At 42.0% G+C, this 144,179-nt stretch overlaps 2 protein-coding genes across 6 annotated transcripts in view; one reads left to right on the top strand and one right to left on the bottom strand.

Annotated features, from left to right (window-relative positions):
• Window positions 1–52,501: 52,501 nt before the first annotated feature.
• On the top strand, window positions 52,502–131,510 carry ANO1 (anoctamin 1). 5 transcript variants are annotated; one of them, XM_027696305.1, is made up of 27 exons: window positions 52,502–52,736; window positions 85,651–85,829; window positions 88,731–89,057; window positions 91,394–91,492; window positions 92,981–93,132; window positions 94,421–94,475; window positions 96,936–96,987; window positions 99,573–99,638; window positions 100,135–100,190; window positions 101,707–101,748; window positions 105,231–105,295; window positions 105,852–105,986; window positions 106,947–107,107; window positions 110,350–110,432; window positions 112,038–112,049; window positions 112,879–112,950; window positions 116,074–116,148; window positions 118,969–119,170; window positions 120,804–120,915; window positions 121,067–121,124; window positions 121,236–121,336; window positions 121,973–122,118; window positions 123,266–123,418; window positions 124,949–125,001; window positions 126,608–126,792; window positions 128,109–128,214; window positions 129,156–129,416. In XM_027696305.1, the coding sequence occupies exons 1-27, from the start codon at window positions 52,679–52,681 to the stop codon at window positions 129,414–129,416; spliced, it is 3,066 nt and encodes a 1,021-aa protein (XP_027552106.1). In that variant the 5' UTR covers window positions 52,502–52,678. The 5 variants fall into 5 exon arrangements, with proteins under 5 accessions (XP_027552106.1, XP_027552110.1, XP_027552109.1 ...); XM_027696308.1 differs by lacking the exon at window positions 99,573–99,638 and having other exon boundaries at window positions 52,503–52,736; window positions 129,156–131,510; XM_027696307.1 differs by lacking the exon at window positions 112,038–112,049 and having other exon boundaries at window positions 52,503–52,736; window positions 129,156–131,510.
• An 11,714-nt stretch (window positions 131,511–143,224) lies between these two features.
• LOC113973791 (deleted in malignant brain tumors 1 protein-like) overlaps window positions 143,225–144,179 on the bottom strand; it is a 5,225-nt gene continuing 4,270 nt past the window's right edge. The window contains exons 12-13 of the mRNA XM_027696316.1: window positions 144,005–144,179; window positions 143,225–143,828 (exon numbers count right to left, since the gene is read on the bottom strand). The exon at window positions 144,005–144,179 is cut by the window's right edge and continues 73 nt beyond it. Coding sequence (XP_027552117.1) covers window positions 143,472–143,828; window positions 144,005–144,179 — 532 coding nt within the window. The 3' untranslated portion in view covers window positions 143,225–143,471. The remainder of the gene's footprint in view (window positions 143,829–144,004) is intronic.

Raw genomic sequence — 144,179 nt, 5'->3', positions numbered from 1 at the left:
TGATATCAGCTTTTTTCCTTGAGGAGAAGAATGATCCTGTGACTTTGGTACTGGACTTTGGGTCTAGATCCTGCTTTCCCAATCTGACAGGAGGAGCCAAAAATACTCATACTGTCAGCTACCTGAACTGCAGGTCACAGACCCTGCAGCTCAATTTAAGTTTTGGAACTCACAATGTTCTAAATGTAGCCCTTTGGAACATGATGCTCCTCGGTGAAACAGGATTTTCCTTACCTGGCACTACCCCGGTCTCCCAAGGCCAGTTATTTGGATCTTATCTTTCTCATGTAGTGCTAAAACTTGCATTTCTCATTATCTGGTGCCTGACTTGAGAATCAAAGACCTGTAGAAAAACAAAGCCCTGACAGACATAACTGAAGAAAAGCAGCATTTCACTTTAAAATGCATGTGGTACATGATGCTTACACTCTAAATAACCAGCTCTTATGGGCCTCAAGATGAGTACCTACAGTCAGTGAATATTATTGCCCTGTCAGTCTCAGCTGTAAGCTGTAAAGTGACAGTATAACACCACTTGTCACCTCACAAAGATGTTGTGAATATACACATATTCTTGTTTGAGTTGCACTTTGCTATTGTAGTGATAAGCACCGTGAAAATGTGCGAGGAATTTGCACCAGTCTTTGAACAGTGATGCAGGTCAGTGAGGCCTGGGAGAGCATCCTACTGCTGCAGAGTTAGTTTTAAAATGGATAAACTTTTTGCACATTGAATGAATTAAATGCAGGGAAATTGAGCTGTGAAACAAAATAAAAAAAGGAGGAAGAATACTATACTTTTGCTTAAATCTGTCAGGTCTTAAATAAGAGTCAGAAACTTGTGGAGTGCCCAGGTACTCCAAAAGCAAATATTTACTGCAGGTGTTGGAGGCAGTGTGTTGTAACTTAGTAGCACAGCAATGAATTGTTCATTAGAAGTTATTGCTTCCCAGTAATATTAGAACTAGGATTAAAGTTTGATTCCTTTTTTTGAATGCAATGTGAATTGCAGACTCATTATGAAGCACCTTGTTGAGTCTGCACCAAGACATGAAGAATACAGAAAAGGACAAAGCAACCACAAGCAAATCCCAGCTGTTAAATCAGAGAAGTTGCTGTTTACTTCCCTAGAGTTAGAATTAATTCTCTAGTATATATTACACATACAGAATATGCATTATGTGCCAAGGTTGCATGTTTTAATATTCAAGTTAAACAAAGACAACCAGGACAGAAGGTCTTTACAAGAAGACAGAGTGGCTGAGAAAATCATGAAAATGAAATCAAGGTTTAAAATTATCACTGAATAACTTCCCACTGAAACATAAAAAGTACTTTCATAATTAGAAAAAAATCAGTAATAAGGAGTAATGTGACCAAGCGTCACATTACTCAGAATATATTAACCCAGAGCCCTTAAAAGAGCAGATCTGTGACTGCTGCACAAAACTGTGATGGAGTTTTTTTAAAAAAAGACTCTTTTCTGTTTGGATTTAGATCAGTACTTTGTTCAGTGATTCCTTATGTTTCATGCATCACAATATCTCCAGAAAGAAGAGTCTTGTCTCTCTCAGAGCTCAAAGCAAGTGATGGTAGTAAGAAAACAGTTGTAATATCTCAATTCATCATTGTTATTAAGGCACTTTATTTTAAAACATGACTTAGAGAACCACAAAGGCCTCATCATGTTCTCAAACCCTGCCTCATGCCTGGCTCTCTGCCTTGCCTTCATCTGCATCAAATAATGTGTGAGGTTTTACTACGAAATATTTAAAGCAATGAATCAACACGTCCTCAGAACAGAAACAAAATCTTTCCCGCACATTCTGAGAAGTTTTTGCACACTGGAAATCAGTTAAGAGGTCCTTTTAGCTTTAATTGCTAACACAAATTTGAAAAACAGGACTGGGTGCTGGGTGGTGGATATGTGTTTATATTTACCACTGGCAGATTAAACAGAAACAGAGGCCATAACTTTATTGACACACCGGAAAATAAAAAAGCCTGCAAGGTTTTCATCCTCTTGAACACTTTATAATGCAATTCAGTCAATTAGGTGTGCCAATATCCTTCAGAAATCTGCTGTGAAGATGATTATTCAGAATATTGGAGCACTGGGGCTACTGCAATACTTCCCCAGATTGATGAGTTTTGATCCATTAACTCAGAAAATAGTGAATACAGGGAAGGACTGTTAACTTGGAAGTGCCATGAGTTTAACTTAGTCTTGAGCCTAGATAAGGTTACAGCCAATGACACTGGATGAACACATGAAAATCACATTACAGATTAGGCTGAGGTTACCATATAGTGTTTTTTATACTTAAAAGACACCAACATTAAAATTTCTGATTAGCAAACACTTTCTCGGATGAGTACTCATCTCACAGGTATAAATATTCAACACTGAAATTATTTAAAACAAGGGAAAGAGACTGAGGGGTTTCATGTTGTCTTAAGGTTATTTCTAGTAAAACTAGTTGCAAAGAAGAGAAACAGGGAAAACAATTTTAACCAGAATTCTGGGTCTGGGGGGCACATCTCTTACAAATGAAGAGTATTTAGTAGACTCTGCTTATTTCCCCTAAAGGGTCAAAGAGAAAAAAATATTTTAAATTATCCCCAACAAAGACAAAATCCCCTGCTTGCTTTGCAAAAATGAACTCAGGATGCACATTGATATTGATTTTTTGTTATATATATATATAAAGAAGGCTGTGAAAAAAAAATCTCTGTTGATTTATTTCTTAAAATAAAGAACATAAACTGGAGTAGTTGGTCTGGAGAGAAACAGGGGGGTGAGGGGAGTTACCTGCTTCCTCTTTCCCTGCAAATATTCAATTTAGTTCAGACTCAGCCAGGAAACAGCTCAGGGGAAGGTGTTTCTGCCCCCATGAAGGCCAACACGAGAAGTGAGAGGTTACAGCCATGTGCTTCAGCAGCAGCACAAAGCCTCCCAGTCTGAGGGGCATCTTGCAGGGGAACTTGCATAAAACACACAAAGCTCATTAAACCGGAGCTCAGGGAGGTCTGTGTCTCCCTGGTTGTTACAACAGCTGGCTGAATTCAACTGCGACCGTGGTGGACAGCAGCAGTTGGGGGGCCTGGCTTGCTGTCTGGCCACGAGGGACCACTGCTATAACCTGTCATCACTCATCTAATGAGCCTGAAACAAGAGCAAAGGCTCCTTGGGCCGTGCTCTGCTATCTTTAGAAGGCTGGTGGCATGAACCCCCGAGTGCTGTGTGTGGCAGGCCCAGTTGGAGCTGAGCTCTGGGCACCGATGACAGAGTGTCGGCGTCAGTTCACACGCTTAATCCTGGGCTCAAGCAGGCAGGCCCTGGTGATCCAGGGTGCACAAGCACACATGTGCTTTCTCTAGTTTGAGCTTTAAAAAGTGCCTGTAAGCCTCTGAAGCCCTGGTATTCAAAGGAAAAACATTCACCTCTTGGTTTTGGAAGCCTTGTCCTTTTTGGAAGCCTTGTGTGGCCGTTATCCTTTCATTTATTAATTGCTCACTTTTTGCGGAGGGATAAACCCCGAGACTAAACAAAGTATGTTTATAAATGCCGTGGGTTGACCTCAGTTACATATGGATAGACAGGGAACAAACATGATGCAGTACCAACAACTGCATAATGATTTAAGAACATAAAGTCCTGAGCAATAAAAGCTCGCTGAACAACATCCATGTCTTTATCTCCAGTCACAGGGTTTTAATATATCGACTGGAATTTTGCTGCTGGATTTTTCATCACACAGTTATTTCAGTTTGGCAGTTTTGATCAATACCTGTCTTGCTGTTTGTTTCTCTGCTGTGGTGCTTTGGTGACAAGCTAGGTTTAAGGGTTACCTGAGGATTTCATAAACAGACTCCAGAATGTGAGTCAGGTGTTAGCTTGCCACAGAAATAGGAAAGCAAAGGATGTAAAGGAATTTTCTGAGGAGAAAAAGGACAATAATTTTAAGTCAGAAGAATGGTGACATCCTTAAAGTCTCTGCATTCAGAGGTTTTCTTAATGGATGAGCAATTCACCTTGTGAACAACTTGGACTCTACATTCCAACAAAATAAGGAAAAAAACCCTTGAAAATCTTTTTACCTCCCTCAGAATTCAGCAGCAGAGTTGTGCCAGCCCCTCAATCAGCTCCTGTGCAGAGCTGCCCTTCATTAACTGTGGGCAGCTGGCTGGGAATGCCAAGGAGGGCCCCATCCCTGGCACCGTGTGTATCACTGGGTGCAACTTTGCACACACAAAGAAGCCATTCACATGCTCACAGCGAGCTGGGAGCACACATGCTGGGAGGATTAGTCTCCCTTCTGGATGTCACACCACCTCTGGGTGCTGGGCAGGCTCAAACTGGGTGGATGGATCCACCATGTGAGGATCTGACCTCTGGAGATCCGCGGGGCGGAGGCAGGGAAAGCTCCTTCCTTGGCAGGAGACAGTGTTGGCTTCACAAGTTCTGTGTTCTCTTCCTCGTTTTCAAACAAGCCAAGGGACAGGGCAGTAAAAGCAGCAGGGGGAAAATAACTGTGTATTATTCATATCTCAGCATATTCAGCTCGGGGCTCTCACTGAACCTCAGCGTGAGTTATTACCAGCTGAATCAAGCCTTAGGCCAGTTTAATTATAGGAACATGTTATTAAAAGGGAAGGAAACGAAAAGGAAAATTAAGACAATATTCCTGGAGTACCATCTGTGTATCTGGAGCTCATTACCCATTTCAGATGTCACATTTAGCTATCCCCAATGCATCACCCCCGAGTATCCAGGGATCATCTTCAGCTCAGATGATGTCCTTCAGATATGCTCTCCAGAAGTAGGACCCAAGGTTTGCAAGTGTGCAGATTTGGTGTCTTTAAAGTAAAAATGAGTTGGATTTGAGATTGATTTGTGCATAAATTTCAGGACTAGGAAAAAGTGCAGTTGGATACGTGGAGGCCTTTAGGATGAGAAGTTTTAAATCAGAGATCCTGCAGGCATACCCTGGATCTTCATGAACTGAAGGCCTTTTAACAACAACTGGTTAGTGAGGGCTTTACTAGTATTTCTCACCTCACATCCTTTTGCAACATGGCATTTGCTGTGAGTTCTGTCTTCTCATCCAAAGCACAGGAATTTTGGGGTGTGGAAAAATCTCTCCTCTGATAACTGTAAATGAAGGATTTTGGCTGAAGCACCAAACACAGACCATAGTTTGTAGTGACAGAAAACACAAAGAATTAAGCATATTCCTGACAAGAGGGTTTGGCCCAGCGTTATGAAACTAGCTCCAAAATTTTGGTTTAGATTCTTGCCACCTCTATAAAGTTCATAGGTATTTGAGTCCCTAATTTCAGCTCAGACCTACCTCATTCTCTTTTCAGAAGTGATATGGCTGTGGTGGCACAGTAGCAGAGAATGGGAACTCTGCTGATGTACCTAAAGTTTCCTTTGCTTTCTTTACGGAGTAGGGATAAGATCTCCACAAGTTTAACCCATGGATGAAACTACTGAATTTTTAAGTAAATAATTTTTCACATTCTATCATTGACTACAAAAAAGATAATGGATACCCAGCTCTTTGGAAAATCAAGCCATTTAATGTTAGTGCTTAACATTATATTTGTTGTGTATTGGCATTTTCATGCAAAACTGGAGAAAACTTGGGCAGGAGAGCCCAGCTAAGAATGCAACCTTGCAATCCTTGTAGAGCTGAGTATTATTTGCTTATGTGACTGCAGTCATCTTGCAGTGAATGTATGTTAAACTCCAGGAATACATGGCACTGAATGGAAATCCTTGGAGCAGTCTGGGCCCCAATTCCCCCACACAGCATCCCACAGGCAGCTGAGGGAGGGCTCTTTCTCCCTGCTACGCTTCTTCTGCTCCCCATACTGGCTGCTCACATTCCCAAAATGGAAAGCAGGGCTGTTCCAGCCCCAGGGCAACCTCGGCTCTGCCCACCACACTCAGTAATCCATGCTGCTGAGAACACAATCCCAACTCATGTACAATTTGGGTTTATTTCCAGCCATTCCCTTTTCTCCACAGCAGCATTTGGGGTTTTTTTTCCCCTTATAATTTATTAATATATAGGTTGTAACAACACCTGGAGAGTGAAATCCTGCTTTTTCTGAGCGTGTCATGCTTTTCATTTCACCGAGCTGTCACTCCCCAGCTCTGAATCACCAACAAACTCTGATTTCCCAATGTCATTTTGTAGCTTATGTACATCCCAATGGCAATCCCAACGCCCTGTGACTTCCTCTCCCTCATCAAATGCCAGGCAACAGAGGACAATACCATCAGCTAAAGGGAATTTGGGGTACTGCTTTTGGGTTTAACTTCCGCATGTTTGCTTAGTAAAGCTTTCTGTAGCCCAAAATCCCATTGCCTTGGGAAGCTGCTATGTCCTCCATGGGTTGGATGGAGGAAGTTTCACCTGGCTGGCATCTTGAAAACAGGGTGACCTACAAGGGTGAGGGCATCTTTCTGACCCCAAAGGCACCTCGTAGCTCACCTCCCATGGGTGCTGGAGGGCTCCTGTCAGCCTGCTCTGCACAGAAACTTCTCTGCATGTAAGCAGAGGGGGGAAAAAAAGTGTAGAGTAAGTTCTCCAGCATTTATGTAATGAATTCTCCATTCTTGGCCTTCAGTTGAGCCAAAGAAATACACTGGATCATGCCAGCTTATGGCTTTGCCACTGGTGCTTTCAGCAATTAAATTTAAAGCATTTTAAGCCAATTTAAAGCGTTGCAGACTGACCTCGGCCAGAAGTGATTGCAGAGCGCTGAGATAAAGTCAGAAAGAGCGTGCAGAGCAAAGAAATCACCTGAAAAGGAAAATGCTCACAAAAGCCAAATTTACCTCCACAGAAGAAACCTGCATTTCTCTGAAATGTGTCGAGGCTGCCATCTGGTGACAGCAAAAGGAGCCGGGGTACCAAGAATAGTTCTATTTCAAAGGTTATTTGAAATAATATCACTTCAAAGCTAGCCTCTTTCAGCTCTAGTTAAGGACTTAGTCTTAAGCTAGAACTGAAAGTTTTATAATCGAAAATGTAGAAACAATTTGTTTGAACATTTACATCTGCTTTTTCAAACCAACATTTCAACATAAACTTTCATTTCCTAAACAGACAAAAATAAAGTAAAAAAAAAAGACACAAAAATGGTGTTTCACTTTGAAATACTAATTTGGAATTGAAATGTTTGGGTTTTGTTAGCATTTGACAGCTGGTCATAATTTTATTTGGAAATAAAAGGGGACTGATTTTTTAAAAAATCTTTTGAACAACAAACATATTTATCACAATTCATGGAGCCTGTTACGGTAAGAGGAAACTGATTTCCCTCTTGGATTTCTTTTTTTAATTTTAGTAATACAGGTGCAAGTCAGGACTTTTTTTCAATGATAAATTGGGCTGGGCAGATGCAAAATATACACTGGAATTTTTAAGAGGACTAAAGCAGGGAGGGATCAGAGAATTTAAACATGACCTGCAGTATGAGTGACTTTGTGTTTGTGTTGTCCTTGGCCTGGATTTTAAGTCCTGAGTAGTTCTGTGGACAAACACACCAATACATGCACCCAATTAGTGTTATAAAAGCAAGCTAATTTTATATGAGTTCACTGAGGAAATTCTGCAGGTAAGCATGACATGATTTTGTATATGCAATAATGAAAATATTCATTATATTTAAGTAATAATGAAATATTTCTGCGGCTCATTATTATTGTCTACTACAAGATATATGTGGGTCAACCCACATTCCAATTGCAGGGGGTGTAAAATGGCACTTTGGGGAACAGAAAATCAGTGGGATACAATCCCAGATTGCCAGTGTGTGCCTTACTGGGATTGTGACTATTTCAGTACAGGGCCCCAGAAAACAGCTGGCTGAGGTTTCACCAACCAAAAAATACTCATTTTTGGGGCTCAGAAACAGTTCAGACCATGTGCCCCACAACCCCATGTTCTGATACTTAAAATTGAATATGTAGAAAAACAATCCTGTTTCTCATTCTTTGAAAGATTTCACAGTTTCATGGTAAACGTTTGGGTTTGCCCTAGAATGAAATCACAAATAATTATCTTTAAGGGGGAAACAAAGCAAAAAACCCAAAACAACATATGCCCAGCATCCAGTGCACTTGCTTCTCCAAATTAAGGCACGTGGGACACCGAAATGGAATGCTATGAAAATGAACCTGCCTGCAGTATTTTGATCACATCGGCTCCCGTCTTTTTAATCCAAATTTCACCTTTGTCCTGAAAAATTTCTCCTAGAGAAAGTTTCTGCTGAAGTGAAAGCTTCTGCTTCGCCCAGAGGTATTTCCCAAAAAGTTAACTTGCAATTGTTTGTTTGTTTGCTTGTTTTGCTGCGTTGCTTTCTTCAGAATTATTAATTTCTCTGGGCAGCGTCATCCATATCCTGACTGCCCTTTAGGTAGAAGTATCTTATCAACATGATTTTGACTGTGGTTATGATACTGCAAAGAGTAGAATGAGAAACTTGTCAACTATGAGGGCGAGGGCAAGAAAAGCCCTTAAAAAAAGGTGGCCCATTTATGACAGCATCCAGCATATGTTCATGGCAAGCAGGAGGAAGACAGTTCAAGAAGGAGAAAAATATGAAATAATGCTGCTCAGGAGGCAGAGGGGTCAAAGAATGAGTGGCCCAACCAGAATCCATGTTTTCGTAAGCTTCCCTCATCCCAAGGGAGAGATTAGGAGGAGGAGGATGACACAGCTTTGTGAGGGTTTAAAGGACAGCACGGGAGGAAGCAGGACAAACTAAAGCTTGAAAAAGTAACAACTTTGCAGTGGGAGGCTGATGTCATGGGCTGATTAAAAGTCAGGGGTGATTAGAGCTGATGCTTTGGAAGAGTTTCAGCCAAATGCATTTCCATCAAAATATGTTTTCTTAACTGGAGTCAAACATTTCATATCTGATTAAAACAAAAAAAAAACACACCCCAGTTAAACTTCCCAGGGAAAGTTTGGTCAGGAAGTGTGAAGAAGATGCAGAGAGAGAGTGCATGGACATATTCTACTTCATTCCAGCTCAGAAGAAAATGAGCTTTTCAGTCTCAAAATGTCCACGATGCTGCCTTTGCCTACTTGTATTTCACAAGAGAGCAGGGATAATTATGCAAGGTGCAATCCTGGAAGGATTTAAAGGTGAAGACAACAAGTCTTTTTTGTTTGATACAGCACAGACTTGGAATTTTTCAAAGAGAGGAGGACCATGGTCAAAGCAGGAGGACAATAGGACAGAGCTTTGTACAGTGCTCAGGGTGGCAATGGGAAGGGACAGATGCCAGGGTAAAAGGGAAAACTCTTGAGGCAACTGCAGAGTAGAAATTATGCCCATTAAAATATACCCAGCAGAACACTTTGTACATTTGAAATATGCATCACCAATTAGTATAGCAAAATGTATGGTAAAATGTGCATTAAACCCTCTCTGTAGTAAACCCTCCTATGTCTTACTGCATTATGTACTGCTGTTAAAATCCTTGTTTTTCCAGGGAAAGAAGGACAACAGGAATAACCAGATAACAGATTGAGAAGAATAAACTATTTTGGCTAACCTTGAATATATTTTTTTTCTCTCATCACACTGTATTTATCTTGATGAGCCATCAGGGTACATCAAAATATTCTTGAAGCCCAAGTTCAGGCTGGAGATCCATTGTGAGTTTGGGACTGTGAAGACAAAGTACTGTGATTCTGCGCATAAAGTGGCAGGGGAGGAGTGAGTTTTCCCCATTTATGTGTCATCTTCCACTTCAGAAATAAGGAGAAGATGCCCCCAGCCTTCTGAAGGCTGAGGGTCTGCTTCCTTATCAGATGACTTTAGGCCCAGATTCTCCAAATATTTCTGCCTCTATCTCATCCAGATTTCTCTGAAGAAAAATGTCTACTCATGACAAGTTGGCAAGGCAAAACAAAGAGCATAAAGTTGTTTGGATCCCGGAGAACTGCTGCTCCCCATATTTGACTTATGAGCTCTCTTCTTATGAAGTTATCAGTGCCTTAGGCTGCTCCAGGAAATGCTAAAGCAGAATTTTGCTCTTAGTAAAGACAAATTATGTGATTTGAGATACCAGCATTTCCCACTGAGCACTCTGAGAAAAATGACTGGAATACTGTTTCAATGTTATGAAACTACCAAAATATGCTTCTTTAATTTAGCTTATTTCACATTTTGACTATTTAAGGCTCTCAGCATTAAACTGAAGAGTCCCAGTGGTTAGTCCCATTTTCTTGAATGAGATTACCTTCATATTTACGGCTGAATAAAGGCTTATGTGTCTTCCAGGATGCTCAAGGCAATCAGAGGCTGCTACAGGTAAATCCTTTATCTATTAGATATTTCCATGGCATTAATGAAGGTGGGTAAGGAAATGCTCAGTGGTGGAACAAGAGAAAAAGTAAGAGGCTGGAGTGTAAAATTGACCATATTAAGTCAAGTTTTGTCTCAAACACTTTATGGCCTAGCACAGTTCTGGAGGAGGGGGCACCTGTGGAAATCTCCTCCAAAAGAGTAACAAACAGTCGTGTAAAAATAGAGATTAAAAAAAAATGAATGGGACATTTCATTTATGACAGTCAAGGACATCTCTGTAAGACACAGATCCACAAAAGAGTTGTCAGGCTCAGTAAGAAGCTCTGGTGTCACTTCAGAGAGATTTTGAACTAGGCTGAATGAAGAGAAAGGATGTCACAGGAGTGACAGGAGCAAGTCCAGGGTTATGACTTTACCAAGGATTTTGGAACAGATAAAGGGTGACAGGATAGCCTTTCCAAGAGCAGAGCTGGCCAAAAATAAATTTAATTATTAGTGAGTTTTAGTTGAAATGAGTGCCTAAATCAAAAGATAAACAGAAATATAGAAAAAAAAAAGTGATGATATTTTCACAGCATTTTCATCTGGTGCTTTGATTAATCTTCCTATTGATGGTGTTATAGAAGTACTAATAAAGCTTACCTTAAATGGGTAACCTCTCCCTCAGTCCTGCAAAGCATTGACATTTATTTTGACCATTGTTTTGATAGCTGATACTTTCTTTTTTCAAGAAAAGGCCATTTCAAATCTGAAAATTACAGAAAAAATATCAATATTTGAAATGACTGTGAGATTTCAAAATAAATATAGAGTGTAGAAGTATATACTATATATTGATTCATCCTAGTTGGGAAAGGTGTTAAGGTGAAGAACCTGCAATGGGAAGTTCAGCTAGACCTAACTTGGGCATAACTTTCTGGACTGGTTAGACAGGGAATTTAGGGTGAATAGGTTCGAGATGTAGACACCATGGAAAGGTCTAAGTCAAAAATAACGCTCAGAGTGTTGTCCTCAGCAACAGAAATTGCACTGCTGTTGTTCATAAGCTTGAGAAAAGGGAAGATATGGTTGATGACCCCATGCTTTGGAATGGGATCCCCCAGAGAATAAAGATGGTTGAAAAACAGTGGATGCATTACTCATGCAGTCACCAGCATTTTTCAGATGTAATCAAACAGACACTTTTTTAATAACTTCATATGTTTAAAATACACAGAGTGGGGACAGATGGGTCAGGAGCTGATCTCTGTGAGGTTCCCCTTGGTTCTTCCATCAGGAAGGAGGAAACAATGAAGAAGGAGGGAAACCAGCCAGGAGAGGGCAGAGTCATAAAAGCTAAGGGAGGAGAGGACTGGAGGGGGGAAGCTGGTGGTCAACAGTGCAAACCACGGGAAAATGGGGAAGGGATTTGGATTTCCAGCTTAGTGCAGGATGGGCTTTGCAAAGTGCTCCAGGAGAGGGAACAAGGCAGCATCTGGGACAGAGGAGAAGGGAGGAAGCCCCAGTCCCAGCTGGAGCTTCCCCATCCACTCAGCTGAGTTACACAGCAGATTAACGGGACTTTGGCGACCTACTTTCTTAATCTTGGTGAATGTAAGACTTCAGCAGAGAGGTTTTTTTTGAAACAGGATGCAGTTTAAGGCAAGAATGTTCCCTCAAAAGTAAATAAACACAAAACGGATAGGATGTTATGTTCTATTAACACTAATCATGGACTTTTCTGATTGTTGAATTTTCTGAACACCAGATTCCTGTCAAGGCTGTTCCTGTTCTCCCTCCTTCTCTCCTTTTTGGCTCAATGAGGTTAAAAATCTATTATATTTATTGTACATCATTCAGGGATGTACAGGGATCATTCAGGCCTTTTATACCTTTAGTACTTTGAATTTGCATGATGCCTATTACACAAGCCTTGGTGCTCTGTGTTGGAGTTTACTGATTTTATCATAAATGCACACAATTGAAACGGTGCCCACTCATGTATGACTTTAGCCTGATGTGTTGTTATCTTTAAGTTATCAAAAGTTCTACCTGACATAGAAAGTGCAGGCACCAGCAGCAGCTGCCTTTCTTCAAAATGATTGTTGAATTTATTTCCAGTCTCTGAGGTTTTATACTTGAAAACAGGCACAGTGCACATGAAAAAGCACGTAGAAATTATGTGTTTGAGGTACAAATACTGGAGGAAAGTAAATTATCTTTGTCTTCTTGGTTAAAGGAAGAGTGTGCCTATTTCTGCAGCCCAATTTTCCTCAGCTGCTGCTGCTGTGCTCTCACAGTATGGCAGCTGAAGGGAGGTCTCCCCTCCTTGTTTAATCATTTAGGGAAGTATTTACAGATATAAATTGTCCTCCTTGATACCACTAAAGAGTGTTTTCAATGACTGAATTAAGGATGAACTAAGAAGGTCAAAGACTTGTGGAAGTCTGTCTTTGGGATGTGAGTAGCATAAGAAAGAGAGCACTGTAATATTTTCTGGTTTAGCTGTATGGATACCATGCACAATTATACACATAATATGCGGTTATTTATACATATTTATGTATGGTTATTTATGCATAGCCCAGCATCTCATGCAGTAATTGTGGAAGTCTTTTCTCCTGTGCTCACATAATTCAGCAAATGACATAAGAGTTTGGAAATACAGCTACTATTTAAATAAGATGGATGAACGTACAGTATAATGGAATTAGACTAATATTAGACTACAAAGGCAATGCATCTGCTTGTTTGTCTTATGTAGATAGACCCAAAGCTCAGCGTGCTGAGTTACAAGTTCATTTTAATGCCAGTAGAGTTACAAGTTTATTTTAATGCCAGTAGATGGAGCTTGACACCTCTTGGCAAGATCCCCTCAGTTTAGAACAGCATGGGAACTCTTACTTGAAACAGAAAAGTGATCTTTATTCTTTTCCTTTGGGTTTAATTTGCTGTTGTGGATAAGATTTGTAAAGAAAAACACTGTCAAAACCTTACCTGTTGAAAAGCAGATTCAGATACTATGACTGTGCAGAAAGGCAGTGGGGAAGCTTATTAATGTTACTTTGAAAGTATTGTGCCCCTGGATTGTTTTGGACTGTGTATTTTGGCATAACTTTTCACAGACAGTCAGCAGAAGTCTTTTATGCTCGTGTGAAACTGAGGGCAATAAGACTTAGTGTGGGGCTAAGGAAGGCATGCTCTGAAAAGTTTTGGTGCTTAAGGACAGAGCTAAGCAAAGTTTTAAATCCTTTGCTGATCCTGGCCTTGGTTGGCCTAATTTCTTACTAACAAACACAGAATAACATAGGAATGTTTCTCTCTTGTGAACATAGAAAATGCAGTTCTTAATCCATGTATTTTGAATAAATCCTGATCAGAAGGGTTGTCTGCCTCATTTTCCTGTCCTCGGGAAGGCTTTACAACATTGGTATCTACAAACTAAAAACACTTGCTCCCCTTCCAGTACTGGTAAGATAATATGTAGGCTCTCCCACCCTGGAGTTAATAGTATAGCAAGCTGTTTATTTTCAGGATTACAGGTATTTTTTTTCCTCTTTTAGATGGTTACTTCTTGTTGTTCTCTGGGTACATAATACTCTCTTTCACAAAGGAGTGACTTAGAAGAAGTCTTTGGTCCTCTGTACAGTAAGACGTTGATTCCAGCTGACGTGACAGGTTATCCCTTTTTCATTATGAAACCACAGATGCTTGAGAAACATGGGGAGAGGACCAATGCCAGACCTAAAAATCCTCACTAAAACATGCACAAGAAATGATGAGGACTGAAGGTTACAGTGGGAAGCTGTATTTCATCTTAAACTGCAGCACATGCCATTGCAGTTCCAGTAATGGCAACAGAAACAGGGCTGACCCAGAGGGGTGACAGAGCAGGCAGTGGGAGGAGTGTCCACGTTCAGCCTGAGTCACAGTGAGTTTGCAGATAAAATGCAGTAAAATAGTTTGGCCAGGACAGTGTGAACAGACACAAGGAGAGATAAAGTCAAGTGATGCTTTGAAGGTGGTCTGATCTTTAAATATGCCGGAGATTAGAGAGGTTGTGAGAGGACCGAGGCCTTGCCGAGCAGGGGCTGGATCGTTCTTCCCGGCTTTTTCTCAGCATGGGGAAATGAAGGAGTCGTGTTCCTACAGATAATGGTGCAGTGCTGCCCTGGCCCTTCTGCCAAGGCTGTGCAGCCTTGCCTGGTGTCAATCATCTACAGAGATAGCTCAGAGTTACACAGGAACAATCCTGACCTCAGACGATCCCAAATGACTGCAGGAGGACACGGTGTGTTGAACTGAAAGTATTTTGTTTAAAAAGTTCTTTCAAGTAAACTTCTGTGAATAAGGGCCGAACAAGATGAAGAAACCCCCACCACTACTAAAGCTCATTCCAGTGATCTTCCACAGAGCACTCAGCAAGTGGCACCAAAGGGTGTCCTTGATACAGTTCTCTGCTTCGTTTGTAAAAGCAACTCCACTCTTCCTTGTGTCTTATCCTTCTCCTTTGCAAAATGGACTAAGCTATGTCCTTTGCCACTTTCCAAACTCTTCAGAGTTTATTTTCTTCCTTGGTAAGCACACAAGAGACAATGTTAATGGTCCAGGAAAATATTCAGAAGTACATCTTTTTGAATAAACCTTTTAGAAATTAACTGCTCATTCAAACAGCTTCAGTGACATCGGATCATGGCCTTGCTCAGAAAACTCATTATCCCATTGTTTTTACTATCTTTTTATGTTTAACCAGTCTCTTTATTTTCTGTTGCCCACCTACTCCGTGCTATTATATATCCTTCAATCTGGAGATGGCAGATTATATGTTCTCTGGCAATGGGTTTGTTACTTCTTTCCTGGAGCAGTTAGGACATCTTCAGGCTCTGGAGCAGAAGTAAATGCTGACTACTCATTTTGATGCAGAGGAATGTTACAACATAGTCCATTACCAGTTGATTAGAGGAGCAGAAATAAACCTTGAGCGTGAAGCTGCAGTTCCCTGCTCAAATGACACCAAACCTATTTATAGGCACGGAGTAGGCAGAAAGTAGATGAGGAACCAAAACATTAAGGAAATAATTTTCTCAGTCGCTACCAGGCAATGACAGAATTATCTTACCAGTATTTAGCTTTTGATACCAGAGAGCAGAAAAGTGTGTGAAGGGCTCTGGGACAGCCTCACACGACTCCCTGCACTCCCAAGTAGGAGCACCAAGTGTTCAGGGGCAGCTGTGGGAAGGCTGGACAGTCTGAGGTGGACAAAGGTCTGAACAGAATGTGCAGTGTCTGCTTTTCCAGGGAAGTGACTGAAATTAATGACATCCTCTGTGGTATTTTTAGAAGTTCTCTAATCCCTTACTCCTGAGGACCCAGTGATGAGTAGAGTAGAAATGATCGTGATGGGACGGTGCCAACATCCAAAGCTGGCAGATGCTAAAATTGGAAGCACTGAAAGCTCTGATGGATGGAACAAGATCTTAAAAGATTTGAAATTTTTGGATGAATGTATTGAAAGTCGGACACACTGAAGTGAGAGCAAGTGATTTTATTTACTGGCTCCATTCAAATGACACAATCACATGGAGTAATACCCTTGGTGGAGGCAAGAGGCCCATTTCTAGCATAGTCACAGTCTTGCAGAATAGAAACAATGCAAAAATTGATGGATCTATACTGAATTTTAATTTGGGCAGAGAACATTTTGCGCCAAAAAAAAATAATTTACATTTAGGCCCCACGGTGACTGGGATTTGTAGTAAATTGCCATTGACTGTTTTGTCAGGGGAGGTCACGAGACATATAGCAGGTTATGGTACAACATAACTCTGAGCCAGTCCTCTGGGAGTGAACATTAAAGAAGGATTAAGCAGCAGGAAAACCTGACATTTGAATAGAGACACATGTAAGGTCACACAGCATAAACTTCTATTTTCCATGAAGTAAAACATTTCTGCATTATATTGGTAGAGGCTGCCAGGACATCCCACAGGCTGTAAATGCTGCATTATAACTACAAGATCTTTAATGATGAAGATAAAACTGGCTGGCTGTGCTCTGCTTCACATCCTGAGTGTTGGTCATTGAAAATGGGGAGGAAGAATTCAACCATTCCCTGTTGTCTTACTCTCCTTGCTTAGCAAAAAGTTGTCCAGTTTAAACAAAGGTCTTTCTTTAGGGACTCTCACTCCAAAACTTCAACACTGTGCAGTCCTGGATGGACTTGGTGAACGCTTCAGCCAGGTTGTGGTCAGGGAAGAAGGGGAAAAATGAGGCCATCACCTGGAGCTGAGCGTTATTTCCGAGCTGGAGAATGGGAAATCATTTCCCTGTGGACAGTGATTGCCCTCCTTGCTGCTGGTAAACATACAGCTCCTTCCTGCACTTTCTGCAAGACTGTTTTCCTGGGGTTTTGCTAAAGAGAGGGGTTTGGGTGTTTGCTCAGACAACTCAGTGGGTCAAATGTGTTTTCCCATAAAAATGTTAAAATAAAAGCAAAACTACTTAAGAAGTTGATGTCTAAATTATATAAAAGTCACTGTTTGAAAGGTATAATGTAAGAAAGGCAGTTTGAAATCCATTTCCTTTGATTTCAATGGTATTATTTAGGGTTTATGTAGACCTAAATGATAACAATCTTCAGCCTGGCCATAGCACCTATATCACAGAGCTACAGAGGAATTGGCCTTTCTCAGGAATGCTTGTTGCTACAAAACAGCCAAACCCTCCTGAAACATCAGCCAGGGTGTGATGGGGGAAAAGGAGAAAAATAAAGAGAGAAGGGGGAAAGAATCAGGTCATTTATCTGAGGAGGAGAAATTAATTCATTGAAAGAAAGAGGTTTAGTTCTAGAAGTACTTAAAATGTGTAACAGATCATCACAAACCTGAAGAGGAAACTACAGTGAGAATGGTGCAAGCAAAATGAAGAAGAAAGATTAAGGCCAGGCTGGGAATTCAAACTCTGAGATTTCACCAAGGTAGTAAATACAGGAGTGATATGCCAAATAAGGCCATTAAAGAAAAAAAGAGTTGGATGACTTGTGGGGAAGACAGATGTTCTTTAACTGAGAGAGTGGATTTAAGGTTTTAGTGGCACAGCAGGAACACGGAGAAGAGATAAATGTAAAAGGCTTGTTGGACTCAGCACGCTTTTCCTTTTCCTGTTCAGCAACGTGTTCAACTCCTGTCTCTGATGTGTTGTTTCTAAACAAAGACAAGCACAGGTCAGAGGAGGACAGTTCAGCCAGGTAGGAGAACCTCAGCCAAATGAGCTCTCAGTGAAAAGCCTCTGACAGTAAGAGGAAAATAACAAGTTATGTCAGGGAGGAATCTGAATTGATTTGCCATTTCACTGGAATTAGGTAACACTGTCTCCAAATTAAGGAAGAGGCATATAAAAATGTCAATAGTTAAAACCTGTCACCTGGAGGGCAGGAAGGAGGGTTCCCCCCCCCCCCTTCCTCTGGCAGTTCCTAAAAATGTTTGCACAGCTTTTATCCAGTGATTCAAATGGGTCACGGACAGAGGGAAAGATGCTCAGGCAGGTCATGACATTGTTCATAGTTGTTGTTTGAAAGTTAGGGGGAGATGGGAGGCAGAAAACAGCAGTGGACAGAACAAGGAGGGTTTTTTATTTATTACTTTTATTTCTTACAGAAAATATGTGTATGCAGTGGTTCTCCAGTGAAAGGGAAACTTGGAGGGCCCAGAATTCACCTGCATTCCCTGATGCACTCAGGGTGTGAAGCAGAGCACAGCCAGCAATCAATATTGTCCCAAAAAATACAAATTCAACCTGTTGCAGTTATCAGTGACTTCACAGGAATATTTTGTGCCTGCTGTCCTAGAGAACAATAATCTCTAAGTAAGCCCTGAAGAGTCAGCTGCTTCCACACAACCCTTCTGTAACCAGAAGCTGGTGTTTGACAATCACTTTTGCTCACTTATTTTCTTCCACACATAGAATTTTTATGGTTTTTTTTTCCACAGAGAAAACTATCGTATCTTCTGGCCTCCCTGCAGTCTTATTTCTTTTGCTTTCTTGTCTGGACCCCAGACCAGCACCAATTTTTCCGTTTCTCTCTCATTCTTTTTGGGAAGGAACTACAACTTTCAGCACTGATCACCCTGAGCCATGCCTGAGGATTTCCCTATGACCTCTTCCACACTTGCACTGTTATCCTTTCTATGCCCCCCTAGTTGTTTGGTGCAGGTGAAGCTGTAAAAAGTGCAAATATTCTGTGAGATACCAAATTTCACACTTGTCTTACAATTTTACCCTCATGGGTTGGAAGCCCAGGACAGCAGGCTGGGAGGGTTTTGTTAGACTGCTCCTTTCCCAGGTTAAAGCTGTCTCTATCAAGATTTAGAAATTAAGAATTGAAGCTCTCTCCTGTCCCCTCCAGATGATTGGTGAAATCTGCCATGTGGAGCTGTCTTTTCCCAGATCTCTTCCCTCCCTCCCTACTTTCTCATCCACCCCTAACACTATGGTAAGAGTCATCATCATTTCTTGCTGTTCTTGGTGTCTTATTCAGATTCCTGCCTGGATATCTCAGCCCACAAATCAATTTTAAATCTCTGTCTCAAAGGAGCAATAAATCTACTATTTTGTGCATTCTGGCCCTCATTTCTCCTCGTGAGATTTCTTGCTATTTTCGCTTCATTTTATACTTCCCATCAAACCTGTTCCCATCCCATTCTCCTCTTTGTCCACATGTTTTTCTTGCAGGTTTCCCTCCTTATTCTCTGCTCGTTTTAAATAAATTCCTCCTTATAACACACTTCTTTCAGCAAAGTTTTCAATGATGATCCCACCCACACACCTTAATCAAAGTCCATTGGAGACTGTGGAAAGGCTTTAATGGACTTTGGATCGTACCCTAAACATGGTGGTCCTTGTGGAATAAACTTCAAGAATATTTAGTGAATCCAACTTAGTTTTCTTCCTGAAACCTAAATTTTTTGGGTGTGTTTAAAGTACACCAGCTATTTTATTCAATATAACTGGATGTATTTGTAAATTTAATCTGAAAAGGAATAAATCTTGGATAATCTTCAAACCCAGAGATTGTCTAAATAAGGAAAGGATTGAAAAGAAAGGAAAACACCAGGAAAGTAATGGATTGAGAACTTCCTGGAGACAAGAAGCAGGTATAGCCAAATGCTGGAGTAGAGGATTATTTAAAATTCCTTTGACCAGTGTACTTCTTTGTGAAATGGATCAAATACTGTTTCTATTAGATGACAGGGGTTCATTTCCTTTCCTTAGATAAACACTTTAAGGTGCCAGACTCCTCTGTGAGATGATAAATGACTTCCTAGACGTCATCATAAAGGAAGTTGTTCCTTATAACTGTTCTAAATCTGTTACATATCAAATTTCCTGTGCATGGCTGCCACTCTGCACTGCTCTCCAAACTGTACTTCACAAATGCTCACTGTGTCTTGTAACATCAAGACACTCACTTTCCAGCTCCATCTTTGGCACTGTTCTCAAAACACAGGAGGTCATGGATTGGATTTGTGAGTTAGTATAACACATCCTGCCTACCTTGAATTACAAAAAATACACAATTTGGATGAGTGATTTATGAATTTATAATTACAGATGGGACTGTTCTGTTTCAGTTCAGCCTGGTGAAGCTGAGAACAGCTGAAATCTGCTTATTTCAGTGATAGGAAATTCAAGAAGAAGGTTATTGCCCTCTTTGTTTTGGAAAATGTGGATTGTGGTTTATATGTCATCTTGGAAATAACAATAGAATCTGAGATTCTACTTGAACTCATCTACTATCAATCTACTTGAGCAGATTGCCTGATAGACCAGTAAATATCATGCCAGGCCTTTTGGGTCTTCACCCATTCCCTTTGAAAATAAATTGTTAAAATAAGGCTCTCTTTTTGTGGCACTTGACATTTGAAGCCAAGCTTTCCTTTTCAGTGCCTGTGTTGTTATCAAATTAATTTCTTCATTGTCATAAAAGAAAGTTGCAGAGTCACAGGAAAGTAGTGGCAATTTTGTAAACAGAAGACAAAATACCTGATGTCTGTCTCTGTGGTTTCTCATCACCAGATGTTCTTTATGTTGAGATTTGAGACGTGTGTCTGAAAACAGCTATTTTTAATTAAATATTTTTATTAATTCCTAGTCTTGAGACACACGAGAGCCACTTGTTTCCATTGACCCCCAGTCTGATTTTTTTCCTGTCACTGTGTGCCTGACAATGTCCTTTGGTGTTCCTCGGCCTGAGTTTTCCTGGGCCTCAAATTTCCTTCACCAAAAAAAAAGTCCTGTAAGACAAACACAATTTGTCAAGCATTTCCATGTGACCTTTTCTTTCACCTAGCAAATTATTCCCCTTTTCACACAGCTCTGCTCTTGGGCTGGTTCTGTAATACCATCATTAAGCAACACACGTTCTTAAAGCAGCTTTCTGGATTGACAAGTTCACAGGCAATTAAATCAAACCACTAAGACATAAACATGTAGTAACCTGAGGCACATCCCATCAAAGGCAGGCACTGTAATTACATGCTTTGTGTAAGTGTTGGGAGAATGTTACAGAGGGGCACGGCTGGAACAGCAAAAAATGTGTGTGGGATGGTTAAAGGAATGGTGAAAAAAACCACAAGTCCTTGACATAGGTATCTGTATTATTATTTCTGTCTTAGCTTTAAAGCTGTTTGCAACATGGTCATTCTACTGCTTTGCCTTCCAGTGACAAATCTGAAGGTCTGAGAAAACAATAGTTTAAGTTATTCCAGGCTGCTGTTTATTAGGCAACCTTTCAAACACTAAATATGTTAAAGCCCAATCTGGTTTGGTCAGGAAAAATTTAACAAAGCAACATGTGAGTTAACACACAAAAAATCTAGCAGGAATGGCATCTACCCCAGGCTATTGTGAAGCATTAAACAGAAGGGCTGAAAACTCCCTCTCTGAATTAAAATGGTACAATCATTCATGCACTGTAGAGATCACATTATTTCAACGTGAGGTATCTAATCTGAATACCTGCAGGTATCCAATGTTTAAATTCTATGTTTAAATTCTGCAGCATTTTAAGGTGCACTCAGAGGCTGCTCCTCAAATCCTAGAGTGGTTGGCTCCATGAATGGCGAAGAAGTCTCTCTTAGTCTGCAGGACAATGCCAGGACATACAGAATACAGATATTTAATAGAGATGTTTGACCTGGGCAGAACAGTATCTGTCAGAGCCTACAGGGAAAGCCTAAATGCTTCAATCACCTGAAGAGACTGGTGGCAGTAAGACCCAATTCCTTGGGGAATCATCACTTGGATTATGAGAGATCAGAAGACAGTTCCAGTGATATCCAATGTTTGTGATGATGTTACTGTAGCTAATAATGATTTTCAGCATTTATTTATTTTCTTTAATCTGTCAGCCTTCAGAGAGGTGATAAGTATTGTTTTTGAAATCCTGTCCTCCCTTAGTTTTTACCAGTGAAAAATTCTTTTATATTCTACCCCTCCAATCAAACTTTCTTCGTGTCCCTGAGAAGATCCTGCTTTTCACCTTCCACCTTAGTGGAGCTGCCACTGGCTTTGTTCCTGAGACTGTAAATCAATCCTCAACATCAATTTTCACTTGATCTTAATTTTCACATCACTTAGAAAACCTAAACATGTCAAGGCATCTGAGAGTGTGATCACAACCCTGTGACTGATGCTGGCCCAGTATTTCTCCATTTTCACACTGAATGGTCAATATTTTAGTATTGCCTTTTCTATTTTGATTACTAGCTCCCTGTGAGAGGCAAGTTTTTTGGGCTGTGTGGCACAACAAGCTGAGGTAGAAGAGCTCTTACCTGTGCAGCTCCCAATATGAGAAAGTGTTAGATGAGTACGTGGTCTTACACCATAATATGCCCAGGGTTCCAAAATGTTTACTTTTATTTGCATGGGTTTTTTTGAGATCCAGTAGTCCCCATCAAAGATTCCTCTGATGATGAATTGTAGCCCAGGGCTCAGCACAGAAAATGCAGAAAATGCCTTTCCCCAAGAAGCTGTCAAGGAAAAACTCTCCCTAATGTGACCTGTGAGACTGGATGTACTCCAGCACAGGGGGAGACCTTTGAATCTAAAATGTATATAAACACGAGTACACAAATCCAGTAGCAATACAGAGCTTAAAAAATGTCAGGACATTGTCTTTACAATAATAGCTCAGGAGCAGGAGCAGTTTCTCGTGGCTGCTCTGCCTAAAATGGGAAGCAACAGCAGCTCTTGGAAGGAGGCACCACGACTTGCTGGAGCCTCGGTTTGTGTGATGGAGCTGACACCCATGGGCTAGCTGAGAGTCTGCCTCTTGGTGCCTCCCATCTGATAGACCTTGTTTGAAAAGATATTTAATTTTCAGTCTTGGAGATAAGGTCTCTTATTTATGATGGTGCAAACTCGGCCTAGTGGTTAGCATGCGGGACTCTCACCGCTGCAACCCGGGTTCGATTCCCAGTCCCTCCCGGGCAGATGGAACCCGTTAGCCCTGTGAGGCCATCCATCTATGAGAAGGACACTCTAAACAAACCTACGTCCTGAGGACCTCACTGCCATTGTCCAAGCTTGCTTGGCCCCGGCAGATGAACCTTAGGATTAAAGGGTGGGCTCAGTTCAGCGCAGGCTGTGTCTCACCTAAAAAAAAAAAAAAAAAAAAAAATCCATTGCGCAGGCTCGAAAGGTAAAAGACCTTTCCCCAAATCTTCGTTCGCGAAGATGGGCCATTATTATGCAAACTCCTCTGGCATTAAGAGGAAGCACTGTGGTGGCATCTGCCCCAAAAGGCACCGAGGGACTTCTCAATGCCCTGAGGGGGATTAAGGACTTCTTATGTACCCAAGAAGAAAATATTCTGCAGCTTTGAGCAATGCATTTACTCAGGACCAAGCAGGATGTAAAAAAAAAATAACAGAACTGAGACAAATGTCTACATTTTTAGCTGATTTTATTAACTGACAGATCTCTTGGGCTTTAAAATGTATCAAAGACTTCCCGGTTGAAAAATGATGTAGATAATGGTTGAATATTAGCACTAATTGTACCTTGTAATGTTTGGGAAAACTCAAAAAGGGCTGAAAGGACAGCCAAGAAAAGCTGAGAAATCACTACCACAATTGATTTAATGATGTGATAAGGCCTGTGTAAAACTCTCTGCTTGCAACTGGAAGACACCTCCACTGGTTCTGATTTGTTGCCAAAAGTAATAAAAGAAACAACAACTGAGGAAATACAAAAGCAATCAAGAGTGTAATCCATCTTCATGATCATTATCCTGAAATAAAACATCTTGTGAAATACAGAAGTACCAGAAGTACTCGAAGCAAAAAGGAACTTGTACATTGATTTGAATGTTACTGCACGGAGAAAAAGGAAAGGGGAAATGATTTTTCCATACCTGGTTATAAACTGCATAATCTAAAATTGCTTGATCGAAATCACAGAATGAAAAATAAAAAAGGTGAGGAAATTTGAGCATCAGAGGCTAAAACCCAAGAACATTAATAGAAATGGATTTATTTATTTCCCCGTGGCGGAGATGAATGACCCCTGGCATTTTAGCTGTACTTCTTGCCTGTTTTCAATGTTCTTCACTGTTTTCAATGTTCAGCATTAGTTTTGCCAGGAAAAAAAAATCCCCAGACCCCCAAACTTTTCAATTGCATAGATGGGTTTTTGTAGCTCAGTTTTGTGGAGGGTGACCTTTTGATAGAATATTATTTATATTCTTTATTCCCTTTAACTTCCCACAGAGAAGAATTCATAGCACTTGTGGATATAATTTTGCAATATGCAAATTTTCAATTTCTGCCACAAGAACAATCACTTCTAATATGTTTTTATGCCTCTTCTTGTGCTGCTTTTCACACCAGGCCCTGGAACCTGACAGTAGGCCCTGCCACCACGCCAGAAAAAGCAGTTACAACATTTTTAGCTCATTTTCCAGTTTGTTGCCACTGTGATGTTTTCCCTTTGTTTTCACTCTGGTTTATGCATGGTTGGAACATGATTTTATGTGTCAACTGTTATTGTACATATGTCCATGCACAGCTGCTGTTCTTTTCACAGAAACGGGCAGAAATCTGGATTTCCACTTGTTGGTCACCAGCTGAGGCTCAACTGCTACAGTTGCCTGATGTCTATGTGTGTTATTGGAATATAACATAATATTGGGCTGTCAGGATGGTAAATCAGTTGTCATCAGGCTTGTTTGACAATAATCCTAGAGATATTTGCCAGGTCTTCTCCCCACAAGAACAGAATCTAGAAACGCGGGTACTGGTAAATCAAATTATGCTTTGCTGCAAAATCTAAGCTAAACCCAGAGTAAGGGCTGCAAGATGACAAGGACATACCATGTGTGGTTTTATTGTCTAATTAAGGAGCAGAAGGGTGCCCAGGACTAGGTTAGTGCTGATGGAAAGCAGCTGGGCCATCAGGTCACAGTGTGCTCCGAGTGTGACAGACGCTTGCCAGGGAACGGAGGCTGTGACATCCCCAGGCCAAGAGGATTTTAAAATCCCGGGTCCATGTGCTGCAGTCTGTGCACGGAATCTCAGTGCACAGTCATGGGAGGGTGTTTTAAAGGGCTATTTGTGTGTCACACATGGAAAAAATATTAGTGAACTTCTGTGTCCCCTTCTGGGTGTGCTAAAAGAACAACGAAGGGGTGTTTTTTCAGAGCTGTTATTTGACTCACTCATCTAAAATTCCCATACTGAATGCATTTCTAGGTATTGCATCAAATAGTGCATGTGTCTGTAAGGTTATTAAATATTAATATTGGGGAAAGGAAGACTGTTCTCTCTTCTTCCTCTTCTAAAGTCCTCCTTTGATTTACTGCTTTCTGTAGTCCCAAATGTAAATAGTGTCACAGCAAATAAGTGTTTAGTGTCTGTGAAGTTTATTCTATTGGTCTATTTAGGTTCTTAAGTCTGAGTTATAATGCATATAAATTAGTGGCCAGTGAGTGTTGTTTAATTATCTAGAAGCCTTGCCATTGACAATGTGACCTGTGCTGCCTTTCTTGCCAGGAAGAATTGAAGCTGTTATGCTAAAGTCTGGACAATCTGATGTAAATATTTACCCACTCAATAAAGAGGTGCTAAAAGTAATTCAGCCTCAGGATGTTAACTCCTGGAGATCACACAGATCCCCATAAGAAGCCAGCTCTTCATGTAGCACAGGGAAACTCAGATGTCTCTGTAGTAAACGAGCAGTTGCTCTAAGGTGATGATAAGAAGTTTGGTGTTGATCATAAGCCCCCCCCCCGAGAAAAATGATATACACACAAAGGGGGATCCAGGTCTCTGTCTGTGCTCCCATATGGTGCCCATCACTGGGGGTTGCCTGGATTTTTTTTAGTTGTGAGAGAAGGTCAATGCAAAGACATAGATTTGATGCCCACAGTGCCATCTGAGATGCTCCAAAGTATCCTGCCTGGCTTCTACCTGGAGCTCCAGGCATGCCCTGTCAATCTCCTAGCACAGGAATATCTTAGCTAGGCTGGGGTCGTTCAAATGGGATGAGCCAGGGGTGGGTGAGCAGCTGAACCAAGTCCTCATCCTCAGGAAGTCAGAATGATAAACCTCTGCCCAAGGGCTGGAGTTTTGGACACAGCTCCTGTCAAAACCAAGTTAGCCTACAGGGGGTGATTTCTGTTTTAGCAGCTTGTTTCTCTATTCCTTCCCCTGAGGGACAAGCTGACACAGCGTTTGATGAGATGAGCCATTTTTAGTATCCTCTTTTTCTTCTGAGACTCTGATAGGGTTTGATGCTCAGGATGGTGTCAGATTCCTTGGCTTCACATCACTGCCAGAGAACTCCAACCATTCTCCTCTGGATGTCCATCACTTGCGATGACAAGATCTGTCCAAGAATTTGGACCAAGATCCATCCCAGATCTTGGAATCCTGTAAAGGATTCCTGCTTGCTCCATGTGGTTGCCCCTCTGCCACCTCCAAGTGCTTGTTGCACACTGCTGGCTCACACTCCTGAACATCACGTGAAGAACAAGAGGACCACAGGGCTTGCCAGGGCTGGAGTTCCTGAAAAGATACAGTAGGAAAAGCAGCACATCTCACATGGCATTGCCTTCTGGAGCACTTTGGAAAACCTCAGTGCCCTACAGGGTTTGGGTGGCCCAGGCTGAGTGTGGGGGTGCCCTCAGAAAGGCTGCAGAGTCCCACACGGACAGGACTGAACGTGGTTCATTCCTTTGGGGACCCTCAGGATGTCCCACAGGCAGGACAGAACAGAGCCAAAGGCTTTCATCTCCTTAGCTGACACTGGGAAAAGCACAAGAGGGCTGTGGAGAGGTAACCCTTGATGCCATTAGTGAGCAGTTAGTGGTGTCAGCCCTTTCCTGGAGGGCAAAAAGGGAGCAGTGACTGTATCAGCAGCTCTGGGGAGCCAGGTGTGCCATTCTCTGTGCTGCCATCAGTGCTCCTACACGAGATCATGGAGCCACAGGGTGATTCTGGGTGGAAGGGACCTCGGGAGATCTCCTGTCCAAGCTCCTGCTCAAAGCAAGGTCAAGCTATGGGGTCAGACTTGGTTACTCAGGGCTTTACCCAGCTGGGCCATAAAAAGCTCTTCAGGCAACACGTTCCTCTTAGTTTCAACCCGTTATCCTCCACGTTAGAGAGATTGAAGCCAATGTGGGTACATCTGTGTTGAACTCATACCTTGCTTTAGAAGCTCAGGCTTGTCCTCAAAGCTCTCTCTTTTTTTTTTTTTCCCCCAACAAAGAAACTGGGGAACAGAGAAATTCACTTTGGCTCCCCTAAATTACATAATTTATCTGTATGTTTGCTGTCTGATCCAAATTAAGGATAAACATTGTCAAGATTATAAGGGAAAGGATATTTTCGCTTCACTTTCAGGAAAAAATGTAGCCAAAATTAAAGCAGATCTGCTGAGCTTAAGTTGTTTTCAACTTCTTCCAAGAGAGGAATATCCTAGTTTCCAATATCATCTTCCTAAACCAGTGATATTTGCAGAGAATTATAGCAAACCCTTTCCTGGGATTTTTGTTAGAAGCCAGTAGTAACTTGAAAAAGAAATGGCCTGACAATGACTCTGTACACACATATTTGGAATGCCAGAAACTGCTTTGCATATATTTAAAAACACTCAGACAACAAGGTTACTGGCTCCATATACCCCAGAGCTACCACTTGTTTGGATTCCAGATAAATACAGCAACAAAAAACAATAAAGGAGCAGGGATGGATTTTTAGCCTCTGCTAGGAAAATACCCCAATGCTATTCTTGATTTGGTTTATGTTTGTCCTAAAGTGGAAGACGAAGAATGCACTCAACAGAAATTTGCTTTTAAGGCTTAATTTTTCTCCTTCATTCTTTGCGATGTAAAATGTGCTTTTACAAGGCATCAAAATCATAAATTGACATAACCAGAGACAAGCTAATTTAGATCTTGGGGAATCTGGCTCCACATGTCTCGGATTAGAGCTTCCAAGATCCTCTCTCTCCTTTTTCCCTTGCTGTTATCTCCCTTGCTGTCTCAGAGGGGAAACCAAAGGCTCCGACCACCCACGGTGCATCCTCAGCAGCTGTAAAATGTAGGTGCCCAGAGCCAAAATGCTTTTCTTTCAGCAGTGGCATCTCTTGTGGCTGGGCCTTTGGTTGGCATTGGGAATCAGGTCTGATGGCAGCCAGGAAATTTCTTTGGAGATGCACAAGGATAACATCCTCGCAATGTTTCCCTCAGCCTGAGTGTTTCCTCCGGGGAATTTGCTGCCCCAAAGAGAGAATCTTATTTGGGGAGGGGTGTTACTGGGGGGTTGTTCTCTGTTCAAGGCCCAAATGACTCAGATTGAGTGTTCTCAGCACTTTATGGGAAAACAGCCATGGCCCACCTTGGCTTTTATGGGAGAAGAGGAATGTGAATCAAAAAATTAAATTCACATAACTTTGTGGGTGGCCTTCTCTGCTATGCAGAATATCTTTGTGTACACTCATGTCTGCCATGACTTTGAGAAAAAGCCCTTTACTTGTACAGCAACAAACTCATAAGTCAGAGTGTTTACGTTCCTAAGCACTATATCATATTTCCCGACAAAGTCAACGAAACAAATTAAGCAAAACTCCACTTGGATTCACAGAAAACTCTGCAAAGTTCTTACAGCTCCTGGTTCTGGTGGTAGCTAAAAGCGTGCTGGGCTTTATTTTCCTTTTGCTAAAAATCACAAGCATGGCCTAGTCTTGACTTTCGTATCTCCAGGAACGCAGGATCAGGTTAAAACATTCTTTAAAAGCCACATCCCACTTCTTTCAACTGCTCAAAAGTTGCAGTTTTCGAAGTGACCTCAAGGGCTGCTCAGCTTCACAGGGACCTGATATGTGTTCAAAGTTAAGAAAATGATGGATGACAGGGTACTTTGAACACACATTTTCCTGACTTGGGTCATGAGGCAAATGAATAACTAAATTCATTCAATGAGAAAGCTGTAAAAGCATGAATATATAAGTGTTTGCCGGGCTGGATTATTAATGTGGTGTTTTCCAAAGAGGCCTTAAGTTTTAGAGAGACTCTATTTGCAGCCAGTGAAATGTGTACAGCAGAGCTCCTTCACAGCATGTGGGGCTGCACCTCTTCACTTATTTTATATTTCTGATCAGTTTTGAAACATTGGAAAAACAATGAAGCATCCAGGCCTGCACCTAAAGAAAAAGGATATCATGAAAGACAAGTGGTTCTTCACTTTCAAGCTGGTTTTGCCCAACCAGTTACAGATTCACTTTCTGAGGCAAGGCAGCAATGAAAATATTTCAGCATACAAATGACCAGCTGTTATTCAGGAGATACTCCCACATTTACCTAATCATCCTTCTGCAGCAAATACTTTCTTCAGGAAGGGGCCTCAGGAAGTTCCTCACCCAGGAAGTCCTATTGACTCTAATGGAGTGGGGCCATATGAGTAACCAACCCAGAGTGTAAAGGCAGTTCAGGAACTGGCCTTTCACTGTCAAACTCCTTTAGTTGTTCATTTAAGAGTTTCACACTCATGCACATTTTCTACAATATAACAAATTTTGAGATTAAAACTCCATGTAAATTAAGACTATGCAATAAATCATATGTATACACTGTCAATAATATGCTATGTTATTCTTAAATCATGTTCTAGATAAAATTAAATTTGAATATTTGGATATTAAAATACGGATTTTCAATGATGTCTCAGCCAGCTTTCTGTTAGTATTGTATTCTTTATATATATTCATGATATAATTTACTAAACAGGAGTTGAACTTTGCCACATTGCCCGTCTTTCTCCAGCTGCTTTAATATTTTCTAACAAAAAATTACAACACCGCTGAAAATCTACTGAAAATCTATTGACCAATATGTAATGACGGGAATATCACACCTCTTAAAAATATTCCCCCAAATTCACCCTGTATCTAACTTAAAAAGAAACAATTGGAATACTAAACTATGCATAGTTTTACAGGCTTACTCTTAGCCTCCATTTTTAGAAACACAGAACAATTCCTCCAGCTTTTTAAATAGCTGAGACTTAATATGCCATAAAAGCATACTGTAAATATTTCTGTTGCTGTAATGGTGTCCCTGTTACCACAAAGAGTTGCTAGGATATTATCTGTGTCAGGAAGTTTGTTGTGCCTTCATGAAGGAAAACTAACAGTCATTTTGATACATTAAGCAAATAATATCCTGTTTTCTCAACAGATTCCTTTGGAGCAACCAAAAAAACCTCCCAGTGCAAACTGATGGACTCTGCTGTTGGCATCCCTGCAAGTGACACTTTCCTTTTTCCTACAGTGATTCCAGTAGTAAATAAACCTGTGCTTAATGGAATTTAGTCCTAGTTATATTGCAGACACACCTATGGGAAGCATTTTCTAGCTCGGAAACAGGAAAAGTGTTTGAAATGTTATAAATAAATCATATTTGTCATCAAAGTAATATTTAGGAAAGACATTGCTAAGCTGACATCTCTGTTTCACTGGTGGCTATTTATGATATATTTAATAGAGATGATTAGACACAGTAAAGTGATGAATTTAATAATTGCAAAAGAGAGAAATGGTTGCAAAACTTTTCTCACCCCTATGACATCTTAAAAGAACCTGCAATAGAATTTCATGTTATTAGAGTACTTATAATAAAAAGAGGAAGTTGTTTTCCCTTCAAGACTCGTAATTTCCACTTGGGCTGTGTTTGAAGTTTCCAAGGTGGGGTTTTGGTTTTGTATCTGCAGCAAATCACTTCAGTCTAGCTTAACTGGAAGCAAATAGAGTCTAGCTTAACTCTAGACAAGCCACAACTTTGCTTTTGAGCACTGAACAATGACAACCAGAAAGTGAATTTTATATAAACAGGAAATGATATTCCCTGAAATGATTGCCTTAGAATCCAAGTAGGTCACCACAGAAAGTAAAAAAAAAACAAACCAAAAAACAAACCAACATCAGTGGTGAAATGTTCACCTGGAAATACCAGCAATAATAAAAGACTCGCAGTGTCTGTTGCCATGTTCACATATATATAAGAGGTAAAAAGTAATTTTGGACTTTGCTACTTGTTATTCTAAAGAGTCCTTTCATTCCTCACTCATTCATGTTCATTATTTTGTTCTTTCTTTGAAGAAGGACTGAATGAAAGTTAAGGCCTCCCAGTTATGGCTCTTGTTCCTTTTGCAGAAAACAGTTACGTCAGTCTTTGATTAAACGTATATGATATAAACTGTGGCCCAAAATTTAATCAAATGCACTTAATTTGTGTGGGGCTTAACACGACTTTAAGTTTGTTTGTGTTAATTGTCTGTGCATTGCTTGGTGGTGGTGAGATGCAAAGGCTTTAAAGCTGCACAGGAACATTTAGTGCACTATTTCTGACCCAGCTGGGAGAGAAAATGTCAATAGGATGGGAAGGTCTCATGAGATGTCCAGTGTGAATTCCAGGAAAAAGTTATTCAAACAAGCATGAAGTGAACGATGCGAAATCTGTTTCAGTTTGACTCATTGCTAATTTGGTTTTCTAGGTGACCACTGAAAAACTGAAAGGAGGAAAGGAAGTATTTTTTGGTGAGATAATCAAAATGGAATCTATGGTAAATCTGGTTTTATCCAGCACTGGATTTGAGATTGAGCAATAGCACAGTGGACTCATTATATTTGTTCTTTAGACAAAGGGAATTATGAAGAAAGGGAATTAGACATCTTCACAGGATTTGTTTCTTCATTATGCAACAGTAAGCTAGGAAAAAAATTCATTATTCTATATCCAAATACATGTCCTGAATGGTTTCAGGTGTAGAAAATTATCCCCATGTGTTGGTATTACAAGACCATTATTGACTGGTCAATCAGAATTATTTAGGTTTTAAAGCCACTGCACAGGACCTGCTTCAGTGATGAAAGGAGAACATTGTAAAAGGTGTTCTGATCAGCCTTCAAAAACCCAAATTTTCCTTGCCTTTAGTAAAATCAGCAGCAGGTCCTGAAGAAAACAGGACCAGGCCTGATGGGGCTTTGAAACTGGATCAAGCAGGGAGGAAGTTTGTGCCAAGATGGGATGTGGACACGCAAGGTATGAGAGTCCCTTCACCCCATAACACATGGCCCTTATCTTCTGACACTTTTATCTGTTCATCTTGCTTCCTTCATTACAATATCAGTTCCCAGCTGATGAAGGGATTGATGCCTTCAGCCTCCATGTCCTCGTGTGTCCTAGTTCAGACTACAGAAAGCCTTGAAAAAGCACAGATTACTGGATTTTCACTTTCTTCAAGATAAGCATTTCCCTTAAATTTGCATTATTCCATGCTACAGGAGCTGTTCTGAAACACATTTCAAATACTTACAAATAATCAGATTAAATACTATTCAGACTGTCACAGATCTTGGAGCCAATTAGAGAAAAAGGTTTACAGAAATGCTGGTGACTTAGGGCAAATATTTTATATTTTAAAGAACACTATAACAGAAAGTTAGCTGGAAATGTTCTCTATCAAAAATGAATTTGTTTTAATCATTTCAAGAACAAGTGGCACATAATATGCACGTATTTAGCATTTATATCACTGATGCATTTATTTTAAAAAGTGAAGTATGAAGTATTTATTTTTAAATGTGCATAGGAATAAGGATAGACCTGTGATGTACTCAAAGATATATTATTATTTTTCTTTTATTCAACTGTCTAAAATAGTAGTGGGGTGGTGGCATAATTGGATAAAATATACGTACTACTGTCTTTAAAGTAAATATTGTATCATAGACAGAGAAATCAAGTATAAAAATAGATATTGTGCTATAATTTAGATGAAGAAATAAGTCACACTTGTCATACGTACTATTTGAACTCCTTTACAATAGTATCCACCATTATTGTAGCACAGTTCACACAGCATATAACTAATTTTAGCTGAGAACATTAGGAAGAACTATGATTTTCTAAGCCTAGAGGTTTTTAATGAAATCATTTAACTTGAAGGGTTTGAGAACAGAATGTATTTTGGAGGATTAAAGTGAAGCAATAATAATATCACGCTGATGATTACTTTCAGGGAGTCTAAATATTTCATCACTGCTAATTCCCACACAATATCACCCATTGCCTTTAAATCAATGGTCTACATTTCACTATGCAAGAAATGAAAAACAGAGAAACAACTTGGGGTTTTCTTCAGCTCGCCTGACCTGTAATTCAGGTGAAGCTCTTTACCATGTATCTGCTCTCAACAGTCACTACACACCAGCCTCCAGCTCTTCTTACCTCATATTCTGCTACCAAGATTGCTCAGCACCTTTATTTTGGTGCAAAAGGCATGAAATCTTAATCCTGGTGAAGCAGAGAGCAAAACCTGGAATCTGTAGACTCTCACCAAAGATGCAGCCTCTGTTTATGCCTTTTACTTTTGTGTATTAGTCCTCTGAGCAGTGAAAATCCACTTGGAGAGCAAAGAGTGTTGCCAGATGCTTTGTTTGTTTTGGTAGGGTGTCTGCAGCACAATGAGAAGGACTGCAGCTCATCACCAGATTAAAAAATTTCCAAAACACAGTTATATTCAGTCTCTTTAAATTAAGTAGGTACACATCCCCATTTCCTTAGGGAAATGCACTTCAAAGGAGGTCTCTCTGCAGTGGGAAGAGAAGGGTAATTTCTAAGGCACAGAAGAAGGAAAAGAGGGAATAAAAACTGCCACCTAAGCTTCAAACTTAATTTTCCTGTAGAACAGTTTGCTATCAGGTTTGTTGAATCCCAAGTTCTGCTTATGAGCAATAGGATTGACTGTGGGATAAAAAATTCTGGGCTTGTGGGATGATTTGAAAACAGGCACAATGCCAGCACCTCCTTCTGCTGGAAGAAGATAGGGAGTGAAATAACTGTTTAAATTCATGTAGGAACTCTGTACTGGACCTGAGAAGTGAACTTCATTTTCCTGAATCCTTATCCAAAGCCCACTTAGCAACCAACCCATTTTTAAAAAAATTAACAGTAGTTTTACTGAAATATGGTAATGATAATGCCCAAATGTGATCTGTGTTTCTGAGAAGGTACAATCTAAAAAGACCTAGAATAGAAAGAGATACAGGCACAGAGAGATACTAAAGGTCACACATTACGTGAATTAGGTCCTCTGAGTACTGCTACCCTACTATCCTTTTTCCTGCAGCTTTTGCTGCACTTCTGGGATTCCTTTGAGAATCACGACATGGAAACTCCCATGGACCAGCACTTTGAGACAAGCATAAGAATCTTGAGTAGTCCGCGTACAAAAAGAGCCAGGTTTCTTACAGTTTCATTCTGAATACTGATCATATTTTGCAGCCACTTCATATAAATCTGATCACTTTAATTCAGACTAATTATGCTGTAATGCAACTCCTTCCCATGCACTATTTCCTGAAACCTGGGTGTTTTTTCAAAGCACAGCATATCTTATGTGATAGAACTCGTGAAAACTTCTAACTAGATTTTAATGCTCTTGATTAGAGGTTTTACAACTGGTTGGTCAAGCCCATAGTTTGCCTTGAAATGTTCCTGGGCTCTCAAGAGCAACTCCTAATTATCAACTGCTGTTAATAACATCCAGAAACATCTTTGGCCAGAGTGATGCAGGAGGTCCTCCTGTGGTGTGGTGGAGCTCCACAATGAGGGTAAAATTCACCTACAGAGACAGCAAAGCTTCTTTCCAAGTCACTCCATCTCCTGATGATTTCCAAAGGAGCTGGTGACCATCCTAAATGTCATAACCTTTCAAACAAAGTTCAGGGAACATGTCCTGGATGCTGATCTTTCTCTGATTTGCATGCATAGCTCTGTGTGCCTTTTATACACGTGTTGGTGAGTGCATTATAAACCACACACTGTACACACTTCTCCCACTGGGAAGATGAGAGAGCAAGCCCATGGCAGATGTTAGTCCTGTTGCTCAAACACTGATGAAGGGCACTGAGACAAAGCGGTAGTAAATGGGGTATAGAAATCCTGGAAAAGATGTATTTCTACATCAGAGTCCACGGCACGATGAATCCCGCTGCTGCCACTGACTCACACTCCCAGGCAGGAGCTCTCCAGTTGGAAAATGAGAAAGAAGAGACCTCAGAAGGAAATGTCAGGGTAGTCATTTTCTCATAGGACTCTTTTTTTTTTGTTTTTTTGTTTTTTTGGTTTTTTTTGGCAGCTGGAGATAGTGACTCTGCAACAACATCTTGAAGTTTTGAAGGGGGATCCCTCCAGAACGGAAACGTCCTCAGAAGGACCATTTCCCTGATTGTGTTCAAGCCTGTGGGAAACTATTACCCTATGACGAGTTCTTCTGAACGAGATAGGGTTTATATTTGTTCTTAAATTGTGCTTTTATTTTTGGCAACTCCCCCACTGTGACTTTGACATCTCAGAAACAAGACCCTTCAAATTCTCAGAAGCCAGAAATGCCGCTGACAGAACTAATTCAGAACTGTCTTCATCAGCTCTACTGGCCTGATAACTTTCCATTCAGTTATTCCCTTCTCTGCTAATTCTGGAACAGTTGTTGTGCACATTAAAAAAAAAAAAAAAATTAAGACCATCTTGCTGGACATTTATAATCCAAATCAAGAGAAGCAAAGAAAAGAGCTCTCTGCTTAACCTGACTATATTTCTGGTTCATGAAGTGTGGATTTTGCATAATGAGACTTAGAAACAGGTGCTGAAAACCTCGGGAAACAGCCCAAATTTTGGGGTATAATTCTGAATGTATGTTGAGAGCTTTGGGGTACCTTAGTTTTGCATCTAGACTTTACTCCACTAAATTTCAATCATAATTCATCTCAGCTGTGACTGTAATGGCTCATGTGGTGTTGAGCTGCTTCTTAGAGGGTTTTTCCCCTTCCCCTGCAGACCTTGCAATCTCAAGGAAATCTTCTGAGATCTGAGAATGAGACTGGATCCATTTCTAATTGCACACCCCAATGAGAAAGAACAGATTTGCCAGTTTTCCCAATGCCTCCAGGGACATTTCTTCATCTCATTAACCCCTGGAACTTTATTAATGTGAAGTGTACTCCTCTAATAGCCCATTCTGCTGATTATGTGCAATGTAAGGACAAACTCCAGATCAATATTTTCATTTTACTGGTTGTTCAGATTTGGCAGTCATGGTGAATGGTAAAATCTGCTGCTAATTGAGGGAGAGATTCCACACACAGAGAGAAGCTGACACCTTTCCAGACACTCAAAGCAGAAGCACAGTCTAATATTTTGTCCTTTACTTGACCTGTAAGTCTTCCAGTTTTCACATAAGGGAGAGAATTCGGTGACTCCTGGTGTTACACTTCCCACCAGGCTCTTTAGTTGCAGTGAGAAACAACTGCTGGAAAAGTTGATATAAAGAGAGTAATTCAGGTTTTGCACCTGAATTCAAATATTCCTACTGTGCTCTGTGTTAGAATTTGGCAAGGGTGGGATTAGCTCCTTTACTGAGCATCACTACATCAAATATTACACTTCAGTGACCATTATTTTCAGAAACAAAACCAAAAAATCTTTCTGAAATTAAACCAAACCACTCTTCAATGCTTGCATTCAGCTCAGAGCTAAGATTTCAAATTTATACCAATAGACAGGTAATCTGGAGGTTTATGTTATGTTTTCTCATGCCTATGAGTAGGCAAGAACAATTAAAGCAAGTTAAAATCATTGAACTCTCCTTTCTGTTGTAACTGAACTTGGAAAAACAGTGCTGAATTTTGAGTTTTCAAAAAGTTAAAGACTATTTCTTTTTCGTTTTTAAAGTTGTTGGTATTTTTCATAACAATCTTGAATTACTTGCCTGGTAGTGTCAGGCACTTACAGAGCCAGGTAATGTCAAGTATTAAAAATCTTTTGGCAGACTTGATCCCATACCCAAAACAAACTGTATGAGTTTTAAGGGAAGAGAGAGTCTTTTGCTTGGTCAGAGCGTGCCAGAATGTCTCTTCTCTATTTCAGGGTGATCCCAGATCATCAGTGAGGGAAAAGAGAGGGTGTAAATTCCAGTGCCTTAGTGGGGGGGTCTGAAAATTGTGAATTTTCTCCTTTCACAGTGTATTTGTACAGGTAGGGTTGCTCCCTTTTTTGTCTTGTAAAAATCCAGTGATTATCATGCTGGTGGGTTTTTACAGCACCTCTGCTCTCAGCAGATCATACTCTGCCTTGAAGGAATCTTGGATCAGCAGAGTCTAATCGGGCAAATTCTCTCTCCCTCCATCTTCCACATTTTTTTTGTTTTCCACTTGTACATTTGAAACATTTATGATGTGCCCATATAAAGACATTCATCCCTATTTTTCGGTAAGTTAGCACCTCTTGAAACCAGACTTGCCACCCAAACTCATGGGCAAGCATTGACATGTGTCTTGTGAGATCAACTTCTTCCTCTTGAATAAATGCCATCAGTGTGTGGGGAAGTTATGTGATGATTCATGTCTGAAAACTGTAGACCAGGACAATGCTTTTAAAAGCTGCATCTAAGTTTAGGCTTAGATTGCAACAGATAACTAACCTGGAAAATGGGATGCAGAGCAATGTAAAAATCCTTACACAGGCTAGACTTCCAGTCACTCAATATTGCGCAATCTAAGATAAATAGAAATTTTGGTTATGAAGCTTAAAAAAACCCTCAGGATGGAATGCTTGTTGAACATAATACTGTCTAATTTCTACTTTGTCAGCTGTAAAATTCATCTCCTCATTAAAAAAAAAAAAAAGTTTAAATAAGCCAAAGTTTATGAAACATATGTTTGCATTTAAAACTGTTTTGCTGTTCGCTTTGAGATGACTTTGGAGACATGGCCTGTGTTATAATACCACTTCCATTAAACATTGGAGGCTCAGCTTTTTTCCAAAAAAATTCACACAAACATTCTGCTCTTAATCCAAACAGAGGGGTTATGAACTGAACCTTCAAACAGAAACTCTCAGTATTTGGCTTCTCAGCTCAGTAGCACCAATATGGGATGCCAACCAGCATGCAGTGTAATTAATAATTGTTGTAAAAAAAAAAAGGTCCTTAAGGCAGAATACCCAGTGCATATAGCTTGTCTGCTTTTTTAACCAAATAAGGGAATAGGGCATTTCACTGTTTATAATAGCACCATGAAATACGATGTTTCAAACTGTTAAAGAAAACACATTTAAACTTTTCCTGCCCATTTCCAAGTTTCTTCGACTTCTAAAGGAAAAAAATAAAAATAAATAAATAACAAAACTGGCTACAACTCTCTGGCAGATTTATAGGAACCTCCTTTTTTCACTTTTCAAAGCACTTTAACAAAGCTCCAGAGATGAACAACATATCACCCAAGTTCTGGCAGTTATGCAAAGGATTGTACACACAGTTCCCAAAGAGTAAACATGCAAAAATCAAATCCAGGGAATGACAGAAAGCGGAACTAATTAAAGACACCAAAGCAAAAGAGATCATTTTCTAAGACAAACATGTCAATATTTATCACATAAGTGAAGTTGGTGCCCTAGTGAGTCTGGTGGTGTTTATAAACATACATCTGGCACAATAACCTGTTGGTAATTGCAAAATGAATGCAAATAAAATATGTATAAATACTTAAGCCCTGCACTAGGCAACTCTTAAATTATTGCTTTAGCCTCTTATCAAAGCTTAAACATCATATTGTCTGACAGCATCCTAAAGTTCTGTAAGGACCAAACATTTGCTACTGTTCCCACTTACATTATAATTTTTTTACTTAAATAGAGTTGCTTTTGGTTACAGCAGTGCAAGGAGACAGTTCAGAGCATGAAGTCCCCATTCCACATCTTTCTTTCCTTTGTTTTTATCACCCTGCAAGCCCAGTAGCTGTTTATCAGAGCTCCCTTGGGCTCTCCTGCTTGTGATGCCATTCCTATCCGGTGCTGATTACCCCTTCATCTTGCTGGAGGTTTTCTTGGCATCAGACCCAGGCCAAGGCAGATGAAAAGACATCCTCAGGATTTTAGTCCCTGCTACTAGTCTGCCTTGTGCTCTGAACAGAAAGCTTAAATCAGTGGGTTTTCACTCCCCAGAAACAAGGGCAACGAAGTGCATTTAGAGGGAAAGGATGTCTTCCTCAGTCCTGACAAAAATCACCAGAGCTACTGTAATTTTTAAAGCTTTGCAACACTCAAGGTGATGCTGGTGTGGTTCTGCCACATGAGGTTTTTCTCATCAGCTGAGTGTTTGGTGTTCAATGACAGCAAAGCTACACTCTCCCAGAATGCTCAAACTACTGCAAGCACCTCCCTTTCTTCACAGCCAGGTTCTCTGAAGGCAAGGAGTGCATGTTTATTAGTGCTTTGTTTTGTTTCTGCCGTGATGTGGCACTGAAACAGAGTCACTTGAAGAGAAGGCAGCTATTGCAGGTCACTGGAAAAGCACTTCTGTGCTCTAGTGCCAAATACAGAGGGCAGAAAGTGGGGAGAAGAGATGAATGGATGAATGTGTTACACGAGCTCTGAGCATTTCAGTAGCCAGGCCAGTTATCCTTTTCTGATTCCCTGGTGTATTTTATTATCTAGTATGGCTGAGGTTTCTAACTGCTTCTGAGTTTTGCATGTGTCAAAAGCATTCAGGAAACACTAATTCCTTGTAAAGCACAGCTCTAGAGCTGATCAATAAAATTCAGCTCTGCAGACTGAAATTCCTTTTCCCCCTCAATGCAAATAGAGTATTACAAAACCAAGGGGAAACTGCAGCAAACCTGCACAGTAAAGAAAAGTTAAAAAAGAGCACTATGGCTCAAAAGCTTTACCTTAGAGTTTGAGTTTTTGGCTTTGGAAAAGTTAAGGTAGTATTTCTTTCTATTTTTTGATTGTCTTGGGTGGAAATTTGACTGCAACAGCAAGAAAGCCAGGTTGTATTCATCATTTGACTTTATTTCTATTTGGTTGGTTAGGAAGAGAATTTCCTGTCTGCAGGAAAGTTCTGTGCTTTGGAAAGAACACTTTATTTCAGGTGGATTGAAACATTATATGCCGGAGTTGACATAGTGAATGAAATAAAGTTCAGGAAGTTTTCATTGCTGCCTGAAAGGAAATTTTATCAGACCTGACATCCCTGATGTTAGAAGTTCCAGTATTTCAGAATATATTCCAGAAGGGGCATTTTCTAACTTTTCTGTGACTGATTCCAGTTCAGGCTCTTTATAAGTAGCTCTTTGCCCTTTTCAGAGCTGCCTCCTGCTCTGCACCACCACCAGCACGTGTGTTGTCATTCTGAGATGGTTTGAGGAACTGGTTCAACTGAAAACAAAACAAACCAAAACTTCCCTTTTATTTTTCTTGTCCCTACCCAGCCAAGTTACCTGAGTAGTTTCTTATAGGTTTGCACAGCCATAGTTGAGGGGAAGGAGCGAGTGCAGCAATAAAAGGCCCAGGATGAGGGATGGATTAAGCCAGTGTTGCCACCAAAAGTTGTTCATGTGGGACCACAATCACTGTATCATTTCATTATCATGTAAGGACTACCTTGTTTCCTCAAATCACCTCCTCCAAACCCCCACAGAGCTGATTCATATGTCTGAGGAAGATGTATGAAGTACCACGGGTGGATAAGAAGCAGATGTTTGATGTGAATGTTAAAAATTCCAGGACAGCTTTTGCAATGACAGAGACTGCTCTGGTGTCCTTGGCCAGCTTCCCTGTATTGTGTGTTGTTTGGATACACTGCAGAGATGGATGCTGCAGTCATGTTTAATGTAAGGCACCTATCAAAGGCACCTCAGAAGCCCAGGCCACACGTGAAATATCCATAGATAAAAGAGGGAAAGATCATAAACGAAAGGAAGGCAGAAAGAACAAAATGTATTTATCTAAAGGAGAAAGAGGAGGCAATCCTGAACACAACTGCAGGAATAATGACTCCTGGAAAGTAAACAAAACACGGGGGCGTCAGTGCACATCGATCAGTGCAGACCTGAACAAAAGCATCAGGTGATGATGCTCAGTTGGCATTTGTAGTGAACAAGCTGGTTGTTGAATGTCAGACAGGAACAGCTCTGCTTGGAGTGATGTTGTGCACAACAGCACAAGCAACACTCGAGCTTTTGCAAGTGCAGGAATTAACGGTGCTAAAAACACACACACAAAAATGCTTGTTTGATAAACACCATTGGAGATGTGGCCTAATGCAAGTAAAAACCTCTACTATTTTTGGAATTAAGTAAAAAGAGAGAAAAATTTGGATCAGCCAACAGTTGGACACTCCTAAACGAACCTGCTCCTCACCTCCACTCCACCCCACCGTCTATTTAAGATTAAGTGATTGGACAAAAAGCCTCTCTCACACACCTACACGCTTTCTCAAGTCAGAGATTTCCCTGATTTCAAGGACTCGTAAGTGCAGTGGGAGCACTGAGGGTAAGGTTGGAAAAGCCAGGCTTTGGTCTCAAGTTTGCAGAAGTGATGTGGTTTTTTTCCTCCTAACTGGGCCTGTTGTCAGTAATGGACAAGGTAAACATTTACGCGTGAGAAATAAAGCACAGACAAATTAGCTGAGTCACATTCACAAGCAAGGTGGTTAATGGTGTGAAAAGGAATCACATCTCTTCTGTGTTTTATCCACAAACCCATTTTTAAGTCATGGGATACTTCTGAGTTTGTGATGAATTTAAAGAATACATTACACCTTCAACACACATATATATATTTACAAAGGCAAAAGAGTTTTCTCACTCTGGAAACCACTTATAAACAGTTCTACCTACATTAAATAGGTAAGAAATAAGAAAAAGTATTTTAATGGCTGCAAGCAACTGTATTTTCATGTCCACAAATTGGAGCAAAGAAACTTAGCAGCTGTGATCACACACCAGTCAAAGGTTATACCTGCAAGCAATTAGTGCAGAGGGACTTTTAATCCAACAGTGTCCTGGTCTCTCCAGCCTCCACAGAGACCTTCTGCCTTTTTTTGGGCCACAACCACCTCTGTCTTTGTTGTGGGACAGATGAATTGATAGTAGAGGTTATCCCACGGACAAGTTTCAGTATCTGAGACCCACATGTGGCAGACAGACAAACACAACAGGGAGCAGGCAGTTCAAAACCCAGATGAACAGAGAGAATGGGAAAAGCAATTCTGTGCAGGTCCAAACATAGTCAGTTATCAGGAAAATCTCAGCCATGAGATCTGTGTCATTGTAGAACCATTTTCCCAAGCAGAATAACAGAAGGCTTGAAACCTTCATACTTGGATCATCATCTCATGAATGGTATAATTGACCTGTGTATGGTATGACTACATTGCAAAGACATTTTAACTCTCTACGGGGCTGTGCAGGGCTCAGCTGTGATTTTAAATGAAAGAAAACAGTGTAACACTTGGAAAAAAATTTATTTCCTCCTTGTGGTTGTTACCTGCTGACTTAAGGATCCTACCTAAACAAGCTCTCAGTTAGGGAGCCCCCATGAGACCCCATGTTGACCTGGAAAGTGTTAATGTCTTTGAAAACTCCTTTCACCAGTGTTTGTTTAGGCTGGGAAGAGGGAAGGGCTAGGTGGAGAGTTACCTTGAGAATTAGAAGAACATAAAAAAAAATCCAGCAGGAATGAGGGTGCACCTAAGAAAGCAGGAAACACCTCAGGAGGAAACCTTCAGCATCTGAAGTCAAAAGAGGAGGAAAAAAGGGAAAGTCAGGAAAAGTTAAAAAGAAAAATACCCTGTCAAAACCATTCACTGAAGCCCCAGAGGTGCCTTTGCTTTCATTCACTGCACTGAAACATCGTGTTCCTTTGAATGCAGCTCTCTTTTATGAGCAGCAGTGGGAAAATGAATAGCAGCCGATGTTTCACACACGTAACCTTCCAACCTGACACGGGGCCTTGCAACGGGGCTAGAAAAGCACAGCAGCAACTCAGCAGTGACAAAGGTGCTCAAGCAGTGCTCAGATGGCCTTTCCCTCACACCACAGCTCTGCTCTGGGGATTTTCATGGGCTTGGGTCTTGTGCTCACTCTCTGCACTGGGATAAATTTCACTATTCTGCTTGTTTGTATGTGCAGATGCCCATATTTCAATAGGTGGGATCACACCACATGAAGAACTTTCATATCTTAATTTATATCCCAAGACTTCCTTTTTAGTCAACTTTATTGTGGAAATGCAAAGAAATTGAGAACGGACTGGAAATTTGAGTAACACAAACATAGCTGATACTTCTATAGTAAAACGAACAAACAAACAAAAAACTAATGGTCCTTTGTCTCAACTTTGCATTTTGGGGGGTATTTGGTATTTTTTTTGCTTCAAAGCTGGATTCCTCCTTTACAAAACCAAGAAAACAGGATTCCACCTTCCTAGGGAAGCATCTGGGGTGGGAAATAATCTAAATTCTACCATGTAAAAGAAATGAGGCAGCATAAGATGCGCATGGCAGGGATTGCTTTCCCAGTCATTTCAGATGCAGGAGTGATAAAACATTGCATTGCTTTCCTTTATTTCCAAAATCCATCTCATTTCAGAAGGTTATCAAGAGTCATAACAGGGTTTTTTTCTGATTTATTGTATGTGAACGGTTTCTATCTTGCTCCACTGGCTTGTTGGTGCCCCCTCGTGTTTAAAAGAACATGATAAAGATCAGTTGTGTTCATAGAGAAGAACTTAAATAACCATACCTAAGAAAGGTGGGAAAATTAGGGCAGAGGGGGAAAAAAAAGATTCTTAAAAGCTTTTTTTCAGAGTTTAAAACAGAGTTTTAGCTTGTAATTTTTCAGGAGTGTTTTTACATTATTCCAGATGTTCCTAAAGCCACTGATAAATTACAGGCACTTGTAAGTTTATAATAAGTGTCTTTTTTTAAAGTATTTTAAAAACATTCAAAAGGAACACTGTGATTTCTTCTTTTTATTCTTTTTCGGGTTTAACATTCCCATGCATATAATCAATAATTAAATAATACTCTCTGTGTTCTGATGGTAAAAGGTAGCTGTGGACTTGTTTTCAGCCACCTTTATCTCCAGGTGTGTGAGTTGTTGGGTGTGCAGGTTGTACATGAGAAAAAGGAGTTGGAGCAGAATCAGCCTCTGGAACTTCTCTTAATTGTGTCACTGGTCCCTTTCAGACCTTGTGCCAAGTACCTCACCTCATAGCTCTTGATATCCTCATCCTCAGTACATGTGGAATATTCCCATGGGAATTCAACCTGCTGTTAAGGTAAAAGAACTGCGTAGAAAAAAATTGTATATATATATATATATATATATTTATATATATATATGAAGTCTTGTCTTTTTAGCATTGGAAAAGCTGATAAAATAGACCAAATAAAAGTTACATATGTGGTCACTAATGACCAGATCTCCCCCTTATTCTTGTGCAGCAATGCAGGATGGGGAAAAAAAAAGCCAAAAACCCTGGTTTTCAGTTCCAGGATGAACACAGATGGATTTGGGTCAGTACCATATTGGCAAGTAAACATTTTGCTGTGGTCCTGGAAGAAAACTGTGTCCATCAAGTTGGCTGTGACTCAGGATCATGGGAGGAACCCTGTCAGCAACCCAGCAGCTGAGAAGGACTGCCAGACTATGGCAGCATGTTATGGGATGACCAGACATGGGCTGGGTGGGTGGCAACCATCCCAGCCAAAAAAAAACAGAACCCAACAAATTTTAAGAGCTCTCGAAGGTCCAGTGTTTTGAGACCAAGAGCTGATTTGGAAACTGCCAGAACCATCAGAAATTTGTGTGAATGTATCTAATTCCCACTTTGACCTACATAAACGATTCGCACAGAACTTCCTAAAACCACTCAAGTTCAGTTTTCCTCTGTGCTGTGATTCGAGTTCTCCTGAAAAACAGCTCCCCTCTGAAAAAAAAAACCAAACTCCTTCATGTGGTACCTCTTGGATCACAGTCCTGATAAAAATAGGTGTGGAACACGCTTTCCTCTTTCCTTGAGGACAGACGTGTGTTTGACAGTCTGGAGGGCGAGCTGCAAAAAAATTCTCCAATGACAGACCAACTCCTGAGTGGTGCAACTAAAAAGATTTATTAAGTTTAGGGGGAGAAGGTGGCACTAGAGCTGAAGAGAAGGCCTGCATGTCACACCTACCCCTGACACGAGCTAATCAGAGAAGTTTGACTTTGGCTTAGTCACGGTGAATAAGACTCCGGGAGTGCACAAACTTTTTTTATCGAATCTTTTTATCCCTCCTTGTCCAGCCCTCCTCTCTTATCTAAACCTAGCCCATGGCTACAGGCTTTTGAGTCACCTTGAGTTTGTCATCCCTTCCACCTTCCCACCCTGATTTTCACCTGCTTCGAAGAAAGCAGAGACCTGTGGGAACACACAGGACCCAGTGTCAGCCACTTGCTTTTAAAACACCAGTGTGTGTGCTCTGTGCTGCAAGTGAGGCGTATTTATGGCTCATTTGTGTACAATAACAAATGGCATGGCTCTGTTAATCTTAATTACCCATCTGGGTATAGACAGGCCAGTTATATTCACAGATATAACGCAGGGAAGTATGTGGTGTTCAATCCCACCAGGAAACAATCACCGCCGTGTTATTTCATTTATATAGATTCAAAACACAATGTAAAAATGTCCACATTCTTTCTTGGATCCATTTGGTGTTCAAAGACATGCACATGGAGGATACAATCATCCCTGACTACCAAGACCAGGACTCATCTGCTGCAGGTGATGCTCTGTCCTGCTAAGATCTGTATACCCTGTCTCAGAGGGATGACTGCATATTAAAACATCCTTCTTCAAATTCTTCTGTATTTCTTTGTTTTTGTACCTGCCCTCCAGAAACACAGTTTGAGGCTGAAAAAGTGATCACTACTTTAACCAAGCTCACCATTCTCAGTTTCTCAGGTAGGTCACTGGTATTCATGTCTTAGAAAATGCTGGTGAATCTCTCTGAACCTGCTGTTGACTCAGCCCTGGACTGGGTTCTCAGCCCATTGTTCTCTTGTTTCTAGGGAGTTTTCACAGAGATCCCAACTGAATTCGTGATTCATGTGTTTAAATCACAAACACCTTGGAGATAAATTGTGGATATTTAACAAAAAAAAAAAACTAACCCAAACAACCAAACACACAAAAAACCCCCGGTAACCACCAGTTGTAACACAATATATGAACGTATAGAATCTAAACCTACAATTGAGTGATAGTCTCATGTGCAACTTCATTGGGAATGTCTCATGTCCATGGAAAGGCCTCATAATATTTGTAGGTAATTGCTGTATAGACCATTTTAGAGCACTGTAAGAATTAAATTCTTAATTCTTAATAAACAAAAATAAAAAGCAGACCCATGAGCATGTGGAATATTATCCAAATATTAGTGCAACAGGTTCTTTGCTGTTTATACCACAAATGGTACTGTTACTACTTCAGGTCTTCACTCGTTTACAGAAGTCCAAATTTTCTACTTTTTGGGAAGTGTTGTTGTAAAATAACGGTCTGAAATTGTCAGCTGCCACTGCAAAAAATGCCCTTGTGACAGGATCACACACCCCAGAGGTGGCAGAACCTGGGAAGTTAATACAGGTCTTCCCAGCTGTGGCCACACTGGCAGCTGGAAACAACTGAGTGAAGAGTAGCCCCACCATGAGGGAGATGGGAGCTGTGGAAAGGGAGGGATCCTTGAGAAGTCACCAGGGAACAAAAAGGCCTTGGGCTTCTTGCTTTGTGGCATCTGGGCTGAAGGCAGGAAAGGGAGGTCAGTCTGGGCTCCTGGGGCTTGGGAGGTGGGATGGACAGGGAGCAAAACACCGTGGTTTGGGTCTGTAGGTGTGACCTCTGTTATCCTGGGAGGCTGGAAGAACCAGCATCTCCTTCTGCAAGTGCTGTCAAGTCTCTGAATTTTACAGAGTCTAATCTCCAGTGGATAACAAATCTTGAGCTGTTTTAGTGGCATATCTTCTGATAATGAACGAGGATATGAAAGTATTTAGGTCCTGGCATGTGAAAACCATCGCTGCTCATGGCAAAACTCCCATCACCGTTAATGAAGTGCTAAAAACTTGTCTCTTAGTGGGCTGCCAGTCTGTGCAGGACGGTAATTCTGCTGTAGAATGACTGTAGCACATGGGCTGCAGCTTCCAGTATCCAAGCCACTTAAAGGCTATTAGCCTGAGTCATTGTTAGTGCCTCTTTATGTCTTATAACAAAAGGCTTCGCTGTTTCAATTATAAATGGTGAAACAACTGCAGGTTCAAAATGAAGTTGCAGAAGATACTTAGACTAAATACCTGTTGAGGGAGATGTTGGCTCCCATAAATGCAAAGGGTGGCAAGTGGAGTCACAAGTAAATGCTTCACCCTTTTTTCCTCTTTATGATTCAAGTGACTAAAGCTCTAAGAGTAACTTCTGGTAAGCAATTTTATATATTATATATATATATATATATATTTTACCTTCATTGCTTAAGACCAAAGATGTAGGGGCAGGTCGTAGCATGCAGCTGCAGTTTGCACACGGGAACACTGTGGGTTGATTTTTGCTTTGGACTGTACACTATTAAAAAAAAAAAAAAAGAGAGAGAGAGAAGAAAAGCAAAGATACATGAGAACTATTCTGATTTTTCCTATCCTGGTTACCTGAAGATTCAGTTCAAGAAGGTAATCAATGGCTGCTTCTGTTAGTCAGAGATCAAAGAGCAGGGAACATACACTGCTATGTCTAATGGAAATGGCCATGGACCAGCAGACTTGCCCTAGAGCAAGAAGGGATTGAGATTAGGAAAAACTTCTCTAAATGCAAGGGTAATTTTAAACATAGCACCGGATTCCCACAGGAGCTTGAAATGGATGATGGCAATCTCATCAAAAGGAGTCAGGAAACTCAGATCAGCAGTAGCTTGGGTCCAGTTGAATCTGCCTTGGGACAGAGAGGGGGACTGGATCCAACTGCAGAGGGTTTAAAAAAATTGGGAGTGGGCTCAGTTTCACTCCCCCACCCCTCTGGCTGGTGCAGCTGTGCAAGCCAAGGCTGTCATAATTTCCTTCCATCAGTAGCAAGGGGAGAATCAGAGACCAGCTGTGACTCACATGGTCTGAGTCAAACCTTCTCCTGTGAACACAGCTTACAGCATCTCCCAATTTCATTTCAAAGCCCTGGCTGGGCTCTTGGGTGGTGTTACTTTCAACTGTAAATTGCAGAGGAAAGAAGTGGGAGGTTCCTCTGACTTTTTGTAAAATGACACTTGGAAACTTCGGCAGCATTAATGGGAAAACCCTGCGTGTTTCCCATCCTAGTGCCTAATAGCAACTAGTGAAAGTGTTTCATGGGGACGTGAGAAAGGGAATAGTCCTCATATGTACAAGCGGGGGGGGGGGATTGTCTTTTAATTTCTTTTTTTTCTTATGCGGAACTTCATTTTCCACTTCTCTTACATTGTCTAAACTTGTGAAAATCAGTCATCCTAAGTATTTATTCTTAATTTAGGCAACGCGTGGTGACCCCCAGCCTGCTTCTGCCACCGGCACAAGGCAAAGACCTGCAAGGTAGTGGATGTTTGTCACTACAGACATTGTTTTATTCAGTCCTTAAACCACCTGCAACTTTGAGCATATACTTGGTGCATTGTTACTCACAAACAGCAACATTTTTCTCACTCAACTTCGGCAAAATGTTAAAACACATGCACACAAAAAAAATTAAAAAAAAAAAAAGAAGCAGTGACTGTTCACAGAAGAAATATTTAACATAAGCATGCACAGAAGTGCCTGTGCTTGACATGAATGAGTTCAAAACATACAAAATATTCTGTGCTTTAGGTACATGAGCTCTGTATAAACGCTGAGTGTTATCCAGCCAAAAGACTTGCCATACTCTGAGGTCCATCTAGCCCAGGACCCAGTGTCTGTCAGTGGTAAGTAGCAAGAAAAGGAGATTAGAAACAGAACATCCTTCCCCACAAATGCCTTTCCAGCCATCAGAGGCTTAAGAGCTTACTCAGCTGAAAATTATAGCCAGACCACTTTGTACAGTAGACACCACTGGAGCTATTTTTCACAAATATTTCTCATCCCTTTCCCAAAAAAAAAAATTGCTTCTGACTTGAGTTGTATCTCATGAAAATGTAACAATGCTCTGTGTCCATAGTTTTGTTATATTTACCATTATATAGCAATTTACACAAGAATCTTACGGTTTCAGCTTATTACAAGGAAAAAAACCTTTTCTTATTTATTTAATCTTGCCACCTAATAATTTCTCTGGGTATACCTTAGTTTTTATATTGTGACTTACCATTCCCTGTTTATCTTTCCCATGTTGCCTGTGGTTTTGGGGCTCTCTGGAACCTGATTCTGTACAACACACCCATTTTTTTTTTGCTTGTGAGTCAATGACAGGCAGGGAGTGTGTTGTGTGTAGTGGTGAAGGTGAGGAGCAGGGGCTCCACTGCTGTCACAGCCACAGCCAGGGTTTGTTTCACCATCATGTGATTGTGTTCATGCTGTTTTCGGGAGGCTGCCAGGGATATGGGCTCTTATCTCTGGATGCCCCAGCTGAACAGAGAGCTGGAGCGTATCCCTGCCTTCACTGAGTGCCCCTCAAAAGTGTAAAAGACTTCGTAAAAATAGTTCAGAGGCAACTCCAAGGCAGGGAGGAGGTTGATGGGCTGGTTGGTTGGTTTGGCATTTGGGATGGTGTTACACGCAGGCATTTCCTGGGAGCGTGAGCACCCCGAACACCCAGAGCCTCCACTCAGCTTCCAAACACAGGAGCCAAGAACTGCATTATTATTGTTATAAAGGTACACAGTACATTTTGCAGGAGCAGACTGTAAATATTTCCAGCAATAGGTGTGGATGCCAAGCTTCACTGTCGCCTTCCTAGCCGTTAAGAAGGCATTTTTTTGTTTTATTGCACAGACAGTAGATCCTCCACCCCTTCGCCACCCTTCTCACAAGTATGTGTTGAGATGGCACACTGGGTTTATCACATGCTGAGGAAGAAAACTGGAGCTGGAGTCTCTGCTTCCTGTCATCCCAACAGCCTATTTTAGCTCGTGGGGCTCTCGAAAAGACAAATCGTGTTTCCTCTTCTCTTGTGCGTGGTTGGAGCCCGAGCAGTTCTGTCCCTTCAGGTGCACCAGTGGTCCAGCCCTTGGTAGTCTGCAATTAAAAGGTCCATGTGCCCACACAGAGGAGCCCAGGGAATACTGACAGGTAAAAGAAATAGTGTGGAGAAGCAGGACAGAGGGATGGAGGTCAGGCAGGCTCCGTCCAGAGGTTTTCCCATTATCTTTATATCAGTTTCCAACAACAGGCTTCTCCAAAGCAGCTCAAGGATCTGCTAGAGCTCATCCACGGGAGTGGGAAGGAAGCTTGTTGTCCTGCCTCTCAGTACTACTTGGTGGAGCACAGGTTCCACAGCACACTGAGATTTTTCCACTTCCACTCAAATCTGGGCCGTGTCAGCCCCAGGACCTTCTGAAATAATACCAGGCAATTAACGTATTTTAATTTTCAGGACACTTTAAAAGTAAGGATTGCCCATTAACACTTAAACACCTGGAATGAGGCAGTAATGTCGACTTTATTTTTATTATTTTTCCACTTGTGGAGCTGGAATACAAGCTTAATTTTGGAAATCCTGCTTGTCAGACTAAAACTTCCTAAAGCCTGTTACAAAATGATGCTGGGCTTTCAGTAGGGAATTACCCACAGAAAAGGTATCACTTCAGTGGTGAATGCACATTCTGTGCTGCCCTGTGCATACATCCAGGCTGGGTTCCCACCCCAGCTGTACTCAGCAGATGCTCGTGGAGCTTGTGGTCACGATGAGATAGGACACTGGAATCCAGCATTATTTCCAGATTTCTTTGTGTTTCACATCCGTAAAACAAATATATATGTTGGTCTTGTGCCCACATTTGGTTCTGTTGCAAATCTCCATCCAAAATAAATTAATTTTAGGCAAAGGGGAAAAGAGCACATTCCCAAGTGCCTTTGATCCTGGGTTAAGCAAGCTGGTAATTGAGGCTTCAGTGCAACACAATCTACTCGCCCTCTCTTCTGCTAAGAATAAACTAAGTGATGGGCATTTTAAAAATAGCCCAATCCATACTGTCCCAAAAAAATCCCAAAAGTCAAAAAAGGAGCTAAAAGATATGAAATGTAGCCTGAAAGCATTCAGACTCAAAGCCTTGAGGGTTTATATTCCATGAAGGAAAAGTCCATGCATGTAAATTCCCTGGGTTATGTATTTATCTTAACGTGTTTTCTGTCCCTCCTGTCAAACTTCCAACCAACCCAGGAAAGATGTTTTTACAATTTTAAGACCACTGTCCCACAGGAATATCTGAGCTGTAACCTGCTGTCTTCTGGGTAGCAAAGGGGGGTTGAGGGTGGAACTAGACCCATGATCTAGGTGGGAACAGTGTCTGCTCACTGACACCAGGTGGGCACCCTGGGCTGGGCTCCCTGATTCCTGTTTCCTGGAGGTGAGTACCACCAGCAAGATGCCACTCAGCAATGTCCCTTTTGGGGGTGCAAGGGGACCGGGAAGGGCCCAGGTGCAGCAGGAGCAGAGCAGTGCGAGGAGCTGTGACAAATGTGGGGTACTTGGGGTCTGACTGCCAGAAGCTGGGAAGCCTGCCAAGCCTGCTTCCTTCTGGCAGAGCCCTTGCACGCTTCTCTTCGAGTTTTTGAGGGTTAAGTGCTTGTCTGAGATTTAAAAAAAAAAGAAAAAAAAAGAAGGGAAAACAGTCAGAAAATGGTGCAGATAAATGTGTGTCAGTTTTGCCTAAGAGGGTTTCTGCAGCACAGCACAGGCTCGGGCAGTAAGTTTGGAGAAGACCAAGGAATCCCTGGGGGGCACTGAAGAGGGGTTTAAATCCGTGGAGATGAACAAGCCTGGAATCCTGTTCAAAATCCTGCACAAATACTGCAGCCACCCAGCGGGAGGTGTAAAAGGCGAGTGGCAGCTGTTTTACACCTCTCATTCCTAAAAAACAAAGTTGAGAAAAGTAACCTGGTGGTATTCTTTGAGGGCGTGACTTGGTTGGTGTGTGCTGTGACATCCAGAGCATCCCTCCTGGACCAGAGCTGGGAGAGGAGGGGGATGGCAGTCACAGCCTCCCTGGGAGATCACAGAACATGCCGAGTTGGAAGGGACCCACAAGGACCATCGAGTCCAACCCTTAGCCCTGCACAGGACCATCCCCAAGAGACGGGGCGCCCCGGCAGCCAGCGGGGCGGAGGAGAAGCTTGTCACCGCTTCCCCACTTGCCAACCCTGTCACCTTTCCCACCGGGGCAGCGGGAAACACGGGGCGGCGAACCGGGGAGGGGGCCAGTCACCCCCAAACAACGCGGGGCTTCAACAGCGGACCCAGCCGCGCTTTTTCCTTTTTTTTTTTTTTTTTTTTTCAAATCTCCTCTTATTTTAGCGAGACGGGGAGGCGCGGGAGCGTGACAAAAAAAAATAGGAAAGGGAGCGGGAAAGCACTTGAAAGCGGCTCAGTGCGAGGGTCTTTAGCTCTGTGGCGGAGCGTTCCCATCGCCGACCTTCCGCGGGCGCTCCGCGCCCAAGGTCAGCGCAGGTACGCGCGGGGCCGCGGGGGCTCCGCGGGGGCGGCGCCAGCGGGAGGGAGGGAGGGAGGGAAAGGAGGAAGGGAAGAGGGAGGGAAGGAGGGCCGGCTGCCCGCGGAGGGCCGCGCTCCGGCGGGCCGGGCCGCCCGTATTTAAAGTGTGCCGGGGGCGGCGGAGCCGCTCGCAGGGTGAGCGCGCCCTCCCCGACAGGCGCCGCGGGGAAGGGGGGGGAAAAAAAGGGAGGAGAAACAGCAGCAGCAGGAGGAGGAGGAGGAGGGATCCTGGCAAGTTCGGTGTGGTACCAAGTACAGGCGGGCTGCAGGGCTCGGACGGGCGATGGATAAGGATGAGATCCACCTGCGCAGGCTGCCGGCCGCCGCGCCTTGGGGACCGCGTAAGTGTCGCCGGCCGCGGCGGGGACGGTGCGGGATGGGGAGCGCTCCTGCCCGGCCGGGGACGGGCTCCGCGGGCCGCCCCGCCTGCCCCGATAAGGGATTTATTATTAGCGTTTCATCGACTATTTTTAAAAATCCAGAAATAATCTCCGCGGAGTAGCGGCGAAATGAAATAGCTTTGTCCCACCTCCGCCCCCACCCCCCCAAAACGGTGTAAAGTCCTTTTAACCTGCGTTAATATTGTAATTAAAAGCTCGTCTAGCCCCGGGAAGCCAATCTAATTGTGGGAAATTGCCGGAGTACGAAGTATATGTGACAAATCCTTGAGTTGATGATTGTTCTTAATTCACACTGTGCCGCGGAAGTCGAGCTAGAAAAAAAAAAAAAAGAAAAATCTTACTAAATGAAATGGATCTGTCCGAGATTGTCAGTAATGCTTTTACAGAACTGACTAAATCATGTATCTGGGTATCATTAACTAATGTGTGCAGCAAAATAAATTATATATATTGGAAGGGGACAATACATTCCTTGGCTGAGAAGTTACAGAGTGTTTGGAGCCAAAGAGCAGATCGTTTAAGTGGTAGGGGGTGGGAATTTCCTTGGCTTCCCTCTAGAAATAAATCACAGCTCGGTGCCTGTGTGCATGCATGTGCACCCACATGTGCATTTATATAAAATCTTCACACACACACACACACTGTGTATATAAAACCTTCGCACACAGGCACTGGAACACAAATTTTGTGAGTACTATTTACTGAACGCATTTTTCTCCCAGTTTAGAGACAATAAAACTGGGACTGAGATGCTAACCAGGAACATACTGGAACACATTTGATTATCCAGCTGAATTACATACAAATGAAGTAAATTTAGCATGGCACCATTTATAAATTCCACGCTTTACAATCAAAATTCCAAATCTAACTGGTGGCAGCTAAGAATAGCACAGGGAGCCCTTTTCTTCTCTCCCTCTTTTTGGATTCCCACGAAAACTGTTATCCTGGAGCCTACTCATTAAATGACCAAATATTTCATCAGAGTTCAGCCCATTTCTAAAAGAAATGCTGTTTGCTCATCAAACCATAGGCTGGTCAGAGCGCTCAGAACGAAAACTTTAATGTCTGACACAAAACAGGTGGGCTTTGTATCTAAATACCGGGGGACTGGGTTTCTGTATTCTGCTGGTTGTCCCACCTTGACTTCTTTATGAAAATAAGGAGCTTGAACTTTTCAAAACTGTCGTGGAAAGCAGGGGAAGCTGAAGTGTTGTCACAGTACATTGACAGAGATATGGGTAAGAGGACTACATGATAAAATGGCACTAGAAACTCCACCATTACTCACGGGGCAGGTGGCAATTTATCATGAGGCAATCGCAGCGATAGGGTGAGAGTCCTGAGAAACCTTTTGAGTGGCTTTTTATCTTTGGAAAACGTAGTATTTTGCAGTGACATTATTTAATTTACTGAGTCACCCATTTAGCAGCATGAGCACTGTACACCAGCTTCATTGATGAGTTCAAGGAGTGGTTTTGCTCTTGGAAGTGCATGTTTGTGTTTCTGTTGATAACCTATCCAAAAGAGCTTGTTTGTAAAAGCTGGTTATAAGATGAAACTCTTGTCTAATTACATAGCACAGCCATGTATTGTGGTACAAATCCTACCTAGTTGTTTGGTAACTTCTGCATTTATTGCTGGAGAGACATGTGGAGACCCAGCCTTGATGTCTGTGTGTGCTCTTTGTACTCAGAAAACCTCCCGCAGACAGCAAAGGAGACTTGCTTGTTACAAGGAGTTGGGAAAAAATTTGGGGTCAGTGAGAGGATGATGGAAGACAGGAAAACAAGGGGGAAAACCTGTGCTCCTATAAGCTCTGGGTAAATACTGTCTGTTGCCTACATCCAAAGGACTATTTCACTTACGGCTCACAAGAAAAAAAGTGACCTCAGCACATTATTTTTGGCTCTTTTGGTGGCATGAAAGGACAGGTGTCCCCAGCTACATCTGTGCCCTAAGGAGCCAGGCATTGCAGCTGATGCCTGTCAGCTTATTATATGCAACTCCTTCCTGATGTCCTGGGGTAACAAGTACATCTAATAAAGACTGGATGAGGGTCAGAATTGGGGTGGGCTCAAGGGAAAGGTATTGGCATGTTAGCTTCTAAGAGGACCATGGTGATGTCCTGTCACTTCAGAGAAAAGCTTAGAGGCACAGGGGACAAGTGCTCAGGACTGAGCACAGGTTTAGGATTCAGGTCTTTACGCCTCAATGTTTCAACGATCAAAAATTCCCTGAATGGACATCTGCCCCCTTTGAAAACCACGGGAGAGTTTTGTCACCACCTTAAATGTTGTCAGGCTATCACCCCAGAAAATGAAATGTTTTTCCCCTTTTCTCTGGAATACACTGCTCAACCCAAGGCTGGGACTTCCAGCACAGCTCTTTAGGTTTTTGGTCCATATTGCCCTGCTTCCCATGGTAGCACTGCAGCTATTTCCATTAACAGTGAAAATGATGAAGCATATTAAGCTAATAATTAATCAGAGATGACAAGGGACTAATAACTGTATTGATTTAATTAGGACTTCTTTTCCAGCTCTGTAACTTGCAGTCATGCACATCATTAACTTAGCATTTTAATTTGCCGTAATAACTTATTAATTTCTGGGGGCGAGCACGCGCACGGCTGGGGCAGCGGCTCTGACTTTGTGCCTCAGTCCTGCCCAGGACTGGTAGTGAGCAGGGCGCTCTGTCAGCCCCTGGGAGCTGCTCCTGCAGAGCACCGAGGCGGTGGGAAGCAGGGAATTGCCGAGCCAGGTGTGGTGGATGAGCCGGGAAGGCACGTGTGGCTCTCTGGCCGCTCCGCTGCGGTTGGATGGGCGTGACGCGAAATATGGGGTAAAAGCAACGTGCCAGAACGGGAGGCGGGAGAGCGACCCTGGGAAGGAGCAGCAGTTGTTGGCATCGGGGAAGGGAAAAATGTCCCTTCTGACTTGTGCTGCACCCTTTGAATTCTGGCAATTTTCGAGAAGAGGAAATGCTTGGGGACGTACTGTGGTTGGAAAATAAGGCTCACTTTAAATTAGAATCACTTTGGGGAGAGGAGGAAAGGCAGGGGCTGTAACAGGCATGATAAACAGGACTTTACTGTGTGAAAGGCTGACGAATGCCAAGTTTACTCATCTTCCCCCCCCCCCGTTTTGTTGGGGGTACTTGGCACTCGCTGGGCATGCCTGGCATCTTATGCAGCTGGGTCCTCAGCAAGATCCCCTCTGGTACACTGCTGACCAGAAGCTTCTCCAGCAGGGAGAAGCTGTTCTCACTGAGATCATAGAGCTAAATAGATGGTTGTGTTGCGCTGTACAGCAAGGTTTGGGACTTGCGGGGAAAGAGATCCTATCAACCTCCACGCAGAGCTCAGCATCCTGCTCTGTATTGTCAAGGTACTTGTAAACCTTTGCCCTGTGCCATGGGAAGGCTGATTCCTCTGCTTTATCCTCCTTTGCTGCAGAGGGCAGTCAGCACAGGGACAAGAGCTGTGCAAGCCTGAACCACCAGGCAGGCTCCATAGGAGAGCCTGTCCAAAGTCCTTGTCCTTGTCCTTGGCAAGATGATGGGGAGTTTGGAGAATTTACCCTATCAAGTATGCATTTCATATAGAAATGGCTCATTTTCATATGGAAATATTGTTGGGTCACTGTGCAGGTGAACCGTCAGTCTGGTGAGCTCCAGGAACAGAAGTCACCACTTTCCTCATTTCTTATGGGTGTTTTCAGGGATTCTGAGAAAGCCTTTCTGCACACAGCCTCATACCTTATTATACAAGCCAAGTTAGAAATAGTTGTGCTTAATTTCAGAGACTGCAGAAGATGTTTAGCTGGGGGTGGGAACATTCACCTTCCCGACCTCACTCATGTTTGCAGGCCAACTGGAGATTATGGCAGGACTTGCAGTTCTGTCATAGGTACAAACCCCAAGAGGGGTTTTACAAATGACAAATTTTCAGGGGTTGGCAGCTTTGCTGAGACCCTATCAGGGTGTTATTTTCAGTGGTGCTAAGTCATCTTGTGCCAGCTGTTAGATCTAAGCAATGTCACTGACGCTGCGCGACTCCGTTCTGCTGCTCTGAAGAGCAAAAAAAAGGTAGCGGTGTCTCCATCATTCCTGAGAGGTAGTTTGTGGTAAATTCGGGCCTTTTAACAACAACCACAGAGGCTGCCTCGCTTGGGAGGCTGGGAATGCACAGGAAGCAAAGCTCCTCGTGCTGGGCTGCATTAGTCACCACGGCTGCTTCACAGGCAAGCCCACAGGCCCTCCAGGGAAACGGATTCTTATTTATTTGGTTTAGCCTTTGATTTGTATCCCTCGTCCCTCTATTTCTGAAAGTAGTACTACATCCTGGTGGGAGGGCCAGCCCTTCTCCCTGCCCCCTAACCTCCCTGTATCCTTTAGCCTTTATCTGCAGCAGCTGACCCGTGTCCCCATGCACATCCTCGCTCCGTTTGTTCTGTTCCTTTGTGCTGCTCCGTGGGTCCTGCCGTTTGAGCTCCCTTTGCTGTTCCCAGTGTCTTGTCCCTGCCTCTGCTCTGTGGCTGGCCCACATGCCAGTGTTTTCTGTCTTCTTCAGACTCCCACAGTTCACATTTTTGAACCTTCTACTGGCAGTCTGTCCTTCCAGCCATTACGGGAACTATTTCCAGATTTGAACTGATGGAAAGATAGTAGCAACACCAGATCCAGTGCCATTCCTCTTTAATATCTTTGCCTGCTTACCTTATCTGCATATCTGATTTATTCTTGGCAGCTCTGTATCTGTGCTAGGACCTGGATGTACATTCTCATTCCTATCAGTGGTATATTAATAATGTATACAATTACTGAGATGTCCTTTCGGACTGCAGCTCTGCAAGCTGGAACCTTTTCTTTTTTGAAGCTGACACAAACACCTATGACTTTTCCCACACAACTGTAAGTGATCTGGGGGAGTTTTAAAATCTGTAATCTGTTATGAAAAGCCTAAGTGGTTTGCAGGCATTAACTGCTCTTTTTATATCTTATAAATTATTTAACTTCTGTCATGACAGCAGTGATACACAACAATACAAGTTATGTATTCCTGGCTCCCAGTCCCGCTGTTTTACCTCTCCCTCTATTTGTATCCTGAAAGGGAGAAACTTGATGAGTGTGTACTAAAATGAGAAAAAACCCTCTGTTTTCTAAACACATTGCAAATATTTGTTGCCCCTTGTACTTCTTCATTGACGTCAGCTGATATCCTGCTTGGAATATTGCAATAGGGATCTGTGTGTTGATAAGTGATGTTCACTAAGAAAAAAAATTTGTCCAGGGAGAGAGAAATACATTACAGAGCATTACATTAGTGAAAAAAGGAAAAAGTCTAGCAACTAAATTACATCTCCAGTGCAGATTCAGGACACATTGTTAAAAATTGAATAGGAAAAGTGAACAGATACTGACTTCAGTGACATCATGGAGGTAAAAGTAATGAACTCAGAGTCCTCTGAATACATTTTGAAACTCTACTTTTTAACATGATGTAGTGGGAGTCTTATAATTGTTCTTCAGAAGCAGAAAAAGAGCCAAGGTGGACGTTTCAGGGCTGAGCATCATTCAAAGTTTTGGTTTTTTACTACTTTGAAGCAGGGAAGGTGACAGACACTGGTTCAGTGCAGCAGTAACAGTCAAAGAAAAACCCATCCTGTATTTATGTCTGACCATTTGTACTATGGCATCTTGGCTGACGGCGCACCGCTAGATATGTCAATGGATGTGCTTTGCAATTCTTCCCGGATTTTGGCAGGCAAAGACTCAAAATATGGTGTGACTTTATGCTTGTGGTATGATTGCCCAGGGAAAGAAAAAAAAAATCTACTGCAGACTGCAAAAGATGGAAGCTTTTATGCAAATACCATCCCATTCATCACAGTGTGTTGCGGCGCTATTGTCCTGAAAAGGTTTTGTAGTGATGGATTCATGGGATTTTGGCAAACCAGCAAGAGAAGGAAGAAGAAGGGTTGCGTGGGCGTACTGCATTCACTGCTGTGTGCCTGGGAGTTGGGCATCCAACTCCATATTAAATCACCTCCTGGTTTTTCATTAGCATTGGCATTGTCAGAGAATCACGGAATGGTTTGGGTTGGAAGGGACCGCAAAGCTCATCTTGTTTCAATACTTCTGCCATGGGGAGGGACACCTTCCACTAGAACAGGTAGCTCAAAACCCCTTCTAGCCTGAACACTTCCAGGGATGGGGCAGCCACATCTTCTTTGGGCAACTTGTTCCAGTGCCTCACCACCCTCACAGTAAAGAATTTCTTCCTACTACCTAATCTAAACCTGCCCTCCCTCCTTGAAGACATTCCCCCTCATCCTATCACTACGTGCCCTGGTCCAAAGTTCCTCTCCAGGTCTCCTGGAGCCCCTTTTAGGGATTCTAAGGTCATCTCAGAGCCTTCTCTTCTCTAGGGTGACCAACCTCAGCTCTCCCAGACTGTCTTCATACATGGCTCCAGCCCTCTGAAGCGTCTTCACGGCCTCCTCTGGACTTGCTCCAGCACATCCACATCCTTCTCATGTTGGGGACCCTCAGCTGGACACAATGCTCCAGGGTAGAGGTGCAGAGTCACCTCCCTTGACCTGCTGGCCACGCTGGTTTTGATGCAGCCCAACACACACTGACAGCTCATATTGAGCTCCTCATCAACCAACACCCCCAAGTCCTCCTCCTCAGGGCTGCTCTCAATCCATTCCCTGCCCAACCTGTGTCTGTGCTTGGGATCGCCCCAGCTGAGGTGCAGGGGCAATTGGTCTATTCCTTTGGAGAAGCTGATCTGGACCTTGAGACCTTTTCTCATGTGTTTAGCCTGGTGGGGACACCGCTGATGGAAGATGTGTGTGGAACAGTTTGGGATGTACCAGCTGGTGCCACGATGTATCCGGAGGGGAGGTACCAGCTGTGGGACCACTGGAAGGATGAGACTAAGCAAACTGTAGCAATGTGGTGAAAGCACCCTTTCCCCAGGCTCACTAGTGGAAACTACTACATTATTGTCTGCATCCTGTGCTCCTGGCACGGAGTCTGAGACTGGTCTAAAGAAGGAGAATGGTTCTCTGTGTGTAGTCTCAATGTTGGTATTTGGTCAGCAAACCTCATCCAGATGCTTGTATCTCGCTGCATACTTTTGAATGTTCTTTTTCTGATGAATGGCAAGGGCAGGCTTCTAAAAATAAATTAATGGTTTTCCCTTTTTACTTCCTGTGACTTAATATACTTTATTTATCTATATAGCTACTAGTCATCATCATTCTTCAGCTCACTCGAGTATAAACAGAAATGAGCCTGAGTCACAAAGTAAGGATGTGGAGCCAGGCTTTTTCCAGGATTTTAGCCAGGTGTAGGAGTTCCAGCTTAGGGGTCGTGGAGGGAAAAGACTGGCCCTGAGGCTGTGCCTCAGGGGTCTCACACATGAAATATGGAGATGAAAGACTGCCCGCTGCTGCTTTCTGCGTCTTCTTCCAAGGTGGTAAGACCTTGCAGCTCTGGGCAAAGAGTTAAAACAAAAGTAATTAAAAGTATTTTAAGAATTAAAAGTATTAAAAGAATTTTAAGGTTAGTTTATCACTAAAATAATAAAACCAGAGTGAGATGCCAGTTAATTATTGCTCTCACACAATCCCTAAGGATTGTTGATCAGTCCAACGTCCAAAGCAACAGGTGCTCTCATTTAATCAGCTCAAGCAACGTACTTTCACAAATTCACTCTCCTGGGGCATACAGACAGTTCCTCATGCTGCTGGTAGTGTGCCCCAAACCAACCATAAACTTCAATGAAACAGATCTGAAAATAAATGAATGTTGCCAGGAATTTTAAGGTAGTGGTCTCCTTTTGGTATTTGCCCACTAAAATTTAAGACTGCCTCTGCCCATCAGTAGCAGAACATGCTATGATTTTGTTTCCTCATTAGAAATGTGAAGTAATCTAACCTAAAACATCCTGAGCATCATTTTCTTGGCCAGAATATGCCTTGGGGGTACCTCTCTTTGTGGTTAAGCAGCACATGTCTGTGTTAGGAGGTATGTGAAATAGGAAAGGCATAAGATGTACTGGACAATAGGAATTGGTGCTCCCTGGAGCTCTGTGTATCAAGGTATGTGTCCTGTGGGAGAAGTGGGCTTGATGACAAACAGAATAATGAAGAGTGAGTGTCAACATACTCCAGTTTTTTTTTTTCAATCAGCAGGACTGATTGTACAGAGGGTGTGAATTGAGTGATCCTTAACTTTCTGGGGAGGGTTTCTGGGGATATGGGTATCAGCACTGGACTAGTAGGGTTGTGTTTGCAGCTCCATCAATTTGTCTGTGAACAATCTTCTGGGGTTTAGTGTTGACATCGACAGGGACATAGATTTGAAATGTTGTTTCATCTTTACAATTGCTGTCAATAATCCATTTGGCAGGAAGCTGAGAGTGCCTAAAGTCACGAGGGAGCAGCTTAAGGTACGTTGCCAGGACATGTTTCAGCTAAGAGAGACCACTATTTCTGTGCTACAGATCTGTATTTCAAATTCAGTCATTTTGTAGAAATATTTTACTTCATGTGCCCTGAGATGTAAGATGATGTTTGGGCTCTTGGAATAGGAACAGCTCCCATTTCTGAACAGTTGTACTCAAGGACATGCAGGAGATCCATCTTTAGCTAATGGTGGTTGGGAATCAGGTTGAAAGGCAAAGGCTGAACACCCAAATCATGTCCCAGCCCTTTTGCACGTGTTTTAGAAGTGCAAAGTATTTCTTTACCCATGGATCTTAGAGGACTTCACAAATTTTATTGAGACATCAAGAAAGCCCATCAACTTAATTTGCGCTGTGTTCATTTGCTGTTGCACAACGTCTGTTATAGGACATGAGTGAATATGTTGAATTTATGGGCTTGACAGGTAACAGAAAATAAGAATTGTCATTTTAGTTCACTTGACATGGATTCAGCTGAGAGAAGAGAATACTTCTCCAGGGTAAGACCACGTGCAATGTGTAGGTGAGGGTGGAAGCAGAGCAGTGTATATTAAACCCAAATTAAATAGGGTAAAAGTGTTCTAAGTGCTCCTTAGTTCAGAACTGGAGTTTAGACTATCAGGCTGTGCTTATTTATTCTGTTGTTTACTTTTGACTGATGGGTGTCATCACACTGTAAAATCTGGCCCAAGTGAAACAGCTTATTTTTTTAAAATTGCAGCTGATCATTTTCATTTAAGAAAGAATCTACTCTCTCAAGCACACCAAGAATAATGATAAGTCATGGACTGCAAGAGAAATTGTGCTCACCGGTACCATTCTTACTCTGCTGTAATGACTTGTCTTTTGTGTGTTGGGATAAAGTATTTTTGATTAATCCTAACCATTTAAGGCCCATCTAACAATATAAATGAATAGCTGGGTGATAAAAACCAAAGACCACGTACTAGCTCTCAGGGGAAGAGCAGAAACAGGTTTTGGGTTAGATTTTAAACGTTGTTACATACTAGAGGCATAGAAATCAAATCTAAGCCTTTTAAAGCTAATAGTTTCTAAATGGCAGATGAGTTAATTGAATTTTTAAAGTTCCTCCTTTTAGCATCTAAGGAGCTTTCGGTTAAAAGAACCAGATTATCGTTTCCAAAACAAGATCTTTGTTGTCTTGATAATGTAAATTAATGAAAGCTTTCCTTTCTCTCTTTCTCCTCAGTATGTTTTCTCAAAATAGCTCATCGGGGCTGTATCCTGCAATTTGCTGTGCCCTCTGGCCCTCGTCCAGTAAAGCACTTAAGTGTTCAAATAACCCTGGTTTTGGTGGCAAGTGGGCAACTGAGCAGGAGACCCTCCCGTGTGTCCCAACAGCTTCCACACATCCCTGTTTTCACGGGAAATCTGCAGCTCCCTTCCCACCCTCCACAGTGTCTGCTCCACCTGATGTGAGCAGTATTTCACGACACAGTCCTGGCCCTTCGTTCGTGCATCTGTTTCAGGGGGTTTGAGGATGATTTAGTGAAAATCCTTGCATTTCAGGTAGCTTGCTCTGGAATCCAGTGGGGACTTTGCCACCTCTCTTAATTTTGGAGGTGAAGCACATGTCTGATGGTAGTTAAGGAGTTCAGCATCTCCCCAGTCACGACACTAAATCTTTCAAGTAAAAAACCCCATTGAAGCAGTTCCTGGGAGCCTGTGATTGATTTCAGTGCAGCAATTACTCTGTATTGACTGACTGGAGCACGCTGTCTGTCAGGAGCAGAGTTGGTTTGCGGGAAGCTTTCATGTTTTTCACGTGGCAAATAAAATCAGGGACCCTACCAAACATATTTCAACCTTAATGTGAACAACCTGATGTTTAAAAAAAAGGCAAAAAACAAATAGACATTTAAATCTCCTGCATTGAGTGAAGGGTGTATATTGTGCTGTCATTTAACAATATAAGTAGGAAAGTAAAGATTTCTCATAACCAGATTATTACGGGTGATTGTCTTTCCTCTGGAGTTTTGCGTTGCTGTCAGACCAAAACAGGGAGCTAATTCCAGCTTTTACCCCTTCTCAAGTTTGAGACCATTGCTCTTTCTGTTTCTCTCCATCACATTTTTCTTGCCACTGCTTTCTTTGTTACCCTTTTTTTTTAATTAGTTTTTAAAATTTAAAAGATGGAGAAAAGTGGATATTACAGAAACAAAGCCAGAACCAGGTAGAGAAAATGTTTCAGCCATCCACAGGCAGGAAATCTGAGCTCCTCTGGAACCTGAATGAATCCTGGAGCAGTCCTGTTATTTTTATATATTTATTTCCCTGTTCGACTGTTCTGTCTGCTTTTCCCACGTTATCATCAAAGTGGCCCCAGAAGGGACAGTTGTGAAACAGAAACTATCTGTGAGTGGAGGAACAAAACCAGAGCTTTTGTTAAGCTTGGTTTTAGCAAAACCAAACAGCTTTAATTGCCGTAAGTGTTTGCAAATGTTGCTGCTCTCTTCTAAGTGTGTTTTAACATGGGGGGGAAATGGGCAAAGGCAGGGAGAGATGTTGGTGGCAGCCCCATCTCCTTGAAACTTGGGTTGAGCCGGTGCAGTGGTGGTGGTTTCTCCCTCTTCCCACTCTGTGCCCTGGCCAGACTTAGGTTTGCAGCACTGAAGCTGAAGGAAAAAATAGTTTCTTCCCCTGGTTCACATGAACTGCTTTGAACTGGAACAGATGTGGATGTACAGAACTGTCTGCTCACAGCGACCGTTCCATTTATAACCACGGGTTTTCTATTCAGGTCTCTTTATCATTTTTAACTTATTTTCTGTTTCCACGTCCTTTTCCACAATAAAATATTCCTAACTAAATGGGTTTTCAGCTCACATCCAAAACCATTGCAAGTGCTGTTCCTTGCTTGAACTTACAGTGCCAACGTTATTGTTCAGTGATTTTTTGCTAATAATGGTGCCCAGAGGAGGCAAGGTTGAGTTTGGTTTTGTGGTATTTGTAGGATGGGGTTCAGAATATCGGTTTATTACCAAATTAGGGCAGAATCTGGAGTCTGGTGGTGTTAAAATCTCACAGAAGGTGTTTGTAATATCTAACTTCCAAATGGCATTCCTATTAATTTTCTGCTTTGTTGAACTGTTTTTGACTCTGGTGTACAAAATAAGTTTGTGTGCAACTCAGACCAGAATTGTTCCAGTGAGTACAGATAAGGGATTCACATTCAACCACAAAAATTCAGTCCATGGTGATGTTTTTTGCTTTGTGTTTTTCACAAACTCCTGCTTCAGAGTACATTCATTCACTGTTTGATTTGATTAAGTGCTCAGTAATTAGTTCCACCAATGCTCTGCTAAGTGAGAAGGTGAGTCCTGCGATTCCCATTGACCAAGACACAGGGATGTGTCCTGGGATGAAGAAAAAAATGCATGAAAAGATGAAATCATTGGTGGTGTTTGGTTCAAGCTGATCAGTTATGCCTCTCCTCACTTGAGCCGACCATGTGGCCTTTATTACAAAACTAGGAATTCATTTTTTTAGAGTTACTTCAGTTTGTCTGTCCTGTAATTTTCTGTGGAGACAGTCAGTTGTTTGTACATTGGGGACCGTACGTGTCAAGTTCTTTGTTTTAGTTCATTGCCTTCGGTTGACACTGAAAACAAAAATCTCCTTGAAATTGTGGAGACAGATAGGATTTTAATCGAAACCACATTAAAAGTCAAAACCCTCTGTGGCCACGGGTTTTCTTGGGGTTCAATACCTCCTGCACTCCTTTTGGGAAGGCCAGAGATTTTTTTTCATATCTGAAGGCACTTTTCTTTTCTGATTGACTCAATACCAGCTCTAAAACTGGATGATACAGCCCTGTGAAGCAATGCTGGGATGGTATTGGGATGCTCTGAGGAACAGTCCAGGAACAGTACCCTTGGCTGTGGATTCCTCACAGCACTGGGCAAGAATCACTTTGCTGTTGTTGGGCTACCTTGACATCACTCAGGCTGCATCAAGTGAAATCAAAATTAAAGTAGATATTTGCAGTATGGAAAAGAGAGTTTCAATTGTTCAATTGTAACGAAGAAACAAAAGGAATTTTGGTGCTTAATCTGGTTTTACCAGGGGTAACAGATAAGATCTCTATCTGTCAGGCTGATACGGTGTAGGCTGGTTTCTGACACACAACTTGCACTCACCTAGACTCACTCAAACTCTCGTGTGCTTGTACCCCCAGGATGCACCTTCCAGTTGTGGTGTTTCTCTTGCTCTTTTCTCCTTCCCGTGGTCCACGCACTTTATATTTCCATAGCTGCAGTTAGCTTTATTTGCTCAGTTTAATTTCCATTTAACGTTTCTTCCGAGAAAAAAAAGTACAGATGTTCAACTGCAAACATTTATTTTATTTTTTTTAAACCTCTTTGAATGCTTTTGGTTGTCCTGTACGTTTCCACTGCGAAGGAAACCCTTCGCGCGTCAGCCCTGCGACAGAACTTTTCTCTTGAACTCCCTTCGTGTCCTTGCACTACCCTCCCGCAGCTCTAACAAGAATTAAAGCTCCATGGGAACATCCCCAGTGCACAACCACATCAAAGCTGTGGTTGGAGTCCAGCTCTCAAACAGCCCCCAAAAGCTGGCCAAGCCTGGTGTGTCAGTTCTGGTTTGATATGTTGTGTAGGAGCCCCTACGTGCAGCGTTCAGCGAAGGCTGGAGACCAGACACCGAGTTCCCAAGAGCTAATTGCTGTCTGGACTGAGGCAGCATCTCCCTTATCCATCTCTGCAACTTGTCCACATGAGTTGTTTAATCCTCTCTTTCACCAAAGCACCACATAATTTGTCTGGTTTTAATGTTGACCAGTAGTGATTCCTTGATGTGAAGAATGTGCAGTGAGGGAAAATCTGTTTACAGTTCGAGTTTTTCTTCACGTTTGCCAGTTTTATTGACTTTATTTTTAAGGAAAAATAATTACACGGAGTCTGGTTTTAGTCGAGGACTTTTCTGGTTTATGTGAGGAACAGACAAAGACCTGTCACGTCGTAAGGGTAAAATCAGGTGGGGAAAAAAGTGTTCTCTCCCTTCAACAAATAAATCAAGTGCTTCCACCGAAGAAGAATATCCAGTAATGTCACAAGTGTGGGCACTAAGGATAAGCAGACACATCAACAGAGGGAAATCTCTGACAAGTTTTAGGTGTGTCATTCAGGCATGGGATGTATCTTAGTAGACAGTCTGTCACTTTTATTCCCTCATAACTTTTGACAAGAGACAGATAATACTGCAGAGTTTATTTTAAGGTAGATTGTTGAATTTTGTGTCTGTTCTCTTTCTTTCTTCCTTTTTTTTTTTTTTTTTGATACTTTCTACTTTTCATTACAAAATTAGTGCCCCAGCTATTTGTTAAGCTGGTTCTATTTGGGGAGGAAGCAATGGATGCAGAGAGCAGCCGGATGCTGTTAAAGTGTTTTTTATTTTAATTTTCTTTTTCTTTCTGGGTGCTTGTTCTTTGCTCAGCTGAGCACTTGAGAGGAGTACTGGTGAGTGCTCAGAGTGGTGCTGGCAGAGGTCAGTCACAGCCCTTGGGTCCCTGCAAGCCCCAGGCCTTCCCTGACACCGCTGAGCAGACTGCCCAAACCATATGGTTGTTCAACGGTGGATCAGAAGTCTAAAAACATAGATTATCTGAACAGTACTTGTGGCCAAAATGAGATTTAAAGATCTGGGTCTCCAAAAAAGCAAAGGATTTGTTTGTTAACCAGTGCCTGAGCATGCTTGGTGCAGACCACTGGTGCTTTGCTGTCTCTCTGTGTCCAACTATGTTCTCACAGCACCAAATGCATCCCAAGGCTCGGCACCCCAAGAGGTGCTGAGTGCCCTCGAATCCCATCTCTTCCCACGGTCAGAGGGCACCAGGGAGGAGCAGAGAGTCAGAGGCAGAGCCAGGCAGCTGTGTGGCCACAGTGCCTCGCTGGCTCCTTTGGGATGGAGGATTCAGGACCAGGAGAAACATAACAGTCCTCTTGGGACGAATGTGGGAGCGTGAGGGCATCCAGGGAGGCTGCACCTGGGAGGAAAGGGGATCTTTTTTAAAGCTGTTGAAAGCGGGTAATTTTGGGTGATCTCAGTCTTTTCTAGCTTCTCCTCTTACACAGACTGATTTGTTTTACATCTGGGGCGCGATCAATAGATAAGGCATGGGAATATTTACTCACCAAATTGGAAGGGCGCAGGAATTCGCTGTGGGAAACCGGTGCATTCCTATGGGCTGGATCTCCTGGAAGCCACAGGATGTGTTCCAGGCATATCCCCTCTGAGGAGGGGGCAAGGATTCTTAGCCCAAGCAGAGGGAGGATAATTTACCCCTGAAGAATTTTCTTTCATATTCATATAACTTCCAAGTTCCACGCCGGTCCTAGAAAATGTTGTTTGAGAGGCTGTTTTTGTAAAACATTTGTCATTCCTGAATCTGGGATGCTCTGCTTCAGTTGGTGTCTTTTAGTGAGAGTTTGCCAACATTTGTGTGAACAACTGTTTCACTGTGCATTTTCTGTGTTTTAGTGATGTTGCACAGCAGTGTGGGTGTGCAGCACAGGATCAAGGAACTCTGTTAAAAAAAAAAAAAAAGGGAGAAAAGCCCCATCCTGCCTCACTGAATTTGTACAGTGAAACGATCAACTTGGACCATGAGGGTTACAACTGTAGCATTTCTGAGCATCAACAAAGTGCTTTGCTTTCTGTTGTGTGTGGGTTTAGAAGCAGGGATTTTACAGCAATGCCAGCTTTAGCTCTTCAGGAGGCTTTGCTCCATCCTCAGCATTCTCCTGCTTAAACACTTGATCAATCATTTATTGATTGAGTTTGTGACATGGAGCCTTCACCTTTCCTTGGAGTCTCTTTTCCTTCCTTTCTTTCCACCCTAATTTACACTATAATCTTACAGCTTAAAACTTCAACCCTGTCATTCCTTACTTGATTCATGTAAAACTTTAACCCAGTCAAAAAGTCCAGATAGAAGTGAAGGAGTGGGTGTGTACATGGATGTCTAAAACCTGCTGCTATACTAAACCTTTCTGGGAGCACTAAAGAGAATCTTATCCTTTAAACTCTCTTTATAAGGCTTTAGGAGGGAATAACTTGCAGCATTTATTTTTCATGGTGGAGCTATCATCAAGCAAAAATCAGTCTGGAGCAAGTGAAACTGATAGTCACCAAAGTATGTGTTACAGTTTGTAAATGTCTGTGAGAGGCTGTCACTGAGAACAGGCCAAAAATGGAACCTGGAGAAAAGTTAGAAAGGAGTTGGAATGTTATTAAAGCTATAATTATAAACATAGGAGGCATTTTGATATTGTTTCTTTTCTTTAAAGCTTCCATGTGAACAGGACTGGGAGTTTGCTGCAGGGAATCCAGGAACCCTTTTTTAGGATAGAGGGGAAGATGCACATTGTCTCACCAGATTTATGCATTCGAATAATGAATTATGAGTTGTAGGATTTCTAATATTAGTGTTTTCCCCTGGCTGTAACCAGGTAATTGATTGAAAGAAATACAGGCTGCCCCTTCACCGGAAAATGTTTGACTCCTGTCTGGTTCAGGAATGTGAAACCCCTGGTCTGCTCCCAGAATCACACAGTGTGTGGACATGGCCCATCATCCAGCATGTAGATGCAAATGTTTTGGAAAGGGCTTTAGAAAAGTATTTCCACTTCTGTTTTCCTTGGTACCAGCTTCTGTTGCACCCTGAAAATAAAATGAAAGCTGTCTCCTTTGCCTCTTAAGGAAAGGGCACGTTAAACCAGTATTTGGAGTTTTATGTGTTCAAATTTCACATGCTACTTGTTTGCTTGGTGTCTGAAACGTTCTGTTGATGATTCCAAATCATCACCCAGGTTGAGGGATGGACTCCAGCAGTAAAGAAATTGTGTAGGTGCCAGGAAGGACCCACCTTTGCAGGTGACTGCTGTGATCTGTGTCTATCATGATGTGACTTTGCCGGCATCAGGTGTCACAAAAAAAAAAAAACCAATCATCTTCAATATACCACGAAAACTCAGAAATGGTATTAACAACACAAAATATTCCCCCCCCTCCACATTTTCCATTTACATCTCCTGTTTCCCTAAGTTCAAAATTCCTGTGAAAGCCCCAGCCTGGGGATGGGGACATGGAGAGCACAACTGGAACGCATCCATGAGCTCCACCAAAAAAAATTAACATAAAGATAGATTTTTTTAGAACACTCCACATGTGAACTATGAGGCAGCACGTGCTGCCAGGATTATCCATCACCTGAGGGGAGAGGGTGCCCACCGTGGTGGCCGTGCTGGTGGCTCAACATGTGAGCTGGAGCAGCATTGGGCTCCCAACGCTCACTCCGTGTAATTAAACCCTCAGCAGAGCCAGTGGGCAGCAGCTGCTTTGGAAATGACACGATGGGGACGTGTCAGGACATTTTGGTGGCACCCAGCCTGTGCATACTTGCAACTGAGAGCGCCCCGTCTCCCCTTTGATGCCCCTCTCCGTGCCCTCGTCTCAAATGTCCTTAAGGTTGGCCGGGTTAATGAGAACTGCTGGTTAATTTGCTTAAGTTTGAAAAGCTGAAGCTCCTGGAGCATGTACATAGTTCAGGGCACACGAGTAGCCTCGTTCAGGGCCGTTCTCATGTGTTGTGCTCATCCCTGGAGCTGTTACACGCTCGTTTAGTCTCCCTTCAGCAAAGTAATTAAACCCACTTGGTGATGGGCAAGGAACAGGCTCTTCTTCCACCCTGTGCAGTGCTTAAATTTAATGGCAAATTTCACAAACAGGTGCTGGCAAATACTGTTTGTGAAGGGTAATCCTGACAGCACATGCTGTCTTGCAGTTTAAATGTGGAGTGTTCTAAAAATCTGCCTATATGTTCATTTTTTTGTGGAGCTCATGTGTGTGTTCCAGTTGTGCTCTCCACGCCCCCAGCTGGGGATTTTCATAGGGATTTTGAATTTAAGAATACAGGAGATGTAAATGGAAAATGTGGAGGGGGAGGAATATTTTGTGTTGTTAATACCACTTCTGAGTTTTTGTGGTATATTGAAGATTATCATATGGGTTTTTTTGGTGACACCTGATGCCGGCAAAGTCACATCATGATACAGATTCGCTTTCACAGAGAGTGAAAATGAAGTGTATCACGTGGACATTATTTGTTGTGTAAATGGAGGGGTTTGATGGTTCACAGAACCACTGAATATTCTGAGTTGGAAGGTAGTTGCTGTTGGAATGGGGTTTTTTCCCCTCCCTGTGGTGGCTTTTGTGTTCATGTATTTCATTCAGCTGCAGTCTTAGAAAAACTTTAGCTGTCTTTTTAGTTTAGTCTCGGGTGACTTTCTGGTGAAGGCGGTTCTAGGAAAATATTTTACTGTTATATGGGAGTATAAGAAAAATTGGTGTTTTTAGGGAAGCTTGTATGACTCCAAATTCCTGTCCTTTTGCTTTGTGATGTTATTCCTCATCCTTGTCACTACTGATGCTTTTGGAAACACGTTTTTAACTTGGTTCTACCAGTTAGTCAGCAATGATCCAGCCTGAGAGATCTCTACTTAGAATCAGCAATAGGAATGAACAGCTGAAATATGCACAGGTTTGTGTTTTCCTTGATCAGGATTGACCTGTTTGCCCTTAGTGTTGTACTTACTTAGTTCCAGTTTCTTTATAAATAAGGCCTGTTAGTCAAGTGGTCAGAGAAGGAGCTGTCAGTCTGATCGGGGCTGTACCCGTGACTCAAATTGCACTGAGTCAACATGCATCTCACCCAACTCAGGCTGAAATCTCAATTATTAAGACTAGCTTCAGTAAAATTTTGCATTTGGATCTAGCCTGTGTGAAGGAGAAGTGGTTTTTAAGCCGTTTCAACGGGGGAGTTTTAAATGAAGAGCGGGATTTTGGCTTGTTTTGTTATTTTTTTTTCCAATCCATGTTTGTGTTCTGCTCCACCGTGTGTTTATTTTAAAGTCTGGTTGTGCATCAACACATTCTCAATCTGAAATGTAGATCTCACACTGACATGTTTTAAATGTTTGAATTGAATCCAGTTTTAAAGTACCACAGTTATCTACGAAGTACATCAGAGTTTCCTTCAGTGTTCATTCCTCATTATTATCTGTTCTGGAGTGCTGATTGTTTTTCAGTGTAATTAGTGTAAGTTCTCTTTTTGATCTCACATCAGATGTGCTCTCCTGTTTACAGAGAAGAATCTCCTCCAGTTTTACTCCTCCTGAGTTTTGCTGTGTAAAAAACAAAATTTTGCCCTGATTCCACAAATTTAGATGTTGGATCTGTGTATGATCAGGTTGCTCCAAAGTACTGTTTTAAGTTTTCTTTGAGTGTGGGCACATATGCTTTGTACTTCCGTCAAATTCCTCAAAAAATCACCCAGATGAGTTAATGGCAGCTCTGTTCCTCTGTGCCAACTACAGGCTGGACATGGCAGGACAGTTGATAATAGATCTAAAATAAAGCTTGCTGATGCCAAATTCCCCCCAAAAAAATTTCTTGAAACTTGAACCACTGCAGTGACTGTGTTCACCCTTCAGCATTTTGTGTTTGTGGCTGTGGAGTTCTGGATCTGGTACCAGCAGCCTTAAATCTTACCTTGTTATAGCAGACTTTTGTTGCTTATCTTCCTGGAAAAGGATGTGCTCCCACGACTCGAGATGAGAACCAGACAAGTGCAAAATCCTCCATCTGGGTAGGAATAATGAGCCAGTTAAATAGCAGTTCTTCAGAAAAGGGTCTAGGACTCATAAACTAAACATAAATCCACAATATCTTGTAAGGGAACATGTACTAATCCTGCTCAGGGCTGGAAAAGCCTGACCTGGAGTATTTTATCCAGTTTCAAGCATCTTTTCACAAGAAAAATGTGTGTCATAGAGTTTAAAGCTGAGAGGGGAGCAACAAAAATAAAAAGAAACCCGAGAAAACATATCTTGGAAGAAGCTGGTGGAAGAGAGGCGTTTGTCCAATGGGGTTTGCAAACTTCATTTTGGTTTCTGGGTAGAACTGTTGTTTGTGGGACGCTGTTTGTCATCCTTGTCCTTGTCTGAGGTGCCCTGTGTTAATGCTGGGATTTGTTTGTAACTCAGAGGGAAAAGCCTACAGGAGAGGAAAGGAAGCAGTGGGAAACCCTGTGCCAGCTGCTTTCGGGAACTCCTGGGTCACCATGTCCAAATCTTTGCTATTTCGGGCAACCAACATCACAGAATCCCATTCATAAACTTCTCAAGTACCATTACAAAAATAGTTTGGGTTTATTTTATTTATTTATTTGTTTGTTTTATTTTATTCTTTCGCCTCCATTGCTCTGGTATGAACCTCCTGCCTCTGCGCTGGAGCCTCATCTAAACTGATCTCTAAACTGAGCATTTTAAATGTTGATATAGTCACATGGGCACTTCATTTGTTCTTCATTGGCCTTTGGCTTCTTGACCACTCAATGAGGTAGGAGGAAAGAAGGTAATGAAGGAGTAGTTTTCTAGTTCTTTTATTGTCCTCTAGCAAGACAAGCTTCTCCCTCCATCACTGCCACCACCCCCTCTGTCATTTTGCATGTTTAAATTTGAGCTCATGTGTCTGAAATAGGGGATGATGAGTGCTGCAGCCAATACCACAGAGAAATGCTGCTGTTGCTTGTTCATCTTTACTGGAAATACCTTGCTTGGTATACCCTAAACTGTAATTTTCCTTTCTCTGAGCTGTGTCTCACAGAGGGACACTTGTGCTGTGCTCAGCTGACACAGAAGGAGGGAGTCCTGAAGCATCCTGCAATGCTAGACAGAGCTATCATGTGAGAAGTTTAGGAACAGCCTGTGTTTGAGCAGAACCACGTTCCACCGTGCTGAGAGCCCTGATGGGCTTGTTAAGGATTTACAGTCATAGCAAAGCTATTTTTGTGGGTGTTCCTTGAAATCGAGAAGTCCCGTTTGGGCACAGGGTGGACAGGCAGTTTGATCTGAAGGTGTTGGCTGCAAGTTGGATTGGCACTGTTTGCTGCTGTTCTGATCTGAGAACACCTCTGCTGGCAGTGGTGGCTTGAAGTTCTCGACAGAAGGTGTCTCCCAAAAACAAGACGCCGGGACTTGAGCAGAAACATCCTTGTCTTTGGTATTTACAAAATAAGGAGAGAACTGTCAGTAAATGGTAAAACCAATAATATCCTTCCCAAAAACCAGAAGGAAGGGTCTCCAGTTCAGGGGTAGAATGGACCCTGTGCCAGTGGTGGGGATATTGATGCATTTTAGGGGTGCAGAAGCTTGGCATCCCAGCTTGAACTGCACCCCTGAGGACTGAGCCCCTTGAGGATACAACTAGAATGTCTGGTTTGGTTCCTGATGATGAAACGATGAGGCTTCACTCGGAAGGACAAAGTTTTAAAAGGTCACTGCAGGTGGGAATTTTATCTGTTGCGCTGCATCTGTATTTTGCAATCTGTAAATCTTCCAGCTGTGTGATGTGCCCCAGTGATGCCGGTGGGTTAGTGACAGATAAATGGCTCTCTGCACAAGAAGATCCCCTTTTTCCCACCTCTTTTTTTCCCCTAAGGCATAGATTTCCTAAGGCCTAGCAGCGGCACAACCAGTCCCTTTGGTTGTGCTGCTGCAAAGTGTTTCCATATTTAAACAGTGCTCCAGATTGTTTATTGACGTGGGTAAGTGATACAGCATCCAAACCTCTGGGAATCGCACCATAAACTTCCCAAATAAATAGGCATAAGGAGAGGAGCCAAACAGGATACAAGTGCTCAAAAGCCTCAAGATGAGCAAGAAGTGTCCCTTTCCAGCAAACAGTTGTTTTACTATGAAAATGAGCGTTTCAGATACACATTTTTCTACAGTTGGCAGATTTTGGTGCTTGGCTTCTTAAATCTTGTCGAAAAGGTCATGGGCTGAGTCCCTTCTAAGAGCCTGATGGCTGATTAACAAGTGTAAAAATTACCAGACAAAGCACTTGATATTTTCTAGTCCAGGGGGATCCCAGTGGGGTCATGTGGGCATTGTTACACAGGCCTGGAGTAGGTGCAACAATGCATTTTTTTTTTTTTTCCACTGGAACATCATGTTTAGGAGTGACAACACTGGTCTGTCGATATTTTTTTCTCCTGTGAGAACTGGCACTCCAAAAGCTCTGGGTGGGGTCAGGTCATACCTACGTTTATACTGGCTCCAATTTTCAGTACCATTAGAGCATCCAGCCTTCCACAAAGTACAGTTTGGTGTTGTAGCACTGTGGGATGTTAATCAGGAAGATTTTCTTTGGTCTGTGAAGTTTCCTTGAAGTATCTTGCTGGACTGTTTTGTCTGGAGCTGTGCTGTGGTGGCATTTGCTGTCACAGGCAAGAACCAGCCTGCAGGTGGAAAAGGAGTAAAGAATTCAAACTGCTGATCTGAGTTATAAATACTTCCTGAAGGAATATGGTTAGGGACAAAATTTCTCGGGAAAGGAGTCTCGGTTTCATCTAAACAAAAATCGTGCTTGTGTTAAAATTAAGCAAAGAGAATAAGAAGATTCAGAAACATTACATGTGTTGCAATGTTGAAATATTTCTTTATGTAAGTATGTGTAGTTATTCACAAGGGTTCAATTGCTATGACCTGTTTGGGGGCACTAAATTTACATGTGTATTGGTGGTGGAGGAGCTGATTCAGTGGAAGCTGTTCCTCAGGGAGGAGATCTGACATAGCCTCCCCTAATCAAGTCCCCCACCAATTAGCACCCCTATCCCTCCCAGTATATGGTCTCTTATGGGCTGTAAATCCAGGGTGATGGATCACACACACATTTTATATCCAGCACATTTGCTGCTGGTCCTCTAGGGCTCCCAGCTGGCAGCAAATTTACATCACTTGGAAGGTTGTCTTGGGTTTTTTTGAGATTTTTTTATCATGTGAAGGGGGGAAAACAGGGCCACGAGAGGGTGATGCCCTGGTCCTGTTGAGCCAGGTGAGCTGCCTCCCCCTCTGTGCATCTTTACCAAGCAGCTCATGGAAAGGGTGCCTTGATCTTGAATTGGGCTGGAACCTGACACTGTGAAAATAAGAATTTACACCCCTAGGTGGTTTTTTTTTTTCAACCACTGCAACTGATTCAAATATTTTAAATATCATATGTCCTTCAAGTGAGTGCACTGTGCAATATCTGATCCGGTGCTATCGTGCCTGTTCCACCATAAACACTGTTGCTGTATCATATCACTTCCCAAAGTATCTCAGATACATGCCCAGTCATAATTTAAAAAAACCAAACAACCAAAAAACAAACGAGCTGAGGGTTCCAGACATCCAAAAGGTTAGTAAAGCAAATGGTTCAAGGCTGTATCTCCACTCAGTCAGAATTGCAACACCTTTGTTTTTATTTAGCTAGTTGCCCTCTGTTCCTTTAAATTCCAATATTGACATCACTGCTGTGATCAGGGAGAAGGACTTTTCTGTCTCTTAATCAGCAATAAGTTTTTTGCAGGTTTAAAAGCAATCGCTTCAAGATAATTTCCAAAGAGCTTGAATGTTTTTTTAAAAAAACCCTAAAAATATAGAGACTGTTTATGAGACTGGAAGTGTAGCTGACAAAAATGCATCCTGTGTTTTGTAAACCGGTTGACTGAACCAACCAGCATAGAATATGTGTTATTAAAAAGCAATAAAGTTTTCAAATAACAGTTTACAATATATTTTGAAAGAGTTTATGGAATAACAGATACACTAAAATACAGTATCCAAAAAAATTAGTTTTCTAAACATTTTGGTAAAACAAGATTTTATTTTTTTTCATGTAGAGTATTATTTTTCTAAATGTTTCAATGCTTGAAGATAAGCAATATATTAAAGTTTAATTCCATTTTATTTCACTGTTTAGAGTTTTCTAACACAGAACGGATAAACATTTACCAGATAAATGAACAGCACATTTTCCTTTTTCAAAAAAAAAGAAGACAGAAAACGAAATATTATTCTGCTAACCAAAACAAAACAAAAAAAAAACCACAATCAAAACTTGTCTTAAGCTTATAAACTTAATCACACTTTAGGGGAAAATGAATTCCTTTCCTAAATTCTAGGATGAAACCTTGACCCTCTATAAATAACAAGGTTACCACATCTTCAATGTCTTTCTCAGGAAATATGAAAACAAATAATGTTTTCTCTCTATCTTGAGTTGATGTCAAATGTTTGCTCTTGGCAGGAGTTGCTGTTTCCTTTTTTACCCAGAATATCTTTGGGCAAACCCTCATCAACCGTGTGCATGGGATGCATTTTGGTCTGATTCACGGTGGAACGGCCACAGTTCGGGAATTAACAGAATATTTGGCTACAGAAGGGAAATACTGTTTGAAAATACACAGTTCCTAGGTTTAGTTGGTTGAGTTCATACATTTATGGTGCTCAGAGTTGTTTCCTCAGTGGAGGAGGATTCATACCTGATACTAAAGAGCGAGTATTGAGAGTTTGTCATGGGAAGCCTGATGATGATGCTGCTTGTGGTTGTCAGTCTCTTTCTGGAGATGATTTCTCAAAGAATAAGGAACAAGACAGGAAGGACTCCCCCTGTTGCTGTTTATCTCACACTTTTTGAAATAAAACACTGGACTGCAGTTGCCCTTTATTATTAGTGCAGTCATGTTTTACATGCTTATTGTAATTAGAAAAACTGTCTTTTCTTGGTAGGACATCTCTTTGATTTTGCCAAGATGTCCTTGTTTATACATGGATGGAACACAATGATCTTTCAAAATACGTCTGTCTCAGGTTCTCATGATAAGAATCCATTGGATTTGCTGTTTGGTTTTTTGGAGAGAGCAGTGTTCAGCACCTGCGGGCAGGGTGTGGACCCAAGTCCCTCCAGCAGGAATCTGCTCCTATAATCCACACCTTTGGTGTGGATTCGGAGCTCCTCGTGGAAAAGTACTGCTGCAGAACAAACGAGTTAGGAGTGAAACTTAGAAATTTGGAGGGAGGTTCTGGCCCCTTTGCCTTTGACCACCTACAGCAACCACAGAGCCCTCCATGTTCTGCTCCTTTCCATTTTACACTTGACAGCAATTCCATGGCAATTTCCTCTCCTTTGTTTTTCAATAGGAAATGTGAATTCATTGATTTTTTGAATAAGCCTTTGGATAATCCAGGCTTGTTAACAAGCTTGTCCCCTGTTACAAAACCTACAGGGCAGCTGTTAACACTTGGATCTTGGGTGCTCCTTTGATAGGAAGATGTATTAGATAATAAATATCGTCAAAAGCTCCTTAAGGAAGGGGGTTGGTGATCCTGGGCTCGGCCCTGCTGTCATTACCAGCTTCCCTGCTGAGGGCCAAACTGCAAAGAATGTCTGTCCCTGCTCAAACATTTCAAGTGTGCCTTTCATCTGGGGGTCTCAAAATGCCTTACCGAGGCACTGGCCCAGACCTTCCCCTTGCCTGCACTGAAGGGGAGCTGTCTTTGCTGGTGGATTAGCCTTCTGCTCCAAGAATTTTGCCACTCAAGATGGGACCACTGGGAAACCTAAGGAGTAGTATCTTATTTTCCTACAGCCTGTGTTTCTGCATCCTTTGGCAAAGGGAAAGCTTCTTTGGCTGGCACGTGGCACCTTCCTGGAGCATCAGCCTCTCTGTGGGAGTCGGATCTCAGCTCTTTCTGAAAAACGTGCCTGGTTGCATCGTCACTTCTTAGGTCTTCTGCCTCTGGAATGCCTCAGCTTAGTTAATTAAGATTGGGGAACGCAGGGAATGGCATTCTCATGGATAGACAAGAGTTAATAGAGCTTTTCCCAGTCACTGATTTGCGTTCCCTTGCCCAGGGAGATTATTTCAATTGCCACTGAGACTTGCCCGTTTATTGCCATAAATCAGTGCTGTTCTGCACCCAAGTTAAAACTGCAGGGGTGTGAAGAAAACTTGAGAGAGCCAAGCTTTTACTCAGGGCAGGATCTGGTTTGATTTCCTCAAAGAGCTCAGAGGTAGAGGCTGCACTGGGACCTTGGCTGAATATCCCACACCATCATCTCACTGGCAGATCAGCACCACCTGCCCTGGCACACCCAAAAAACATATAGAAACAAGGTGGAGCTCTGCCCCACAGAACCCAACCCCGAGCACAGTGACTGCCTCTTTGAGGGCAACCCCAGAAGAGCTGCAGCTCCCGAATGTGGTGACTGCATCCCAAACCTTTATCAGGTTAGCAAAGCCTTCCAAGGCATCCTTGCCTAAGTGTATGTGGTCTGAATGCCCTCGTCACTTTGCGTGGAAATGCAAACACGAGTGCAAATGTTTCAAGATTAGAACTTTAAATGGGAAACCTCTGGGATAAAGAGCAGCTTTGCCAGTCAGTGCATGCTGTGGCCTCAGCCTCAAATTTTAGTCTGTGACTGAGATTTTACAGAAAAACTGGTAATTTTTGGACCCTCATTTTCACATGTTTGGTTTAAAGAACCTTTTGTAATAGCCTGGTAGAGGAAAATATACTCAATATTTTAAGTGTATTTAGACATCTTAAAAAGCTAGTAAGAGTTTAGGTGTGTTGTCCCAAAATGTACCAATTCCCTCCCCATAATCTCTATTTTAGTATTTTTTTCCTTTCATCTTGCTGCTTCCATTGATAAAAGCTCTTCCCTCAGAACATACAGACAAAAATAATGAGCATCATAACCCTTCAAAATGTAACTAACAGGATTCATAGAGCATGGATTCAGTGGCTCTTGCATATCTAGTCCATTCTCATGTTTTCATGATAGACTTGAGCATGGCTTTAGTGCTGGTTTTTGTGGAATAGCAAAAGAAGCAAATCTGAAATATTTTTCTGGTGTCTGGCAGAAGAGGAGTGCTGAATTTAGTTATATTAGAAATATGTCTGAAAGAAGACTTAATAGACCATTAAATAGTTGTTGGTAGTTGGGGTGGAAAAAAGTACAATTTGGTTTGGGATGGGTTGGAGACTTTCTGTGTCTTTATAAAATGTCAGATTTCACAGGCACTAAATAAACAGGCAGTGCTGTTATTGTAGAATTTATATTTTCTAGTCCTTTACATGCTGTTAAAAACGCCATTTGAGTCAAAAATGTTCATTTTACTATCACAGCAGTTTTCAGGTGATTTTTGCTCTTTGTTTTTGTATTTCCCACTTCACAAGGCTCGTGTGAGATCAGATGTGTTCAAGCCTGGGGCTCCAGACCCTGCAAACAGGGTAAATGAATCTTTAAAAACAAAAATAGAAGGGCAGAAATAGAAATTATGTCATAGCTGTGCGCCCTTCTAACCTGCATTTAAGATGTCAATGATAATAATAGATCAATAATTTTAAAGCTGTGAACAGCCTTCCAGGAAAGCTGCAGCCCCACTCTAGAGACCCACCATTCTCAGTACTGAGAAGAAGAGCTAAGCCATTCAAATAATCCTGCCAGGAGCTGAATTTTTTTCCACCCATGTGACAGGCAGCAGTTGGTTTTCAGCCTCCCAAATACTGGACACAAAGTCTCTGTCCCTTCAGTGTGATGCGAAGGGCCCACAAAGTTGTCAGGTCAGGTATATTAAGATTATCCAGCTTTAAAACTATTTCTAGCCTGTAAAGGAAACTGTCCATGGAGTCCAAGTTTTATTTCACTATTTGATCTTTTCCTTTTTTTTTTTTTTTAATGGATTGGGTCATAACATCACGTTTGATTCATTAAGGTAATAACCAGTACAGACCCGGGCTGTGAGTTTTTAAATAAACGGAAAAGAAAAGGAGACGGGAGAGTTCCAAGGTGTCCCTACTTAGCATGGTGTTGGGGAAGATGAAAGGGGCATTTCTGCAGATCCTGAAAGGATGGACAGGAGGTGTCAACATCCCCAAAGGCATTAAACTTGCCCCAGGGTAGGTTGGTTGCTTTTTCCAGCAGCCCTTTGCCTGCCAGGCCAGGCAGAGCTATGAGTGAAACCCACTGCCTCTCCACAAGTAGCACAGCTGGAGGCAACATCTGGCTGTTCACAGCTGGAGAGGTGAGGGAAAACTTAAATCAGCTGGCCCCAGGTGTGGATCTAATCAGGGCTCAACGTCTGGGCTTTGAACAGAACAGAAGTTCAGGACGTGCAGGAGCGCTCCTTGGAGAGCACCGCGGTTCCTGCTGCTGGTCCCGGGCCAGTGCCTCGTAAACAGGTGTCAGCAGCCCAAAAAAGAACTGCCCTCTCTGCCAGCAGTGGGTATCCTCGCTGGCATTCCCGTGGCAGAGATTCCAGGGCCGGCAGGAATGACCCATTGGTCAGGAATGAGACGTGCTGCTGGGGTGGCAGGCTGAGCCTCCCGTGACATTTGCCTCGCCTTGTTTCTCCTGAGGATGAAGGAGGGATTTTGGGCTCCAAACCTGGCAGCCTCTATATATACAGTATATATATATATAGTAGTGTATCAGGAGTGGGCTAAGAAAAGGAGGAAGTGATAGGTGAGTCACTTGTGAGAATTATTTTTTTTTCTTCTTAGCCCAAGGATTAACCTCTGACTTTGAATTTGGAAGATGCAGGAGGGAGGCAAAGAAGTGGGTCAGAATGTGCTGAAGGAGGACTCTGCTGCTAGGGGGCAATATGTAGCAAGCAAAACCACATTAAGGCATTTTATCTCCGTATCTTATCAAAGTTTTTCTTAAAAAAAGGACCCAAATCCAAAAAAATAGCCAACATATTGGTATAAACAAAATGTTCAACCTTTACTTGCAGGTAACGTGTATTTCTTTTAGCATATGTGTGTGTGTGCGGATGACTTCCTTAACATGCACCCTCCCTATCTCAGCAGGGTCATTCTGAGTGACTCCTGAGTTTCATTCTGAATTCTGTCATAATTTATGTAAAGCAAAAAGATAAGAATGTGGACATTTCAAAGTCTTAAATCACGTGGTCTCGTAACTCTCCTGCTTCTTCCTTGTTGAGAACAACTGGGACAGTTAACTCAGGTGTCTTGACTTGATGATGCTCATCTTAGAAAAAGTGCAGGATATTTCTGTAAAACTGCATGGTGTGAATGTAATATTTAAGTTCATTTTAATGCTCAAAATATTTTTTTTGTCTGGGAATACTCAGCAGCTGTGCATGATTATGACTGCAATATCAATCAGCTGCTTGACTGAGCCTGTGGCTAGTCAGGGAGAAAATACACCTGTTTCTAGAGCAGGTTTTTGGTTCTGGTTCACCTGGTGATCAAAGTCCAGTGGAGAAGTCCAACTTTCTAAATGAGGAAAGGCTACAGCATAATGTGCCAAATGTCGGTGGTGGGAAATTTATCGTCACTTGGCGTTAATTTTTGCAAGAAGAGTTTGAGAATTTTCACAGCTGCAACTGAAAACTGAACAAAGGAGCAGGTATTTTCAAGTTTGAGGTTTTTTTTTTCATGGATTCAGACTTGTTTCCTATATTGTTCGGAGTGAGAGACTCATTGGCGATTCAGAGGGAGAAGCAGCTGCTGTGAAGACACCAGCCATGCACAGACCCCGGTTTCTGTCCTCGTGTTCTCATCTCTGGGGTTCATGGAGGTTTGTCTGCTCCAGATGAACGCAGTGCTTGCTTATTTTTGTGCTGGAAATGGCACGGGGCTCATCATTCCTGATGCATCTCACAGGGAAATAATTTCAGAATCTCTCTAACTTTGCTGCAGTTTGCAAGGCTGTTGTAGCATCTCCGTGCTCTGGATTGCAGCTGGTGGCTCAGTGTAATCCACAGCATTCCAAGATCCCTGGGAGAACTTCCACAGAGAGCAGAAAGGTGGTTTAAGAGCTGCTGCAAACATCTGTTTCTATGCCTTCTCTTTCTTGCTCTCCCATGTTACCTTACTCCTTAAAAAAAAAGGAACAGCTTTAAAGGTATTTGTGTGGTTCCATAACCTATGGAGCTGTTCTAAACACAAATGCTGCCTAAAGGTCAGTTCTTTTATTCCAGCAATGAAAAATACAGGCTTATTAACAGCAAATATGGGAATTACCTGGCAGTGCCTGTGCTAAGGAAGGTAGAAGCTCCATAAACATCTGATTTTCACCAAATACCTTCTCAAACCTGATTCATGGATGGGATTTAAATTGATATCAAGTGCTTTTCAGCTTTCCTACACTCTTACAGAATGTGGAAGTTTTGAGTCAGGTGAGGAATGCTTTAAAGTATTCCTTTAAAGTATTTAAAATTCTGTATTGTACGCTTGGCAGGGTGTTTTGTGATTCATAGCAAATATTGGGAAATGACAAAGCAATACATGATAAAGTCTAAAAGAAGCATTGGGTGGGTCTGAGTCTGTGTTCCAGGAATATTAGGGACTTCTGCTGACTGGAAATCCTTGGGTTTTTGAACAGTCACCTGTGGATACAGAGGAGAAAGGGTGGATTGGTTTTATAGCTGTGTTGAAATATATTAAGTGCTTCTTTGAGTCTTTGTTGTAGTGTTTTCTGCTTAGTAAATAGAAGAGAGTGGGTTAGTCAGCATTAGAAGGCAGCAAAGCTAGCAAGTTTTACAATGCTCTCCTCTTTCGGCTCCCAACAAGGAGATTAGGATGTCACTCTACCTGAATTAGGGCATTAATGTGCTTTGCACTCTTCATCTAACACCTACTGTCTTGCCATAAATAGTTCTGAACATGAATTTATTTTGAGATTTGATTATTTTCCTTGTTTAATATAATTAGCACAAAATAGAGATTTGTGGTTTTAAGTCTTCAAAATACTTCATTCCACGTAAAAAGTTCTTTTGTGTTCTGCAACAGAAGGCTTTGACCTCTGCCAAATCAGCACAAGTGAACTGGTTATAATCCCTGTGTGTTTGTGATTACCAAAGTGGTTTGGATGGCTTTACTTGGTATTAAATCCTGACATCACCTTTGAGTACAGAAATCAAACTTGCTGTAATTAAGATTCTATCAAGAAAGCTCTCACAATTCACATCCTTTCCAGTAGTCATAATAAACCAGAATTGTGTGATTCACTGCCTACCTGAAGCATTTGTTCCTTCCGATATTGCCAGACTACTGATGTATGAACAGAAGTGTAAATATTTACCTGTGGATGGGGGATTGTTTGGGCTTGCACAATAGTCCTGAATCATCTGAGCAGGTCTCCTTGCTCTGTGCTGTGGACTTAACAAACACTGCTCAGAAGTGCAGCTCCAGGGAAGGGGGAGGTTGTTTGGACTCAATGAAGCTTGTGATTTTTCTGCTCTAAAGCTATTCCATCCCAGTTGTAATTTCTAAACTAGGACTTTTCAATTCACAGGTCCATTATGAGATGTACTAACTATTCAGATTCATAGTCAGGAGAAGGTGCTTCCCTTCCAATATCCTCTGTAATGTGCTGAAGTAACTTGGTTTTTCTTAGTAGAGGTGTGAAAGGAGGAAAAAGAAGAGTGGACTTTTACAGCACTTAACTTACTGTTTATACAAAGTTGTTTCAGACATCCTTCCAAATAAAAATGCAGGTTGTTATGCTTATGAAGTTCCAAAAGTTGTTGTGTTATTTTATGAATATTTTACAGCCTGAGTACGCAGGGTTCTGCAGCTGATCACACTTGTTTCAGTTCCCATTGTTCAGGGATTCTGCCTGGATGTGCATGTATATGTTGGGAAAAAGAGAATATACATATATAAGGAATTGTTACAAACATGCTAATTGCTCCCATGAGACTGAGGATTTTTTTTTTTGGCTGCATCTCTATATTATTCCAGAAAAAGCTTCTTTAGCTGTTAGAAGTGGCTCAGTGAGTTGGAGGACGCTGCCCCAAGATCACAAGTGTGGCATCTGTTCTGAGGGAGCTATTTGAGACTTTTAAAGAAAGGCCAAGAGCAGCAGCACAGATCTGCAGAGATGTGGGTGTTCCACACTGTGCACACGAATACATGAGGATAATTGATGCCCGGATTTTATGGTGAGGTGGTGATGTTAATGAGCACTGAAGTTCCCAGGAAAGCAGCCTGGAGAGAGCTGTTTGGGGCATGGGATTTCCCAGAACTGAAACGAAGATCCACAAATTCGTGGTGTTTTCAAGTTCCAGACAAGCATAACTGCAGCTGTGACTTCCATAATAATAATGTTTATCTTTCTCTGATAAGCTCAAGAGATGTACCAAGATTCTGGCTGCATCTTCCTCCTCTGCTGCTGCAGGTTGCTGTCCATGTGAGCTCCTGCACGTCAGCAGGTTCTTTCAGTGCCCTCCCAACATTACAGTTGGCTCAGGTTGCTTGGGGCCACGTGTGGTCCAGCTCTGACCATCTCCAGGGATGGATGGAGATTTGTAGCATGTTGTCACCCTTGTTGTTAGAGAATTGAAGGGTTTTTTTTAACGTCTGGTCATAATTTCCTTTGTTGCAACTCGTGTCTGTAGCCACCCATCCCTTTGCACCTGTGGGAAGAATCTGGCACTGCTGTGTCTGTGCCTGCTCAGTTGGCAGTGGAAGGCAAGAATGGGACCCCATCATTTGCCTTTTCTTTGGGCTGCAGAGACAGTGTTGAACCAGTTGCAGCAACCACTGCCTGTTGTAATATAACTGCTGTTATAATGTGCTCCTCTACATGGTTTTGTTGTTTGGGAAAGCTAATTTGGCAGCCCATTAAAGGCTAAATTCTAAAATTCTTGCTTTATCTTCACTCTTTAGACAAGCAAGTCCTGCTCCTGTGTGGTTTAAAAAAAAATAAATAAAAAGATACAGTGCTGCAGTATTTTACTTCAATGTCAAAATGAATAAAATCTAGGAACACTGTGCCTTGTATTGCTTGAATAAGTGCACATATGCAAACACTAGTTTGCATTTTGTCAGTTAGCTGGTTGCTGAGTTTGTAGTGAAATTTTTATATTAGATCCTTTACCCTATCTATATACTTAAGTAGTAAGTGGAAACAGTTTAGATCTGTGGCAGGTTGAGAGGGAGAAAAGCCCAGATTTTCAAGACCACTTAAAGAAGGATGGTTCAGTAAATCTGATGCAGTATACAGGTACTTGAAGGGAAAGTCTCAACTTAGTTTTTCAGCATGAACAAGTGCATGTTGAAGGAGAAAATGCCGACTGAAAAGGGGAGAGCACCGTGCCACCTATCCTCACCAGCTCATTCTCAGGCAGTTTTCCTCTTTTTCCCTCTTTTTTTCCTTCTGTTGCCAAGAAATATAATCATTCTATGAGACCATAAACATATCCTGGGACACCAGTGCAGGAAAAAAAGTTAACTGAGCACTGAGTAAACTGACCACTCTTCCTCTGGACGAGGAGGAGACCCAGGTAGGGCTGAAGAGGGCTGAGGAAAGCTGAGAAGGGAGGCACAGAGAAGGGGTGGGAGCCCTGCCCAAGGGCTCATTGGCAGAAGAAGGCAGGAACAGGATACGTTTCAGCTTTTGGGCGGCTCTGGGAGGAGCAAGGGTTGGGAATTAGAAGTGTCTTGATAAAATTGGTCATTTTCTTTTCAGACGGAGACAGTGAGTTTCATGGGGTGGATTTTCTGCCAGAAGATCTCAGCGAGGTTCCAGAGGAGACAGGAATGAGGATGAACAAGAAATACTCCTGTCTACCTGCTGAGGAGAAGGGGATCCACATCATCAACATCCGAGCTATTGAGGACATCGGATATGACCAGCACGAGAGCACAGTGAGTAAAGGACCTGCCAGATGTCTCGTAACAGGCATCCTGCACTTCACCCCTCAGCTTATTTCTCATTCCTTCCATTCCCAGGATGCTCTGAAATCCTCTCCCTCTGGTTTTCAAAGGTGCTGGGAAGGATTGCCACCAGCCACAGGACAGGGTTTGTTCTTTGATGTGTGAAAAAGGGAAGCCTTGTTTAACATGTAGCCTAAAAAGGGGGTTGGCTCTTCTCAGAGTAAGGAATCTGGCAATAAGGCTGTGGCAACCTCCTTGCCCATATGGAGAAGAGCAGAAAAGAAGGTCTAAAATTTCATGCAAAAGCTGTTGTTATCATAGGTAACATTAAACTAATATTGTGTAGCACACAGTAGAGGTTAGATATCCTGTGTCATTAATTGTGCCTTAGTTAAATTCTGTAACACAGGTTTTAAAGGGAGTTAGTAATATGAATACCCAACATGATTACAAGTTGGTTATGTCATAAACACATAAAAAGAAGTGTATTCAGGTGAAGGAATCAAGGTGGAGTGAACTGTATAACAGATCTTGCTGGGGAAAGAGGTACCAGGAAAATCAAGACGTGTTTTATTGTGCTTGGGCTTAGTTAGGATGGAGGACTAATTTGTCAGAGCGTGAATATCTCTCCTGCTCTGGTAAAACTGAAATGTCTTTCCTCTGTCTCGTTCTCAACTGAAGGGACATGAGCTTTACATGGTCTAAGTCCATGCAAGTCTGTATTTCAGCATAGCAGCCCTGCAGGAAAGCCTGTGGCCCATGAGTCCCTTTCAGCATTAATACCCCACCCTTAAAATAATCTGGCCACTTATTTCTTTGCATCCTGTTTGCAGTGGGACATAGCTATTCTCATATATTAATGAATTTACTGAGCCTTCAGCAGCCACAGTGCAACACCTTCTCCTAAGTTATCAGCTTTCCACATGGTCAACTTTCCAACAGGAAAGTCCAAAGAACTGTGAAGGAGCTCTCATTCTCATCTGGTGGTTCAGCCCAGCTTTTCAGAAACTGCTGTTTAATTAATTAATAAGATCAATGCACAATCCAGTTAGCTACCATTTGTTAGTATTTGGTTCCTGTAGAAATTTGCATCAGTGAGTTGCCTGCCACAAGCTTGCTTTAAAAAAAACCCTCCTGGATTCACAGGTGCATGCCAGGAATCATGAAACAATTAGAAATAACAGCTATTAATGGTCTTTTATATCAAAGTTGTGCTTAAGAACTAAATGGGAATATCTAGGTAGGGCACAAATATGAACAGCCTGTCCCCCGAAGAGTTTGTCATGGCTAAATAACCCTCTATGGAACAGGGAAAAGAGGGAAGAGGACAAAGAGTGAACTCCACGGTGGCACCAAATATTATATTGTTTTATTATATATTTATTTATTTGGTGTAAAATGTTTAGGTTAATGGAAAAGAGAGATGCAATATATCTGATTACACTTTTCTGATGACTTCTTCAGTGTGATTTGTCCTCCCTCCAAACCCACAGAAATGGACTTTGCTGCTTGAATTTGTTGCCTGGGTAAACATCTCTCCCCAAGATAAAAAGGGGGGGACAGACTGTCCCTTAAAACCACTGATTTGTACTTGTGGTAGCTGGGACCTGCCCTCCCCAAAGTGAGGTTCAGAGAAGTGGCCAAATTTGTGTCACACTGAGTGGGTTTTGATGAAGTTTGGGCTGTACTGGCAGTGATAGGATGTACAGTAAGCTCAGAGGCTCCTCTTTTCAACTGGCATTTAAAGATTGGACTGTCTTAGAGTCTACTCCTTCTCAATAACTTACATTCGTGGTTTTATGTACAAAACAAGCAGGTTTACACATCCCAAGTGGATTTTAACCGATATGATTTGCAACTGATGGCCAGTTGCTTTCTTTTGTAGCAGAAATCCTTTTCCCTACGCGGAGGATTAACATTCTTTTGTAAAATTAAAAGCCAGAAAATGTCCCTGAAAAGCTACTCCCATGATGAGTATTTTTTGTAAAAACAAATGCAAGTTACTGGTGAATTCTGTTGGTTTTTTTTAATTATTTTATTTTTTTTTTGTCTGTGCATCTCCAAAAGTAGAATTGTGAATTATGCACGAGAAATGCTACGAAAGCAGAAATGAATAATTGTTAGGACTTTTTTTATGTTTCTGCGGTTGTGCAGTTTTCAGAGAAAGGCTTGAAAATGGAATCGCCTTGAAAGTCTCACCTTCCTTGCATCTTGCAAGGCTTACACAGCGTTAATTCGGGTTGGGAATAAAGCCTTTGCCACCACCAGATTGCATAGTGACATAGGTTTTATAAGTGGGGGAGAAAAAGTGATGAAACTCAATAAGCAGCGAACCCACTTCCCTGGCCACGGTCCATCCGCGTTTTTGGCCGCGCTGCAGGACCAGCTGGCTCCCTTCAGTCTCTATCTAAGATGATCTCTTTCTCAGATGATATGAACTTGCAATGGTAGATAAGAGAAGTGAGAAATGTTTCCACATGATATTAATCTATTTGTCAGAATTGCAACATTGCAGATGTCACGGGTGGAAAAGGACAGATGATCTTAGTGGCGATTAACCCCCAAAGGAGAAAACCAAACCAGGCGAGTAGCTGACTTATGAACTAGTGTGCTGGTGATTAGACTAAATCCCAGCCATCTAATCTATTTATTTCTGGCCAATAAAATCCCAGCTGGCTATCAGTAAAATTGAAGGTGTTAACTTGCAAAAATTTTGTGAGTAGCACAGGGGGGACTCCTCCCATCTGCTGGCCCTTTGAACGCAGGTCATCGTGTGCTCCAGGCAAGAAGGAGGCCTTGATATGAGGGATGGTCTGTCTGGTGTCTGTGTTGGCCTGTGCATTCACTGTTCTTCTCTCTCCTTCTCTCCACACCCCCGTTCCCTGCTTCCAGCTATTAAATTCCCTGTCCAAAAATCCAGATGCTGACTGCAAATACGGACTCTACTTCAGAGATGGCAAGAGGAAAGTAGACTACATCCTTGTTTATCACTACAAGAAGTCCTCAGCAGGGAAGACACTCGCCAGGAGAGCTCAGCAGAATGACTCGAGTGTCCGAAGCACCAAGCAGGACCAGCCGCTTCCCGGGAAGGGAGTGCAGCTGGAAATGGGAGAAAGTGAACCTCACATGGATTACCATGAGGACGACAAGAGGTTTCGCAGGGAGGAGTATGAAGGGAACCTCGTGGAGGCTGGTCTGGAACTGGAACGTGATGAGGATGTAAGGATCCATTCCAAACAGTTAGAGAGGATAAGTGGTGGTCAAATCCTGGGAGATGCTGAGCCCCTCCTGTGAACCTGACTCTGATCAAGGTTACACAAGCCCAGCTCTTGCAGAATTTGATGTCAGTTCTGGCAGCGCCGTCCTCACCCACGGATTTAATCCGCATCACAGGAGTGTGCCAAGGTGTCATTGATGCCCCAGTGAGGTGAAGTCCCTGACTTTTCCTGGCCAGGACTCGTGGCACATCCACTATTGCAACACAGCTCGTTGGTGTGTTGTCATATCTCTTAGGGAAGCTTAAATTGCTCTGAAGGCTAAGCCCAGTTTGGTGGGTTTACAAAATGCAGCGCTTTGGGTCCACTGGTAATTCCAGTTCTGAGGAAAAAAATACCTGATACAGGGACATTTTTATCCCTCTATAGAGACCAGAAGGGAATTAAATTTGCCCGGGAGGTTTCTGGTGCACGCTCGGGCGCGTGGGTCCGTGCTGCAGTTTGCTCTTTCCATTCTTAGACATGAACAGTACAGCTTGTAACTCCTTTCACCTGTACCCTGAAACCACTACATTCTATTAAAAGACCATTAGCCTGTGTAAAAAAATGATGTGTGTGAAGTGCTGCCAGCGTGTGATTAGTAGGAATAGACACAGCCATATTCATTTCAAAGAAAGCTATTACAATTAACTGATCCGACCAATATGCCAGAAACTCCTGAGGGAGAGGGTAAACATTTATGCTGGTTTTATTTACAGGATCTAAAAGCTGAGATAAACATTTAGACCCCCTGAAAAGAGTGTTAGGAAAATAAATCCGCCACCTACTACTCACGAATTTGACATTTACATATTTTATATATTATATATATAATATATATACGTATGTAATATATATTTTTTTACATGGTCTAGTGCAAAAAAACCTCAACAAACCTTTCCCTTCTCTGTCTTCCAGTGAAAATAAGACTTGCTTTCTGTCCAACTTGCAGGTTGTTGTAGTGGACTGAAAGCTTGGCTGTGCCAAGTCATAGATATTTAAATCCTTTGCAGGATGGGAGGTCCCACCTGTAATATGATTTCAAATTATGCAGAAGGGCTCAGGGTTCAAGCCAGGACACTGTAAAAGAGAGAGAGCTCTGTCCTTTCAGTGCAAGATACCAAAGCAGATAAGGAAAATATAGAGAAGACTCAGGGATTTACACAGTGTAGGGGGGAAAAAACCTGCAATCACTGGGGCTTGAAAAGCCACAAAGTTGCATGGGAGACCTTGCTGATTCCAAAAGAGCAAAAGTTTCTTAAACAGATGATGTTTAATAAGTCACTTTAACTGTCTTCAATGGAGTGGCTGGATGGGCACACACAGAGTTGTGGTCAATGGCTCAATGTCCAAAAATAGTTGATTAAAACAAGACAGTCTGGACAGGGCTTGGAGCAACCTGGTCTTTCCATGGCAGGAGTGTTGGAACTGGGTGATCTTTAAGGTCCCTTCCAACCCAAACCATTCTCTGGTCCTCTGATTAACCAATTTCTGGAAAGCCAGTGAGGAGTAAAGCTGTGTGAGAGCTGGTTATTGCACTGCCTGAGTTGGTACAGCAACAAGGTTAGAAAGATGCATTAAAGGTCATTTTTCTTCTGTTTGCTGGACACCTCCTGGTTTGATATCATTTGTCCAGTGCCTTTGAAATAATTGCTGCAGTGGGAGTAAACATGGGTGTATGTGGGAGTGCCAGGAGCAAACATCCATGTCCGGAGCTCAGAGAATTAGTGGGCTGCGAGAACACCACTAATACTCTCATTAACTTTTACCCTTCTTTCCTTTTGTTCTGTTGAGTTCTTCCTACCGGTTTTCCTGATCATAATGTGTAGTGTTTTAATGTAAATACTCACATTTGGTTCTGAGGCTGCTCCTTTGAGACACTGGGCAGCTCTCAGGAGGCTCTCTCAGGCCCAGTAATTACAACTCACAAAATCATGCCATTTGGCTGCATGCCTGTGCTTCACATTTAACTGGCTTTGCCTGTATTCGTGTCCATAGGCATTAGCTTTTATTTCCCAAACAGTTTTTAATCTGTTTAACCTTGTGGTAATTGTTCTGGAAGACAATGGTATTTTTGAGTCACATTTTATGGCAGCTCAGCACAGTGAGGTGTTCAGTGATTGTCCTGTTGTTAGAAACCAGCTATCTCAAACAAATGAGGTTTATCACGTTGGCCGTAATGGACTGATTGTTCCTTAAATACGTATCAATCACAAGGGGAAAAATATTTAATTTTCTCTCATCAGTAACCTTTTCTCCTGTTTTTTTGTGTTTGTTTGTTTTTTGGGTTTTTTTTTAAAGACTAAAATCCATGGGATTGGATTTGTAAAAATACATGCACCGTGGAATGTATTGTGTCGGGAGGCAGAATTTCTTAAGCTCAAGATGCCCACAAAGAAGGTGAGTCATGATTTTCCTTTTTCCTCCTGAAGGCTTAGTTTAAATATATGCTCACCTCAGAGCACCTTAATGATGTTGATTTTTTTTTTCTTCCCACAAGCATTTTAAAAATAATTCACTAATCTGCACCAAAAATGAGAGTCACAAACTTGCCTGGGGTAGCAGGAAGAATAAGGGGAAGGAGGAATGGAAATCAAGAATTTCTGGCCACTACCACTATCTGTACATGATGAGAATGATTTCATCCTCAGTGTGTTTTAAAAGAAGAGGTTGCAGTTGATGATGAAATTTCTGTGTGCGTTTTGGACATTTTTTCTCACTTGAAGCACCAGACTTCTGAAAATGAACATAAAAATAAGGAATTGTCTTGCTGGGTTTGGTGACTATTCATGTACATCGTGAGTCACACTTGCAGGAGCTGGGGGCCACTCTCCCACAAAATAAATTGCCTTTCAGAATATTTGAAATACCATTAAAGAGATGACAGTATATTTTCATCAATTCTAAATCACCCACGATAGATAGCTACCTGTTCAGTGAGCACAGCTTAGAGATGGATTAATATTTAAACACAGGCTAAGTGCGTGTCCCAGACTGCAGAGGGAAGTCTATAATGGAGCAAGAGACAGTCTCAAAGCCCAGCATCATTTATGACAACAGTAAAACTGCACTTCTGGTTTGGATTTCATATTAATCCCCATTATTGCCTCGCTCGCCACCGATTTTAGTCAGAAGCACAATCAGGTAAAAAAATCTGTTGCCATCCTGTGGTTAAAGCTGCTTTGCCACAAAAGTAAAGTTCAGGTGGATATTTTGTGGGGAGTCTTTTGTGTGTAGAAGAGGCCACCTAACCCTGCAGACATTGCCCGGGAGAAGCCATGTGCCTGGCAGCACCCTCAGATCCCAAACCCCTTATTTCCAGCTGATCTTCCTGTGGTGGGAGCCCTGGCATGGATCTGCATGTAGTTTCTGTGGCTTGGACAGGGAAGCCTATAATCCTCTTTTTTGACCTGCTAACACCACTCCTGCATTTAGTGCTACAGAACTGCAATTGGCAGTACAAGATTTTTTGGTTCATTTATATGGAAGAGGTGAGACTCCTGAAATACAGCCAATATTCCCAGGAAAGCCCCCTGGGAGAGTTGTTTTGCAGAGAGGCCCTGTAGCTCCTTTATTTCTTTGTTCCACTGCACACAAAAAATTGTAAAAGCCAGAGGAACCAGTGTCTCAGGAGCCAAATGCTGATTATTTGGAATCAATCATTGGCCAGGTTTTGTCTCAGAGGAAAAGCAATAGGTTTCCTCTGCTTGCCTTGGTTTTTTGACTTTCCCATCCATCTCTGTCATCCTGAATGATTTCAAGAAGGTAAACCGTGCTCCTTGATTGTTTGTTGGGATGTACTTATTTAATCGCTGTTTTATTCCTTACAGTTCACTCTGACTCATGGAAAACCAAAAAACTAATAGAGTTGTACTGTTTTTCCCTCAGATGTATCAGATCAACCAGACCCACGGTCTTTTGAAAAAGATTAATTCCGTCATTCAAAAAATAACAGAGCCCATCCAGCCCAAAGTGGCAGAACACAAACCTCAGACGGTGAAGCGCCTCTCCTACCCCTTCTCCAGAGAGAAGCAGCACTTGTAAGTGAAAGCTTTCCCTAAATTTCCACATCAGCAGGTTCCAGCCTCCCTGGTGGCAGCTGAGGCACCAAGAGGTGAATGGGGAAACGAACACCAACACTCTGATAGGGATTACTGCTCCATTTTGCAGCAAATTTACTTTTTTGGGGATTTTTTTTTTTGCTCACTGTTGAGGACTGAGTCTTTGTAGAGCCACTCTGTGAAACCTCTGTGTGTTTTAGCTGCTCTTGTGGCACTATATAACCATACACTTCAACTGTTAGGCTGCCAAACACGATTTACAATGTGGTTTACAATGGTCTCTTTTCCACATAAAATAAAACGCTCAGTAAAATTTGTAGCCAGAGATGTGGGCTGATAAGTTTTAGAGTAATTTCATTTATCTGGTGTGGGCAGCTGACACGGGTTCTGCCAGCCAGGCCTCGCCTTTGAAGCTTTTTGAAGTCACTGGTGGCTTTGCCATCGATCTCAGATCAGTAAGAACAGCTGTAAATGTGGGTGTAGGAAAAAATCACAAGGTGGGGTCCAGCCAAAGTTTCTGCTGCCCTGGATTGCTTTGCTTTGCTGCTCTTCCTTGGCCAGAGTCCCAGCAGAGTCACTTTGAAGGCTGTGTTTAGGGATGTGCCAGCTGGAACAAATAACAAGTCCCAGGGCAGGATTTCTTCACTGCACCTACAGCATTTTTAGTTTTTCATCAAGGGGTGAAGAACACTGATGGAGTTGTGTGTGTGAGTTGGGCCAGTCAGTGTATGTGACACCTGACACGGTGTTGGACTTGCAGGAAATGTGTTTATTGAGTGTAGGATGTTCCTGCAGTGAAGGAGCCTGGTGGCTCAGAGAAGGTCCAAAAGATGCTCCTGAGCTTAGATGTGGATGTGCCTTTTGCTGTTTGCAGGGGTGGCTTTTTCAGGGAGACCAACTGTGTCTTTACTGAATAAGGGAGGCAAGGGTGGCCTCACGGGATTTCAGGCACAGAAGAAAATATGAAGATGATTATGGGAAATTCAAGACCAGCAGTGGTCAGGAATTCAACTTCAATGAGCATCAACAGTCTCTTTTGTGCAGAAAATCCCCTAAACATACAAACCCAGTAAAATGTATAAGCAGCCTCTTTAAATTATGGAAGTTGGGCTGGGTTTTCTTTTCAACAGTGTTTCTACAAGCTGCTCTTTAGTGGTAGCTTTGAGAAACCCCCTGGAGAAATGAAAATATTGAAGGGGTCAAAAAGAGCAGGAAATTACTGACTCTTTTTTTTAACCTAATGGGCTTCCTTCTAATCTTTTAACAGATTTGATTTGTCTGACAAGGATTCCTTCTTTGACAGCAAAACAAGAAGCACTATAGTAAGTACTGAATATAAATAATTTATGGTGGATAGTGCCTTAATTGTTTGTTGTGTTAGCAGCCCCTTTGCCAGCTTTAATACAATGCTTGTTCAAGTTTGCTTTTCTTAACCAAATGCCAGGGTTCTCCTGTGCCATCAGTTATTAAAATTATAAATAAAGCATTTCCACATTTAGCTTATGTGCTGAATGCTGCTTGATGCTAACAGGCTGCTGCCTTTTGGAAAATCATTTGGATCTCCTTTCTAGTTCACATTTAATCTGGGACACAGTTTCTTAGTAGAGATATCACCAGAAAGGGATATTTAGATTCTGCCACCAGCTGCCTGTACCCCTATTGACTCGTTTACCTTTTTGTAACTATGATGTTGCTCTTTTTGCAAAATACTGGGAAATACCCCAAGAGAAATTCCAGTGGAACAGCCAGGTATTTACAGGGAATATTAGTTACAGTTTGGGAGGAGGGGGGAGTTCTCTAGGATGGTATTAAAAGTGTTGAGGTACATGATTTTTATCTGACTTACAGAGAGTGGGGAAGAAGCCACTGAGGGGGGAATTGAATGGACATCCAGGGCAGCTGGAAGGGACTGTGCCAAGCAGCACTTGCTGCAACACTTTTCAAAGTATAACATGGACTCTTTGCCCCATTCCACTGCCCCTAACTGGTGTGTTGGAATGTGACTGCAGTCCTGCTTTTATCTTGTATTTAACATTAGCCTTGTGGGATGCTGAGTGGTTTCAAAAAGAGCTTATATCACAATTTAGAGCTGCCTTTTATTGCTGAGGTGATAAGGGGTGTGAGATATCTAACTTTGCTTTCCTACTTTGAAATTCCAGTGTATTCCATAACGTAGTTCCCCTCTGGCTTGAAGTGCAGTGGTTGGATGGGAGTGCAGGTTATCAGGACAAAGAGAGCTTGGCCAGGGAAGGCAGATGCAGCAGCACAGAAATGGGAAAGAAAAGGACAAACATTGATTTGGTTTGTTTGAGATAAAAACATTTAACTCGAGATTGAAAAAATAAATACCAAAAAAAGAATAGATTGTAGGCTTTCTTTTATAAATGTCTAGATCTATAGGAAAACCAGCTTGTAAGTAGAAGGAACTTAAGGGAGCAAGTGAAGAGTTAAAATTTGTGACAGCAGGCTGAGCAAGACAGAAAGACAAAATGGCACTGTATGACAAGAGGGTGAGCAAGACTAACTAAAAGATGGACTGGAACAGTCCTCTGCTACAGTAGCTTGTAGCAGAGGCTGAGAGGAAGAGGAGGGATAGGGTTTTTTTAAACCACTCAAGGAACACTGGACATATAACAATAATGCTGCTAGTGTGCTGCTTTGTTTTAAATCCCTGTAAAAATCACCCAGCAATGAAGGGCATATTGAATGCTTCCCAACACCATTTTATCCTGTGTTCCTTTCTATTTGTATTCTTCTTTCTTAAAAGTTCTCTCCTGCCTCTCTCATACGTATTTTTGAAGCACAGTGCAAATATTGACCCTTCCACCTACTGCAGAGTGAACAGGAATCTAGTCACTACCCGTGAGTCTTTGCTGGGTAGAAACTAAGCCCAAGACCTTTTAGTTATTAAAAAAGAAAATAAGAAGAACTTCTAAGTGGAAATCTCTCTGTGACAGCCCTTTAACTCACTGGGGTTACAAGACAACAGGCAGATGAGCTGTGGGGCTTGCCCCGGGTGCCCTCACTTGCTTCCTCACGTGAATTGGGCAGCAGCCGAGTTAGCACGTGGATTAGGGAGCCAGGAAACCAATCCCTGACTCCTTGAACAGGCCAGGCAGTGGGCAGCAGATGCTTTTGCTCCCAGTTTTCCTGTGCTGCCTGCTCTCCTGCCAGCCTCGTGCCGGCCGGGTGCCTGCCTTGCCCGGGAGCGGCCGAGAGCTCGACCTCTGGGGCAGCCTGCTGAGCTGTGCAAAGGTTATTTGACAATAAATGCAATAAATCCCAAAATAAATACATCTGTTTTGCCACTGAGGTCAGGCAGGCTCAGAAATGTTAAGGTCAGCCCGTGTTAGTCCCGTTTGATAAACGGCTGCGTGCTGTGTACACGTCGTGAGACCGAAGCTCTGCCGGAGCCCTTGGACTGGGGCCAACCTGTGCCACTGGAGGCGAAGGAAGAGCTGGTCTGGGTAGAAGAGGGCTCCTGATCTTCAGTCAATGCCTAACACGAGCAAAAATAGCATTTTTGGGTAGATGCAGCCCCGTTTCCCCCGATCAATTCTCTTGGTAGCTGGCTATTTAGTTAAGCATTTCTCCCTTGCACGGATAACTCGGCGTGGAAAGCTCCAAGCCCTGCTCTCCTGAATGCCATGACTTTTAGTAAAGAATGATGACTTCATTGACGTCTTGGTTTTGCCAATATTGGAGCTGTACACAGAAAGATTGTGCTTCTCACTGGCAGTGTCTGGAGTAACCCTTTCCTTTCTTTTATTTTGCTCCTGCAGGTCTATGAAATATTGAAAAGGACAACGTGTACCAAAGCAAAATATAGCATGGGTAAGGAACTTTATTTAGCTTTAAGATCAATATCATTTTCAGGTATTGAAAACAATTGCACATTGTAAATGGCTGTGGAGTTTAGATTCTTCCCCTGCTCTCTAATTTGATGTACGTGGACGTAATTGTTTTATTTGGAAATTTAATTTAATCAGTGTAGCTGTTTGACATTTTTTCAAATGTGACTTTGGAGATTCAACTCTAAATTAAATGGTAAGTGAGCATTCAGCCCCTGCAGATGTTACTGAGGTCTTTTGCAGCAGGGCTGGCTGCTGATGCAAAGCAGTGGATAAGCTCTGCTCTGCCCTGGCTCAGTTTCACCCTCACTGAACTGGGTGAGGGTTATCACCACAAATTTCAATAACTGCAGTGAAAGTCTGTGGCTTGGCCCATTCCTTTTAAGCAGGAACCTCACATTTTATAGGGGGGTGTCTTTTCAGTGCCTTCAGTGAAATGGTCTTAACTGATGACTGCCCGAAATGCTGTCCTAGGTAGAACTGGGATTAATCCAGTGGAACAGCCAAGGCTTGCCCTGGAGCTGGCCCTCAAAACAGTTGTTGCAAGTCAGGGGTGTGGAGTTTCTACTGCCATGACCAATAGTTTTAGGATTTCAGCCTTAGGGTTTGTGCTGTAGGAATGAAATTCATAATGCAGGTAAACATGAATTGCAAATCAGGTCGCCTTAAAGATTTGTTGGCAGCTTATCCTGTTCAGCTGTTATAAACTTTATTTTATACATATTTAGGCACGTACTTGACCATGGGACCAAAGTTAACAAATAGTTAACGGTAAATCAAAATAAATAAGGCAGAAGGGTGAATTCCCAAACAAATGTCTATGAGCAAAGTGCATGAACATGGGAGAAAATGTTTGATAACTGTTGAAATCTGTTATAGCATTTATTTGCTTACAAGCAGTTAAATAAAACAATGAGAACTTGAATTACAGGTAGTTCTGTTCAATATTGACCCATCAGCTGCTTAGAAAGACATCAAATAATAGAAGAATAACCATGCCAGAAATCATTTCCATGCTTTGGCTTTTGTGTTGAAGTAACAACATACAATGTACGATTGTTGACTCCTTATATACACTAAATTTTGGTGTTCAGCCAGTATTAACAGAAGTGCTGTTCTCTGTAGCCTGGGAAATCCAAATTAATCTGTGACTTTCAGGACCCTTTTCAAGTCTGGTGCTGGATCATTTTCGCTGGAAATTACGTCGTTGCACTCTTGAAAGGGGAAGGTCACACAGCTCAGTTTGAATTCTTGCCTTGGAGTTGGCTTCTCACTTGATTTTTTTTTTCTTTCTTTCCTTTTTTTTTTTTTTTTTGGTCCAGAAATGGGAAACATGTTAAAAGATTAGTTGAATAAGGCAGAGGCTAAAGGATGGTGGAGTGTTATGATTCCTGGATCATTCTTCTGCCTAGGACTGGCAAGGCCACACAATATACCTAATAAAAACATCATTAGGCCAGACCAGCCCAGCCGTGGGCACTCGGCATAACTCAGCCACATCCTTTGTGTTCCAGTGCTGGAATGCTGGGTTACAACCCAGCAAACAGATTTGAGCAAACACAGATAATGCTGCAACATTGCTGCCCAGCAGGAAAAAGGCAGCTGCCCAGGGAACACTGCAGTCTTTGTTATTTGTTTTGAAAATTTGTGAAAATGTGAATCTGTCTTCGTTGTTCAATGTAGAGGGGGGATTATGTAGCTCCTTTTTCAGTCACACGGCCCTAGAAAAATAATTTATCTGCTCACCAGTTGTTTCTGCCAGAACATTTGCAGACAATTCATAGACCTGTATAATCTTAAATAGGGCTTTGAAAATTAATGATACTGCAAGATACTGAGCACTCCTGGAGCTGTTCCTCCAGCAGGTGATTAGTATCTCGAAAACGTTAATGAACTTGAAAAATTCGCCTTTCAAGAGCAATCAAAAATGACTCTGTGAACCTACAGTGGTTCATAGTTCATAGTGGCTCATAGTGGTTCCTGGTTCATAGTTGCTGTTCCTTCATATCCAGTCCCACACTCTTTTCTTAGCAATGAACTGATGGGTGACACGGAGCACACTGTAGCACATCATTTTTCTTTTCTTTTTTTTTAAATCCTTTTGAATTCTCCCCAGTGCCAGTGGCCAGATATTTTTTTTTCCCCAGTTGGCATTAATCACCCTTGCCTTGCACAAAGGCAAGTCCTTGACTTAGCCCTGATTCAGCACCCAGAACTGGTTCCTTGACTCCCCAAACGGATGACACGACACCTCCAGACGTGGTTAATGCACCATGATTGGAAGTTCCTGTATTAATGTCAGCAGAGATTTAGAGAAGTAATGAGCTTCAACCCTTCAAAGTCCAGGTTCCCAACCTTTGGGAATGGTGCAGGGAGCTGCAGTGTTGTGCTCCTCCAGACTTACACATTTAATTCCTCCTGCCCCACCCACACTCTTATGGATGAGGGGGATACCAGCCCTGGGAAGGCAGGATGCCTCACAGCCCCTTGTGCCACGTGAATTTATAGATGAAGCATTAATTGCTTTCAGCCTCATGCATGTTCACTAATAAACGGATGTGTAAACAGGGAAAGGAGAGGGAAGAAAGAAGGAAACTACCCTTTTAAATAAAAGACGAAAATGTGGTAAATATGGTAAGTATTACGCCAAGGTCTTCGCAAAGGCTTTCCCTACAATTTCTCTGATCAATCTGAAATCTCAATTCAAAACTCTGTGTGGGTGATGTGTGTGGATGTGTGTTTCCATGTGCCATCAATTCCAGCCATATTCTCCTTGTGATCCAGCCTTCTGCTACACTTTCAAATCTTCAGGCTTGCCCTTAAATCAAACTGACTTTTCAGAAAATGTAATTTATTTTAATGACTAATTTCAAGTCATTGGCTTCTACTTCTTGATTCTCAAATATATATGACTTCCTCTTGCTCTCTGCAGTTTTCCATTTCATAAAATGAGTCGTGTATAATAACCTATATGATTAAAAATGAAACTACATGGGAAGGAATGAGATGGCAGAAAAATCATTATCTGATCAAATGACTGTTATTTTGAGGGAAATCTCCAGGAAAGATGATAAAGTGAGTCTGTCTACCCTTGAAATTATAAATAACTATTATGTCTTTATTTTTCAAGGGATCACCAGCCTGCTTGCCAATGGAGTTTACAGTGCTGCATATCCTCTGCATGATGTAAGTGATCTTGTAATATATTTTACGTGTCTGCTGTCTGTCACCAAAAAACCCTTCGTGTGTTATGTGTTAATGGCACCATCCCAGACACAAGTGTTTTGGTTCCTGACTTTCTGCTCACTTGTACCACGACTGCAGGAATTCCTGCAGGTTATTTCCATCACTCTGTTCAGTTTTCATGGATTCCCCACCTCTGTCCTACATTTGGTGATCATAAGTGACACTGGAACGTAACGTTAGAAGAGTTGTTTCGGGGGGGTTTAGCAAATTAAATGCTTCTGTTATTTTCTGACCTTCTGCTCAGGAGATCCCTGGCATCAGTGCTGGGAAACATTTATTCCTGGGGCACCAAGGGCTGGTTCCCTCGCTGCCTCCCTGAATCCCCCCTGGCTGTGTGGAGGTGTCAGTAGCTGTGTGTCTGTGCCGTCGGTTGCCACTGGAGCAAAAACCATAAGCATCTTCTGAAGTAACATATTTCCTGGGACTGGGTGTGACTACAGACCTTCTAACTCATGAAACCTGCTTTTGGGCAGTTCACTAAGATGTCAAGAGTGTGTTCAGCTGTGGTGCTCGTGAAGAGGGTTATTGAGGGCTGAGGAATTTTGGTGACACTCATACCCGGGCTGCGGATCCCTGTCCTGCCAGAGGGGCACACAGCTGGATGCTGATGGCATTTTTACTTAGAGGTTCGAGGTGCAGCTGTAACTGACAAACACACACTCTTAACCCTACAGAAAAGCTCAACAGATGTCAAGGGGACGTGGCAGTTGCTCCCTGTGTGAGCATCCAAGGGCTGTCGAGCCTGGTGCCGGTTTTCCGGCCTGGGATGTGAGGATGAAATGTGTCTCCCTAGTTTTCTGCTCCCCACACTCACACTGGTTTCACATGGGACTGGGAGAGTCTTATCTTGGAGTAACCAAGACCAGAACAGCCTCTTTATCTGCCTGATGTTTATCATGAATGTCAGGACTCTCAAACTGCAGCAGTATCGTGTAGAAATCGAGAAAGGCTGAATAAACTTCTCTGCATGTTCTTGCCTCACGTCTTTAGACAGCTACCGATAGTCTTGTATATAGGTTATTTATTGACTTAGTTTACTCCTTCATCTTATTTAAAAATAGTTCCAAATTAAAACCTCAAATCTAATCAGCCCTAAGTGTTTGGAGTCTGGATAGGGATCAGCTCTCTCAGCTGGTTTCTTCTTTTTTCAAGTGGACTGAGCTGAACCCCAAATACCATGGCAATACCACATCCTTTCCCCTGACATTTTTAGGCCACCTTTATCACTTATTCATTCCTTTTCCCCCAGTGACAGACACTATTACTCTTTCTTAATGTGCCTGATGACAGAGGACGAAGTGTGCCATGACAAATGGACTCCTAAAATACAGCATTATTTTACAGCTTGCTTTTTCTGGTTTTGATGCATTAAGTGAGTGGGATACAGGGGAATGCAAATACAGAGCAGTTCTGGGCACAACTCTCTGAATGATGCAGATTTTCTCTTTTTTTAAAGGGTGACTATGAAGGTGAAAATGTGGAACCCAATGACAGAAAAGTAAGTTGATACAGAGGGGGTTTAACATATTCACGAGAGTCCCAGCCTGAAGAGTCACCTGTTGCAATCTGGATGTTTGCCAAGATTCCACAGAAAATGCTGCAAAAAGGCGCTAAATGCCAAGCACTAGAAGTACAGATGTACTTCCCAGCTTTTAAATTTGCCCAAATGTGGAATGCAGTACAATATGTATAAATAAGCAGTATATATCGTATGTCTAAATAAGGAATATGTATAAAATACCCATCTCCGTAATGATACGTTCTGTGCCACGTTGGTAAGAATATTGACAGCGTTTCTGTGTAACTCCTCCTAAAGTTCAGATGATTTCAGGCCAGCTGTGATGAGAATATGCTCAGTCATATTCGGGTATCCGTATCAGATACAAATCCTGCTTCATTCCATGGCGAGCTCTGGTCTCAGCACTGCAAACTCTGCTGAATTAATTTGCTGCTGATCTGCAGTGTGAGCATCAGAACTGGTGTGTGGGGGGGGGGAAGCACCTGAAAACACAAGCATAGAAGTGACTGGGAAAGATAAATATGGAATATTTCTCAGGAATAAGAGATCCTCAGCAAAGCTTTAATGTGGGCTCTTCAGGCAGAAACTGCCCTGTGGATGTACAACGTTTCCTTTCAGTCCGTGGTTTAAATCGTGGTTTTACTGTCTGTATAGTGAAAGACATCAGTTTATTGCAGTAAAACAAGTGGGAATTATTCTAAGGAAATACTTTTCATAAGAAAACAAAACAAAACAAATTTTCACCCTTTGTGGAAATGTTGATTTCTTAAATTCAAAGTGCAGTTACTCCACCCTCCCCATCACGCTTCCCTAAAGAAGTTTGGCTTTTGTCTCTGTACGTCAGACAAAACCTGAAATAGAGAGGTTACAACCAGTTCTCTCAGGAGGAGCTGCTAAATTTGGGTGTCATGTGGTGGCTTTTAGACCTGAAACTTTGCCTTTCCAGTTTGTCTCATGGTTTTGTCTCCAAAGAAATGCTCTGGACACGCATTTCTTGTAGGAAAAGGAGATCTAAAGACCTTCAGGTTAGACATATAAAAATAGGTACCCAAAATTAACAGTCTGCTGGGCCTTTAAGGTGCAAATGACTCATCAAAGGACAGTGGATGTTGTTCCCCTCCCTCTATTGATTTGTGTTAAAAATACCACATACCTGTCATTTCATCTTTAAGCAACACAACACCCAACCAAAAATAGGATGAAAGTCCATATTTTATGGAAGTGTCTGGATTATCTTCTTCACTGCTAGCATTTCAAACCTCACAAATTCACTCATTTCACAAGTTCATTGTGTGTTTGGAAATGTTTACCTTGGCTTTTGACTTTAAGTTCCCTCAAATAATCTTTTGGTGTCTTTTGGCGTGTTTCTTCTGGTTTCTTGAAGCATTCTTTAATCTAATCCAGTGCTAGGCTAGGTCTGTGCCTTTTTTAACAAGAAAATTAAAGATTTGAGGCATAGAAATGAAGTAAATATTTAGGTCTAGTGCGCTGATCTCCTCTAATCACGTCTTTGAAGCTGTGCTTTGAATATCAGGCTGATAAATGTCAGGATAAATGAGATAATTCATTTGTACTTTAGACACAAATTTGGTTTCAAGTTGCACAAAACTAAAACATGGCACTGATGCAAAATCCCTTCAGCTGAGTATTTTCCTGATGTGCCTGACAAGCTTAGATCACAGAAAAGGAATCCAATTTACAGCACAGACTTAGTTGTAAAAAAGAAATTAAAACAGAGTGGACATGGATGTCAAGGTGCCCCAAATCGTTGCTTCCCAGACATAGGCAGCGGGCCTTAAACTTATGGAAAATGTGGTTGAAAGAAACCTAAAGCAGAATAAAAACAAAATATACAAGAATGTTGCTGTTTAATAAAGGCCTGCTGTTGGGATTCAGTTTCTGCCTTTACTGTTGTAAGGAAATTAATAAAGATTAATGATTTTGGGTTGCTGAGGGAAAAACCCACAGTCCACTTACATTTTTGACGTCACGTTTCTGTGAAAGTTAAGGAGTTGCTTTTTTTTTTTTTTTTTTAAATGACTCGAACTATTTGCCTGAGAAGTACAGCAGCTGAGCTTGGAAAGTCTGTGTTAGTGGTTTGTTTGGCAGGAGAATTCCAAAACTGCTCTAGAAACGTTGTTGGCTGCGTGACTTCTCTGTGATAAAAGTGTGAGCGGGAGGAACGGGCACGGGCAGTGGTCAGGCTCTGGTCTGCCCTTCATTTCCCTGGGGAGATGGAGGAGTTTGATATCTGTCAGGGTTCTCATGATAAAATAGCCTGTATATTTAGGGAATAACATCCTGTTTTTGGGCTGTTTGCTGTGAACAAAATTCATCATGTTGCCCTCCCTCTAATGATCCTGGTTTAGGTCTCGGTTCCCCTTTGAGTTTCTTGCAAAGCTGCACTGGGTGTGCAGCCCTCACCCCACCCATGGAGGCTTGTGTCACCAAGCTCTGACATTTTCTTTTTGTTTCATTACCCCTCATTCAATGAAAATAAATACCTCAGCAATAATCAGTTTGTGCTCTTACATTTCAGGGGGAAAAAAAAAAGCGATTGTGTTGTTGAATTAATAAAAACAGAAGTGACCGTCCAAGGGTCTCCTTGAAATATCAATCCTTGCTCCAGGAGCATTTACCAAGTTTGTGTCACTGGGATGAAGCAGGTAGAGAAGCAGTAAAGGGAGATCAGACCTCATAAACAGATATAAAGCTGTTCTTCCCCCACAGAGGAGGTGCTGGGTGGCCAGAGAGCCCAGTTCATCTTCTTCGGTGTTTTTTGGATTTCTTGTTCACTCCGTTAGCTGAACTGAATAAATGAAAGAATCAGGTCTGAGAAGAACTATTTGTATATTTTACAAAATAAAGGAAAAGTTGAAGGTCTTAAAGGAACCCATTTTTGCGAGGGATTCAATTTTTTTAATCAGTAATGGGGATCATTGTTTTCCTTGGGCCATATCCTAACCAAAAGGAAGAGTTGAAATCATTGGGTTCTTGTGGCTTAAAGCTGAAAAACATCCTAAATGCAGCCTTTGAGGCACCTCTGCCCAGCACCTCTTGATGGATGCTGAATTATATAGTTTGTGTAGCAAAAACAAACCAGTTTATCCTAATTTTTTTGTTTCTGTCTTCTAAAAGCTCGAAGCGTATTCATCTTTCACATCCATTCTGCTATGGAGCATAAACCCAGGACTGCTCTCCCTGTCTCTGCTGTGGTTATCCATCAGTCCAGTTGCTGAAGAGCCTTTTAATGTACTAGAATTCATCACTGTGTTAGAGCATGCCATATCAGCACATTTACTTTTTAATACTTAATGCAGACTTGAGTGCATTGGCACGTTGTGGGTTGAAACCACAACAGGGTGAGACCAGAACCCCCCCTGTGTGAGCTCTGCAGTTTGCTGGGGCCAAAGGAGAACACGCTGCTCCTTCAGCTCTCACCTCTCCTTTCTGTTTTGCAGCTCCTGTGTGAGGAGTGGGCGAGCTACGGAGTGTTTTATAAATACCAGCCAATCGACCTGGTGAGGTGAGAGTTGAGCCCTTAAACATCGTGTTTCCATGGGGCAGAGGTGAAGCTGTGCAGAGAGGTGCTGATGGGGGTGTCCATGCCTTCAGTGCCACCCCAGGGGACTCTGGAGAGTGGGAAACTGGGAGAAAAGAAGTTTTTGTGTGAGTTTAGAAGGTGCTGATGCATCCCACCTAGAGCGAAAGCTTTTTAATTTTGAATCAATTCTGTTTGCTCATGATGAGACTCTCTGAAGAAAACGAGGTGCTTTTTTAAGAGGATTTGCTCACAGGAGATCTAAAGATACCAATTTTGCAGAGCAGAAACGTGGGGGGGAAAAAATGACTAGTTGGGCTGGCTTGTTTTCATGGTGCCTGTATCTCTGGATGAACTCCAAGCATCATGAGAAAGAGAGTCCTCTGAGAAGAAAAAAATTCCCACAGGTCGTCAGATCTTACTTTCTCCATGCTTAATCCATCTGTGATTCATAATTTTAGCCACGTTTTATTTTAAGAAATAGGAAACATTTCTCTCTCTCTCTCTCTCTCTCATTTCTTTTTTTAAAAATTTATTTCAGAAAATACTTTGGAGAGAAGATTGGGCTATATTTTGCCTGGCTGGGAGTTTATACACAAATGCTCATTCCAGCTTCCATTGTTGGGATTATCGTTTTCCTCTATGGCTGTGCCACTGTGGATGAGAACATACCCAGGTAAAACAAATAAATAAATGGATTCTGTTGCTGGAGGGCACTAGAAACTCAAAGTTATCTTCCTTTAGGAATGTTTAGAAATGCCCCCTACCAAGGACACAAAAGAGCCTATTTTAATCTCGTTAGCATTTATTGTTAATTTTTCATGTGGAGTTTGCATTGATGTGCTACAAATAATTCTTGGCCAGTTGCTCAGGTAGTTGTTTTTTTTTCCTAACTGAGATCATTATGTTAAAACAAATCAACAAAATACTGCTAATGATGGGGTTTGGTGCTTCCCAGCACAAAATGCTGAGGGAGGACATTGTGTGACTTAGAGATGCATCAAGAATGTACATCCCTCAAATAAACAACTGTGATCAGATTAACAAAATCTTGATGTCCTCCTATTTTTAATCCTTTAGTAAGTTTTGCATTATAGTGTTTTTAAAGCCCTCTGATTTTGCATTATTTGCCCTGCATGCATCATCAAGCTGGAGATGCAAATTACATGGTTTGTACAACAACCATGAGCCCTCAATAACAAAGCAGATAATGGATACAGAAAAATAGATTTTTTTTTCTTTTTTAATTCATTAAGACTGCTTTGTACTGCTTCCAACAGTTAAAGAAAGTCAAAGGGAGGGTCACTGTTGCTATTACACAGATGGAGCACAGAGAAGATAAATTGGTTGAACTCCAGTCTCTTGATACTTGTACCTTATCTGTCACTGTAGTTAGAATTTCAAAACAAGAATACTTCAGTTTTATTTTATTCTGTAAGATCCTATAGGAAAAAGGGAGTCAGCAGCCATGAGGATTTCAGCCCCTGCCACAGTGGAGGTTACGGACAGGACTGCTCTGAGTTCTCTGAGTGGTATCTGATGGTCCTACAGGCCACCAGAGGAGAAAAGACCATCAGAGCGTGAAGAGGGAGCCACACTGGCCATGCTTTTCCCATATCTCGTTGCTTTGTTGCAGTATGGAAATGTGTGACCAGAGGAACAACATCACCATGTGTCCCCTGTGTGACAGAACGTGCAGCTACTGGAAGATGAGCTCTGCTTGTGCGACTGCCCGTGCGAGTCATCTGTTTGATAACCCTGCAACTGTCTTCTTCTCAGTCTTCATGGCTCTCTGGGGTGAGAAGATCTATGCTTTCATGTTAAGTTTTTAATTACTTACAACAGGAAGGAAAAGAAGAGATAAAGCAGTGTATTTATACTCAGGCAGTTAATGATGTAAAGAACTTCTCTTTTTTTTCCTTCCTTTTTTTTTTTTCTTTCCCATGAACCTGCCACACCCAAATTTATATTCTGGACTGGAGGCTAAAATTCAAAAAGTTGCTCAAGCTGAATATCAAATGAAATTGTTAAGCATCTGTCATAAAACTGCTGCGTGTTCTGTCAAAATTTCATTAACGGGATTGCACAGCTTGCCAAAAAAAAGGAAAAAAAAAGTCTTCGCAGAGCCAGCTTCCACTTTAGAACATTACAGAAGAAATGTATTAATGTACTCTGGGGTTGAGGGGAGGGCTCTGGGGGGGAAGTGTAATGGCCTTTAGCATCTTCAGGACAAAGCAACATTGATTCCTGAGCGTGCTCCGAGATGCAATTAAGTTTATCAGCAGGCAGACCCTGAAGTGGGAACAGTGGCTTTGGAGGTATTTTTCCTGCTGCTGGCTGCCCTCGTGCTTTGAGCGCATCACTTAACCTTTCCTGGCTTGTCTCTGGAACTTGGGTAAAGTTATTAACCCTGTCGTGAAACCTTTGTGAGAGGGTCTTCAGGAATGGTCGTGGAGAGCTCTTCTCCTCCCTGCTGGATGAGGGATGGGGACCCCATCCCCAGGCATGGGCACTGGGGGAGAGGAGTTTTGGTGGCCACATGCTCCCAGCATCAGTGAGAGCAGCACAAGATGATGTTTGTCTTCCTGCACACCTTGTGAATTAACATAACCTGTTTTGAATTATATTTCATCTTAATAATATACCCTGAGTTTTTATTTCTTCTGGGAGCTGCTTTTACATTACCATACACCTGAACAGATTTAAGTACAATTCTGCATAATTCAATTTAAAGCAGTGTCTTTTTGGCCAAGGTCTCTATTTGAGATGATAATGTTTTAGATGATGCAATGCTGGGAGCTCATTATCAAGTACCTTACGGAGAAGGACTAGGACAGAGGGATTTTGGGAACAGTGGGGTGCAGGTTTGGAGGGAAAGCTGGGAAGTGGTGGGGGGAGGTTGAGCTCAACCAGCTTTGCAGCAGAGAGGAGGGACTGCTGTCTCACAGATCATCATCTGGCTGTGCAGCATTTAGGGAGAAATGTGATGTACCCCAAAGCAAGATGCAGTGTCAGATTTTAAACAGTTCAATTCTCTCATGCAGAGAGTCAAATATCAACTTCTGTCTCCCTTATTTACCATTATTGTGAACCCCACGTGGATCTTTGGCCCTGTTGTCCAAAAAGTAGCAGTCTGCCTCCCTTTCCATAGCAAATATGGGTCTCTTCATCCGTTTTTTTTACAGTCTTGGGCAAAGAAAAGACTGGCAGAAGCCAATTTCTGGGCTCTGTACAAAACCCGGGAAAGTTTTGAAGTGGGATGTGAAACTCCTCAAGTTCTTTGGAATCAACCTAAAATTTCATCGTGCTGCAATACCACGTAAAACAAATGTTGTTGCAGAGAGATCTTTTTCAATTGGGAAAATAAAAACCTTTTTTCCACGTAGTTTTGAACTTGTATTATTGAATTCATGTACAGTTGAAGAGCTGAGGCAGAGGAGACCCAAGTAACCTGCTCAGGACACAGGGCACCCTTAGCACAGCAAGAAAATAAGCCCAAGTTTAGGGGTATTCCCGTGAGCAAACATTAGGCCGGGCTTTCTTTGTATTGTGATCGTGTTTTAACACCCTGGCAAACTCTGCTCCCAGAAGCCTTGAACCAGCTATAGAACCAAAATGAGCCCTGGTCAGAAGTTCAGCCTTAAACATGGACTCTAGCCCGGTGCTGTTTGGTATTAAATGGCATTAAAAATGTCAGAGAATCCAGATAAGATCGTCTGGACAGCAACCTTTGGGAATTTTTAAGCTCCACTTACACTTAACGAGCGTAGATGAAATATGAAAATGCAGGTGCTCCTGGCAGAGCAGTGCTGCATCACTCCCTGGCACCTTCTCTGAGGGCTTCTGAAACGAGCTGGCTGTGTTTCAGACAGTCTTTTCATCTTGCCCTGTTGTAAGCCAGTGCCACAGAAGGGTTTCTAGTAGCACAAGGGAACGACATCCCGTTCGTTTTCCGTGTTTCTGGCTGCATGTGGGAGCTGCAGATCCTGGCGTGAGAACTGCTGGGAGAGGGGAGGCAATTCCAGAACCATGACACAGACCCTCTTAAGACACAGCCACGGCCATCCTGATTAACAGGAAGCCTGTGGCTTGTGAAGGGGCTCAGTTGTAACTTTTCCATGTCAGAGTTTCGCTTGGAAGGCGAATGAATGTCATGGCCCCAGCCCGGCTCCAGTCATGAGGGTGTCCTTTCCTCTCTATTCAACTTTCTTACCCTCTCCTTGCCTCTGTTTTTCTCTGGATATGAGTGTTTCTGAGCACATCTGTTAATACTCACTGCAGGAAGCTCCCCTGGGAACACCATTTCTTGGTAGACTTGCCTCTTTCATAATCACTTATTTATTATACAACTCTGGTGTATTCCCAGCATCTAAATATGTCCTCTGAGAACTCGCTCGGTCTCAGGGGCAGATAGACTGATATAGACTGGGATCATTCATTGGGACTCAAGAATTGCTTTAATGAGTTTTTTTTCTCTCAATCCTCTCCATCAAAAAAAAAAAAAGGGCAGTGTTTTTGGTGATAAAAACCCACAAAGGCTTCCTCTCTCACAGCCTGCCCACCTGCAGCTTTCACACCAGCCATGAGTGTTCGGGTTTGGGTGTGATGATTAGAGCCAACCATACTATTAAGACCTTTAGATGGATGCAATTACATGATTTAAAATGCTTTATCTTGATGTCTTTGAGGGAATAACTCTACCATCAGTTCAAGGTTAGTTAAATCACTCATGTTTTATACAGATAAAACACAGGCTTGTTTGCACTTATGGATGAAATTATATGCAGACGAAGACCATTAATCAGACATACAGATATTTAAATAAGCTTGGGTGCCTGACTTTCTTAGACCCCTTAAAAATTGCAGGCACCTTTCCACATGAAGCTGTGGATGCAACAAATGCCCCTTTTTTTTTAGCTTACCTAGAGAAAACATTTGACTCCTGGCCTATCAGTATTTCCCAGACAGACGTGACTGTTGAATACAAGAGAACAAAAATGAAGTTATATGGTATTATATATGTCAAACTGTTGTTTCAGCTGCCACCTTTATGGAACACTGGAAGAGAAAACAGATGCGTCTCAACTACAGGTGGGACCTGACTGGGTTTGAAGAGGAGGAGGTTTGTCCCTTCAGTTCTGACTCTTTCGCTTCCACCGTGGTGTTACCAATAGCTCCTCACCCTGACCTGATAGACTTTGCCTCGTGGGGAACTGTTCTTGGGATGTTTCCATCATTTAGGAGAAAGGAAAATGTCTATAACATGAGCTGTTTGAGGTTTTTTTGTAGCAAGGGTATGACTAGTACGTCTTGTTGCCATAGAAACGTAATTGTATAGCCACAAAATGTGATTTTTTTTTCTTGAAGCGTGTAGTCGGGTCACACCTAGTGTGTAGGCATGGAATATACAGCTCAGAGCTCACTGCTGGGCTGATGTCAGGGTGCCAACAGCTAAGGACCTCATTCATCACACACTGCTGTAAACCAGGAATGAATGTACTGGAGCTGATAAAGTTACAGCGCTGTAAAATAAAGCACTGAGAAATTCCTGTTAACTTTAACGATGCAGGATCAAGCCCTGACTTGGAAAATACCTCAGAAAGCACTGCCAGACTTGTGGGCTTTGGGGCATTGGGACATAGTGTGGAGGTGGTGGGGTTTTTTTTTTCATTCAAATAATATCCCCAGCCAGGGTCGTAATAAATATGCTAAAGAACATAAAGGGGGAAAGGGCTGAATTTGTATGAAAAAAGGTCATCAAAATCAGTGGAGGAAAGGAGAAGCTGAAAAGCTGCATCCTACCTTTTTGCTTTTTAACTTTGCAAAAGAATAAAGGAGATGCCTTCCTGGAGCAGAACACAATCCCAGCTCCCCCCCAGGCCTTGCCCTGCTGTTGTTATTAAAAGAACTATGACCTCCCGTGTCATATCTCGAGATGTTCTAAATAGATACACAACAAATACTGCTCACGTGAAACAAAACCCTGCCCAGCCCCGGGTTTAACACTGCCCAGCTCACTGAGCCTGGCACAGGCATCGTTCCCCTCGCCCCCAAAGTCTTTCTGTTTGAATTATCCCCCCTCCCTTTAATATGTTTATCTCCTTTCTTAATATATTTAGGGGCCCCATGCCAGCAGCCTCTGTGCCGTGTGCTGTGGTGGTTCATACCTGTTTACTGGGATTTAATAGGGGGATTTATTCCCTGGACACTACACTGCTCTTTTATTTTTGGCAACTTGTTGTTATCACACATGAAAGTGGAGGGGATTAAGTGTATCTTTCCGATGTCTATCCCCTTCATGTCTGAGTTCAGAGCCCCACAAAGCAGCTGCTAATACAGTATATTTTATTCTGTGTTTTAGGTAGTCAGTGCTGGATAATCTGGTCATGTGTTTAGCATTGAATTTAGGCTCCTCCTGTCTCTGATTTGGGGGAAACTTAAGCTGGAGTCATTTTGAAGAATCAGGATTTCAAGTGAAATGCTAAAACCCAAAGTGTCTCATCTTCGGGTGTTTTTAGGGGTGCCTGAAGTTCATACAATACTGACAGTAATGTTAACAAATGCAGAACACGACTAGACTGATTTTTGCCATCTGCTGTACCTGTGTCTGTTTTATGTAATTTTGAAAATATAAATTCAGTATGATCTGCAACTGTTCAGTAATCAAATTTTTGTTTATTTGTGTTTTTTTTCTTGTTTTTCGTGGTTTTTTTCTGGTTTCCTGAAGGAGGCAGTCAAGGTTTGGAAAACATTTTTTTTTTTTTACTCGCTCCTACCTTTTTTATTCCATGTCTACTGATGAATGCCATCTTTTGATCTCCATTTCTTCTTTTTTGAGCATCAGATTTTCTTTAGATCTCCCACTGGTTGCTTTGCCTTTACACCCTCCTGCTCTCCACTTGTTCAGACTTTTTTCAGCTCCGTTCTGTTTCCCATCCAACGCATAATTTTGAATTCTGACTCTTTTATGAATGCATAATTATTGTGAATCCGTGAATCTTTCTGAATCTTTTGGCTGTCTCTTACTTCCAATTGTTTCCTACACCTTCTCCTTCAATGCACATGGAGAATCTGTGGGTGCTGTCCAAGAGAGAATTAGGGGAACACCCCAACTGACAATTCTCTGGGATCCCAAAGCCAAGTATTTTGCAAACTTACAGCAGAAAATTGTTTCCCTCACAAGCTGAGGATCACTGAAATTACAGTTAATGACATTTAATTTTTATCAAAAATGTAGGTGATTAAAATCCAAGCATCATGTCACTTGGTATGAACTGTGCTGTCTGCAGGTTGTGGTGTGTATCTCATGTATTAAATTTAATCTCTATAACACTGGATGTGGGTGTCCAGATCGTTCTGCAGTTGCTGCTGTAGAACTGTGAATGATACAGGATTTAACATTTTTTTAATTACAGTCAACTATCAGTTAACATGAATGACATCAAGTAAATTTGGATTCAGTTAGAAAACTCAGAAATTATCAGGAAATCGACCTGCAAACAGTCCATGTGTAGCTGATGTAGAAAACAAGTAATTTTGCTTTTTATTAAATGTGACTTGTTTCACAGGATCATCCAAGAGCAGAGTACGAAGCCAAAGTTTTGGAAAAGTCACTGAGAAAAGAACACAAACATAAAGAGGTATGGTAAAAATATTCATTTGTTTCACTTAGAAAAGACTGAAAAAGAAGGTTGTTACAGCAGGCTCTGACCCAAGACTGAGGAATAGGTAAAAAATAGAACTATTGCTCAATTGTGTTTAAATTCCAGGAGTCTTCAATCCTAGAGTACTTAGTGTGTGCCAGGGCACAACACCTGATTAAGTCTGAAAATGCTTTTAATGATTAGATTGAGGAGTGTGGCTTAGGGAAACTAATTGAGCCCCATCAAAGGGGTGCTCCTGTTACATTAATAAATCAAGTTTGAGAAAACCGCAACAAACCATCTTACTCTGTGCAGTGAAAGTACCTGAAGCCTCTCAGAAGTTCTCTGCTGTGCTAGACTTTCTCTGCAAATAAAAACATTATTGAAGAGCACTAACAGCAATTTCCACGCTGAATTCCAGCTTTCAGAATAACTTTCTGCCTTTTAAAAGCACAACTTCCATTTTATTCCACTGAACAACGCAGTGCTCACTTTTGCTTTTAACTTGCTCTTTTTACACCATTGTGAGAAAGGTGCTGCCAGTCATCCTGAGAGCAGCTAATCATCCCTGAGAGCAGCTTCCCTGCCCTTTCCCTGAAGGCTGTAATTCTTTCCCTGTGACTGCCTGTTATCAGCAGATTGATTGGAAAAAGCTCCTTTTCTCCCCCATGCACTGGCTTCCACCCTACCAGAAGTTATTCCCCCCCTTAACTGCAAGAATTTAGCCATTTATGTGCTGTGATTTTAAGAAGAGAAGTAAAAACTCCAGCTTAAACCAAACCTGTTGGCAGAATTTCCTCTCCTGTATCTGTTGCCAGTGGCACAGTAGCGTGGAGCCATTCCCTAAATAGGGATTTTATGACAACCCTATGAAAATACCAACTGCGATAACAACATTTACACAATATACTCTTTAGGGGCAGCATATATAGATTGGGCTGGTGTTAAAACTAAATTTATACTTGAGTACCATCTTCTTAAAAGATGCTGCAGAGCTGCCAGTGGTTTGTTCCCATTAATCTGTAGGATGCTGTAAGTGGTTCAGTGCCATGTGCAATATCTTTGTTGCAGCAGATCAAATCCCTTTCAAATCACTTACAGAAGAGAAAAAATTTGGGTTGCTGCCCTCTTATAGGCTGGGTAAGCAATTTTGAATACAGACTTTACTGTATTCTGCTAAAAACCCATAACATGCTCTACTTTTGAGTATACTAAGAATTCAGGTCTTAAATGTGGAAGACTAATTGAACAATTAATTAATGGCGGCCCCCTAAGAATGAAAGTTGAGCAATTAAGAGGGTTTTGGTTTTTGGTTTTTTTTAACCAGACTATTTATAAATTTTTGGGCTGCATTCAATTTGGATGTTGCTAATTTGGGAAACGTGAGAAAAGGAGGTTTTTTTCTGAAAGACTTGATGGTTATCTTTCATCGGGATCTGGTGTGTTAAAGTTCAGATTCAACAGTTGTAGGACAACTTGGAAATCTTATCAAAGAAAAAATATGTAAAGCTAAACCAAAATTCCTTATATTATTTTCAAGAGAAGTCCAATAACAAAAAATTTAAAGGAAGAAGGTTTTGGACATTCTTTATACTTCATAAAAGAAGGGCACAATCCTGTATTAGAAAGGGAATATCCTTTGCAGGATTGCCTGAGGTACCCCAAGGATTTGGGGCAAGGGTTTGTCTGTTGTTGTTGTTGTTATGTTTTATTAACTTAAAGCTGAAACACAAAGCCTTAAGCAAACTAAAAGAGCATTCACTTGTGCTCAAGTGCTGTGTCAGCTGAGGCAGTAGAGAGTGTGTAATTAATTGAGCAGTGCTTTGTAATGCCATATTGCCCGACCCTTTCTTGTTTCCTTTGGCTGCCATCAGAAGCACCGATATTTTCCAGAAGAGACAGCAAACAAATGGAGACAAAGAGTTAAGACAGTCATGGCTGGGGTGAAATTGGTTCTTTTTATTCAAACTTATGAAGAAACTCAAATTATGAGTAATTATGGAAGACACAAATCAATTTGTTTTTTTTGGCTGTTGAACCTTTGTTTAATATTCACATTCAGTTCTGGGTTTCTTCCCCTTCCTCCCCCTGTTTCTTCAGCACCTTTTGGGACGCTGTTCCATGCGTTGGGAATGGCACTGCATGGCTAATCTTAGATTTCCCATCCTGGACTGACTTTGTTTTGCAGTGGAGCATGGGCCATGTGTTGAGAGAGTTGCTTGCACTTCCCCGAGACAACGTGCATGTCATGAAAATAGAACTTGAGTAAAAATTTTGTGTTCATTACAACGTGCGCATCGTCTCCCGTGATGTTCCTTTTCTTGTTTATTTTCTGGTGTTTCAAAACAATTCCGGGCATCAAAGTTTATGAAGGACTCTGGATGAGCAACACTGTTCTAAATTAATTTTTCAGGGCCAAATTCAGGCAGTGGCTGGTTGACTGGATTTAGGGAATTCTACAAAGACTTTTTATACACAGAATCACAGAATGGTTTGGGTTGGAAGGGACCTTAAAACAGTCTCATTCCAACCCCCTGCCATGGGCATGTTAACTCCTGTTGGTGTGATCCGTTGAATACCAAGGGGATAGTTAAAAATCACTCATATCCAAGGAATTTTAAGTCTCATACTACACACCAAAAAAGATCTTCCCTGTCAACTCTGGAGTTACTTCATACCATACTTAAATCTGTATTTCAAGTGAGCCAGTTATGCAACTACAAAGCTGCAAATATTAACTGGGGAGGGAGAGAGGAAGGAGTAGAGTTTTTCTAGGGAAAGCAAAAGAAAATATTTAACAGTAAGAGAGACCTTACTTCATGCTTTCTGACAGCCTATTTGCATGTTTCCTTCAAAAAAAGTATACAGAAAAAAAAATCTGGTTTATTTATACTCCCAGTGCAGGCCCTTGACCAGTTTGAACCTGGATCTGGAGTAAACAATTTGCCTGTGTGGAATTGTAGCTGTAAACACTGTGTCTGCATCTTCTGACTGGTTGTGTTTTTGCCAGCCTTTTCCTGCCCCTCTTTGTTTTTGTCACACGTGCAAAATCACACGTTCCTTTTTTTTTTCATTAAACGTGCCTTTTTTTTGTTTTTCCCCATCAAAAAAAAATTTTAGACAGATAAAGAAAAGCTGACGTGGAAGGACCGTTTTCCAGCCTATTTAACCAATTTTGTTGGCATCATCTTCATGGTAAGCACCGCCTGGCAACACCTGAAATTTTTGTTACTGAGTCGTTGTATAGAATAGAAGTGATGGAAACATTGGTGAAACTTTATCAGGTGGAGATGTGGTTCACAGTGGCTTTTTCCCAGTGAAAAAACTCAAGCATTTTATTGTTTCATAATCTGAAATCTTTTCAAGGGCTTGAATTTCTACTTTGCCATCCCTTTCCAGTAAAGAAAGAAGAATCCTAAATTAGGGCAGGGGTAAATGAGGGCACAGAAATGGAGATTCCCACCACCACTGATGGGACAAAGCCTGTCAGGAAGTGGCCAGGAAGTAGAAAACAGTCCCACTTTAATACCAAACTCTTTGAAAGAAGTGAGGTTGCCAATTGCAATCATGATGGCAAGGGTTTTTAATGCATCAGTCAGATTTGGAGTTACCCCATCTAACAGGAGAATTGCAAACAGAGCACTTAATTCAAGAAAAAGGTAAAATAATGATGAGAACAGCCTTCTTCCATTTGCTGATAAAGCATAAGCATTTAAAACAAATGTTGACAGAAATGACAATAACTCAAGATATGGAACAGATTGGCAGGCAGATAAAAAAAAAGCTTAAGCCCTTTCCAAAAGTAGAATTCTCCTGACTAAACTAAATTGATTTGGGGTTTTTTTAGGGGATAAGGATTTTGCTTTGGGGTTGGTTTTTTTTAATGTTTGCATTTTTAGAGAATGGAAATGCAGCAAATCTAATATTTTCAGCCGAAGAATCGGTACCTTATAACAACCACCTTTTAAAATTATTCCTCCATGTAAGCAATGAAAAATTGAGTGAGATTCTACTTTGCCAGGAATCGTGTTGATTTAATCAGATTTAATTTCAGTTTGTGATTATGAAAGCACAACGAACCTGAGTAAGGGATTTGAAGGCTTGTGTTAGAGTTAAGCAAAAATACAGCTGTTTTTTTCAAACATGGCTTTTTTATATTAATAGAGCAAATACCATGTGTACAGCTGTTGGTGTCAGGGCTGAAAGCAAGCCCACTAATAATTTTAATATGTATTTAGATTAATTATTGATAGATAATATTTTACTATTTCATGTTCAGTATTTGGTTATTAGTAATATATAATATTTTTTTTAATTCTACTAAGCAAGATGCTGTTGTTGTCAGGGCTGAAAGCAAGCCCACTAATACTTTTAATTAGTCTTTATATTAATTAGTAATAGATAATATTTGAGTATTTATTGTTCAGTACTTAGCAATTAGTAATATATAATTTTTTAAAATACTACTAAGCAAGATGCTGTTGGTGTCTCAGCCCACCAACTTTTAATTAGTATTTATATTTATATTTATTAGTAATAAATAATATTTTAGTATTTAGTGCTGAGTATTTAGCAATTAGTGATATATAATTTTTTTTTAATACTATTAAGCAGGGTGGTGTTGCTGCCAGGCCTGAAAACAAGCCCACTAATACTTTAAACTAGTATTTATTGTTCATTATTAATAGATAATATTTTACTATTTAGTTATTAGTGATATATAGTATTTTTTTTAATACTACTAAGCAAGAGGCTGTTAGTGTCAGGGCTGAAAGCAACCCCACCAATACTTTTAATTAGTATTTATATTTATATTGATAAGTAAGAAATAATATTTTAGTATTTGGTGCTGAGTATTTAGCAATTTGCAATATATAATTTTTTTTAATTCTGCTAAACAAGATGCTGGTGGTGCCAGGGCTGAAAGCAAGCCCACCAATACTTAATTACTATTTATATTTATATTAATTAGTAAGAAATATTATTTTAGTATTTAGTGCTGAGTATTTAGCAATTAGTGATATATAATTTTTTTTTAATACTACTAAGCAGGGTGGTGTTGCTGTCAGGCCTGAAAACAAGCCCACTAATACTTTAAACTAGTATTTATATTCATTAGTAATAGATAATATTTTACTATTTAGTTATTAGTGATATATAGTATTTTTTTTAATACTGCTAAGCAAGATGCTGTTGGTATCAGGGCTGAAAGCAAGCCCACCAATACTTTTAAATTAGTATTTATATTAATTAATAATATATAGTATTTTGGTACTTGGTCTTTAATATTTAATTATTAGTAATATTTTTTTTAATACTGCTAAGCATGATGCTGGTGGTGTCAGGGCCGAAAGCAAGCCCACCAATACTTTTAATTAGTATTTATATTTATATTAATTAGTAAGTAATAATATTTTAGTATTTAGTGCTGAGTATTTAGCAATTAGTGATATATAATTTTTTTTAATACTACTAAGCAGGGTGGTGTTGCTGTCAGGCCTGAAAACAAGCCCACCAATACTTCTAATTGTATTTACATTCATTAGTAACAGATAATATTTTACTATTATTAGCAATATATAGTATTTTTTTAAATACTGCTAAGCAAGATGCTGTTGGTGTCAGGCCTGAAAACAAGCCCACCAATACTTTTAATTAGTATTTACATTTATATTAATTAGTAATAAATAGTATTTTAGTATTTAGTGCTCAGTATTTACCAATTAGTAATATTTAATTTTTTGAATACTACTAAGCAAGTAGTTCACATTTGTGTGCCCTTAAAAAAAAGCCTTTTGCGTGTGATTGTGGCATCGTCGTATCACTTTTTCCAAGTGATTTTCAAGTCACTCGCAAAGGAGGATCTTTTCCCACAGCTCATCCAAGTGTTTGGGAGCCTTTAGTGCGGGAATTGGGTGGAGGTGGGACGTGGCCCAGATATCCCATTTCTGAGGCCGTTGCTGAGTCCCAGACGGAGCATTTTTCAGTTGGATCTCTCACCGTCCTTCCCGGCAGGTCGGGCTGACATTCGCCATCGTGTTCGGAGTCATCATCTACCGGATCTCCACGGCTGCTGCCTTGGCCATCAGCTCCACGCCCTCGGGGCGCTCCAGTGTCCGTGTCACCGTCACCGCCACCGCCGTCATCATCAACCTGGTGGTCATCATCATCCTGGACGAGGTCTACGGCTGCATCGCCAGGTGGCTCACGCAGATCGGTAGGTTTAGACCCTCGGCCGGTACTTGCTAGGCCGGTTCTAAACAAGGAGGACCCGAATCACTGTCCTTCGTGAGTCACCTTGTGCTGGTTTAAAGGTAAACCAGCAGGGGAAAATGAACCCAACTCAAAAGAGAGATTATAAGTCAGAATAACAATTTAATAAAATAATACAATAAGTACGATCATACAGACAAACAATTGGTTTTAACCCACAAAACCCAAATGTGTAACCCAGCACCCTGGGGCATGAACAGAGTGGTGTTCCTTGGGCCCCCTGAGTCCAAAGTAAAGGGAGAGTGGAAACCCTGTTGGTGAGAGTGCTGTTGCAGTCTGGTCAAGAGTGGTGATTGCAGTCCAGTCAAGAGTGGTGGTTGCAGTCTGGTTGAGAGTGGTGGTCTGCAGTCTTCCTCTGGATCCTACGAGTGGTTAAAAAAGTCCCAAGACCCCAAGATTATGTCTTCCAGTTCAGGCAGGAATGCCCAGTACCTCCCTCAGGGCAGGGAGTTCCACAATGGGTGTGAGGACAGAAGCATCCTCTTATTTTGCAGGCCTCTTAACACCCAGTTTATAGCCTGAGGAGTCAGGCCTGCTCTGGGCAGAGGGTGTAAATGGTCTATTGGTAACAGTTTCTGGGAAATGGCATGGAAGGCTATAGAATACACAGTTTTGGGTTACACCCATCCAGTGATGAACTAGTCCCAACTGTTCTAACTAGGACACACCTGCAGAGCAGTGAGCAAACCCAGGAAATTCGGATGTGTGGCTAAAATTCTAACCAGCTACTGGTAGATATTTATTTTTAGAACTTTTCTGTCGGCAGTGGCAGCGCAAATCACTAACCCAGCTACAGGCAACAGCAGATATTCCTATACCTAGTCTCGAGCTTCACTCTCCTCTCTCACACAATTTCTGGCATTTTTTAATTGGCTTAGGGCATGTGGAAAAGTGCAGAAAAAGGGTGCTAAAAAAACACCGTAGGGGAAAAAAAACTTTTTGAGTCATTTCCAAAAAGCGCCAGTAAAAAAGGGGTTTGGAAACCTTTTCAGGTAAGTTTTCGTCCGTCTGCAAATGATTGTCATGAAGAAGGTCAGCCAGATGTGGAATGAAATTGGAATTACTGTTGTAACGTGTCTGAGTGGTGGGATCCTCAGCAGACTGACCACCAACCTCAAGATATATAGATATATATATTATATAGATATAATATATCGATGTGTAGATTATATAGATATTATAGATAGATAGATATAGATATAGATATATAACCTCAATAAAGATATATATTTATATATTGAGAGAATATAATGTATATATAAAATATATAAAATATGTATTATAAATATTTATATATTTTTATATATTTATAAATAAATATTTATATATAAAATATATTTTATATCTATAAAAAGTATATATCGATACACATATATACATATATATTATATAATACATTTATATTTTATATATATATATAAAAAGTACAGATACACATGTATACATATATATATAAGGCTATACATACATATCCCTTTGTTTAAAAGATGTTTTCCCAAAATCTATTCATAAGATCTTGAAGTATTTCAGGTAGGATAATTCCTTAACACTTTTTATCCCTGTCACATTGGTTCCAGAGGTGCCAAAAACTGACAAGAACTTTGAAGAGAGGCTGATTTTCAAGGCTTTCCTGCTGAAATTTGTCAACGCCTACACCCCGATTTTCTACGTCGCCTTCTTCAAAGGCCGGTGAGTGATGCCAAGGGCTGCTCAGGGTTTCAGCTTTTCAGCCCCAAACATTAGGTGGTCTCACTCAGAGGCGTGGATTGTGACATAAATTGCTCTAAGAATAAAATATTAGAAAGTATAAAATACATTAACTCTGACCATTGTGCCCTAGATTTGTTGGACGTCCAGGTGACTACGTCTACATTTTCCATTCTTTCCGGATGGAAGAGGTAATTGCATTTCCCAGCCCGTCTGTGATCCTGCTGGGTGGGAGCACCCTCTGCCCCTGCCACAGGGATGCAGCAGGTTGTTCTGACTGTCCTTTCCCCTCTCCACCCCAGTGTGCCCCGGGCGGTTGCCTGATGGAGTTGTGCATCCAGCTCAGTATTATCATGCTGGGCAAGCAGCTGATTCAGAACAATTTGTTTGAGATTGGCATCCCGTAAGTAGAGACTTTTGTTCTTTTTTTTTTCTTTTAACAACTGTTTTTTACAGTGCCTGCAATGCACTGTGTGTGTCCACCGCCCCTGGATGTGAACGTGGTTCACGGGCTGTGTGAAAGTTTATTCAGTAAGTCTGTGGTTGTAGAGCAGCAGGAGCTGAGGGGGCTTCAAAGCAGAGTTGAATGACCAGCAACCTGGTCTAGTGGAAAGTGTCCCTGCCCGTGGAACAAGATGAGCTTTAAGGTCCCTTCCAACCCAAACCATTCTGGGATTCCATGCTTCTGTGACTGGGAGTAGCTGCATCCTTGCTACGATGCATCCAACAAAGCAGATGTCTTTGAAAAGTGCTGGGCAATCTATTGCTTTCCTGCTGGTTAGCAAGAGGTGTAATGGTGAACAAGTGATTCAATTATAACCATATTTTAGTGCCTGATCCCTTTGATGTATACTTTTATAATATACACCTAATATGCTTCTAGCATATTGTGGCTCTTGCACAGTTCTCACGAAAATAAGTACAGTGCAAGAATTATGAAATTATGTAAGAATTATGAAAATACCGTGCCTGTTAATGTAAATAACTGAGAAACGAGCAGAGAATGGAATTCTAACTGAATCATTTCCACTTCCCTCAGAAAAATGAAGAAATTTATCCGATACTTGAAATTAAAGCGTCGGCGTTCTTTGGACCATGAAGAGCACATGAAAAAAAAGCAGCGTTATGAAGTGGACTATAACCTGGAGCCTTTTGCTGGGCTCACCCCTGAATACATGGAAATGAGTGAGTGAGGTGGAAAGAAGGCATTTTAAGCCGTAATTATTCCGACTAATTGGGATGGAGGGCAGAGCTTTTTGAACTGCAGATTCAGTGGACATGAGGATAACTTAATTATTGACGTCTACAGTCTTGGATTCCAGCATGTTTCAGCCAACCCTGGCTGCTTGAGGGCTGAATTGTGCTCCCTGCTGTTCACAAGCCCTTACTTTAGCACGATATTGTAGATATTTTCTTTCAAGCCATGTGACATGTCACTGCCAAGTTTCAAATGCAAATGATTAGGTGGCATATTTTATCACCAAGCTCCACCCTACATAGGAAATAACTTACTTAATTAGGATTTGATAATTTCCACACCAGAGAATCTGGGTTTTTTTCTGAAATCTGGTCTAAATCTTCTGAAAGAGAGATGTGTCTCTAGGCCAGGCTGTACTCAACAGATCACACTTAATTCTTTTTTTTTCAAGTAATGCATTATATTGAATGAGACAAATTAGAATATGTGGTGACCTTGATGTTCAGAGCACTTGAAACAGATGGAAATCTAATGCTACAGGCTAAGAGGTCATGCTGTCAGTTCCTAAAAATAAGAAAAGATGCCGTTACTGAGATCAGCATTTGGAAGTAACAGAGGAAAGAAAGATGGGGCACTGGCAGTGCTGGGATGAGCATGACATCAGTGCAATATCCTCAGCAAACAAAAAGCAGATACATCTCAGGTTGTAGGAAGCAAGTTATTCCCAGCAGAGGCAGAGAATCAGTGATGTCCTTTCCAAAGCTTCCAGTGGGATTGGTGAAGGCTAAAAACCTGCCAGGTGGAACGTGGCAAGTTTAGGCAGAGCTAACACTGTTGCTGCCATAACCCCGCTCCCTCAGGTCATTCCTGTGCCAGCCTTGCCCATGGAAAAATAGTTTTAGGAGCTTCCCCATCCTTGTGGTTACTTTTCTTTGCGTTTTGCAAGGTGGCAACGGGCCCTTCCGTGCCTGAGTGGAGCAGCCGTCATGCAAACTGTGCCTGACACAGAAAATGGGATTTAAACTCCCAGAACTTGTCATGTTGTCAGACTTTGGGGGATGGCACTGATGTGGTGCTGGAAGCATTTGGTAAATACTGCCCACAGCCACTGAAGGGGTTTCTTTTCCTTTCCAGTTATCCAGTTTGGGTTTGTGACTTTGTTCGTCGCATCCTTCCCTCTGGCACCTTTGTTTGCTTTGTTGAACAACATCATTGAAATCCGTCTGGATGCCAAAAAGTTTGTTACTGAGCTGAGGAGACCGGTAGCTGTGAGAGCAAAGGATATAGGTAAGTGCTTAGTGCTACTGTATCCTAGTTTGTTTATTCCTGGATTGATGGCAGGATGTTATTGTGCTGAGTTAGTTTCAATAACAGGAAGATATTTATAGGAAAATTCAAAACATTAGACTGTGGCTTAGCTGTGAACCGCCATAATTCATCGAGGCTTTGCTTTTAAAATAGGAAGACCAGAGCTTTAAATTCAGATTAATATTTTATTAAGCAAACATTATCACTTTTTAAATCAAAATGATCAATGCAGTGGCAAAATACCTCACATGGTCAACGATCCTTCCCGGCAGTGAAGTTTTCTCGCAGAAGCAAAACTTTCTGTGTTTAATAAGTCTGGACTGGCCTCAGAAACACCCTTGGGAGTGAGGGGAGATTCAGAAGGCTGTGAGTAAATGTATCCCTTGTATCAGCAAGAAGGTCTGAAGGGTGAAAGCTGCAGTGAATGTAGCTGGAACTGGGCTCTGCTGTACAGAGCAGTCGCCCCCTTACTGGAGGGGCCCAACAGCTCCGGGTGTATGTGACAAGGAAGCTGTTTCTCTCAAGTGTTGGTTATCTGTGACTAAAAATGGTCATTAAAATAAAAATAGAAATAAAATAATTGTCTTTATTACAGAGCCAATGAGAGCGGAGAAGTTTGTGGTCTGTTGCTAAACTCAGGGTTCATTCTGCTGTTGTACAGGCAGAGCTTTTCCTTGGGCTCATCCCTGTGCCCTGGGATCACCCCATACTTGAAGAACACATCCTGTTTTGTCAAGGGCTTTGCCATGACTTTGCTTTGGGGGTGGTTTTTTTTGTGGCTGCCTGATTTGATGCTGTGGGTTGCTGGTGGAGATGGTGGAGAGGGTGTTGTTGGTTTTTTGTTTGTGGTGGGGTTTGGATTTGTTTTTTTTTTTTAATTTGTTTTTGAGAGGGTATTAATTATAATTCACTGCAATTTAATCCCGGTCTTGTGGGTGAAAGAACCTCACTTCTTTCAGAGACATCCTAAAGTCAGACTGAGAGGGCCACAGACAAACCAGACAAGTTTTTTAGCACAGGGATTGTCAGGATCAGGAGAGGCACAAGGTCCCACCTGCCTAAGGCAGTGGGTAACCACAGACAGAGGTCTATCCCTGCTTCCACTGACACTGTCACACCTTTTCCTGAAGTTCTGTGCTCTGCCCAGGCTGGTTTGTGTGTGCTCTGCCAGAAAGCCAGGCTGGAGGAGTCTTCCAGGGACATCAACCTGTGTAAAGCCACCTACATCTCCCTTTTATGCCAAGCATTCCTCTCTCTCTCACACTTGCCTTCCTCTTCCTCAAAGAAGCTTTTAGCTTAAAACCTCAAAAAAAAAATAGGTGCTCAAACGTAGCTTTGGAAGACAGATTTGGGCTCCCTTTGCTTACAGGTCATTAAATTAATGTCTTATAATTTGTTATTTTTTTATTTAAAATACAACTGTAGTGCTCTTAACACTGTTAACTAAAAACGTAATTTATGTAATTTTAGGGACTAGAACAGAATTTATATGTTTGTCTCTTTCCTTAGGAATCTGGTATAACATCCTCAGAGGTATTGGAAAGCTTGCTGTCATCATAAACGTAAGTAGATCAGCATGAACAAAACTTGAATTCAATAGGCTGGCTTTTCCATTCTGCTCCATTAGTTTTATTTCAGCATAAATCCCTTAAATCAAGTGAAAGTATATGATTTAGAAACTTTTGGGACTATCAGAGAATTAGCTGCAGGGTTTATTTTAAAGTTGTGATAGTAGTAGCAATAATATAAAATAGTAGCCTGTCATTGCAGCTTTTTTCCAGAATGTTTTCATAAAACAGCTTTGCCCTTCAAACAGATATGGCCACGGCTGCTTACTTTTGCTCTTTTGAAATACTTTCACTAAGATGATGTATTTTTTAATTTCAGTGCTATTTTGGGTCTGGTATGAGATGAGAATCAGTTCAGCTCCTCAGAGCACAGTGTCCCTCCATTGAAAATCTGCCCAATGCTCCTGCCCAGAGAGTGTTGAAAACCCTGAAAATGTTTTTATTTCAACATCAAAATCCACATCCCAGCCCTTAGAAAAATTTAGCACACCTGAATATATTAATGTATGTGCTTCTCTAGTACTCTATAGGAATAGACATCCACAATGATCATCCTTCTTGCACCCCAGCTGGGGAAAGATGAAAACAAAAGCTGTTTGCAATGCAGCAAACCAGGGGCTGTGTGGGGCTTATGGCCACATGTCCATAGACTCACTTGTGTGTTTTTTTACATTATCCAGACTGGAAATCCCTTCAGTTTGCCCCCAGGGGTCTGTTGGGCTGTGGCAAAACCATTCTTCTGGTTATTTGGTCTGCTGCCTTAGTTTGTCTTTACTATTTCTCCTCTTTTTCTTTGGAAATAATTCCTCTATGTTTTTTCTCTTTTCTTCTGTGTAGTCTCTTTGTCAGTGTTATTTTTCCCTCTTTGGTCAATGTACTATTCCTCTTTACCATAAAATAAATAAAACATTTTGTACTGTGTTTGTTCCACATGTACATGAGATTTATGCCACTGAGAATGTTTCATAATAATGATAAATAAGGAAGGCTAAAGCTATGGAAAACTCAGCCAAATTGGCTGTTGTGCATTTTCTGTACAATCTTTTAAAAAAAAAAAACATTTTAAATAACCGAATGAAATGCAATTTTTGTGACCACAAAAATAAAACTGGGCTCCGTCTGCTCATCCTTTTATCTTGATGGAGTTAAAAAACCACACACAATTAATGGCCCTTTTGCAGTGCAATGAGAATTTGAAGAGTCGATTCAGTGTCGGTTGTTCGCAGAACAGGAAAAGTGCTCGGAAATCAATCAGTTGGACCTTGTGCAATGCACCAGGGACAAGCTGTGACTGGGGCAAGGGGAAGCAGTGCTGTGTTAGCTCTCCTCTGGTGCTGGGGGTACAGCTGCTCCGTTCTCTGGGGGGCTCGGATCATCCACAGATATCTCAGTTGGCGTGGAATTACTCCATCTAATACCCTGCGACTCAGAAGAGCAGGGCAGTAAACAGCGCCTTGTTGCAGCAGTGAACGCCCCATTTTTAGGGCCCCGAAGGCTGCAGTGTCCCCTGAGTTGCATGAGTTGTTTGGGCAATTAATGAGGGTGTTATTAACGAAGCAGTGCCTGGATATTGCGCTCACTCTTTACTCTTGTGGCTTAGGCATTTGTGATCTCATTCACATCCGACTTCATTCCACGCCTCGTGTACCTGTACATGTACAGTGAGAATGGCACCATGCATGGCTTCGTCAACCATACACTATCCTCTTTTAATGTCAGCGATTTCCAAGCAGGAACAGCTCCAAACGACCCCCTGGATCTTGGCTACGAGGTCCAGATATGCAGGTACTCCCTTGAATGATATGAAGTGTTTTCGCAGCCAGCTGAGGACATGGCAAATTTTTACATCCCTTGTATTTTCAGTTCCTTTTTAGCACCTTGGTAGCTTTTATATCCATTACCTTGAACATCTTGGCTTACATATTAAGCAATATTAAGCCTGAATATGAATTACTGCTTCTCTTTTGGGAAATGGAGATTAGCATTAGTTAAATTCACTGTTTGTCTGTGCAAAGAGAATAAGGAGGAAAGAGACATTCTAGGGGAGAAAAAAGAGAAAGATGACTTTCACATGTAGTGAAAACTTACAGAAACTGATCAGGGAAAAATAACCTTGCCTTTATAATAATATTATTTTATATTTATATAAAATATTGTTATATTTATATTTATTATTTTATATATTATTATATATTTTATATATTATATTATATTTATAAATTATTATTTTATATAATTATTTATTATAAATTTATATATAATTACATATTTATATATTTATTATATAAATTTATTATTTATATAATTATTTATATAACATATAAATATAAATATCACATTTATATTCTTTATATATTTGACAGTGCAAGTTAATTGGCTGCAGTGACCTTTAAACAGAAAAATCACTCTAAGATGAAAGGAAAAAAAAAAACAACCAAAATTGCATAAGTATTACCTTTGCTTGCTTTTACTTTCTCATGGTTCCCTTCTGGTGATCTCTGGGCACAGGATGAGTGAGGCTGACAAACAGGTTTTAGCACAGAACTCACTGAACAGCAGTGTCAGTGTCATGGTCTAAAAGCAAAATGCCAAGTTTATTTGCTTTCTAATCCCAGGCACTTTCTTCTTGCCATTCCATCAGTTCTTTGATAGTTCAAGGACTTTTAAATAATTTGAAAATATGGGGCCCTAATTCTTTCAAAATATTGACAGGATGCTGTGGTTTTAAACTGGTTTTTACTGAGATCAGTATTTTTGCCTTTAAAATTAGTTTGAAAAATAGATGTTGTCTTTTTACCTATCTTGAAACGAAATAAATCATCTGAGCTGTGTATTTTACTCCATCTTACAAAAAATTGATATTATTTGTACTAATCAGAGGGTATTAAGATGGAAGACCTTTAAATTTGAGTAAAGCTTGAAGGTTATGGGAGACTTTCAGCTGTGCCTTGCTTCTGAAAGGTTGATTACAGCATCATGCTGCAATGGTGAACTTTCTTTTAGACAGTTCCACTTACTGTTTGACTCCTTGGTATTAATTGTTTATCCCAGTGCTGAAATTTCTGAATGACATCACTGATTTACTGAGTCTTGTTTTGCAGATACAAAGATTATCGAGAACCCCCCTGGTCTGAAAACAAATATGACATTTCAAAGGATTTCTGGGCTGTCCTAGCAGCAAGATTAGCCTTTGTGATAGTTTTCCAGGTAGGTTACACTGCAGGCTGCCCTTGGGAATAAGTTATTAGGCCAAAGAAATATCTGCTTTCACAGTTGTTTCATGGAAAAGCAAAAGAAATTTGCCCATCCTCATCACCCTCTTCGTACCACCAACCCAGGTACAGGTATATCCTCAGTGGAAAAATCCATCCCCAGGGATTCCCTGAACTGGTTTGATGCAGAAGAACTTAATGACTTTAGAGAGCAGCAAAGCACAAGGCTGATACTAATTAAGTCCCACCAATTTCTCCCGTGGGACATCAACAATTTCAATGAAGCAGCATAAATTTCATCCAAAATCGTTTTTAGAGCCAACCAAGACATGCAATTTCCGAAATTTTCCCAGTTACAGTTTAAGTCGCACCTGAACAAGAAGGCAAAATATTGTAATTTGTCCTCAAATTACATTATTCCATCACAACAGTGACGCTGGTTATTGTGACACAAGTGTTTTAAGTTTGCCTTACCTGAAAAACTTGTTTCAAAAATTTATTGGGGTTTTTTGGGGATAAAATATGTATCTTTTTGTGAAAGACCCCCCTTCCCTTGAATCAGAAACATTTAATTGGAATGTGTTTTACAAGCTGTCACCACTTTACCTCTTGCATTTGCTTCTGCCTTCCTGCTGCAAAACTCCTGAGCCATTTATCACTGCCAGTATTTCCTTTGGAATTCTCAGTGGCTGTGACAGTATTTGTACAGACATCACAGAGATCTGAGCCTGAGGTATTTTTTTCTTCCACTTCTAGCATGAGCAAGCAGTTGAGGTGAATTCGGTTCAGCACCAGCCTTGTGACATGCAGCTGATCCCAACTCAAATATTGTCCTTTCTTCATCCTTCCTCCCTGAGTACACCAAAACCAGCCCCTTTCCCCACAGCCACCCTTTCATTTGACCTTGCTGACATTTTCTCACAACTTCATTTCCAGAACTTGGTCATGTTTATGAGTGACTTTGTGGACTGGATTATCCCAGACATTCCCAAGGACATTAGTCAGCAGATTCACAAAGAGAAGGTTCTCATGGTGGAGGTCTTCATGAGGGAGGAGCAAGGGAAGCTGCACATGCTTGAAACCTGGAAAGACAAGGACAAGAGAAAAGGTGAAAACTGTAACAATCACAGCCCCAGACTCTCCAGGAGCCACAGTGGGAGCTTGTCCTCCTGCCATTCCTATCCTCTGGATGTGTAGAGGAGGAGGGAGCTGAGTATGTCGGGGCATTCCACGAAGCCACAAAGGGCAGGACTCGAGTAATGGACAACCTGGTGCATGTTGAAGGATGTGCTGCCATTTCGCTCCCATCTTTGTGAGAAATGCCCTTCTTGCAGACATGGAGGACCACATTCTATTTCTGGTAACGTTCTTTTTCTTTTGCACAAGCAGTAAATGCAGGGAATTTTTATATTTCATCATTAGATAACATTCTTGACGTTGGCGTGCATTAATAAATGCAGGTACTTAGTACATCTTGCTAGAGATATTCTCTGAGAATTTGACCTTAGCCCATTAATTAATGGATGAAGTAAAAGGTAAATTTTAAATAATAATAACAAAATATTTTTGGAAACCCGGGTTTGAAGGTCCATGGGGTAACTTGATAAATTATATGCAAAATCAGTTCTAGAGTGGAGAGAACCCACGTAAAGCCTCCCAGACTGACTTGCTTTCCAAGACTGGGTTTAGCTCTGTGTCTGAAACAAGCAGAGCTTTAGTGTCACATCAGGTGTTTAGGGCACTTGTGGCAACTTGCTGTGCATCCAAGACCTTCAGAACCATCAGGAAAGGGAATCTGGAAAGTCCTTTTTTTACCATTGAGGGACTGATGCGGATGGAGCGACCCCGGTGCCCCAGGCTGCGGTTCCCAGCAGCTCCTCCCCTCATGGCCAGGCAGCAGCAGCACAATTTTGGGATCCTCCCAGCAGGGAGATGATCACAGAGCATTTTGTGAAATGCCCTGAACTAACGAGCACACGAGGAGCTCCAGTGACTCACACTGCCCTGCCCAGTACTTGGACACTGTTGTTGCTGAGGAAATCCCCTTTTCCCTGTTGTTTTAGCACATCCCCTTTTCCCAGCCAGGTTTTCCCCTGTAGCCCTGTGTCCTCTGCAGGAGAAGGGAGTCTCTGCACTCCAGTTTCTCCCACAGATTTTTCTGCTGTTGAATGGCATTTCCCAGAGGCTGTGCCAGAGGAGTAAACCCAAAATGTGTCCCACTCACTGTCTTCAGTGGAAGTTTTGCCTGCACTGGGGCTACAGGACCAGACCTTCAGTTAGTTACAGGACTCTTCTTTTGTCTTAAAATACTCTATCTTTTGTACAAGGAGCTTCCCTAAAATATAAGTGTAAAATCCTTACCTACCATGCCTAGTTAAACCCCATCAGTACAACTCTTTTAAAGCATAATACATTTTAGTTTTGCTTTGTCAACCGATAAACTGCACTTCCAAATAATATTGGTGCAATTAACCTGATTTCTTTTATTGCTTTGTCTTGTCCATGGCACTTGCATTGCAAATATAAAACTGAAAAAAGAAAATAAAAAGGAAAGATTTCTTTAGAGTCTAACTACTGTATGGTTTGTTAAAAAACCAAACGTCAAAAGGCTGTTTTCAAGAGAAGTTGGTTATTTCTTTTTTCCTTTTCTTTTTTTTTTGCCAAACTAATTTAAAGATTAATGCTAGAACTTAAAAAAAAAAAATTGCCATATTTAGCTTTTGATATATTTATTTGTTTTAAAGTATGTGATAAACTTGATATTTTTCTGTAGTCTGTCCAAAGAAGGTACCAGAAGAGAAATTATGTGGAAGAGAGAAAATGGTATTAACCAAATATTCTTGAAGCTTATTTAAAATATTGATCCAACCAAAGATTTTTATTAATAAAGGGCTTATATTTTGTTAACTCTTGTTTCTGTTGTATTTTGACTTGCAGGAATGTCACTATTTTTAAAATTTGTAACTTATGATAGTGTGTTACTGGAGGGCCAAATCCTGCCTGATTCATTCCCACGTAAGTGTTATTCCTGGTAGTGAGCGTTTACCAGATCAGGCCCACTGACTGCAAAAGGACTGTGAGTGGGAATAATTCAAGCAGAATTCTGTCCACACATCTTGTTGAAAACATTGTTCTTCCTCTCATTCCTTGGTAGCCCAAAAGATCCAGAAGAAAGACAAACCTGAACTACCTGTTCTGAAGAGAAATCTTAGGGAACGTCCTTGAAGGGGGATTTAATCTGTAAATACTCACCTGAAAGTATTCCCAACTTAATACTGACATTCCTGTAAATGGTAGAACTATATCCTGAACACATACTTAGCAGAGTTTTTCATTATTTGCTGAAATCATGAAATAGTAACAGTTGCTTATACTTTCTTTTGTACAGTAAATTGTTTGAAATGGAATTTTGTATATAAAAATCTGTATTACTACTTAAATATCTATAAAATTCTTTCATGGAATCATTTTTTTAAGAAAAGCAAATATATACTAAATCTGTTTTATTTTGGTTTTGGTTTGTTTTTTGGTTTTTTTTGGGTTTTTTCTTTTTCTTTGAACACTTATTTGAAATAAACTTAAATATGCAAGAGTTTCTCCTGTGGGACAGGTTCTGTTCCCAGCTCTCCTTGTGCTCTGAGTGTACAGACATCTTCCTAACAAAGTCAAAGGTGCATCTGGGGTTTTGAGCTGCTTGGAAGACCCACATGGAGATAAAGTGAATCCCCCCTGAAATCCTTCTGTCTCCAAGAGCACAGAGGGAGTTTTTGGCTGCACTGTAGACACTAAATATTAAGTGATGGCTCTTAGCCTGGGAGCTTTCATTTTCTTCTGATTTAATCTTTGGCATTTAGCAGAGTGTAACGTGTAGGAGCTTTCACTAAGACATTTGAAATGGGAGGGAGAATGCTAATTGCTCCGTTCTTTTAATTTGAAAAGTGGATTAATTACTAAGAGTGGAATGGTGAAAACAAAGGAATGACGCTCAGGGATTCCTTTGACTCAACTCTGAAGGGAAGCAGAGTGGATGTCACACTTTCTCTGCCTTGAGGGACCTTCACAGGCAAAGCTGGGCTCAGAACTTGATTTGCTGATTGAAATTTTTTCATCTTCTCCCATTTAACTGTTCTGTGAGAAGGCTAAAGCATGAGGCTTCATACCAATCCTCCTTTTCTAGCCAGAAAATATGAAACACTTTAATTCGTGACATTTAGTTAGAAGGTGGGAATTTTGTTCTGAGAAAATGAACAGCAGGAGCAGGTAAATCACAACCCAGCTGGTAACTGTTTGGGTTTGTCAGTTCTTAAAGACAAAATAGTAAATAAGACCTTGTTTTATATATATATATATATAGGTAGATAGATAGATAGATAGATAGAGAAAAATAATGCCTTCCAAAAACAGGCTTGCACTGTGGTTGGTTGTGGTGCTTTTCCTGAAAGTTTTCTCGTATTTTTTGGGATGTGAGTAGAAACAAGTTTGTTTTTTAGCAATAGCAAATTTGAGGTAGGATTATGCTAATAAGGATTCACTGGAAGAGAGGGGGGGCAAAAAAAACCCTTAAAACAGAGAAGCAGGGATCTGGAAGTGACCAAGGGATACCTGAACATGCCTCAGTGTGACTCCCAGGGACTGTACGGGCCAGGTTGGATGAAAGATAGCAAAACAAATATTTTATTTGTAAAAATACAGCTGAATTCTGTATTGATGTGACAGTATCTCCACAACATGCATTCAACCCATTCTTGGCCTGCTTCTGCCCCAAAACTGTAAGTACAAAACCCCACTTCCCAGCCCTGCTTTGATCAAAGAGAGAAAAAAAAAATCCCAAACCCAAAGTCCTAATGTATTAAAGAGGAAAGTCATTATACCAGTTTGCTTGGTCCAAGAGAGGAAACACAGACAATAGGAAAGATTACTGCTGGAAATGGCTCTACAGAGCCATCTACAGATCATTTTTGAACCGTTGCTAAATCACAGTTTGCTTTTTGCCATCCAAAGTTTGTAGCAAAGACACAGTGTCGGTGCATCCGAGGAGGAAATCATACCCACCCTATTGTGTTGCCAGTAGGAGTCTAAATCTTCTGGATTTCCGTGTCATTGTGTTTCTAAGATACTGTCCTACAAATATTTTGCAGTCTCAAATAGCTTAAGGATGAATAAGTCTCACGTCAAGGCACAGACACATTTCTATTTTTAAACCCTCCGTGCTCTGTGGTCCTGAGCTGTTAATGATCCTTTTGGCTGTGGTGATCTCCAATAAGCAATGAAAATTTACTTTTCTTCCTGATACCTCAGGAGTCTGACCTCTCCTGAAGTTCCATAAGTCACTTGAGTGCATTTATATTTTCCTATGAAGTTTTCAGAGTAAACAACTTTTCTTCCTCTTGCCGCTGAAGAAACCCTGTCTTAAAATTTATACGAATTCCATTCAAACTCTGGTTCAATTATTTTGCACATTTGAGCACTATTTATTCCATGACCAAACACAATATGCCATTTTTAGTCCAGCGGAGAAAAAACAAAATTCTTTTTTTAACCTTCTTTTTTTTAGCCCAACAGGCCTTTTGGAAGAAGAAACCGACTATTAATGGGGCTTCTTTTGAACTTTAAGCTCCATCCTTCATTTTTAATGCCACCTGATTCCAGGCCACCTGAAGCCAAAGGAAGTAATTCCATTGATCCCCCGTGATTGCAGCATAATTTGTATGAGGCTAAGAATTGCTTATTGAGTGATTGGTTCCAGTTTGAATAAAAACTCATGACAGTTATTGCAGGTTACTTTTATAACCCACGGTGTCAGCTAAAGCCAAAATACGTTGATGCAGACGCATTGTGTGAGCAGTAAAGAGTTGGGTTCTAGTTCCCACCAGGTAAAGGGCTTGGAAAATCCAGTCATGTGAACTTGGTTACAACAAGTTTTAAAGATTTTGAGGTCGTAGCTTTCACCTTGCTCGGTACCGCCTCTGTGAGAAAATTCAGGCCAAAATGGGAAAGGTATCCAGTGGGATGTTCATGAGAAAAAAGATACAAGATGTTTAGCAGAGTGTTCGTGCTAAACAAACTTTAAAAATAATAAATAAATAATAAAGCCCATTTTTCAGGGCAAGAGGCAGGTCGTTAAGCAACCTGTCATGGAGCAAAAGAAAAGGTTATTCCCTGTTTTTACTTCTACATGGAAAGAGTGGCCACCTTCTCTAGCAGGACTATGAGACGGAGGTTGGGGAAAAGGTGCAAATAAGGAAGAGAGGAAGGAAGGGCTTTTGGCTGATGCTCTCTTAAGTTAGCTGACAGATCAGCCACAGAAGTTGTTTTTTCTGGAAAGAGACTGGCTTCCTAAGGCAAGGACATCTTGTAGGTGGGTTATCAGGCAGCCTTTGCCAGTGTTCCTGCAGCAATGTGCCATCTCATCCTGCCAAGTCATGCAACCCTGTCGGTCCTGTGTTGAGGTGAAAGCTGGAAGGCTTTGGTCCTTTGGAAGGAATGCGATGAAAACAGAGCAGGAAGGAGACAATATCCCCAGGATCAGCGAGAGTGTGGTGACTGTGCCTTCTCCGCTGCATTGAGAATAACACCACGATCCTTGGCAATCAAAAACAAAACAGTTCCTCTCAGAACACTGAGCAGATCAACCTATAAACTCTCACCCAGGTTCCAGAACTTGTGAAGTTGTGTCCTGGTGGGTACAAGCCCTTTGGCTCTGCAGCAGGTAAGTTCTCAAGCCCCAGAGGGGACGTGCAGGTGAGTGGCTGCTCTGCCTGCTCTGAACCGGGACGGCAGCGCCGGTGCTCGTGAGCATGGAATTCCCAGCTGTCCTGGCTGGAGCATGTAATTACAGGAACAGCTCACATTTCTTAAGGTATTAATCTTCAAAGTACATCTGTAGGTAAAGAAGGAAGGTAATTGCAAGTAATTAACCATCAAGTCAGAAAGTAATAGATCTCAGCAGGCCAGACTTACTGCACAACCTCTCTGGGCAGCAAGACATGGGTCTATAGTCTGGTGGTTCTGGGCCACCCTCCTGAAGTTTTTTAGGTATTTTACTCTCCTCAGGCACTGTTGGAAGCAGGAGGGGATTGGGAGCAGCGAAGGAACAGTGCAAATCCAGAGAGTAAATTACTGTGAATTTCAGCTACATCATCTTCATCCTGTCTTTAAAGGGCAAAAGAAGTAAAACCAAGAGTCGGTTCTGAAATTCTACTGAGCTCCTCGACTTCTGTCTTTTTGAATTTTTACTTCTGAAACCAAATTTCTCTGTATCTTTACAATGGTTGTCTTTTAGCTCTGACAGGGAGAGCTGGAGAGCTAAGCTGGTCATCACCTCTGGGGCTTCTTGTGGATAAGAAATGACAGTTAATTACTGCCAGGTTCAGGTGCTTGGCAAAGATGTGGCACAGGCTCCATCTGCTTTAAAAAGCCTCCCTCCAAACCTGGTGAACAACAGCAAAGCAAAATACATGTCCATGAGTATTTGAGAGACAAGAGAGAGAGAGATCTTGGGTCTGATCTTAAATTACAAGTCATTTTATTTTTGTTGCATCTCTAAACAAGAGCTACACAGGGCGAAAACACAGGATGTGGCTTTTTGAAGGCAGGCAGACAAAGCTGTGGTGTGTGTAACTTCCTTACTTCTACAGTGTACAGACTGTAAGGAAAATACATAAATGCTATATATTGATTTAGATTAATCCAGTCCTCTCTCAGGAAGAAGCGGGAGGAGCTGGGGGTTGGCACGGTGCGGTTTGGGGTTTTTTTCTTTTCCTGTTTTTCTGGTTTCCTTTTCGACCACTGCGGTGCTGGGCAGAAAAGGCTGGAAGAAAGACTCGGAGCGGCTTCCCGACTCGCTTTGCAGACATTTGCCGCCTTTAGAGGAGGCACAAATCCCCGCGGAGCTGAGCAAGGGGTGAGGGGACCGCAGCCGGGTGCAGCGAGCTGGGACGGGGCTGTGACCAGGGGAGGGTGTGCGCAGTCCCCCAAAACCCGCACCCAAAACCAGCCCGAAACAACCCCAAACCCCAGAGCAAAGCGCCGCGGGATCGCGCCGGCCCCGCCCCCCGCTCCGCCCGGCCCCGCCCCCCGCTCCGCCCGGCCCCGCCCTGCCCGTCCCCAAGAACGTCGCTGTCCCCGCAGGCCCCGCTCCCCGCCTCGCTCCCCTTGTCCCGGGAGAGCTCCCGGACGGGCCGTGACAGCGGAGCTGCCACCTGCCCTTCCCCGGCCCCAGCAGCGCCCACCGGGGCTGCGGCGGCGGGAGCAGCGGTGAGGGGACGGGGGCGGGGTCGCGCGGAGGGGCGGGGCCGGGCTGAGCGGGCGGGGCGGGGCCGCAGGGACAGGCGGGCTGGGATTGGGCGGAGGCGCTCGAGTGCTGATTGGGCAGCGGCTGCGGCCCGCGGTATATAAGGTTGGGCGGGGCAGGTGGGGCTCGTTGTGTGTGAGGGCTGAGGGTGCGGCCCCGCTGCTGCCCGGGCTGCGGGGGTGAGAGCGCCTTGTCCGCTGTGTTTGTGGAGTGGGGGAGCTGGGGGGACCTCGGAATCCCAAAGCCTTTCCCCGTGCAGAGGAAAAAGCACGAGGCGGATGGAAAGGATCCCCAGGCACCTGCAGGCACAAGGGACTCGTACAACTGTGATTTTCCTACAGCCCTTGTAAGATGGGCTTTCAGGGTACCATGGGTAATGTGCCAGCTCTCCTGCTGGAGTTTTTGTCTGCTATATTTGAACACAAGGAGTAGAACTAAAGTCAGGTCTGAAAGCAGCTCTTCAGAGAAGCCTCTAAGACTCAGCTGGTGAGTTTTAGAAGCCAGGCATTCCTACAACAGTAACATATTTTAGGAGCAGGCAGGGCGGGGCCGGCGCGAGCTCTGTCAGAGCAAACCTGCTCCATTCCAGTGAATTTCTCTTCCGAGCTGTGGGATCGTAGGGTTTTCCAGGAAACAATAACGAGGACAGAGGTGAGGTCATAGGCTTCCAGTTCTAATGATTTGGTGGACATAAGAGTCATCCCGGTATGTTTAACACTCCCCTATTTCTTTCTGGAATAATTTTAAAATTATTCCCGGCCCCCGGGCAGGGCTGGCCCAGGGGTCCCCATTCCTTTAGAAAGCAGGAAGTAATAATTCCTCCCCCAAGAACCAAGGAAGGGGGATGATGAAACCAGATTTGCTTTCTTATTTATTATATCTAAAACCCCGTGAGTAAGTAACCTAATCATATCCTGTGTCACTTAATGTCTACACAAAACTATTCATGTTTTCAGAGGAAATGAGGACTGTGGATAACAACTGCACTGTGTTCGAGCAGACCAGACACTCCCTCTCTAATCAGAATTGAAAAAAAATGACAGGCAGTGACTCACTATTATGGAAAATACTGTATTGGCCCATTCTGGAAGGGAAGAATGAAAATCACAAGTACCTGAGGTAATACTTGTTTTTAGGAAATGTGTTCCCCCGTTTTGGTTTGTCATTGTCTCCAGTCACAGGTATTGTGAACTCACTACTGAGTTTAACTCAAAAATCAAGCAAGTGTGACCAGGGTCACTCATTTCTGTTAATTAAAGCAAACTTTTAGTGCCTCTGGGAGACACTTAGGTATTTTTCTGGTCTGTGAAGACGCCCTTCTGCAGGCTGGATGCAGAGAAAAAGTTTACACTTTTTCACACCATTTTCATGACAGTGACCAGGTCCAAAGCAGAGTCTGTTAATGCAGCAGAGATTACAGCTGAATGTTCACAGACACAAAAAAAAATCCCTGCTGCTGCTATTTCAACTGCAATGCTCTGCAACAGACACTGAAGTGCTGCTCCTCAGTAAGGAAAGGGGAAAAAACCCTTTCCTTGGGTGGGAGGATGAAGTCCTGTGGTGTAGGACTATTTACATGCTTGTAAGAAATACTTCCAAGTGATGCAAAACTTATTCATTTTCTGCAAAATAATTCTTTTTGTTATCCCGACCTTTTTTTTTTGTAGCTGCTCTGAATATTGTATTTTCTAATACAAAGAAGGAGACTGAAGAAAAACACCTCAGTTTGCAGAAAATAAACTTCAATGTGGCAAGCATTTACATTTTCATGGTTTTATTGGGCTTAGGAACTGGCAGTACAGAGGCTCAGGAAAATAAGGAGACCAAATTTATACACTCTTGAGAAATTAATTAGCATTAGTTATCAAGACTGGTAATCAAAACTGCTGGATTATTTCCCTGGATGAATAGCAACTTCCAGTTTGGATCTTAACTTCCTTTGCTTCGCTCTCAGCCAGTCACAGAGCAGGGACTGAATTGAATGGAAATAGAAATAGAAAAGGCCTCAAAAGAGATCTAATGATCATTCACCGCTATTTGGGGAGTTTTTTTATTTCCTCCCTGGCTTATTTCACAACAACATTCCTCTGCAAACAACCCTGGCTTTCTGTTTTCTCTGCTCCTCTGTTTTTCCAAGTGCAAAATTGATGTTGCAGAGCTTAAGTGATAAATATGGTTTAGAGGAATGAAATGTGCCGGGCTAATATATACACACAGCTTTATTGACATGTGAAATGTTTGTCTGAATGATTTCATACTTACATGGTATGATGAAAATTCACTACAAAAATAGGTAAAAAGTCAAGTCAGAGGTTTTTAGCCGGAGAAAATAAACAAGAGTCTACAATTTACCCTTCCCCTAAAGTTAAACTAACTTCTTCTGCCAACAATAACACAACAGAGCTATATCAACAGAATTATATCAACACTTCTGCTGTTTCAATATGAAGTTCAAGCATCTGTTAACAACTTATTGCTTGTTGTTGTTGTTACTTGGCCAGATCTTTTATCTGTATACAACCTATTCATGCCGGAGTTCACTCTCTTTTCAGTACTTATTTACTTTTCCCACACTCTGCTTCTAATTTTCTCTCTCAACCCCCAATAATTTGACGTTTCTTATAGGCCCTTTTGTCAGGGACAGTTTTCTCTTAGGATCCTTGGTTTCTTTACAAATGGTTTCCTCACCAAAGCACTTCTTTCTTGTGCTAGATGTTACAGCAACAGAGAGGTAATAGCTGACAAAAGAGACATGGAGAGATCAATTCATTCACAAAAGAAAACACAGAAACTGTCTTTTCTTTGCTGAAAATGGGAATTTTAGGTTTGGGGTTTTTTTCAAAAAATGGGTGAGAGGCATTGAATAAGTATGCTGAGAAATTTTCTGGAAATCAGTTTATTCACCGTGGGAGTATAAAAGCAAGCAAACAAAAAAATCTTTTACAGCCCAATTCTGGTAGTAGGGAGGGGTTTGCATTTTTTTTAATGCAAAATCTGCTCTTACCTTGAAGAAAAAAGGAGATGCTCCTAATTCCCTTGAGAGATAACAGCAGTTATAATAAAAGAAAGCTACAATTGACTTGGGCCTCAAAAGAGAGACAATTTCTCAGCGCTGAGACAGGATTAAATAAATACACCCAGTCTGTGCCAGCAGGTTTGCCTGACCTGTGTCTCAGAACTGTCAGGGATGAGAATTTTAAATTCTTCCTTGGTTATTTGCTATGGAATTGTGTGGTAAGTTAGAAAAGTTATCAAAGCTGCTCCTCTTAAAAACCCTGCAGCTCCTAAATACTCTGTTTTATGGACTCGGGCAACTGGAAACTGCATCCCATCATGTTATTTGGTCAGAAAATAAGTCTGCCTGCTCTTTCCAGCTGCAGGGATTTTGGGAGCACCCATGGGGCTTGCACTGTCATATCCATTTTCCCTTATCACAGCATAATGCCTTGAATATCAACCCCACCTCCACCGCATGGATTTTCCTTTTTTCTTCCCCTTGCTAAAAGAGGAAACAAATACCCTCTTTGACAATTCTACTTCCCCCTTGACAGTCAGCCCAGCCAACCTAATGAGTGCCATTAAGCAGCTTGGAAAGAAACGGCAGCAGACCAGCAACATCCTTGACCTGATTCCAGTGTTTGCCTCTGAGGACACCTGTGGGCTATCTCTTCATCCTGCACATTACTTAAAGCAACTACATCATCAGGAAATAATCCTGATCCAGAGAGTCTTTCCCCTCTCTGCTCTGTATAATCAGAGTTCCTGCAGAAGCACATCTTTTACACCTCACAGACCTGGGAGCAGTGCTTTACCCTCACGCAACAGGACTGAACCAACCACAGTGATTTATTTTTTTACTTATCTTCCTTAGATTTAAGGCATGTCATTGAAGGTCATCCTGCTTGTGTGCCACCGAGTCAGAGCCAGAAGCAGAGGAGGAGCAGGAGCAACCCCAGCATATCCTGATGGCTTTTGTTTAAAAAAGTTCGTGTGAGGATGTTGTTTAATCCAAACTACTCAGAAGTCCAAATCAAACCCTCTACTTTGTACTTCCTCACCTTTATACATGCCCCAGGTTTATAAGCAGCATTAGCCTCCAAAACATAACTAACAGAATTCTGCGCAAAGTATTAATTAAAAACTAACACCTAATTCCTCGAAAAGGCTGAACTCAAGGTTTCATGATATAACAGCTCCACCTACCTGGCTTTTTAGGCATCACCACGCGAGCTGCAAAGTCTGCTTGCCAGGCCTGCTCTAGCACACCTGGAAAGACATTTTTACATTTGTAAGAACAATTTTCTTATATGATCGCTAGGAATGCAAAATAAAGATGAACATTAAGGCCAGTAGAAAAGTTTCTCGGCTCACTGCCTGTATGCCATAACTCCAAGACAGATTTCTTACTAAAATGCTTGTATTTAAACGTGCAGTTCAACAAACATCATGAACATCATGAAACACATCATGAAAGCACACGGGATTAGCTTCATGTTTCACTCTTCCCTCACTGGGGAATTGCTTTAACATATAGAAAGGGGAGAATAAACAATAAGTAGTGGGAAATAATTTTAGAAAAACCAACCATGATCCAAAACAGAGACATTATTTCTACGTCCCATCACTTGTCTTTATAACAGTCTCAGAATCTGTATACGTGCTTTTATTTGGAGTTTTTGCCCGTCGCACAGTCCGGAGGGACCTCTGGCAGCTGCGCTGCCCAAGAGCTGCCGTGGGACTGCTGGGGAATGCACCACTGGGAGCAAGACAGAAATAAATTCATTCAGAGCACTACCTCGAAAGATTGAAGGAAAAAACCCCTAACATTCCAGTGCCTCCCTTTTTAAAGGGAACCGTGTGAGCCGTGTGTGAGCCGGGAGGCTCCGGGCTGTGGGAAAGCACCCAGAGGGATGGAGGGAGCACGATGCTCCTCTCCTTGCTCCATCCTCAGCACAGCCCTCGGGATACTGGGCACCACGGATGGGAGATGGCCCTGGGGGTGCTTCCCTCCATCCCCATGGATTCTGCTGCCCCCCCCAGAGCCAGAACCACCTCCGGAGGGGGGATGGAATGCCGGGCATGGATGCTCGGCTGGAAGGCAACACGTTCCCAGCAGCACCCAAATCTCTGCAGCTCCGTGTTTGTTCCTGCCCAGCTCAGCTGATCCCCCTCTTCAGCATCCCTGGACATTGTCCTCCTTCATTGTGCACCTTGGAAATGGCTCAGAATGGCAGCAGCTCCAGTGCCAGCTCAGTCCCTGCACGAGTCCTTGTCCCAGCCCTGCCACACACACGAGACACCCACGGGCACACAGGCCTTGCTTGTACAATTCCTGACCCAAAGCCTTGCCTTTCCTGCCCAGAGCTGAGGGAAATCGGACAGAATATTAATAAACAACCTTCACTGAGAGCAGTCACCACCCCAGTCCTTCAGGCTTTGCAGGAGTTTTGTGGGGAACTGACCCAAATTCAAATCCTACATCTAAATTTCTAACAGGTTTTGTTAGAAAGATCCTGGACAGTAACTCCTAGAACAGCATGTAGAGACTGCACAAGGAGTAACAGAAGGTTTGCCATGCAGAACAGAAGTTCCTTTTTTCCCCATATTTTTTCAATAATTTCACCTCTGTAGTAATTACTGACTTGGGTTTCTGCTGAAGGGCTGGACGTGTCCATTGAGGGTTCATGGGTCTGGTGGGTTGTTTATGGCTGATCCTGACCAGCCCAGACCAAACCCAACCACCCCCATCACTGCTTCACCCCAAATTTGGGTCAAATATTGATATAGTTTATAAATCCTCCCCTTCCCTGCTACTCAGTCCTTCCTTACACACCCATGGAATAGATTTACTCCATCCTTTGTTCCCAACAACAGCTCTCTAGTCAAAATCCCAGCTCTCACAGACACAAACTAAACACACCTAAGGCAATGGTTCCATCAATACCTGGGGGTTGGGTTGGAGGATCACAATCTTACCAAGTTATGAGCCAGGGGATTGCATTTGGGAACAGCTCCTGCTGACTGGAAAGGATTCAGGCCCCAGGCTCAGTGTGCAGCTGGCAGTCGACCTCAGCTATCACCAACCACTTCAGCCATTCCCTCCAAAACGCCACCTCTCTCCCCTCTACATCACCTCCCACTTTCCTGCATAAAACAGTGGTTGTGTCCCCTCTAAATTACCCCTGGTTTTCAGCTAAAAGGGTCACCTCTGTCCCCTCTAAGGAACCCCAGGTTTTCTGTCCAAAATGCTGCCTCGATCTTCTCTGAGCTCCCAGCCCTTCTCTCAGAAAGGCTCCTTTTTCCTCGCTAAGGTACCCCCGGATTCACCCCACAAAAAAGGTGATTTCTTTCATCCAAATTACCTCAGCACTTCTGTGGAAAATGTCACCCCTCTGCTCCCCCTCCCAATTTTCCTCTGCTTTTCCCTCACAAACGTTCCTTCTGTCCCCTGCACAGGAACTCAGGTTTGACCCCCAAACCTCCCCTGCCCAGCTCAGGTTTTACCCCAGAACTGTCCCTTCCTCGATTTCCCCCCCAGAATGTCCCTCACTAATTGCCTCGTTTTTAACTCAAACTGTTCATTTTACCCCCCCGGGAGAGACGGGAGACCACAAGTCCCGGGTGCCCCGGGAACCCGCCCGGCCCCAGCCCGGCCCGGCTGCTCCTTCCCCGCTCGGTGCCACCACCCTGAGGTGACAGGAACAAACCCCGACACACCGAGCTGCCCCTGCTGCTGCACAGCGAGTGCCTGCCTCACATTTTCCAGCCCTTCAGTGTTTAACTTATTCATACAAAAGTTTTATTTGAATTTTCAAACCCTATGGATCCACATTTGGAATTTATTATATCCTAAAATCCCACATATAATATAGCAGATACGAGGATTTGTTTTGAAATGAGCTTTTATATGAATTAGTATTACTTGTCAATATATTTAAAAATAACAAATTTAAAAGGCTTTAGTATTTTACAGAGACACACCATCCCTCCCTATGAATTTTTAGGCAATTTTGGGCATTTTGGTCCCCTCCCTTTTGGGGGAACCCACCTGACCCTCTTGATTCCCCACTCATTTTCTCCGCTGCAACATCAGCCTCCAGTGACAACGGAGTGCCCCAAATGACATTATCAAAGATGATGACACAGAGCCCCCCCACCCTGCACACGTGTCCCCAGGGATGGGGCGTGGCCGGGGCATCCTCACTGCGACATCCGCAGGGTGCCGGTGCCGACATCATCATAGTCCATGTGTCCCGGGGGCTGTCCCGGGGGGTCCCTTGTAGCTCCGGGGGGACTTGGAAGGGGGCAGCTCCCACCTTGGGGACAGCAAAGGCAGGTGCCTGAGGGGAACAGCTCCGTGTACCCCCTCCAGACCCCGCCTGGGGTGTTTCTGCAGCCCCCGTGGATCTGCTGGATCCCAGCCCACCACCGCAGCCAAACCCCCCGTGGAGTGGCTCTCCAAGGGGGACAGGGCAGCTGTGGTTCCTCTTACCTGTGGGTGGGACACAGATCCAGCCCCTTCGTGCCACCCCCTCGGAAATGTCCCCAGTGCTGGAAGCAGGGGACTCCTCTGGCACGGCCGTGGCATCGTCGTAGCCATCCGGGGTTCCAGCCATGGCATCGTCGTAGCCATCCGGGATTCCGTGCCCGGGCAGGGCAGGGGGGGC

The sequence above is a fragment of the Neopelma chrysocephalum genome, unplaced genomic scaffold (genome assembly GCF_003984885.1).
Source record: "Neopelma chrysocephalum unplaced genomic scaffold, ASM398488v2 Primary Assembly neopelma1_106b, whole genome shotgun sequence".
NCBI lineage: Eukaryota > Metazoa > Chordata > Aves > Passeriformes > Pipridae > Neopelma > Neopelma chrysocephalum.
This window is presented reverse-complemented; position numbering and strand designations above follow the sequence as displayed.

Excerpts from the sequence above, each read along its gene's own strand:
- ANO1 (XM_027696305.1), top strand. The coding sequence starts at position 52,679 with ATGGATAAGGATGAGATCCACCTGCGCAGGCTGCCGGCCGCCGCGCCT. Across the intron at positions 52,737-85,650 it reads CGCCGCGCCTTGGGGACCGC|ACGGAGACAGTGAGTTTCAT; the intron begins GTAAGTGTCGCC and ends TTTTCTTTTCAG. Across the intron at positions 94,476-96,935 it reads GCAAAACAAGAAGCACTATA|GTCTATGAAATATTGAAAAG; the intron begins GTAAGTACTGAA and ends TTGCTCCTGCAG.